At 36.8% G+C, this 121,004-nt stretch overlaps 8 protein-coding genes across 14 annotated transcripts; 4 read left to right on the plus strand and 4 right to left on the minus strand.

The window, feature by feature from the left end:
- The first annotated feature begins 11,160 nt into the window (after positions 1 to 11,160).
- On the plus strand, positions 11,161 to 35,021 carry LOC132154991 (chromodomain Y-like protein). Of its 2 annotated transcripts, XM_059563749.1 has the most exons (7): positions 11,161 to 11,582; positions 28,631 to 29,423; positions 30,569 to 30,822; positions 31,800 to 31,972; positions 32,082 to 32,292; positions 32,976 to 33,119; positions 33,535 to 35,021. In XM_059563749.1, the coding sequence occupies exons 1-7, from the start codon at positions 11,556 to 11,558 to the stop codon at positions 33,691 to 33,693; spliced, it is 1,761 nt and encodes a 586-aa protein (XP_059419732.1). In that variant the 5' UTR covers positions 11,161 to 11,555; the 3' UTR covers positions 33,694 to 35,021. The 2 variants fall into 2 exon arrangements, with proteins under 2 accessions (XP_059419732.1, XP_059419733.1); XM_059563750.1 differs by lacking the exon at positions 28,631 to 29,423 and having other exon boundaries at positions 11,162 to 11,582.
- A 1,010-nt stretch (positions 35,022 to 36,031) lies between these two features.
- rpp40 (ribonuclease P/MRP 40 subunit) lies at positions 36,032 to 40,042 on the minus strand. Its single transcript, XM_059562804.1, has 8 exons — positions 39,787 to 40,042; positions 39,546 to 39,690; positions 39,389 to 39,457; positions 38,453 to 38,548; positions 38,225 to 38,350; positions 37,939 to 38,137; positions 37,600 to 37,734; positions 36,032 to 36,308 (listed from the first exon to the last, which is right to left on the minus strand). The coding sequence occupies exons 1-8, from the start codon at positions 39,952 to 39,954 to the stop codon at positions 36,110 to 36,112; spliced, it is 1,137 nt and encodes a 378-aa protein (XP_059418787.1). The 5' UTR covers positions 39,955 to 40,042; the 3' UTR covers positions 36,032 to 36,109.
- A 2,051-nt stretch (positions 40,043 to 42,093) lies between these two features.
- Positions 42,094 to 43,037, minus strand: LOC132154224 (LYR motif-containing protein 4-like). The gene is made up of 3 exons (XM_059562805.1): positions 42,909 to 43,037; positions 42,517 to 42,668; positions 42,094 to 42,398 (listed from the first exon to the last, which is right to left on the minus strand). The coding sequence occupies exons 1-3, from the start codon at positions 43,013 to 43,015 to the stop codon at positions 42,355 to 42,357; spliced, it is 303 nt and encodes a 100-aa protein (XP_059418788.1). The 5' UTR covers positions 43,016 to 43,037; the 3' UTR covers positions 42,094 to 42,354.
- Positions 43,038 to 48,585: 5,548 nt separating this feature from the next.
- LOC132154993 (ras-responsive element-binding protein 1-like) lies at positions 48,586 to 76,253 on the plus strand. Of its 2 annotated transcripts, XM_059563751.1 has the most exons (13): positions 48,586 to 49,015; positions 59,948 to 60,036; positions 64,466 to 64,597; positions 64,685 to 64,890; positions 66,443 to 66,532; positions 66,700 to 66,863; positions 70,069 to 70,210; positions 70,302 to 70,444; positions 70,514 to 70,703; positions 70,779 to 73,368; positions 74,135 to 74,305; positions 74,431 to 75,186; positions 75,308 to 76,253. In XM_059563751.1, exons 2-13 carry the CDS (start codon positions 60,033 to 60,035, stop codon positions 75,706 to 75,708), a joined length of 4,989 nt encoding a protein of 1,662 aa, XP_059419734.1. In that variant the 5' UTR covers positions 48,586 to 49,015; positions 59,948 to 60,032; the 3' UTR covers positions 75,709 to 76,253. The 2 variants fall into 2 exon arrangements, with proteins under 2 accessions (XP_059419734.1, XP_059419735.1); XM_059563752.1 differs by lacking the exons at positions 48,586 to 49,015; positions 59,948 to 60,036 and adding an exon at positions 63,280 to 63,551.
- Positions 76,254 to 80,292: 4,039 nt separating this feature from the next.
- riok1 (RIO kinase 1 (yeast)) lies at positions 80,293 to 85,848 on the plus strand. Its single transcript, XM_059563753.1, has 17 exons — positions 80,293 to 80,440; positions 80,717 to 80,924; positions 81,090 to 81,180; positions 81,294 to 81,363; positions 81,695 to 81,737; positions 81,838 to 81,930; positions 82,324 to 82,436; positions 82,531 to 82,611; positions 82,704 to 82,790; positions 82,941 to 83,078; positions 83,194 to 83,297; positions 83,378 to 83,484; positions 83,625 to 83,690; positions 84,492 to 84,608; positions 84,694 to 84,747; positions 85,000 to 85,143; positions 85,229 to 85,848. Exons 1-17 carry the CDS (start codon positions 80,391 to 80,393, stop codon positions 85,337 to 85,339), a joined length of 1,677 nt encoding a protein of 558 aa, XP_059419736.1. The 5' UTR covers positions 80,293 to 80,390; the 3' UTR covers positions 85,340 to 85,848.
- Positions 85,849 to 86,867: 1,019 nt separating this feature from the next.
- LOC132154996 (LIM zinc-binding domain-containing Nebulette-like) lies at positions 86,868 to 90,708 on the minus strand. Its single transcript, XM_059563757.1, has 7 exons — positions 90,186 to 90,708; positions 89,966 to 90,060; positions 89,685 to 89,769; positions 88,037 to 88,144; positions 87,485 to 87,662; positions 87,217 to 87,335; positions 86,868 to 87,096 (listed from the first exon to the last, which is right to left on the minus strand). The coding sequence occupies exons 1-7, from the start codon at positions 90,252 to 90,254 to the stop codon at positions 86,920 to 86,922; spliced, it is 831 nt and encodes a 276-aa protein (XP_059419740.1). The 5' UTR covers positions 90,255 to 90,708; the 3' UTR covers positions 86,868 to 86,919.
- Positions 90,709 to 91,426: 718 nt separating this feature from the next.
- LOC132154995 (phosphatidylinositol 5-phosphate 4-kinase type-2 alpha-like) lies at positions 91,427 to 108,705 on the plus strand. Of its 3 annotated transcripts, none has more exons than XM_059563754.1 (11): positions 91,428 to 92,168; positions 100,097 to 100,194; positions 100,325 to 100,421; positions 101,746 to 101,898; positions 101,994 to 102,140; positions 102,702 to 102,740; positions 104,450 to 104,545; positions 106,965 to 107,078; positions 107,268 to 107,520; positions 108,313 to 108,416; positions 108,510 to 108,705. In XM_059563754.1, exons 1-11 carry the CDS (start codon positions 92,031 to 92,033, stop codon positions 108,588 to 108,590), a joined length of 1,320 nt encoding a protein of 439 aa, XP_059419737.1. In that variant the 5' UTR covers positions 91,428 to 92,030; the 3' UTR covers positions 108,591 to 108,705. The 3 variants fall into 3 exon arrangements, with proteins under 3 accessions (XP_059419738.1, XP_059419737.1, XP_059419739.1); XM_059563756.1 differs by having other exon boundaries at positions 92,029 to 92,168; positions 100,291 to 100,421; XM_059563755.1 differs by lacking the exon at positions 104,450 to 104,545 and having other exon boundaries at positions 91,427 to 92,168.
- Positions 108,706 to 113,806: 5,101 nt separating this feature from the next.
- LOC132154999 (polycomb complex protein BMI-1-B-like) lies at positions 113,807 to 119,718 on the minus strand. Of its 3 annotated transcripts, XM_059563761.1 has the most exons (11): positions 119,284 to 119,718; positions 117,965 to 118,005; positions 116,387 to 116,518; positions 116,157 to 116,253; positions 115,974 to 116,029; positions 115,798 to 115,845; positions 115,598 to 115,706; positions 115,367 to 115,418; positions 115,160 to 115,258; positions 114,920 to 115,000; positions 113,807 to 114,825 (listed from the first exon to the last, which is right to left on the minus strand). In XM_059563761.1, the coding sequence occupies exons 3-11, from the start codon at positions 116,502 to 116,504 to the stop codon at positions 114,496 to 114,498; spliced, it is 990 nt and encodes a 329-aa protein (XP_059419744.1). In that variant the 5' UTR covers positions 116,505 to 116,518; positions 117,965 to 118,005; positions 119,284 to 119,718; the 3' UTR covers positions 113,807 to 114,495. The 3 variants fall into 3 exon arrangements, with proteins under 3 accessions (XP_059419744.1, XP_059419742.1, XP_059419743.1); XM_059563759.1 differs by lacking the exon at positions 117,965 to 118,005 and having other exon boundaries at positions 119,284 to 119,714; XM_059563760.1 differs by lacking the exons at positions 117,965 to 118,005; positions 119,284 to 119,718 and adding an exon at positions 117,188 to 117,364.
- Positions 119,719 to 121,004: the final 1,286 nt, after the last annotated feature.

The following is a 121,004-nucleotide window of genomic DNA, read 5'->3' on the forward strand; positions in this document are numbered from 1 at the left end:
GTACGGGAAACGGGCCTGCAGGTAAGCAGGACGGGGGTGATAAGACTTTGTGCGAGTAACCAAACATTAATGTAGGCAAAATTGTAGTAGGACGCGTTCCAGGTAAAGTCGAGGATTGCAGGGTGGGGTCTGGAAATGTCAAATCTAAGATCGATCTTGATGATTTGGACAGTCCAATTTACAAAGACATGAAAAAGAAATATGGGAAATAATTATGAAGGTCATACCCTGGGTTGAGAATTATGGTTTTCCAAAAAAGAAAAGGTACCTTTAGCATTACAGCCCTTATCAATATAAAAGAGAACTTGGAAAAATGTGAAAACAAATTAAGAGAATATAAAAAGCGAAAAACAAGCAAAAAGACAAGTTTCAGAAACATAGGAATTTTTATTTTACTTTTTAAAGCACAGGCGTGAAGCAGCAGAACACTGAGAAATAAATTTCAATGCCATTTAGGAAAGAACTGAGAAATTATAGTTCTGTAGAAAATGCTGACAAAAGAACAGATCATACTGTTCAGAATTCTTCTCTTTATCCCCTTAGAGAACTGCGTGCGGTGTGCCAAAGTGGACTTTGATCTGGACTCCTGGCTTCACCCCTATCGACGAATGCCACAGCAGCACCAGATTCAACCACAACAGCTGCCTCCATCCTACAGAGCAACTGCATCTGCACCGCAGTCCTTGCCGCCCAACGAAAGACAAGCACAACTTCGGCAGCATCATCATCATCCAAACCGTCTGCTCTGCCACCAGCAATGTCATCGGAATGATGAAATACTCCATGGCCAGAGTCAGCACCAGATCTAAAGCTCATGAGAGAGTGACACTGCAGGCGGACAGCCTGAATGAGAAGAAACTGGAGGAAAAAGGAGAGCATGTCAGAGCTTTCCCCATGATTCAAGTGGCTGGGCTGAATAGAACTGTGATGGTCTCTTAACCATGGAACGAGAAAGACTTGAAAGAGACACAACGAAGCATATCAGCAAGCAGTGGAAACACTGTGTCAACGGATCAAGACTCACTTTCTAGTCAGAGTGAACACAACCGAAATCACGCAGAAGAGCAGAGGACAAAGACTGATGTTTGCTGATGTTGCTGACATTGAAAAATTTCACTATGCACATTTGATCAACCAAACGGTGGCTGGACCAGAGAAAGCTGAGGCAGACTGACAACAGAGACTTTCACAGCAGAAGCTGGAGAAGGAGAGGGGAGTCGGGAGCAAAGTCCACCAAGGCCACGCAGCACAAACAGATAAGCCTGAAACACACACATTTTCTCTAAAGCTCACTGCAATGAAGAAAGTATGATTGCTCATATTTCCGCTCTTAGCAATGAAGAAAAATGCTTGCTTTAATACATGATCATATTGAAAGATTAGAAAATGATAGATCTTCTCTCGACAAGAACATAGGCACATAAATTAGCTTATAAACAAATGCCACAAAGATTATAGGTTAATGGAGTTGAAAGGGCTGGCAACTCAGTAATTAGAAAGGATGAAATAGATCCAATTCCAAAATTAAGTGGAAATTTAGTTAGTCTACTACTGCATCTAGTTATACGGTCAGAGAAAATTTCACTGTACCATTGAGATGTGAAGATTAGAATGGCATGAATTTTAAGCATTGTTTACTACTGTCAGAAAACTGCATTCAAAATTTGTAAGAAAGAGATTTAATGTGAAACTGGGAAGTGGCCCAGTGCCAAATTCAAACTTTAGCAGTGGTGGACAGTAACGGAGTAGCTTTACTTCGTTACTGTACTTAAGTAAATTTTTCAAGTATCTGTACTTTACTGGAGTAGTTTTATTTTGAGTAACTTTTACTTTTACTTCACTACATTCCAAAGCATAAGATCGTACTTTTAACTTCACTACATTTCATAAAACATATCGTTACTCCTTATAATATATCACGTGCTCCGACACGCAGAAGCGGTGTCTGATTCACCATGAACGAGTCTTTTCAAAATAAACTTTTAAATCGGATCGCAAATCGCACCAAACGATTCGTTTACGAATTAGAATGATCCGACTGCAGCTGTCTGGAGTCGACCACTCACTGATTCAAATGAACCGTTTAGTGCGAGTCTCCAGAAGTAGGAACCGGGAGATGCTCAGTCAGGACAGTTGACGGGCCACTGCTGCGCGTCGTCATGAAAGCTTATAATTTTCACGTGTTTTTAAATTACCACTTGTCGATTTAAACATTAAAGCATCCAAACACAAGACACGAAAAAGCTTAACAGAGTAGCTGGTTACTCGCGCGCTGTGTTCGGTGCGAACCGAGCTGTCTTCTGCGAAGTTCTCCTCGAACTCCCTCCTGCACCTGAACGAACAAATTCAAATCGCAGTTTGAACAAACAAAAAGATGTGAAAGAGCCCAATTCAGATCTCGCGCTGTTCTGGTGTTCAGGACTCACGCAGAGAGAGGCGTCTCTCAAAACACTTGAACACCGAAACTGCTTCTTTTTGCTCTTGTGCCCACAAATACATACAAAATATATAAAAAAATACCCGCCTTGGAAAGTATGCTCGAAAAATCAGTTTTTTTTTTCAGTTATTTGTCAGTTATTTCTTAAGTGAAAGTAAACCGTTGAGGAAAAAGATGCGTTCATCGTCTCTTAAAGGGACCGCGCCTAATTTAGCTACTGGCTGCTGTAATGTTAATCCAAGAAAATGAAAGAAAATTCACTCACTGCTCTTGACTGCATTACTTTGTAGTTTTAACAAAAATGTATGCACAGTCAAAGACACATCTCTTTCACCAAGCATTAGAATAACACATCTCATAACATGTGACTGAAGTTGTATCTGATCAAATGCGCATTATTATTCTTTAGCTTGGGTTAAACTAATTAATATTACCTGGTTGGAACAGCTACCCTAATTATGTCTCTATTTGTTTCTCGGTTTTTCCATGGGATTTACATCCTGTAGTAACTAGGATTTACACAAGCTCCAGTCGGATCCAGAACACCTGAGAAGAGATGATGCTGACCCCTCAGAGGACCCAGATGATGCTAACCCTGAAACAACATACTAACAAATATTGCTACAAGTGTGATTGCATCATATAATAATTGCTGTTAATAGTGTTAATCGTCTGGTTGACTACGTCTTGTATTAATTTTCTGAAAATTCCCCCCATATGCACATAAAAAAAATAAGCTACTACTAAATATTGTAGAAACTTAACCTTTTGTAAAGTTGCTTTGCAATGATTTGTTTCATAAAAAGTGCTATACAAATAAACTTGAATTGAATTATATTCGTTTGGTATTTCATTTATTGTATACCCTTTAAATTTGCTTACTGAAAGAACAACAGCAGCAGCAGCAGTATGGTGTAACATTTATTTAAAACACATGTATTTGGTATTTGCTACCTTATATCTTTACTCTTTCCTTTCATTCTTTTAATGGCTTTTGAAAACTTGTCTCGAATATTTCTCCGTATCGCTTTTTGCATAACTCTGGGTCATCGACACCAAGCTTGGGTGCGATTTCTTTCTAGGAATTAGATGCTTTCTCTGAATCTCTAAAATCTCTCCACAAGCAATCGTACATGTGCGGTTATATTTGTGCCAGCTCAGCTATTCGACACTCCAGTGTATTCCGGAGATGTTGCTCTCCTGTAGAACCTCAGAAGAATGAGAAACGTAACCGTCACGGTCCAGTGGAAGCTCAAAGGTGTTTAGGAGCCAAAACGAACTGCCCCAGAAAATTTGCTTTGGTCCGTTGTTTCGAAATCCCGAAAAAAAACCTCTAAATGAACTTCATTTCTGCCTGATTTTGTTCGAAATGACATCATATCAGTTCATTCTTTGATTTCTTTCGAAGCATATCGGGGCCTTAAGGGACAGGACCTTGTCAAGATCGTTGTCGTCCCCCTCCGCACCATAATCTCTGAAGCACCAGAGGCAGGTTAAAGACTCTCCTCTGCCAAACACACAAGAGAGCAGGGGGGTGAATTGCACCTTTCTGCGTGGTCGTCCATGTGTGGCTGTCGTCCCTCCAGTGGCTCGCTGGCGGCAGTGGAACATTGCAGAGAGAAATCACAGAGGGCGATGTTCCTCCAGGCCCTAAGCACCCACACTGAGAATTCCTCGCAGTGCGTGCAGCTCGACCCAGTGAGTGCTGCCTCTGCATAGCCGAGAACCAGGCATCGGATGCAGAACTCCTGAGTGTCTGGGCCTCGATGGGTTCTGAACACAGCATGCATTTTCTCCACAGCTGTCTTCGGTAGGATGCGTGAAAGATTCTGAGCTTATGCTGCCAATAAGGCACATTATAAAGTGACGGGGGCCCTGCCCCTATATAACAGCAAGCATAAAATTTACGCATTCTTTCTTTGCATGAACATTTGGGTGGTGTATGGAAGGCATTTTCTGCCAAATTTAAATAAATAAATGAAATGATTAAAATTAAAACCAGATTAACGATTTCATTACAGAAAACTGTACGCAAAATATGTGACAAAATTGAGAATGAAATTAAATGATTTCATTTTCACGGTGACATACCTGTCAAATTGCTGTCAAAAAAAATAAAATGCAATTGGTGATTTCACATTTCATTTTCAATACAGTCTCGAGGTAAGACTGCCAATATTAAAATGAAAAGCCAAACGTGAAAAAGAAACTACTCATACAGTTTTTACAAAGCTCTTTATTAACGCTCACACAATAATAGTGACACAATTCAAATTTAAATGTAAATTTTACTTGTCATTTTAATTCCTCGTTTATTTCACTGTTTTCATTTTCAAAGACAACCTGCATGCAAATTATATGTTAATGAGTGGGTGTGGCTCAATTACGTTGTTACGTGGAGGAGCTATAATGGCGGTTATGGCCAGTATAGCAGCAGAATTAAACCAGCTAGCAAACATTTCGGATGATAATGACTTAATTTTGCTACGAGTTGAATCTATCTTGGATACACTTGGACATTTTGCAGCCGTCACAAACTCAGCAGACAGCAGATTTTCCGGGGAGTCTCGTGGAGGCTCAGGCCGAGGAACTGCAGTGGGTCGAGGGTTTGACGCATGCTGGTCAGGCTGGTTGTTTCTTCCACGTTCTAATGCTGCAGCAGCTTCCCGCAAAAGCTCACTAATAGATTCGCCATGTCTCGATTACAATATATTCACATTTTAATGTCGTTTCACATATTGTTTCAACCACTATTCAACTCATGCACACGAGACTTCGACGACTGTCTCTAGCGCCGTTACTTGAATAAGCCACACCCACTCATTAACATATAATTTGCATGCAGGTTGTCTTTGAAAATGAAAACAAAAATGAAAACAGTGAAATAAAAGAGGAATTAAAATGACAAGTAAAATTTACATTTAAATTTGAATTGTGTCACTATTATTGCGTGAGCGTTAATAAAGAGCTTTGTAAAAACTGTATGTGTAGTTTCTTTTTCACGTTTGGCTTTTCATTTTAATATTGGCAGTCTTGCCTCAAGACTGTATTGAAAATGAAATGTGAAATCACCAATTGCATTTTATTTTTCAATTTGACAGGTATGTCACCGTGAAAATGAAATCATTTAATTTCATTCTCAATTTTGTCACATATTTTGCGTACAGTTTTCTGTAATGAAATAGTTAATCTGGTTTTAATTTTAATCATTTCATTTATTTATTTAAATTTGGCAGAAAATGCCTTCCATAGTGGTAAGCAAATCTTCCCACACAGTGACGTAGACATGTGGTGGCATGTTTAAACAAGGCATTTTAATAGGACGTGGACAAGTCTTAACTTTGATAAAGAATATCTCTTTAGATTTTAGACTTTAGTCTTTGCAACTTTACAGATCTTCTTTATGCACCAAGAGCTTGTAACACTCCAAAGAAAAAGGAAAATGTTAAATTGGATCATATAACCCCTTTAAATGCTCCACTAAAGACTTTGCTTTGAGACATATGTTTAATTTATTTAAATAGTATTATCTTTAAATTCATTGTTACATGCTTACGTCAATGTTGTTGTTATTGTTACATATATAACACAATAATATATACATGGCCAGCAGCAGCCCTGGTTATAATTGGACATAGCTGCGGAAGAAGCCACCCATAATATAAATATACAGGTGCATCTAAATAAATTAGAATGTAGTGTAAAAGTTCATTTATTTCAGTAGTTTAATTCAAATTGTGAAACTTGTGTATTAAATAAATTCAATATACACAGACTGAAGTAGTTTAAGTCTTTGGTTCTTTTCAACAAATTAGAATACTTCATAAGACCAATAAAAAAACATTTTTAGTGAATTGTTGGTTTTGGAAAGTATATTCATTTACTGTACATGTACTCAGTTCTTGGCAGGGGCTCCTTTTGCTCTAATTACTGCCTCAATTTGGCGTGGCATGGAGGTGATCAGTTTGTGGCACTTCTGAGGTGGTATGGAAGCCCAGGTTTATTTGACAGTGGCCTTCAGCTCATCTGCATTTTTTGGTCTCTTGTTTCTCATTTTCCTCTTGACAATACCCCATAGATTCTCAATGGGGTTCAGGTCTGATGAGTTTGCTGGCCAGTCAAGCACACCAACACCATGGTTATTTAACCAACTTTTGGTGCTTTCGGCAGTGTGGGCAGGTGCCAGATCCTGCTGGAAAAAGAAATCAGCATCTTCAAAAAGCTGGTCAGCAGAAGGAAGCATAAAGTGCTCCAAATGAGTTTCAGTTTCTCCACCCTTCCTTCAGACTCTAGGACCTTGGTTTCCAAATGAAATAAAAACTTGCTCTCATCTGAAAAGAGGACTTTGGACCACCGGGCACCAGTCCAGTTCTTCTTCTCCTTAGTCCAGGTAAGATGCCTCTGACTTTGTCCATGGTTCAGGAGTGGCTTAACAAGAGGAATACGACAACTGTAGCCAAATTCCTTGACACATCTGTGTGTGGTGGCTCTTGATGCCTTGACCCCAGCCTCAGTCCATTCCTTTGTGAAGTTCACTCAAATTCTTGAATCGATTTTGCTCGACAATCCTCATAAGGCTGCAGTTCTCTCGGTTGGTTGTGCATCTTTTTCTTCAACACTTTTTCCTTCCACTCAACTTCCTGTTAACATGCTTGGATACAGAACTCTGTGAACAGCCAGCTTCTTTGGAAATGAATGTTTGTGGCTTATCCTCCTTGTGAAGGGTGTCAATGATTGTCTTCTGGACAACTGTCAGATCAGCAGTTTTCCCCATGATTGTGTAGCTTAGTGAACCAAACTGAGAGACCATTTTGAAGGCTCAGGAAACCTTTGTAAGTGTTTTAAGTTGATTAGCTGATTGGCATGTCACCATACTCTAATTTGTTGAGATAGTGAATTAGTGTTTTTTTGTTCAATGTGAGCCAAAATCATCACAATTAAAAGAACCAAAGACTTAAACTACTTCATTCTGTGTGCATTGAATTTATTACACGAGTTTCACAATTTGGGTTGAGAATTACTTAAATAAATGAACTTTTCCATGACATTTTAAATTATTGAGATATACCTCTAATGTAAATGTATGTAAAGTGTCAACTTTAGGAAGAAATATTAATTTATTGTTGATTAAACAGTTGTAATTGATTATAATTTATTGTCAATGACATACTGTAATGTCCATTGTGAAAATGATAATACATATTTGACTAAATTTTCCTAAGCATTACTTATAACTCTGTATTCAAAATGTACAATGTTTGATAGTTGCAATTAATAATGTTATGTGACTATGGAAAAACAGCTGTTGAAAATTAATGAGCCACAAAATGTGGGGCTTTCCAAGTTCATTCAGTGGTAAACTCACACCCACATTTTGAAAGATTCAGTGTGGGGAAGACAAATCATTTCTCAAGCAATGGACTGAACTGGAAATCTCAGAAATCTCAAATCAAATGTTCAAAACATCTAAGAGAATCTGAATTCTCGAAATTCAATATGCAAGCATTAGACAATCTCAGCTCCAAGAGGAAGATATTGAATTATTGACCAACAATGCCTGAAATCTTTAAATTGCTGCAGACATGATAGTAAGACTTCACATGAAGAAGATATGCAATGTAAGATGTGTCTGTCTACTAATCAAATGCCTACTAATTAAAATGTCTATAAAAAGCTTTGTTTAGCTCAGTTGTGGGACAACAGCTTGTAATTAGTTAACATGGTGTCTATAAAAAATTTACACCACAAAATAGATTACATATAGAGTATTAAACAGCATCCCCACACTACTGTCAACTGCAAAGTACTGGTGCAAACTTCCTTTAAAAGTTTGCAGAGTCTGACCCTTAGGCTGTGCTAAATGGAAATGTGAAACAGGAAGTAGGTTTTAACTCTAAGTTTGACTGTTTCAATCCTGTTAACTGTGTACATCACACTAAAAGTATAATCAAATGACAAACCATTAATAATTTGATTAAAATACAGCAATTTCCAGCAACACTGACATGGTAACAATTTACAAACTAACACAGAACACTGCAAAACAATATTTTTGTTTATCTCTTCAATGTAAGCAAATGTAAAGATCCACACATTGTTTAGTTGTATTGTCAAGAAACAAAAGTCATTTTGTATTAACAATGTTGCACACAAAGCATATTTCAACCACACCCTGTCTAAATGGCCAGCTTGTATGAATACCACAGAGGTTAAACATACTGTATGTTAGGACTGCACCAACAGTTTTGTAAAGTATTAAGGATTGATGGTCTGATCGACCTAATCATCAATTAACCACTACAAGCACTCAGACATTTCTTAGTGGAACATTTCTTCATTTATTTATAAAACATATAGTTCCAGTACTTTGAATATGATTGGTTGAGTCATTTTCTAAGCCGTTGTAAAATACTCTATAAACACACATCTGTGACCTCATTACATCAGTATTACTGTGCCTGTGTGTTGTCAACCATTCAGTTGAAAAACTTTGTTAGAAGTAAATTATTATATTTTTGTTGCTGATTTTGTTAGTGATTTTAGACCATGTCTGCATTGTGCCTATAACAACCCATTATAGCTGTTCCAAAATCAGATTCTTGAGGATAATTGCTTTATTTTTGTCTAATATTCTATATTTCATAAATATTAGGTAACGTTTTTTATGTTTGTGAGTGATTATGTCTGCTGGAATGTTTGTTCTTTGTATACTTGTGGACTTTGTACCATATTTTTACCATCAACCTGCCAGGGGCTGCAGATGAAAATTAGCCTGTATGGCTAAATCTGGCACATTTACGTGATAGACTTGAGTGCTCATGTTAATTAATTTGCATTATTCTTAAAAATATATATATATGGGAGACCGGTCCTAGCTGTTTATATCTCAAAAGGTTATTTTTTTCTATTATTATTATTTTTTTTTTTTTGCAATAGCAAAAATATTTTCTCTAGCAATGGTTTTGTATGTTGGCAAAACCATATTAAATTATAATTTTATTTGTTATTTTTTGTTCCTCAAACTAAAATTCCAGTATGTTCATATTTTTGCAATAGCTGTTGGATGAACACATGAACACAAAAAAATCCACAATGGAAAATATTCAGGTAAATATCAGGAACTGTATGTAAATGTATGTAAAAATTTATGTAAAATTATCAATTACAAAATTTGTTGGTAAAAATGCTTTGCTATTTTTGTTACTTTTCAAATTTTGCTTATTCGTGAATTATTTTCATCATAGTTTTTGTTTACATTTTGCTTAAAACTTAACTGAACACCAGAAACCACTGCAGTGTGACAACTAGCAACTTAACAGGTATTATTATCATCCATTAATAATATTTTTTCATCCCACTAGACTGGGCAGAAGCACTCCAGCATATCGTATACAAGATAAGTGCATACATACAGAAATACACAAATAAAACATTGAGAAATTTGGTTAGTGTAAACTTTTGTAAACAAAATGTTTAATATCTCTCAAAGATTTACACTGATATATCTTAAAAACATAGTCAAGTTCTTCCTCATAAGTGCTCATCATAGCAGAAGGGTACCTTGACTCAGTAAAACCAAATAAAAGCCATTAATAAGACTGAATCTTCCAGTTTTGGAAAGCCGCTGTCGTTTATTGTAAACAGTCAATGGGCATGCTATCTGAGGCTCAAACAATGGCAAAGCATGCCATACAGCCAGATTAATGTGATGACTGAAAGCGGGAAAACTTAACATTGGCTGGAAACAGCAGGACTGAGGAAAAACACAGAGAGACTAAACAAAAATCAACACAGACAAATTTCAGACTACAAAATGTGAACAGTCAGAACCCATTGTGGTGGTGATTGGAGCCCGTGTGGCACTGAGCCCTAAACTGGAAAAAAAAGGGTACAGAGATTTAAAACAAACAAATCCCAGTCCTGGTAAAGGACCCAAGACTGAAATAATGCTTCCCATAAAAGGCATACACTGAAGCTTCATCTGAATCACTACAATACTACCACACTTTAGTAAAGATCAAATAATACTAAAGCCGACCATTGAGAAGTTTACTGTTACATTTCTGTGCTGCTCTTTTGCCTACTTCCTTGTTCCCTTTTGGCATCTGCTGAACTATTCTCCTTTCAATTGACAACACATCTCCATTTAAAAAGACCATATGTCTTTAACACCCATGTCTGAAAGGAAACATGCAAGAATAACAGGTTTGTGAATATGTAGATTTGTATATGTGACATAGATTTGATTATTTGGTTAATATAAAAACAAGCAAAATCTGCAAGATGTATTATATCTTCTTATTTGCATTTTAACATATACTTAATTCCCCATTTTTGTTTTTAGAGTGCTATGAATATCATGGTAGTAAACATTGGCTTGTTTACTTTAGCAAGAGGATGTTTATCTGAATACTGTTAAATTCATGGGGTAACACCATTCTTTTGTATATAAATTTTAAATATCTCTAGAATTAAACATGTACGAATAGTAACAAAATAAGACATTTTCATCAGTAAAATGTAAAAACCTTCATGTGCGTGCTCAACACATGGAGAACGGTTTAGACTGAGTCATGGACTACAATCACCTGACACTTAACGCTATGAAATATTGTTTGAACTATTGCGGACTTAGGTCACTAATGTTCCATTAGACCTACACTTAAAATCAACATCGATAAAGATTTACTACAAAACACAGATGACCGTCGTCCACAGACCTATGACGAGGGCTGCAGGCAGTGCAAACTCATCTCGACTCCAATCTGCGTTCGATTGAGACTTCCTGTATTCTGGTGGAGCCGAGAGCAGGCGAGCGCGTAATCAGCACTGCCTACAGACTAGTTCACGGCAACACTCTCTCAAATTGCCGCTTAGACCGACAAAAGTACTCGTTTTGGACTTAATCGGGAATTAAACGCTTTATTCTAACTATAATGTTGTCGGATAGACGTTGAATGCGAGAACTAGACAGCAAAGAGATCCTCGGTGCGGGTCAAGCACATCTCACCCAAACAAACTGAAAAAGGAGGAGAGGCCAAAAAAAGACAACTGCAACTGGAGGAAAAAAGTGTCTACAATCCTCACGGATTGCCACAACGTTGAAGATTATCGTGACATGATGGCTACGGAGGAACTTTACGAGGTGAATGTCAGCGATTTTATCGTTCATGTCCGTTTAGACGCAGTTAATCGATTATGTTTGTGTGTAGCTGCACACATACGACGCGTCTTAAGGCTCGTGTGGACTGCACTAGCGAATAGTCTTAACAACCGACTTACTCTAATACTAGTTTAAACTACGTCGGTAGGGTTGCATGCTAACAAAATAAAATAGTAGCTTGGGGTAGTGTGGACTGTCCTTATGGTTGTTAGTTTGCGGAGTTTAGTGTGGAGAGATGCTTGTGGAGGCAGTGGATGAGGCGGGGGAGGGAAGGAAGGGCACTTTGGAGAGTGATATTTCATCAAGCTAGCTGCTAACCATGAAGTTTTTGGGGTGTGATGGATACAACAGGACAGCTGAAAGTCAACTCCGTCCAATATGTTGTATTCAGCTCTGCGGGACCTTTGTTTCCTCTTTCCTGCGGAGCTTAATTTGCAGAGCGTTCAACCTGTTTGGTTCAGTACTAGCCTTCCAACACTTTTTTGTTTTGATCGCCTTTGCTTGGTTTCAATTTCCAATAATTCTCAAGTTTAATGGCTGGTGTTATTATTAATTATAGTAAGCAGTCTGAACATGACGTATCATTTTCCATAAAGAGAGGGCAGTGACGATTGTTGGCTTACTTGAAGGATTGACATTCAATCTAATGACTAAAGTACGTTATGGTTTAAGTTATTCTCAGCGATATGTCAGTTATCAGCCTTTTAAACTGATGTTATGATGGAGAGTGTTTGGAATGATCATTACATATTGCATGTTTATACTGCATGAATATACTTGAAGTATTCAGTCACATCAGTCCTCTGAATTATGTCAAAAATGGTTGCATCATGTATTGAGAATTGGTCAGATGAATATTTAGACACTAAGGACTACATATGAGATTAGAGCTGATGTGCTTATTGGGATAAATGTAAATTTTATCAAAGGCATTAGAAAGTTGAGACATAGAGAACAGATCTATTTAATCACGTTTGACCATTTTATAAATACCTGTGAATAATGTTCCCATTTTTCAAAACCTTGATAATGCTGTCCATTCAGCTGACTATACTAGAACTGAGTCATGATTCATTTCCATGTGTTTTCAAACGTATGGTGTTTTTTGGTTGTGGTTTGGGCAAATAGTTTCTTTTCAACTCTTTGCACACCAATGTTGACTCATTCATAATCTTAAAACTTGTATCATATTGTCACTTGCCTTTTAAAAAAGATGTGTCGTTTAAGCATCGATATCGCGATGTACGAATGCACGATAGTCACATCGCAAAATGTGCGATGTAGGCTGTGTAGTTGATCCATTATTCATTAACCGTACGGGCCAGCTGCTCCCCGGCCCTTGACGAATGTGATTCGCGGATTAATTGCACAGCTTAACCATCATAGAGTGAATGTTTATCATTTGCATGTGTTTTTAAGTCCTGTCAGTTTAACAGGGCGCATATAAGAACGTTCAAGGACAGAGACCGAGAGAGAGAGAGAGCACGAGAGAGCCCCGGTTGTGCGCTCACCTTCACCATCTTCAAACAACATGAGCACTGTCTTGCTCTCTCTCCCTCACGCATATTAATCAAAATCAATTGACACGATGGTGTCGAACAAACACAAACAAACAAAAAACCATTCCAGTGATGAAATGTTTTCTGTGTTGTCAAATCTTGTGCGATATCCTAAACTGCAGAGATAATTACACAACGCGTGCCGTACACGTCTGATTCGTGAACTAATGATTCCTTTGAACCGAATCAATTTAATGAATGGTTTAAACAACTGACCTGTCCAACACTGAACTCACGAGACGTCTGAATTGGTGTATAAAAAAATCTGTAACCCTTTACAATGATGTTCTATTTATTAAATTATTTAACTACATTATTTAACATTTACTATTACTAAACTGCACTTCTACAACATTTCAACATTTAGGCTATAGCCTTCATTGTTGAAATCAAAAGTTGTACAGTATTTGTTAACATAGTTAATGCACTGTAAAGTAACATTACCAAACAATGAACAGCTGTTTTTATAAACTAAGATAAACAAAGATTAATATAGTAACAAAAGTATTGCTCGTGGTAAGTTCATGTTCGTTAATATGTTAACAATTCAAACCATATCCTAAAGTTACAAACAAATAATTTACTCTAATTTAAATAATATTCTGATGTTTAAATCATTTAAAATGAGAATGTAAGTGTGCTCACCCCATTTTTGTTTAAGAAAAAATTAGATTACATTTCATATCGCAATATATATCGCAGAAAAAAAAAATATCGCAATGTCATTTTTTCCCAATATCGTGCAGCCCTAGTCAGAATACATAAAATTCGTGCATGCATTAGAAAATATAACTTCTGTAGTTTATTTACTAATAGTTTGAGGTAATTTCACAATTTCAATAATCATACAATAACCTAACATCAGCCACCTCTTTTTCTCATCGCAGATGTGTTGCAGCACTAAACAGTCTCTCGCTGTCGGTGCTTCATGCTTGTAATGATTTCTGCATCTTTCTCTGATAGTATTAAGTAGGGTAAACGTATTAAGCTCACCAAAATCTGCATTGAGACATTTTTAGATGAACAAGATATTGGTTTCAGTACAAAAAGTTATGTTAAAATAAAAGAATAATCTCTCACACACAAAAGAATTTCAATGAAGATGTACATCATTAAATGCAAAAAGTCTAGCTGTGCTTAATGGGTACATGTTTGTTCCCTATAAGCAGACCCCTGTTCCCATTAAGCTCACAACATGTTTTATTAAAAAATATATTGTTTATTTTAAACAACCTTTTTAAAGAATTATTGATTATTTTTTTTGAATGTACAAAGTCAATCACAAAAAAACAGAACACAAAAATCAAGCAACAAGGCACTCAATTTGATCAGTTAATATGTGTCATAATAAAGTGTAATTTATACATTGCAACATCTAGACTAGACCACATTCAGCTAAGTAACACATATTCAAAAATTAAATAAAACATTTGATAAATGGGGATGAACACAGAAGCTCGCTTCATTATGAAACCTTTTTATAAATGGATGTCAACTTATCTATAGTCTCTTAAGCCCTTGAATAAACTACAGGGCCCGTATTCATAAAGAATCTTAATGCAAAAAGTAGCTCCTAGTGACAAAATTCTAAGAAAATTCGTAGAAATGCGGGCGTTTACTCTTAAAATTAAAGAAAAAATCCTAGTAAAGAAAAAAGTTATTAAATTAAAAGGCAGAAGAAATGTGTTGCAGACAATGGATGACAGTGAGTTAATAAGACGCTATAGATTAGATCGTGCAGGGATCATGTTTGTGACTGATCTTATTAGAGACCTGCTAACATCTCCGACACAGCGCAGAAATGCCATAGCGCCAGAAATTAAAGTAATCACTACATTACGATATTTGGCAACTGGGAAAATTCAACAATAACCAAGTGATGCTTTGGGTCTGTCACAACCCTCTGTAAGCAGAGTGATCACACAAACAATTACAGCACTTTCAGAACATCTTATTGTGTCGCAGTTCATTTCGTTTCCACTGGACATTCCCACCTTGCATGCTCAAAAAACTGCATTTATGAATATAGCATGCTTATAGGTGCGCACAAGCAGGGGGAATGAACCGTTAATAGTTTGTGCTATACGCTCCCATGTCTGCTTCTTGTCCCTTGCTGTGACACCCAGCCCGAATTTTCCTTTAAGAATGGCCTTGTGTTCATCCACTAACTGGGCTAACAGTAAACACTGTTCATCTGTCCAGTTTGGCTTTCTCGCCCTTCTTGGTTTTGATTCCATGTTTGATACATTAAAACCAACATTCAAACCGCCACTTAAATAGGACAACAATCACTGTCCTGAAAGAGTGGAACCATTTTTATCATTCTAAGCCAATCAAATACCTTATAGGAAATTAAAAGCATGGTTAATAAAAAAAGGATTTATATACACACATATAGTGTGTGTGTGTGTGTGTGTGTGTGTGTGTGTGTGTGTGTGTGTGTGTGTGTGTGTGTGTGTGTGTGTGTGTGTGTGAGAGAGAGAAAGAACGGTCAAATAGGAAAAATTACGCATGTAAATTCAAAGTGAGAATTAGAAATAGACCCTATACTTAAAATCACTCTTTTTGTCCTTCTTGGACAACCAATCAATCACAGTCTTCAAAAAATTATGTCATACATAGCAACAGGGTCAACCCCGCCTCCTCACTAAGATGTTTTTGTCTTTTCCTTACTGAGTTGCTCTCAGATGGGTCCAGAATTGCTCTTAAGCTAAGACTCCTACATAAAAGTTTTTAAGGTAAATTAAGAGTTTTCTGAGAGGATTCTTAGAATCTTTATGAATACGGGCCCAGGATTTTTGCCCCGATTGTCTGGAGAAGTTAATGCTAGTTGCCAAAGGTCAGAGCCAGTCTGCAGATTTCAATTGACAGAATCTATAGAAAATCATTTAATTTAACTTAAAATGACAACTGTCAGTTAATATTTAAAGTCTGTTTAGGAAGTAGTTACATAGACGTTTATTGTGGAAGAGCTTAAAGAGAGCAAGCGCAAGGTTGGGGGTTCGAATCCTAGGGAACACATGTTAGGAGAAAATTGTTAGCTTGAATGCAATGTAACTTGCATTGGATAAAAGCATCTGTTAAATGCATTAATTTAATTCATTAAAATGACAAGATTTTGCAAAAAAAAAATAATCCAGGTCATGTATTAGGTTCATAAATATTTTATTATGAACGACTACTATTAACAATGTCTATGAAATTATACTTTTTCTTACTGATGTCACACTGAAGCTGTGTGATTTTCATAGTAGTGTACCCTTTTAAGCTCACCTTAAAATAACATGAAATCTTAAAAAAAAATACAATGGTTTAAAACCACAGACCAGCAATAAACTGTAAATGTATAATATTATGGATGTAAAAGTACTAGCCAGCAATGCCTGTGTAGTAATATATTAGAGTAACACACAATCTTATACAGCTAGTCAGCTAAATCTTGCTAAAACTCTCTTTTGGATCTAATTTAATTAGATCACAAGCCACAGCTGCCACAAAGAAAACTTGCTATTTTTTTTTTTTTTTGCTATTTTATTTCCAATGGGATGTCTTTTTAAATTGTATGGTGTATATAAGAACTATATAACTTTTCTCTTAAAGCAATAAAAAATCTTTCATTTAGGGGTGGGCATTATGACCAAAATCTTATTTCACAGTATGAGAAATTTTATTTCACTATAACGATATGTACCTCGATATAGCCATTTTATTTTTATTTTTTGTTATTCAAATTAAGAAAAAGAAGCAAATTACAAGCACAACAGAACAAATAAATATGAAATAAACTTTTAATTTATTCAGCTATAGTAGGCTAGGTTTAAGTAGTAAGAAATATTACAGAAATTGAATAGAGTGCATAAATAAAACATAGTCTTCACAGTATTAATCAAATGTGATTAACATTAATAATGACGGACCGTAGCCTTATTTACCTGCTGCTGTCTCTTTAAGACCAACTGCATGGATCCAATATACAGAAACGCATCCGGTTTTCACCCAACTGTTTTACATTTATTTAACATATAACCTACTGTGATTACTTGATTACTCCACACGACGGGCATTATGACAGTACTGTGTGTGTATTTGACCATTCAAGCACAACAAAACATGGATGAGACTAGTGTTGTCACGGTACCAAAATTTCAGTATTCGGTACCGATACCAGTGAAAATCCATGGTTCTCGGTACCAATTTCGGTACCAAAGCAAAACACAAAAATATGCTAATTTAAAAAAAACTTTTTAGCACTAAAAATAAAACCAATGCCATTCTTTATACTTATTTACAATTGTGTTTAAAGTTTTTCTACAAGTAATATAATTATGAAAAACAGTAAACAAGTATCACCCAAATTTAATTTGTCTTTTAATTTATGAAATTTAAACACATTTTATTTCTGGTAAATAAAGGGGATTTTTTATTAAAATTAAAACATGTAAGAAATATTGTGATTTATTTCTTTAAAAAATTAAGTTTTATAAATTTTTTCAACCGTAGTAGCAGTATCACATACATTTTACTAAATAATAGTAATATTTCTAGCACAATGCCTTTATGTAAAAATTAACTTTTAGGCCTAATGAATGCATATTTGTCATTTTAACTGAACTTAAGACTGGTGGTGATGCTTAAGATATTTTTGGTCATTGAGGGTTTATGTAAAAAAAATAGTAAAAGATCATATTAATTATTATAAAAAGATAATACTACTACTAATTCTACTATCATACTAATCTATATACAATGCACTATGAATTGATGAGCTGCTGGTTCATGAATATTAATCACGTTGTCTGCGTTCGGTCAAACTCCATCCATCCATCCATCTTCTTCCGCTTATCCGGGGCCGGGTCGCGGGGGCAGCAGTCTAAGCAGAGAACCCCAGACTTCCCTCTCCCTAGACACTTCCTCCAGCTCTTCTGGGGGGACACCGAGGCGTTCCCAGGCCAGCCGGGAGACATAGTCTCTCCAGCATGTCCTAGGTCTTCCCCGGGGTCTCCTCCCAGTGGGACGCGCCCGGAACACCTTCCCTGGAAGGCGTCCAGGAGGCATCCGGAACAGATGCCCGAGCCACCTCAGCTGACCCCTCTCGATGTGGAGGAGCAGCAGCTCTACTCTGAGCTCCTCCCGGGTGACTGAGCTTCTCACCCTATCTCTAAGGGATCGCCCAGCCACCCTGCGGAGAAAGCTCATTTCGGCCGCCTGTATCCGGGATCTTGTCCTTTCGGTCATGACCCAAAGCTCATGACCATAGGTGAGAGTAGGAACGTAGATTGACCGGTAAATCGAGAGCTTCGCCTTGCGGCTCAGCTCTTTCTTCACCACGACAGACCGGTACATCGACCGCATTACTGCAGAAGCTGCACCGATCCGTCTGTCAATCTCCCGTTCCATCCTTCCCTCACTCGTGAACAAGACCCCAAGATACTTAAACTCCTCCACTTGAGGCAGGAACTCTCCACCAACCTGAAGTGGGCAAGCCACCCTTTTCCGACTGAGGACCATGGCCTCGGATTTGGAGGTGCTGATTCTCATCCCAGCCGATTCACACTCGGCTGCAAACCGTCCCAGTGCATGCTGAAGGTCCTGGCTTGATGAAGCCAACACGACAACATCATCCGCAAAGAGCAGAGACGAAATCGTGTTGTCACCAAACCTGACCCCCTCCGGCCCCTGGCTGCGCCTAGAAATTCTGTCCATAAAAATCATGAACAGAACCGGCGACAAAGGGCAGCCCTGCCGGAGTCCAACACGTACCGGGAACAAGTCTGACTTACTGCTGGCAATACGAACCAAGCTCCTGCTCTGGTCGTACAGGGACCGGATAGCCCTTAGCAAAGGGCCCCGGACCCCATACTCCCGGAGCACCCTCCACAGGCCGCCGCGAGGGACACAGTCGAATGCCTTCTCCAAATCCACAAAGCACATGTGGACTGGTTGGGCAAACTCCCATGAACCCTCCAGCACCCCGTAGAGGGTATAGAGCTGGTCCAGTGTTCCACGGCCTGGACGAAAACCACACTGTTCCTCCTGAATCCGAGGTTCTACTATCGGCCGGATTCTCCTCTCCAGTACCCTGGCATAGACTTTCCCAGGGAGGCTGAGAAGTGTGATCCCCCTGTAGTTGGAACACACCCTCCGGTCCCCCTTCTTAAAAAGAGGGACCACCACCCCGGTCTGCCATCCCAGAGGCACCGTCCCCGACTGCCACGCGATGCTGCAGAGGCGTGTCAGCCAAGACAGCCCCACAACATCCAGAGACTTGAGGTACTCAGGGCGGATCTCATCCACCCCCGGTGCCTTGCCACCGAGGAGTTTCTTGACTACCTCGGTGACTTCAGCTTGGGTGATGGACGAGTCCACATCTGAGCCCTCAGCCTCTGCTTCCTCAATGGAAGACGTGACAGCGGGATTGAGGAGATCCTCGAAGTATTCCTTCCACCGTCCAACGACATCCCCATTTGAGGTCAACAGCTCCCCACCTCTACTGTAAACAGCATTGGTAGGGCACTGCTTCCCTCTCCTGAGGCGCCGGACGGTCCTTCTCCATGGCCTCACCGAACTCCTCCCAGGCCCGAGTTTTTGCCTCCACAACCACCCGGGCTGCAGTCCGCTTGGCCTGCCGGTACCTATCAGCTGCCTCAGGAGTCCCACAAGCCAACCAGGCCCAATAGGACTCCTTCTTCAGCTTGACGGCATCCCTTACTTCCGGTGTCCACCACCGGGTTCGGGGATTGCCGCCTCGACAGGCACCGGAGACCTTACGGCCACAGCTCCGAGCGGCCGCTTCGACAATGGAGGTGGAGAACATGGTCCACTCGGACTCAATATCTCCAGCCTCCCTCGGGATCCGGTCGAAGCTCTGCCGGAGGTGGGAGTTGAAGATCTCTCTGACAGGAGGCTCTGCCAAACGTTCCCAGCAGACCCTCACAGTACGTTTGGGTCTGCCGAGTCTGTCCAGCTTCCTCCCCCGCCATCGGATCCAACTCACCACCAGGTGGTGATCAGTTGACAGCTCCGCCCCTCTCTTCACCCGAGTGTCCAAGACATACGGCCGGAGGTCGGTGATCGACTTTGTGGTCGTTTCGGTCAAACTGATTTGCTGAAATCAAAACAGGGACGGTACTAAATCAGCGCCAGCCAATGAAATTGCCATTTGCGCATTAGCTCCGCCCACTACCGGAGAAACCGGTATGTCTTCTGCTTGTTCAAAAATGAATAATTCTAAATGAACTCCATTACAGGAAAAGACAATAAAGAATAGTTTACATATAGCGTGTCGATTCAGCGTGGTAAGACTCTCTCTCTCTCTCTCTCTCTCTCTCTCTCTCTCTCTCTCTCTCTCTCTCTCTCTTTTGCATGTGTGAGAAACTGAAAAGATCGCTTGATGGAGACAGAACTCAGAAGCTCAGATGAAATTAATGCAAGCGTCATGCGCTTCAGTCTATGTAGTAAACAAACCCGCACGTCTCTGCCATTCATTAATTCACAGAAACGCGCAGAACACGGATTCATATTTCAAACAACTTTTGCGGCTTAACATTTACAGATACTGGTCCATATGGAGATTTGATTTGATTAATTTATGCTAACTTTGACAAATTCTATGACTGTCCATATTAAAATGTAAGTTTCATTTTCATGACTGGATTTTGAGATTCCGTCCTCATTTTCTGCTTCGCGGAAATCATAGCGCTGAACCGGGCTAGAACGGGACCTCGGTACCACCGGTACTTAAAGAAACCTGGTACCGTCACATTTAAAAAAATTTAGTACCGACTTGGTACCGAAGTACCGGGTCTTTTGACAACACTAGATGAGACCTGTTTTTGTGATCGCATGCTGTCAGAAAGTGGGCTTTCAATGCACATGCTTCGGCTGATTGTCAGTGTGAGCACCGCATTGAGTTCATTTTCACTGCTTATTGCACTTAATGCTGTAAACAAAACAGCGCTGCACTTATGAACTTTAAAATGCATTATACAGAGGCAAGATGAAAATAAAAAAACTTTTCTATAGACAGTAAGTTCCCCTCAGACTTGCATTCAAACTCTTACCCCAATTGAATCGCAAATGGTTTAGCATCTCAACCCATTTGAATCTTCAGAAATATTTGAATAGATTTTCACTGCTTATTGCACTTAATAACTCTTTATTGCACTTTATTTTCTCATTCACGCATTTTTCCTTATCACTCAAAAGGTGTATAACATCCAGAACTAACTAAAACGTGAATGAGTCTTGACATTCCGTTTAGTAGTTTTAAGAAGTCTCTGCTTTTTAAAAGTCTTATGAGTCATGACCATTTTACTGTTTCAATACTTGGTTTCTGTCTTTGACATCATACATCTATTGTTTGTCCTAAACCTCAGTTCAGTTATTAAGTTTATTATTCAGTTATTTAATTCAATCATTGCCAGGTACTACAAGCAATAGGCTAAGAAAAACAAGCAGATACAAAGATTCTCCAGGCTTAGAAAACTTGCGATGCACCGGTTAACCGGCCGGTTTTTGATTAAAATACGCGATCGGCAATCGCCCGGTTTTTTGGTCTTTTTTCGGCCGATTTTTCCAGAAGTGCGCCCGCGTGCACAGACTACATTGTAATTGTTAGCTATGTCATTTGTGTGGAAGTATTTCGAAATCTGTGCGTAGGACACGGGCAGCCGTTGGTGTACTGGTGCACAAATAAGAGTCCCTTTTCTGCGTGCACTAAAGCTGCACGAGCGTATACTGTACCGGTCCGCACCCTAAACACGAGTAGACCGTGAAGAGATGTTCAGCTCAACTTCTCACGTGTTGAATGAGAAACGAAACGGACTAAACTGTGACAAAACTGAAATGTTTTTTTTCTTCGTAAATTAGAACTTGCATACACGTTTGAAAAGCCAGAAGTAAACGTCAGTTCTGAATTAGGATGATTATTTTTTATTTTACCTTAAAATTACATAGACTTAATTTGATTTAAAAATCACCTGCTGTAGCACACTGAACAAAAGTGTTTAATTCATCCAATTAAAACATTTTAGGGTAATGATTCACATCTATATTTTTTTTACTTGAGACAATAAGTTATTTATTTTTCATTGGCTCAAGTAAAAAAATATAGCAGTGAATCATTACCCTATTTTATTTTATTTTTTAATTGGATGAATGAAACACTTTGTATCATTATTTTATTCCCACCAACATTATTTGATTTTAACATTTTGGAATAATGTATTTATATAGCATACTTTTTAGTCTCACTAGTAAAGACCTTTTTTTTTAAACCAAATTTAAAAACTAAAACAAATACTGAAGGCTGATTAAAAAACGTCTTAATGAATGTGTGTTGATTGTGTTGTTTGGACTGTAGAACTATGCAGTTGTTGCCTTTAATTTCACATGGTTACAGTTAATCTTTTCATTTAAGGCCAGTTCTATGTAGTTTCAACCCAATTCAAAAAAAAAAAGCTAAATGCTGATGTCTGTACCATCTGTGTTTGTATTGAATGTAGTCTACTTACTGTGCAGTTACTGCCGTTAATTTCAGATGGTTACGGTTATTGTTTTCAATAGCCAAAAGCCAGTTTGGCCTATTAAATACCAAATAAACATCTTGTTTATGCACACTTTCCTTCTTTCTTGTTTGTTGCTTAAAGATTAAAAAAAAATCAGAAATCGGTATAGGAATCGGCCAGTTTGCTTGTAAAAAATCGGTATCGGAATCGGCCATGAAAAATCATGATCGTGCATCCCTACAGAAAACCATATCTGTATGGATAGCACTTTGTGCACAGGGCTATTATCATGCTGGTATAGAAAATGACCCTCCCCAAGCTGCTTCAACAAAGTTCAGAGTAGTGTTGTCAAAAGACCCTGTACTTCTGTACCAGTTCGATACTAAAAAAATGAAATTGTTACTGTACCAGGTCTTTTGAAGTATCCGTGGTACCGAGTACCCGGTCAACCCATTCCTTGATGCAAGGTGTGCAGATGCGCTCGCTTTATAAAAGATGTGGCAACATCAAAAAGAGGAAACACACCAAACTTACAAAGACAGACACTTTAAAGACAGACACCCAGATCAAATTAAAGAGTTTAAGCAGGTAAGTTTCATTTTAATTTTTTATATTTAGATCAGTGTTTCCCATACATTTATTTATTTGTGGTGCCCGCCACAATGTCAAAACTCACCGCCACATATAGATTTTCCAAAAGGCTTTGACTTGGTTGAATATACATGAGCACTGCACATGTCAAAGTCGAAACCCAGTGCAGGTATTTTTATATCACGTATTTTTTCACGTATATCATGTATTTTTTAAGGAAGCCAACTGTCTTCAGAAAATTATGGATGTAATTTTCATTTCATCTTGCCTGTAATGCCTGATAGCAGCATTTGTGAGCAGAGTCTTGGCACAAATTTTGTTTACAGCCGTAACTGGGAAAATCTCTCTCTCTCTCCTGCTCTGTAAACGCCTCCTGCTGGCAGAGAATGAATTTGCATATATATATGCTGCCACAAATTAATTGCAAGGCTGTGGGAAACAACGCTTCTGTTATGAATATTATTAAATATTTCAATTTGAAGGTCGAATTGAAATGAGACCTGTTATAAGAGTAGTTAATCGTTAGCATAAGCGCAGCTAACAATAATATAATGAGCATTAGAATGTAGTTTCTTTATTAACTATTTAATGCTCCTATTTTAATAAAAAAAATGGATGCAAATTTTACCAGAGGAATCCCACTAAAAATGTGTATTTCACCCCACCAGAATTACCTCAAAATGGGATTACCTCAAAACGTGATTGGGCTAGTTTTGAGTAGAAATTGGGCTGGTTTTGTTGGGAAAACCTGGCAACCGGAGCTTCAGTGCTCACAGACAGACTGGTGTTAAGGTTTAACTGGTGGTCACCGTGTTACTGACTTCACATTGCTTTCAAAATGCAATTTTTAGCTACCACATTCCTATTTACAATCATTCTGGTAGCACATGAAGGCAGCATTTGTGAAAACAATGGTAGCTTTAGCAAAATTAGCCTTACAGAGAGCCAAGAAGCTCTTTTGGAAAACACAATATGATGTATGATGTTTACTTTGTCTGTAGTCTGGATGTTTGCACAAGAAGCATATGTATTGATCCCTCTTTCAGAAGCAATCTTTGCACTACTCCAATTCTGAAATGACCCTTGTTTGTGTGGCAGTGCTCCATAAAATATTAGCACAAACGTATAGGACTTTTCTATTTTTTTTCCTGGGACATTTCCTTTGAAAATTAAATTTAACCACCATGTCCTCAGCGGTCTATGGAGACCCCTATGTTCGTTGGTGCATCCCAACACAGACCCTTTTAATGGCTCTTTGGCGCTGACATTGTATCTCCAGCAGCTACAGCAAGAGAACAGTAATGGCGGACCGCTGCTTCTCACTCAGGGCTGTGTATATGCTAATAGGGCAGAGAGCGTCTGTCGTCATAGTAGTGAGAAACCTGGAACTGCTAGTGTGGAAAGACTGTTTATAAATTATTGGGAATATGAATCAATGAGTGGGTGGATTTTTACCATTATAGGCCTTTTGTTTCCACACACTGCAGCCACACAACTGTGTTCAAACACCTTATAAAAGTGATTTTTGCATTCTATGGCACCTTTAAATAAAGAAATATTCAAATACAGTACAAATACAAATTCAAATACAGTTTGTTCATCAGAACAAGATATCATATGGCTTCTGAAGACATAGATTATTATTTTTAGTAAGTTTTGTCACCACTTTTATGATGCTTTAATTTTGCTTCCATTTTGTGAAGCTCGAAACCTCCAGTTGCCTTTTTTTGTAATTTCTCATAAAAAAAGTAGGTCACAGGTTTGGAATGACATGAGGGTAATTGATGACAGAATTTTAAAAAATTTTAAATTATAAATTTTTGGTAAGAAGTTTAACCCTGTGTGAGCTAAGTCAGTGCATTTTAGTTAGCAATAGCATTAACATTAACTAGAATTTTCAGGAAAAAGAAAATCCTGAGCACATGGACCATCACACAACATGAGGGTTAAGTGATACACAGCCAATAAACCAGATGTAGAAAGAGTGATGTTTAATATTAATTGCAAACTATATGACCATCCTCCATATCTGTGCACCAACATTTAATAATCATTAAGGATGGTAGTGTTTATTTATCTACAATTGTTATTTTAAGGGGTGATACATACATACGTTTGATATGTTTACAACTACCCACTTTTCATTTATCTAGAATATATAACAATTGCTACAACAAAAAATATAAATGTTGTACCTCTATTGGTTTAAAAAAATAAAAAGTAAAAATTATATTGATAGAAATTGCCATTTCCTTCATAACAAGCAAACTTTTACTAGTAAATGCTTTTCTTAAAGGGATAGTTCACCAAAAAATGAAAATTTGATGTTTACCTGCTTACCCTTAGGGCATCCAAGATGTAGGTGAGGTTTGTTTCTTCAGTAGAACACAAACTGAGATATTTAACTCAAACTGTTGCAGTCTGTTACTCATATAATGCAAGTGGATGGGAATCACGGTTTAAACATACAATAAAACAAAAAGAAAAAAACATAAACAAAACCTAATTAAACCCTACGGCTCTTGATGATACATTGATGTGTAAAGACAAAAAACGATCGGTCTGTGCAAAAAACTGAATAGTATTTATATTATTTTTAACTTCTGATACACTAAAATGTCTGAACTGTCGAGAAGCACCTGGCTGCAGTTCAAGGCGGGGCTGCGTCTGGGGCGGGGCTGCACGTGTCGCCCCACCCTGTACATACTTTGATTGGTTCGATTGTCTTTCATAAGCATACATTCTAGGAAATGTGTGTGTAGTTGGTGTAGGATGGAATATGTTGTTTAAAAAGCTAAAAACGCTGTGGAGTTTTACAAAGCCTTCATTATAATGAACAGAAGAAGAATAAAAACATTAGCCTGTAACTCACCATGTCCCTGAAATGATTGTTTTGCTAAATTAAACAGATCCACTACCCACTACATTTAATAAGTAGGGCTGTGCAAAAAATCGAATGCAATTTTCATGCGCATCTCATCAGTAAAGACGCTCCTGTAATTAGAAGTATATCTCCAGCATGTGCGTTCAGATCAGGGTTGGCAGGTTTTCACAACAAATCCTGCCGAGTTGCTTCTCAAAACTAGTCCAAAACTAGCCCAATCGCGTTTCCAAGAGGTTCCCCAAAAAATTGCTTCCCGGGGTTAAAATATAAGTTTTTTGGCAGGGTTGCCTTGGTAAAGGGGCTAAATATCATGTAATTGGTATTGGCGCTTTGACCCGCGGACATGAAAAACAGCCGCAGATTTGGCAACACTGTTTGGCATTTACTACACAGAGCCATAATTCACTGACAATCTACACAAAATCTATTTTAAATCGAAAAAGTTGTCAGTAGACTATGGCTCTGTGTAGTAACTGCCACCCCACCTGAACCAGTGTTGTCAAGTCTGTGGTTGTTTTTCATGTCCGCTGGTTGAAGCGACCCCAATAACGTGATATTAAGCCCCTAAAATGCGAATTTTATCAAGGCAACCCTGCCAAAAACTTTTTTTGCAATTTTTTGGGGAACCTCCTGGAAACGCGATTGGGCTAGTTTTGAGAAGCAATTCGCATTCGATTTTTTGCACAGCCCTATTAATAAGTGAATTGGGTGGATTATACACAGTGGGAGGGATCAGGTCTTCAGATAGAAGAATAAATTATGAATTAAATATTTTTTTTTTACATTTGATTATTTCATGTCTTTAGAGTATGAGAAGGGAAATGAAAAGGATGTATCAGTATTGTTTTAATTTATATAGCATGACAAGACAATTCATTTTACATATAATTATCTGTCATGCAGTTGATAAATGCTGTGTGCCATTTCAGTCTTTATGAAACTTAAATTTTCTTTACTTCATTGCAAAGCATAGACTTCTTCCTCGCATTTATTTCAGGAAAATATACTGCTCCTCATTATTTTAAAGTGGAGAAATCAAGAAACTTTTATTTCTACCGGCCAGTGATGATACTGAATGGACCTGTAATCTGTTGCTATAGTAATGAACGCAATTTAATTCAAGTTGTTAAGATTGTGGTTATTTCAGCAAACAGTTTCATACATTTTAACAGCGTTAAGTTAAACTTTTATATATCATTCAATATAACTATTTAGAGATCAGTGAGGCACACAAATTTTAGACACTTTTTACTCAGTCCATGTAATAAATGCATATCCTTGAATAAGCCATGCATAAGTTTCAGGGGTGACTAAAAAAAAAAAAAAAAAAAAACTTTAAAAACTTTTAAAAAAAATATTGAGATAAACTTTCTAATGTATCATTTATATTAAATTAATATATTAAATTGGTATCTTCTCCGATACCCATTTTGTGACCATTATTGAGCCGATTCTTTTCAATCAGCTGGAATGATTCAGGACATTCTACGCTTAGCGTGGCTTAATGCATTAAAACGTGTTTTTAAAAGACCAAACTCCATAAACACATTAATAATAAAGCATTCTATTCACAGACAAGCAGATGCTTTAAATTATGTGTTATCCTCCCATAGAAAACCATTGGCCTAAAAGGAAAACCCTTAATGTGGCATAATGCATTAAAACATGTTTTATAAAGCATTCTATTAACAGACAAGCAGGTTATGGGAGGAAAATACTTAATATAATGCATAATTAAACGCGTTGTGTTTATATTCTGGGCTCATATCTTCTTGTCTGTTAATAGAATGCTTATTAATAATTTGTTTACTGAGTTTGGTCTTTTTAAAACACCGTTTTAATGCATTATGCCACATTCAAGTTAACAATAAACATCTTGCATTATAATGAAGGCTTTGTAAAACTGCACAGCATTTTCAGCTTTTTAAACAACATACTCCGTGCTACTATGAAAGATGATCAAACCAATCAGAGTAGGTATGGGGCGGGGCAACTCGTGCAGCCACGCCTCGATCTTCAGGCTGCAGCGGGTGTACTTGGAACGGTCTGAAATGTAATGTGCATCCTCGACACAGCCTGTGCGTGAGGCATCTTCTTCTTGCTTGCTTGCTTTATGGCGGATCGCAAAGAAGACTATCATCACGAGCCACAGGGTTTGGTTTGGTTTTGTTTGTGTATGTATTTTTTTTTTTTTTTTTATTGTATGTTTTGGCCGTGATTCCCATCCACTTGCATTATATGAGTAACAGACTGCAACAGTTTGAGTTAAATATCTCAGTTTGTGTTCTACTGAAGAAACAAAGTCACCTACATCTTGGATAACCTGGGGGTAAGCAGATAAACATCAATTAAAAAATGTTTTTGGGGTGAACTATTTAAGTTTTATTAACTATTTTTTTATTTGAACTACTTTGAGTCTTATAATCTTTACATAATAATTTTTTACATAAATTTCACTAAGCCATGCTTTATCTGCATGCCCCTCTTTAGGTGGAGAGAATAGTAGGCAAACGTAGGAACAAAAAGGGCAAGACTGAGTATTTGGTCCGCTGGAGAGGCTACGGCTTTGAGGGAGACACCTGGGAGCCGGAGAATCACCTGTCCAGCTGTGTTGAGTTCATCCATGAATTTAATCGGCAACGCAGCGAAAAGCAGAAAGATGGAACTTTACTCCGTTCCACACGCAGCTCTCCCAGCACAGCCGGAGGCAACACTAACATCAATGCCCGCAAACAAATCAGCAGGCCTCAGCAGTCCTCAGCGAGTCCTACCACAGTGAAGACCTCTCCACCCACCCCGAGCACACCCTCCACAAAACGTCTTCAGCCAGCACAACATTCACCTCACAACAGCGATGTGCAGCAGCAGAAGAGTAAGCGTTCGGCTGGCGTGAGTAACATCGGCAGCGGCACTGCCGTGATGAGCACAGTCACTGACACGGCTCCGGCGGCAGCGCTGATAGCTGCTCCCACTGTGAGTGTGCTGCGGCGTAGTATGGACCTGGCTAAATCTGGCATCAAAATCCTAGTGCCAAAGAGCCCAATGAACAGCCGCACTGACACAGAGGAGTCTCCCAGTGAGGCGGCGCACAGTCTGGAGCAGGGAGGCCAAGAGCCAGATGCTGTGCCCCCTGAAGTAGCCTTGCTGGAGAAACCCATCGGAGCCGTACGTGTACCGGGAGAGGAGCGGGCTCGTATGGGTACAAGGCCTAGGACGCAAACAACCCTTCTGCCACCACAGATTCCCATTACCCCCTCTGCCCTCCGCACCTTAAACGGGAAAGGTAGAGTCATCTTGACTTATACTGAGAACATTTTAATACATTCTTATGAGGTTTTGTAGAGAGGGTTTCTGTGCCAGGGCTGGAAGCTCCACTAAATTTTTTTACAGCCATATTCGTATAATTTAATGGATTGTGTGTTTGTAACAACACAATAAACACTAATAAACAAGCACTTGATAAATGAAAGCAAATATGTTTTTGCAGAACATGAAGTATTTTTGAGGGTACCTCCTGGAGTTTTTTAATAGCTGTATACTGTATACTAGTATAATTTTCGAAAATACGAATATGAAGAGGCTAGTTTTCCATCAAAATTAACTTGCAGTGTTCTTGATTTTACTCTTTGTATAACAATGACATAATCACACCCTGATATTTATGCCAGTTCTAAAATGTAGTATTAGATCTAACTGGTAATGATTGTAATTAATTTTGATGCTTGTCCAACCTTTTCATATGCAGATGACTTGGACTTAAATTGATTAAATTCAGGCCATGTTTTTGCATCCATAGTATACACATCCATTCAAAAATTTGGGATTAGTGAAATTTTTGTAATGTCTATAATGAAGTCTTTCATGCTTACCAAGAATGCATTTACTGTATTTGATCAGAATAAATGAAATCAGTAGTACTTTGAAATCTTATTGAAATTTAATATAACTTTACTTTTTTATATATATTTTAAAATGTAACTTATTCCTGTGATGGTAAAGCTGGTTCTCTAAAAACATTCTTATCAATGTTGAAAACAGTTGTGCTGCTTAATATTTTTGTGGAAACTTTCTTTTTCAGAATTCTTTGATGAATATGACGTTTGAAAGAATATCATCTATTTGAAATGTATAATGCAATCTTACTGACCCCAACATTTTTTAAACAATAGTGTGGATTCAGATAAATTAAACCAATAACAAATTATTTTCAAATACATAAATATTTACATATTAAAATAATTTTTATATGTAAATATTTATGTATATACATACTTTTAGGTTTACAAATTACATATGATGTGTATACATATAAACATGTATATTCACGTGTGTGTATATATATATATATATATATATATATACAATATACATGAGATTAATACTATTATAGTATTTATATATTTTATTTTATTTATGCTTGTTTCATAGGAGTGACTACCCTTATGGAGGCCTCGTCTGCAAATGGGACAGCCAATACTCAGAGTGGTGTGATGAGCAGCTTAGGGCTGCCAGGCAAAAGGCGTTTTGAGGACCGTGCAACCTTCGACAAGCGTCTGCGCGTCAGCGTTCGTCAAACTGAGAGTGCTTACCGCTACAGGGACATTGTAGTTAAGAAACAAGATGGTTTTACACACATTCTGTTTTCTACAAAGACCTCTGAGAACAACTCACTGAATCCTGATGTGAGTCTAAATATATTGCATGTTAGAAATAATGTTGATTTGACTTTCAGTTTAAAATGCACAAAAATAATTGACTATTTTTAAGTATCCTGATATTTCACTCATTGCTTTTTATAGTTTGACACCTCATCCTCTCAATTAATGCCAGGTGGTATGATGGTAGAAATAAAAAAATATCTGATGCCATACAGTAAACGTATAAGGCCCAGATCAGCGCCAGGCGTGACGCAAGTGATTTTTGCTAGTTTCAGCCCAACGCACTTATCATTTTCATGCACAAACTGAAATGATTACAATGTAAATGATTATTATTGTGCCCCATTGATGGTCTGCTTTAACCTTTCCTCTCTGGAGAAGCATTCAGTCTTTGCTCTTGCAAATTTGCCATGTAATTACCGAATCCACCATGGCACGAGCATAACTGGCTTTTAAAGGGAATGGGAGATGAGACTCACTTATGATTCATTAAGAGAATATGTATAGCCCCTTTGAATCATGAGCACAGCGTGCCGACAATTTTTTCCGACGTTAAACTAGCAAAAGTGGATTCGGACACGCCCTCCCTGTTGAAAAAGAAAACAGCATATGCTGGCTAGGTACGTTTTGAAGCATGACTGCTGGTCCTAAGCTGGTCCTGAGGAGCTAAGGACCAGCATATGATCAGCTCGAACCAGCAGTCATGCTTCAAAATGTACCTAACCAGCATATGCTGTTTTCTTTTTTCAACAGGGCTTAGTGAACTTGCGCTGTGTGCTTTTAGACCATGCGCTTACTTCATTAAAATATGGCCCATAGTGTTATTTTCAGACTGTGACGAAGAAAGGCGCATGTAATAGAAGTCAGTTTGTTTTGATGCATCTATCTGCATTCTGACTTATAACAATATTTCCATTGTATGTGAAATGAACATTCTGTGTTATTGGTCATTCCACCCACCCCACTCTGAACTGATATAACATCATTCAAATGGTTTTCAGGTCATGAAAGAGGTTCAGAGTGCCATGGCCACAGCTGCAGCTGATGACAGTAAACTTGTTCTATTGAGCGCCGTGGGAAACGTCTTCTGCTTTGGCCTCGACTTCATCTACTTTATTAGGCGGCTCACGGATGATAGGAAAAAAGAAAGCATCAAGATGGCAGAGACAATCAGGTAAAAATTGATTTAGACTATAAATATTTTGCTACACTATATTTCAGTGAACTGTTTTGTAATAGTAGCTATAAATAAACCAATGTTGTTGTTTTTTTGTTGTCTTCAGAACTTTCGTCAACACATTCATCCAGTTCAAGAAGCCCATCATTGCTGCAGTGAATGGGCCTGCTATTGGGCTTGGAGCTTCTATCTTGCCTCTGTGTGATGTCATCTGGGCCAATGAGAAGGCTTGGTTCCAGACTCCTTACACAATCTTTGGCCAAACCCCAGACGCCTGCTCCTCTGTAACATTCCCTCTCATCATGGGAGTCGCCTCGGTGAGTACATCAATAGTGTGCCTCTGCATGAATTACTTATTTTGTTGTTGTTGTTGTTGTTTTTGGTTTCTTACACTTTTATATTCAACTTATTTACTTCCAGGACATTTATAGGTGTGTATTAGTGCTGTCAATCAATTTACAATAAATGTCATATTGACCTGTACCCTTCAGCAAGAAGAAAATGTACAGAAATTGAATGATGTTATCAAACACTTAATTCAAAAGATACAGTACTGTGCAAAAGTCTTAGGCCACTAGTATTTTCACCAACAAAAATGGTTTTAAGTCAGTTATTTCTATCTTTTGCTGTAGTGTGTCAGTAGTAAATATCAGTTTACGTTTCCAAACATAATTTTTGGCATTAATTGTAATAATTACGGCTGGGCAAGTTAATGCGTTATCATCAAATTAACGCATCAATTGTGTCTTTTAAGAAGTTAAATCTTAAACTAAATAAAAAAGTATACCCATACTCAGAAATTGTGCTCTGCATGTAACCCATCCACGCACACACCCAACAAAACAAAATTAAATTCTTAATGACTAATAAAATACTAATACATAGGAAAGAGAGTCCGTATTATTGGACTAAAGATAGGTGAGATGGGTGTAGTGCATCAGTGTACACTTTTCTCATTGCCTCTTCATTCTAATTTCTTGTTTCTCTCCTGTCAATGTAGGCTAATGAAATGCTACTGAGTGGGAGGAAGTTGACCGCTCAAGAGGCTTGTGCCAAAGGACTCGTGTCCCAGGTTATGTGGCCAGGGACCTTCACACAGGAAGTCATGGTCCGCATTAAGGAGCTAGTATCTTGTAATTCTGTTGTAAGTCATCTTTTCATTTGTTTGTTTAATTTTTTTTCTTGTCACATTTTCTTAACACATACATCCGCACATTCCCCTCCACCTTTCATACTGTTTTGTTTTCTTTAATGGCCTCTCATTGTAGGTTATATTTGTAGGCATTTGATCTTCAAAGTCTTTCTAAAAAAAAATTGGAAATAAGCTTATTCCTTAACTGTGACACTTTTAAACCCTTCTCATAGCCCTGTGAAGATTTTGAAACAATAGTACATCATGTTTTTTTTTTTTTTTTAAATGCAGTCACAGATAACAGTTCACTTCTGTACAAATTCACAATGCATCCACATCCATAAATCATGTGCCTTCTTTTTCTTTTCTTCCTTATTTTGATGCCCTCATTTTATTTGTCATGGTGGTGATGCCGGAAACACTGAAGGTTCTACGTGAGTCCAAAGCACTGGTGAGGAACATTAACCGGGCCGCCCTGGAGCAGGCCAATGAGAGGGAATGTGAGGCACTTAAGAGGGTCTGGGGCTCTCCTCAGGGCACGGACTCCATACTCCAATATCTCCAGAAGAAAATCGATGAATTCTAAGTCAGTTAAATGTCCTACAGGTGCCACAACCTTCATCCTCAAGTGCCTGATGTTATTTAAACAAGGTTTGCCAGTGGTTACTTTTTTAGTAGGATTATGATGGAACTCCCTAACAGGGAAAGACTGCCATGGTCAAACCCGCACTTCATCTTCGTCCAGGACATATTTCCTTTTCTTCAGACTGCAGAAAGCAGCGTCTCATTCTGCTACACTTGAGAATGACTTTAATGCAAAGTTTGTGATAAATCTTGCGCTGTGCAGGAGGACAAAATTCCTTGATACAAGTAAATTCCTGTCATCTTTCTGCTCAATCTCTTGTATCAGGACAAAAATAATGAATTGCTTTGTCATGGATTTGGGCTACTTCTGGAAGCACCACCTATGCAGACTGATTGAGAAAAGATGGATAATGTCAGTGTAATTTAAGAAAGGGATGTGTGAGATTTGAATGAGTTGAATTTTGCACTTGTCTTGGTTTTGTTATCGCTACACTAACAGATTGTAATTAGAATCAAGTCTTTAGTTGGTAACGGACTTTTCTTCAGTAGGTACTTTTTTATTCAGCAACAATAAGGCATCTCAAGACTCGTTCACCTTGAATATTAAGGCAAATCTTGCTGGCATGTATATCGGCCAGCCCTTTGAAGTCATCTTTCTGAATGGATACAGTTAAATCTAGAAGAGCAGACACTGAAGGCAACAAAAAATACACCATTTAGCATCAGTGCTGTTAAATAGACTTTAAAGCTACCAATGTTAAATGAAAAGCACATTGAATTTCCGACTTGAATGATACGGATCAAGTGAACAAAATGAATACTTAAGAACATGTGGATTTGCAAAGTGCTGGCTTAGTGGGAATTAATAGTCATTTGTATCAAAGTTACATTTTGTACATTTTTGCTGGTTTCATTTTAAAAGTTTTCTACTTAGAATTTCACTTGTATGTTCTTGGCATACAACGGTTTGCTTTGAAGTAATGTGCCACCAAATGATTTTGATGTAAATGTTATTGACACAATATTTCTAATTTAATAACTTATGACATTATAAAATTGAATGGGGTATGTTCATGAGTCAATTAAGGATGCTGGTGTTTTAAATCATCTGCATCCTTCTTGTTTCTGCTGGTTCAAATGGACTGGACTGCTGTATCATCAAGAAGAGCCCTGGAACCATCGCTTCGAGAAGATCCTACTGAAATCCACCCCAAACATCTGTAGTGACGAGCTAGTATGCACTGTTTTTAAATAGAATGGCTTTCTTTCATTACAATTGTTTTATAACATGGGTGTTTGGAGTACAAAAATGGGTTGAGACTGTCCACACACACACAAAAAAAATGCATTTAAAAATTTTACTTTGCAAACATATTTTCCCCCAGTCCTAAAGTCCTACTCTCAAAATCCATATTTTGATGTTTTTTTTTTTTTTAGCAATGAAGCATCCTGTTCAAATCGTAGATATCTTCAAAACCTCATGCTACATGGTTCTGGAACAGACATCTATGCACTATTTCTTACTCCGCTGCAAACTTTTTGCTTGTAGTTGATCTGTTTGACAAATACTTTACAGGAAAAATGATTCGGCTCAGCCCCGGCAATAAAATGTGAAACTAATATATGTGTTTAATTGTTTTCAGTATTTATTGACCATAGTTTGCTGAAGTGGTTCCTTAACATGGATTAACAGATGGTTGTATATGTTTTACCTTCCCAAATGGTTTTGTAAAATGAATTCTTGTTTATGAAATTATATTTATGATTGTGGAAATAGAATTTTTTCCATTCTTTCTATTATACTTATTGGATGCTTCTGTTCAGTTATTTTAATTGGAGAATATTCAATATCTGCTAATAACCCTAAAAGGAAAAAAAAACCTGAAACGCATCCTGATTTTTCCTAATGCAGCTTTGCAGTGTCTTAAATGTGAGACATTATTTGAGCCCAATCCTCTCTCTATTATGGATGTCTTTTGAGTTCTGTATACAGGGTTTATTCTAACATTGCTGACTCCATACCTGAAGAAATTTAACCCCGTTCCAGACACTTCACTGGAAAAAGTCAGCATTTTCTGACTTTCAGCATAGCTGTACATATGTGATCTGCATTTAGTTTCAAATTCTGGTCTAATTAGATGATATATATATATATATAAAGGCAAGGCTTATTTCTTATAGTTGATTTGCTAAATGCCATAAATTGTACGATCTGTAAAAAATATTTGTAGGTTTCTGATCATGTAACAACTGTGAAAATGACTGGTCCACATAAATTGATAATACAATTTTTTTTTTTTACTTTTGTCCTCTTAAAATGTAATTTTGAAACAATGGCAAACATTTTACATTTATGTTTGTATTTTACATTCTAACAAATTCACATGAAAAAAAAAAAAAACATCAAATCGAATGTTTTAGGGAGGGCAGCCATCATGAGCTCCGGTAGCCATGTGTAACCAGTAGTCCTGATTCTTGAAGCAAACAAAATTGTAGAAGTTTTCACCACCTTTAAGGAATCCATGCTCTGTGGCTCCCCACGACACAGGACTATCCATGAATCCATGCACCGTGAGGGAAACCCATGGTGTTAACATCGGTTCATCGAAATACTGCCTGGATGATTCAGGGTAGAGAAATAAACAGCTTGTAAGCTTCAAAAGTACACTTTCGCATACTTCTAAAAAGAGTATGTAGTATGTAAATATTACTTAATATACTTAAATATTATATAAGTGCAGACTGAAAGTTTTCAGACACTTAATTGCAATTAAATAAAAATTTATTCTAATTGAAAATATGAAACAAAATTAGCTGAACTTAGCTGAAAGTTTGTCCATTTAAAATATATAGATATATTTTATCGCGCCTGGGCCTAAGTTAACTTCCCGTCTGTGTTGTGTATATCGGTCTGCCTAGCGGTGCCGTCTACAAACGCAGTTAAAGTCAATGTGATGAGTAGACTGAAGTTGGGCTCAGGTGGTTGTGCTGTGGGATGTGTTTCCCATACATTCATTTATTTTTGGAGACTCGCCACAATTTTAAAACTGATTGATTTTCAAAAAGGCTTCGTTGAATAAACATGAGTAACGTTATGTACTGCACGTTTAATAATAATAATTCCGTACATTTATATGTTTAAATATCAAAACGAGGCACAGGTGTTTTTATATCGCTGTATTTCTGAAGGAAGACTTGCATGTTATATGTCTGATAAAGCAGCGTGTGAGCGTACCACCTCTGCTTTGTTTACAGCTGTTACTGGGGAAACCTCTATTTCTGTCTGTGCTTTAAAACATCTCCTGCTGGCAAAGAATGAATTAGCATTTTCATTAAGTCCTCCTGATCCACGCAGCAAACATATTTTGTTTGTTATCAAAAAATATCTACTCTAGAGGGACTTGGCTGTTGTTATTGATTCTATTTGGAAGTCTACCGGAAGTTAAGTTAGGTCCACAAAAGCGCGCATGCGCAGTATTTGTTTATGTTGTTACCGTTGAAACCATCTATAATCAAGTACTTTACATGTGCATTAGGATCTTAGTCAACACATTAAAATTAGTGTACTTTACAGCATGACAGGATTATTAAAACGACTTAAAATACACTAAGTAAAACTTTTATTTTGACAGTAATAAAGTGCAGGTGTTCTTTTTAAGTGGCCTTTTATTTCATTAATAAAAGTTTTTTTTTTAATTCAGTGTTAAGATTTGAAGTATACAAGTGCACATTCAATACAGTTAAAGGCACTTTTTCAGAAAAAAATACCACAGAACTGTGAACAGTCTTAATGCTGTGATCATGCCACAGTGTTTATGGGAAAAGTAATGTATAAATGGCTTACTTATAGTTGTCTCTGCACATTAAAGTTGGGATACAGTACGTGACAGTAATGCTGGGCTCTCACCTGAGTTCTCGCAGCAGCACAAACACATTCTCAGGTGAGATAAAGCCAGTAACGGTGCACAGCAAGGCCTGACTGACAGAGCTCTGTGGCTCTGGACACACATATGTCGACAGGAAACTGTCAGCAGCATTTTCACTGAAAACATACACAGTTAAATTGAGAAATAAAGTCAAACACACAGAACTCCTTGTTTGTCTCTTTGTGCAACAGTCTTTAAGAACTAACTGTACAATACATGGAGACGATTCACATATTTAACAGATCATACAAGAGCGCGGCATGACACAGCAACAGGATTTTGTGAATTAAACACTTTTAATCATTCCTCAGCTCACTCACCAACTGATGTCCAGGTTAACTGCTCCAAGCCACTCCAAGAAGTGATGTGGGTCACACGACAGAGTCTTTCCTTGTATATCTGAAGGGTAAAGTGTGGGACAGGGTAGTTCTTTCAGGGTGTGATGGGTAACAGCAGGCTTGTGCTCCTCGTATGAATACGGAGACAACAGCTTGTTAAGAGTCTGATCTTCATCTGCGCCTGCAAAATTCATGAATACAAATGGCTAATGCAATTTATAAATGTGTCAAGGCCAGTGATGGTGATTCTGTACTACTTAAGACAAACCTGTGTTGTATTTAGTGAAAAGAAAGTCATATCTGAGTGGTAGTCTGTCCTTTAAACTTGACAGAACGCGCTGGTATCGTTTGGTGCCCGGGGTCAGGCTTTTGTCAGTGAGATCCAGAGTCACGACTGCAAAACAAAGACATTTTACAACTTTAATACTTGTATTTGTTCACAGATTAAAACACGTTCATGTCATGCATTAAAGCTACTCAGAATATAAAGATTTACCAAATCTCATGTCTTTTCTGTGATTGTATAGAGATGGACGTCCCTCCAAACCAAGCTGTTCATAAGTGTCTTTATCTAGAGACAAAATCAACTGACCTGGGAAGAAGAGTTTTTATATTTATATTTTTTAAATGCATAGATAAAAAACACAGATCAAAGCTTTAAAGACCCCATTTAATCAACATTTTGTGGCATTTAGTCTATATCTATATGCTAATGTGCTTATCAGAATAAACTCTTAGCAGATGTTTTAATAAAACCAACTAGCAACTGTCACCGGGCCCCCTCTGTGGGCCACCTACTTTACTATATTACAATTAAATCCTAATCTAATCATGACAAACTATATATCGTTGGAAAGTTATAAGACTGCTAAATAGATATTTTACCAATCTTTTTTGTTAAAAATGATGTAGGAAAAGTATTAGATTAATTTATGGCAAGAGTACATCTAAAACCTACATCATAACAGGGGTTCTGACCTTTGTCAAAAAAAAAAGTCTTCTGTGTTGCCTTTTTCTCTATCCCACTTTAGAAATCACATCAAAAATGTGAGTGACAGTTAACAGGTTAATTTTAATATCAAAATAATATATTTAAATAAATAAAAATATCAAGTTGGAAAAAAAAGTATCTTTACATTATATATATATATATATATATATATATATATATATATATATATATATATATATAGTTATGACTAGTTCTGCAGAAATAATGAAAACCCTGCAAAAAAAAAAAAAAGTCAAACCAGCCTATTTAGCTGGTCAGCAAGCTGGTTTTAACCATTTCTTTAGCCTAAGCTTTACCGGTTTTACCTAGTTGACGTTTTTGTTTTTGCAGGGAACACTAACTTGTAAGACTTGTCTAAGCTGTTTAAACAACCGACCATATGATCCAAACACTGCTTATCTGTGAAAGTATCTTGCTTACCGCTGGAGAGAAGTGCAATGGAATTTTCTTCATCAATCTTGGTGTTATATGATAGCGCATAGAAGTTTCCTGTTTACAAAGATCAAATAAAAATCTAAATATCTGAAAAAAAGAAGTAATATGCCAGAGATGGACAATAGCATATTTCCCCTCCTACCCTTCTTCACAAGAGACTCGAGGAATGTTTCTCCCAGCAGCTCATAAACCGGCAGATCCCGCACTAAGTAACACGGGCTGAAGCTGTCGAGGACACGGCTGATGTTAGCGGGCAGGATCCCGCATTCAGGAATCAGCACTGAGATCTGAGGAGGACACAATCCCTGTGAGGAACTAGCGCCATCCAAATACAGGACCAAACAAATACATATGTCCAGCAAATGTTTACTGAATAAACTCACTTTGTAATTAAAGTTGTGCTTCGACACGTGGATGTCATGCCTCGACTTTTCATTCAAGAAGTTTGATTTCTCGCACACCAACAGACTTCTCGGGCACTTCTCCAGCTCTGGCGACATTTTGACAACTATGTGCGCAATGTTTACATTTTTATGACACCAACCGAGCATAAAATTCCCTGATTATCTGGCTTGATGTTTAAAAAAAAAGGTAACGTTAGATACTTCTTTCGTCGCAAACATTTGACGTCAGTTCCTGCTCAAGGTAGGATCATAAAACAGTTCAGACGCCTTGTACGTAAATTTGTTATTTTTCAGTTAAAAATAAAATAAAATAAGAAAACAGTTCGGATCTGTTACCTTATATGTTAAAAAAAACCCATCTGTGTTATTCTGAGTTATTATCATTGCACGTTCCATTAGTGTAAATAATAACTTTCTTGAGTTACTATCAAAACTAGAAACGATTTTAGAACAATTAAATGAAATAAAATACAATAAAATAGAATGACTTGCTCCATTCCACAAAATGGTTAACTAAATTATGCTGCAGTGTTAATGTCTTTAAAAGGCCTTCACAAGGAAATTGGTTTAGAACTTTTATCTTTTCTTCCAGTTTTGTTTTGTTATTTAGGATATGGAAAGTCCATATGGAATGTGTCAGAGTCCACCAAATTCTAAATGATTGTTAGGTAATTTAATTATAATTTGGAACCATATCAAAAGAATCCTCTAAAATGAAAGTTTTCGGTGAACTATCTCATTAAAATTTACATTTTGGGTGAACTTTCTCATTAAAAGAAGACTGTAAACAGAAGACTGAAACTTAAACAGAACTTAAAAAAATAATGATAACGTAATATAATTCATTATTAAACTGAGAGCACTGAACATTGACAGCAATGAAGAATGTAAACAGATACATGTGCTCGCTGTCATGTGTGCACAAGCCCTCTGTAGTAGGTCATGCTGTCTCTGCACTAGACAATGATCCACAGACCAGATTACATACAGTAGAAGTCTAAATCTGACTTTAAAGATTGGATGTTCTTTACGATTCTTGTTTATTATTATATGTTAAAATGTGTTTTAGTCTAACTAGGGGGGGGGGGGGGGGTTACTGTAAATAATATGAATTTTATGACATTAAAGAAAAAAATCTTTTCACTTGTCAAAATAAATATCTTAAAATTCTCTAGGTTGTACAATGGAAAATCTTATGTCTTGATAAATGTATTAAATAACTAAGATTATGTAAAAAGTTTCTGGCTCTTAAAAGTCATTTTTTGCTGATTAGACATCACCCATTTGTTTGCAAAGACATGTGACGTTGCTGTGACGCAACTCGTGTGCACATAGTATTTGTCAAGCATCTTTCTTACGCAAGTCTGCAGGTCCAGTTCTTATATTTAAAAGACTTTCTGCTCCTCAATTACATCTGAATTGGTCAATATGATGAATGCACATGGACATTGAGCAGTCAGAGGAAACACAAACTGACGAGACCAAGTGTCAGTCTGAGCCAGAATCATCACCTTATTCACCAAAAACTGACAGGCAAAGAGCCAAATCTCTGCCTGTAGATCTATACCACGATGAATCTTCCTCACACAAGGAACACCCGACTGTAGTCCGTGAAAAGAGAGTCCAGTTTGCAGACATGTTGGGGCAGAACCTGGCAAACGTCAGACACTTTGACATCTCTGATGATGCAGATGAAACATGAAATGTGTCATCTAGAATCCAGAGTCGTTCTCCAAACCAGCAGCTTCAACATGGAGATGATGTGATTTCATCATGGTTATTACCAGCCTTTGACATGCCTGTTAGTTTGCTGGAGTTTGATATGAAGTCATGCCGCCTGGGGGTCACATTGGAGAGCATCACAATAACCACTTCGGAAGTGAAGGGTGTGATCAGAGTGATACAGAGCAACGCAAGAGAGGTTGGGGTCAGGCACACTTTAAATAACTGGCTGACATTTTCTGATATACAAGCGACATTAAGACTGAATGAAGGAAAAGTGCTACAGTGGGAAAAGTTTGACTTTGTTTTGCACACGCCACACTGTTTCCACAAAGATTCATCAGTGCATTTCCCAGTGTATTGTTGCACTAATCATGGGGAATACTGGGACAATAATGATGGACAGAACTACACTTTAAGGATTCAGACTACTTGACAATCCAAAGATTTACTTGATGCAACCATCTGAAATATAGTTCAATAAAATGAACTTGACTTTTTAGTTGCACGATCATTTGTCTTAATCATTTTGAACACATTTTAATTTAGTCATGCTACCATATTGAAGGTAAAATGTTTACATGCTTTAATTTAGATAGGCTATTTGCTTCTTTTATTTACAGTGATTCTCATATTCTAGCCATTCTTTAAAGTTTACATGTATTTTATTTATTTGCTAATAAATATAACAAACATACATTTACAGTATACTATCATATACAATTTTACAGAGAAGGTCAACGGTGCAGCTCGTAGGCTAAACAGATTTGTCATTAACAATTCAGACATTTTGCTGCTGAAGACATTTATAAATGAGGCTCTTTTTCAACAACTGTCCTTTGAGCAGAATAGAGATGGCCAACGAAAACCTGTGAGAAAAATTAAGTGAGACGGTCTTAGATATAGAACATTAAATGTAATTAAAATATTATGACATTTTTCCATTTGAATCAGGCCATTCAAGTTCGTTGGCCATAAAAATCACACTGGAATATGAAACAAAGCTGGCATAGCTTGCCTGTCTCTTGATGATCGCCAGATTCTCTCGAGCTTGATTTATGAGTGTATCCAGTGTTTTGGGGTTGTCAACATGAAGGTTCTCCCTGAAGCCATCTTTCACTCTGCGAAGTGCGTATGTTCTGAAAACAAGCAGTATTTTTACAGTAAACAATCAGTAGATGTTAAATAATCTTAAACTACTTAAAAAAAGACGCGTTATTTACATATATACATAAGCGCTTATCATTTAAATAACTGGTTTTATTAGTTTTGTAATACTTTATAAGTAAAAGTGATAAAACGAGACAAAATGCAAGAATGTACGTTATATATTTATATTTTATACAGTCTATTATTCACAGTGAATAGTAAAAACGTACCTGTAATTATATGAGGAGAATTTTTTACTCTCTTTTACAAGCATCCTGTAGAGTGAGATAACTTGAGCCCTGTTGCACGACGCCATGTTGATTTCCTTCTTCTTCATCTTGGCGTTTAATGGAGGAGGGCATACAACTTTTAGGTGCATTACCGCCACCTACTGATTAGGAGTGTGAATCAGGACCATAATCTTCCCTAAATTCTATTATATAATCCTGTGTCTTTAAAATAACGCATTAGACACTGATTTATTCCCCAAAATGTTAGTCAAATTAAATTCTTCTTTATTTTCCTTGAGAGCATCAATCAGTCCATGTTGATTTCACTGTAGTTGTGAATGATAGATACAGCGCCATCTAGTGCCAGGAGAAGATGGACAAACGGCAACCAATTTCAGTGGTAGTGTTTCATTCTTCCAACAAAAGATTAATTCAAAAGGCAGTAGGCTATTATTAGATATAAATACAAGTTACTTAAGGTGCACTTAGCCTAGAACTATTCAGTGCTATCTATGGTGTTAACATCACATTAAGAGAAATTCATGTCCACAACAGTGTTGTGCCTGGGGAGACTGTGGCAGTGACTTTCAGTGACTCTAAGCATCCCACTAACTGTGTAAAACAAAAAAAAAACAAAAAACAAGACTGTGCACTTTCTGCTAAATAAAAACTATGTGAATAAACATAACAGACTCAGTTCAGAAACAATCATGTCTGATGCATGTATTGTATATGCCTTTTAACTAGCAAATACATCTGAAGAACACTTCTGGCGATCAAGCAATTAAATACCACTATCTCCAGAATTCTTGTTTTGTAATTAGAGCACAATAAAGAAATTAAACACCACCATCTTCGTGTTTTTTGTGTGTGTGTGTGTGTGTATTGTAAAGTTGTTTGTTTTTGAGTAGTTTGTTTAATAAAATTAGCTTTTCTACTTTTAATTTAGCTTTATTTATTTACTAAATTACTGTAGCACTTATACTCCATACTCAATTTAGATGAAAAGCCAGCCGGAGAACCAGAGTAACCTCAGCTTCCAGGAGTTTACACCACAGCTACCACACAGAATTAAACTCATTGCAAATGTTAACATCTTGATGAGCATTAAGCTGAACCATTGAAAGCCTCTGTCTTTTCCTGCATTCAAACATGTCACCAGTGTGTATTATTCATCCTCTGCCCTGCTCCTTCCATGGGTATATACTCACACAACCTCCTGCATTATTAACAACCAGAAAGAGCTTGTTTGTAGCCCACATACCTGAAGACATGACAGTACAGTGGCCTTCTACATGACATTCTGCATTTTATAGCTGTAACTCTAGTTCAATATTTTGCATATTTAAAAAATTTGTTATGATAAATGTAAGAAGCACTGAAGAATGGAGACATAATTAATTTCATACTGTTTTAACGGTCTTTACACACATTTACACTGGTAATTAGAGTCTTGGCAGGTACATAGAGCTGATATTTACGCAGTAGACGGTGTGCATTACGTGGTCTTAGACAGCAGTTGTTTGTAAAGAGCACCTTCTGACTCTCCTCAGATAACGAATGCCATCATCTGGTCTGACAACAACATTTCACATAATGATATTCATCAGGTGCATTTCCGTTGTTTACACTAAACTTTTAGGACTTGTACAGTTAACCATCTGCTCTTATCAACTAGATTTTCAAAGGTGAATGTTTTTACTAGATTTAAAACATGGGAATATGGTTCACTCCTTTTTTTCCTCAATGTTTCTGAGAGTACCATAGAGCCAGAATACAATTAGCAATTAGAAACTATTTTTACTCAGAAATTTCTAGTAAATTCTACAAATCGTGACAAAGAATTGCAAGTAACACATTGAATTAAACATGAAATTTTGAAGTAGAACTAAAATATCATTTACTTGTAAAACATACAATATTTTTTATGCAAGAAGACATTTTATATACAAGCTTATAATGTTCTTCTGGAAATCTAGTTCTGCTGCGGAGTATGGAGGAGTCACTAAATTATTAAACACTTTTGAGTCACTTAGTTTCTGCTCTGGATCTTGCATATACAGAGACAAGTCATTTGACTGTATGTGATTGCTCAAAAGCAAGCCAAGCCACCAGTGTGGTAAAACACATCAGCAGTATTCATCTCCATTAGTAATAAAACTCTGGATACTCCATTATCCTCAGAGCACAATTCAAACAAGCTTCCCTGATTGTCCAAGCTCCGGGACTGCAGTTTCAGTTTTTCCCAAAAGGTCTTTTGCTCCTCCTTGACAACCTGCGATCACGGTGGAGACGGACGAATGGAAGTCAACTGCATAAGGATAAACACCAAGTGCACAATCTATAGACTTTGCAAATTAAATATGTTTCAGTATTGTGGGTCTGAGTCATGGATGGCATGAGTTCAACTCAGGCACATGTTAATATGAGAAAGACCACCAGATATTTAATGCTAAGCTTCTTCTAGAAATGACTGCAGACAATGTGTACTTTTCTTCAAGGCTGAGCAGGCAGTCTGAGAAACCGTTATATATATATATATATATATATATATATATATATATATATATAACCCAAGGCAAGGTTTGAAAATGTAATTCCAGCTTTAAAAAAAAATCTAATTACAATAAAATAAAACAAGAATTCAATACCTTGCATTATCTTAACGACTCACCCAATTCTATTGTGAAAAGTAACGAGTTGTATTTGTCAGTCAAAGTCAGTCCCATCCTACTCTTAACTATAACAGAATCAGTAACGTAGTCTTTGGAGGAGGTCTGGAAGGTCTGGAGGTCCTACTTCCATTTAAATTACAAATTAAACTAATTTTTAACAGGCAACGTGTGCATGGTACTTTCCTTTAAATATTATTTCAAACATATAAACTCTACAGATATTCCAACACTTAATACACCTTTTGACATATTTTAAATATATTTTCAGTGTTATATTTATAGGTTTCAGAGAACTTATAACGGTAATATTTATAACAATAATCACTTTTTATATGCATTTTTAATACTCACATAATGTAAACTCGACTGGAAGGACTCTTACAATCGTTTGTTTTTATGTACACATTTGAACTTATTAGCTCTTTGGGATAACATCTGCATTTTTTTTAACAAGAATGTATATGAAACTCTGTTTAATCACCTCTTCAACCTTTATAACACGTGTAACTGACAAACCGTTTTTGTCACGTTTATCACAAATAGGCTATATGTTTTTGTATTTCGCTCAATAGATGCATTGACTATAAGAACACTTTGTCTCCATCATTAGCATGAAGAAATGGGTGATACAAACTCGGTACAAACGTTATATATATAAAAGTCCATATTTTAATTGAACATATGGCATAATAGCAATGATTTCGATAATGATTTCAATGAGATTTTTTACTACGGACTGATGAGCAGCTGAAGTCTTGTATCAAGCAAGACTGGACAAAAATGTTGCTTGCAAAACCTAAACAATTTGGATCCTCAATTCCCAAACAATTAAACATTGTAATTAAAAGGAAAGTCTATCCCAACCTTTTTGGAGTGTGTTGTAGCCATCAAAATCTAAATTTGTTTATATTCACAAAATAAAATATTGTTGGCCAGTCAAAACACTATTTTTTTTCTTTTTTTTTTGTACTTTAGTCAGTTAAATAAAAGTTTAAAAGAATTAACAAATACACACACACACACACACACCCACACACACACATATATGAAAAACAGTATATATATATATATATATATATATATATATATATATATATATATATATATATATATATATATATATATATATATATATATATACACACACACACACACACATACACACAGATAGATAGATAGATAGATAGATAGATAGATAGATAGATAGATAGAATAAACTATAAAATAGAATAATCGATTTGTAAAATAGTAGGTAAGAGAAAAAAAATTTGTTTTCATTGCTATAAGGCCATTGATAAGCAGTACATTTAATTTGCCATCAGATGGCACTATTGTCAAAATGGTAAGGCTGATTGTGTGTAAAGTTTCTGGTAGCATGTGTTTCCCCGACACATGCTCATACACAGGTATTTCAAATACTAGCACCATCCATACGTGCATAAACACAGGCTCACTCTCATTACAACACAGATATGAGCTGTACATGATAGCTGTATCAACTTGAACTATCAGCATTATTTTGGATTCAACATTGTGTTCAACCTTGTCTCTTTTTTAGGTTTTTTTATTTAAAGATCGTAAATTCCATTCTATTTAAACCAAAAGCTTTACATTTCATTAAGAAAAAAATTCTCTAAAAGAAACAAGAGAAAATAAAATCTAAAACATAAAGAAGAAAAAAGAAAAAAACTTATATTAATACAAAGGAACATGGAGTTTTGTGCAGGATGGAGAACACTATGTAGGCCAGAGGCAATTATCCAGGTCACTGTGGGTCAGAAACATTGCTTAGTACACCAACACAAGGTCACTCTCCTGTGATTACATAAAGCTATGCAGAGACTGCTCTCTAGTGGCAGAACAGACAAAAACTCACAGACCCAGTGCTACTGGAGTCACACCTGTATCCCAGTAAAATCTATTTAAACTACTAAACTTACTGTTTTTGAGACACATCTCTACATCAGTCAAATGCACTGGCCTATATACGAGACAAATTTCACGAAGTTATAATGCCTGAAGGTAAAGGTTTTGAAAAGTTAGTAAAGTTCTCATCATATGGAAGCATAATCTCTAATAAATTATTTATTTGTTTATATATTTTTTGTTTCTTTAATACCCGATAAAGCAAGTCGTTTTCACTAAAATTTTGCAAACTATACAGCATGAATGTGAAAAAAACAAAAAACAAAAAAACAAAAAACAAACGCCAACTCTTAGCTCAGTTGGATTTATATAATTATAACCAAATATATATTCAAGGTTGTCACGTTGTGTCACTTAACTTCAGACACGTAGTATTTGCACACTGGAAACTCAAACATCATTAATCAAAATATGAACTGTCATAGAAAAATATTCAAAAGGACTTTATACTTACGATCTTTGTATGCTGAGTTAGATTTCACGGAGCAGCGGTTTACGCTGCTGTCGAAATTCATATAAAGGTGGGCGTTACCTCAAATTATTACTTCTTTGTTTTACATTTAACTCCTCGTTTGTCTCTGAGACTATTAAATGCCCTACCACAAAAATATTTTTTTTCTTTTTTTTTTTGTGACTACGAGTGCTCCATTATAGTTTGACGACCAACAGGTGTTTTGTCTTGTGATAGCAGGAAGGCGCCAAAGTGACGTGTGCCTCATCAGTATCACACAATGAGCTAACGTCACCATCAAGATTAAATTTTCAGTTTCAGTCTACACAACATATAATAACAACTGTTATATATATATACTTTGTATCTTATATATACGTTGTATCTTATATATATAAATATAAATATAAATATATATATATATATAGAGAGAGAGAGAGAGAGAGAGAGAGAGAGAGAGAGATATGCATGTATGTATAAATATGCATTATTTATCACAAAATCCGTACGTCTACAAAATGTTTTATAAGACCATGTTGTTGTTAAGACACTTGTTGCTACATCTATCTATCTATCTATCTATCTATCTATCTATCTATCTATCTATCTATCTATCTATCTATCTATCTATCTATCTATCGTGAATAATCAGTCGGATGAGGCTGAAGTGGAGAAGTTTTGCACCCCTCCCGTGGAGATGCTCACAGCTGAACTCCAGCGGCAGCCTCAGTAACACACGTCCCCTTGGAGACTAGAGCAACACGTGATGCGTCTACTTATCACGTTCACTGAGCAGCGCTCAGGAACACGCTTTGAGAGAAAAAGTGACTTTTCTGACCCTCAATCGTCGGTAGTGTCGATGGCCATCACTCCTTTAGGGAGCTAACACAGTTGGCGATGTAAAGTATCCAGTTGGCGAACTTTGCACATCCTCAAATACGCCATTTTGATCGCTCTCCGGAACAAGTTTGCAGTTTTTTTTTCTCGAAGTCCATCATCTCTTTTCACCATCACCATGTCTCAGCGCAATCAGCCCAACCCCGACAAAGTCGAGCGTAAGTACAGCACTTTTCTACACGTTGTTGTTGTTGTTGTTTACGTTCACCATCCTGCCGATCGCAAACTTTGGTGGATGGATACTTTGTTGTAAGTTTTTAAACTTGCAAAGGCCGAAGATGTTGAGATGATGTTCGATGTTTTTTTTCCTCGCCCGGGGTTTGTGCTTCCTCGTTTCATTCTCGCATCCAAAGGTTTAACGCCTGACTACAGGAATTCATCGCGTCTATCCAGCGCACATGTATTCATACCTGAGTTAACTTTACCTCTTTAATTAACCATACATTCAGTGCCACTGATATGGCGTTATTTCCCATTTGAACAAATTAAGTTTAGCTCATATATTGTCATCAAAAGTTAGTATTTTATAGTGAACCGAAGCATCCACATCTGAACTTTGATCGAGGCTAACGCGTGGGGGGTTGGACACGCTTCCCTTTATATTTTGACCTTGTCGGGACATGTTGCATTTACGTTTTATTTGTGCTTTCTACAATTTTTTTTCACTATCGATAAGTTATTATTGCTCACCAAATCACCATTCTTTCGTTAGTCGCACTTTGCAAACTTAATGTTTGGGAATGTCAGAAGTTTTAAAGGAGGAAGTTCGCTGTCGTCGTGACATCGTTGGGTTGGGTTTGCTGCATGAGATGAACCGAATAGACATACAAGAAAAGTAGGCTTTTATATTTGAACTGAGCAGCCACATCGACTATACAGTTGAAACCATCTTAATTTGGGACGACTAATGACTCGGATGCATCGTTGTTTCGATAGGGATTCGCCCTCCTCCCATCATCCTCTGTTCGTTCTCGCGTCTCTTTGGAGAATCAGAATGTGCAGAGATCCGGATGAGGAGTTCACATTCCGTTACCAAATTCAACACTGGGCTCCAGGAGGCCTGCAGTGGCAGCATCATTCACTCGCTCCGTCCTTGCAATCTGCTGACTTTTAACTACATCATGGTTGTTTTGTAAAGTAACTTATATTCCATGCATGCACTAAAAAAATGCAAAGGGCCAGTATCCTTAAAGGGACAACTTTGTACCTAATCTTCCCTTTAAAGTTGTAAATTACTATCTTAGAGAAGTAATATGTATCCTTTAGGTACTTTGAACATTAAATAAAGGTAAATAACGGACTTTTTTTTTCTTTAGTTGTTAATCTAAGGATATTGCTGAGATATTACACTGTGGTTTTATGGTGATCTACTGTATGTAAGCTAAGGTGTAGTATAATGTACAAGCAGGGGTCCCGGAAGGTACACCAGGGGGTCCGAATACACTACAGTCTATATAAAATATTGCATTCCTAGCAAATTATCTAATAAGCAGTGTACGATGTAATATATGTTTTTATATTAGAAGTTCCTGGGTGTGGAAATGTGGAAAACTTCTGATTTAGAGGTTTTATGTTTGGAATTAATTTTGCCCATCACCATAATATAGTTTTGAGAAACTTTGCTGATCAGACGTAAGTCGCTATCCTTTGTGCAGTCTCAAAGTAAACCTTTGTAAATGTATTCTGAACCAATGTGTGAATGTTGCTTCATCACCTTTAGCAAATGTTTTACTTTTTTTGTTTCTGTGTCGCTTTATATAAGCAAAAACTTGTGCATGTTTTTGCCTTTAACAATATCAATATAATATTGTAAGATTTTGTTTTTAATCATCATCTTCAGTTTTCCCCAAGCAGAGAGGCAAGGTTAAAAAACAAATACTCCTTTTCTAATTTTTCTAATAGCTGCTCCCCTCACAATGCAGGCTGATGTAGGGTGGAGATGTGTTTGTTCAGACGCGTAAAGCAAGAAGACCATTGAAAATTCAAAGGCATGTCCTAGTGAACAAGCAACCAGTGGTCTGTCTGGGCTGTAATCTCTTCTGTCCTCAGCAGGGAGTCGCCAGAGTTGAATAGAGAAAACCCATTGTGAGCATCAGAGCTGCCGTGCTAATAGTGATAGAAAAGGGCCATCAGCTTTTACTCCACTTTCTATTCAATCACTCTGAAGTATATAAAAAGTCTCAACAGCCCTATTGAGTGGATGAATTTGTTTTTTGCTTTTGTTTCGGTCTCTTTGAATATTGAGACGCGGCCTTGGAAATGTTTTAATTGACTGTCTTGATTAGCCTTGATTAATATATATTCATTAAAATCAACTCTTGAGGGTTCCCTAGTAAACATCCTTTGACAAACATGCCCAGCTGTGATTGTTTACACCGTGTAAAGACAGAGGGACCGGTCTGTTGAAGTCCCAGACTGGATGGAGAAACTGATTGGTCACTTCACCGAGCCTTTTGCTTCTAGTGATGGGTGTTCTGTTCACTCATCCAGGGGTAGAGATGGGCGTCCTGTTTCGCTCTGGAGCTATTTTTAACCTGTCTATTTTAGATAAGATTATGTTCCCTCTCCCTCGTAGGGAATGGGAAGCCTGGTTCGGCCCTGGGGTGTTGGGTGAGACGCTGTACCTGCAGGGCTTAAGAAAGTTAGTTTGCAAATGGATGCCAACTATTTGCATGTTTCATTCGTATTTAGGAGACGGTCTTTAAAACGGCTTCATTTATGACCAAATCAAAAAAGTATTGACCTCTTTTAAAGAAATTTTTCACCCAAAAAAGTTCGGAGATGATTTACTCATCCTCAGGTTGGTCCAAAACCTGTATGATTTGTATTTTGTACAAAAAAAAAAAAAGATCATTTGATAAATATCTCAGTGTTGTTTTGTTTTTCATAAAATGGAAGTCAGTAGGATCCATTATTGTTTTGGACCCTGTTCACTTTCATGGTGTAGATAAAAATAGAACTAAAGAAAGTCATACAGGTTTGGAAAAATGTAACCTTTGTTTTAACATTTTTCATATGTATTTTTGCATTGAAATGTAGAAAATACAAATGAATTTGACCTGCAGCATGGCTGTCAAACATGTTAGTTTTTTGGCCTTTCATAGTAAAAAGTTTGGGCGTCTTTTTACTACTTTTTGAATTATAAAGTGCAGTAAAGAAAAGCGGAGTCCTTTGTGAAAATGCTTTGGTGTCAGTGAGACATGGATGACAGGAAATAGAGCGGCCTGTGTGGATGGAGGAAGTTCGAAAAAGATAAATCAAAAGGTAGCATATCCTAACCCTGTTAGTTTGAGTATTAAGTCATGTGATAGTAAATCAAACAGGTCACAATAGTCAAACTGAGATGTTTTACCACAATCATAAATAGTTTAACTTGCTAGCACTCCGTTTTGAAGGATCGTGTGCTTTGCTTTCACTTTTTTACGTTTGTCTGTGAGAGGAAAAGACTGATCACATATGGCTTTGCAGGCCTCCTTTGCCTCCCCCTGCTTCTTCCCCCGTCCCTTCTCTCCCACCCTGCCTCTGTTGCTGACTAAACAGTTTTGTCCGCTGGCAGTTGCCCACAGTCCGTGAAGTTTTGATAGCTTCTAGAGAGAGAGCACTGCACAGGGAGGCGGAGATGCTGAAGAAACGCTCTTGTTAAAATTTAGTAGTGAAGGAGTGAGAGCAAAATGGGAAGATGGCAGGTTGAGTCACATTGCGGAACCTGTTCGTCTTGTACTAGAATTCTTTGTAGGCTGTAGGCTTCCCAGTTTCGTGTTCAAGCACTGAACAAACAATTGAAAGATATGAAAATATGCCTGTGGCTAATTCATCTGTATCACGTACAGGGGTTGCTAAAAGTCAAATTTCCAGAAAAATCAAAGAGAAATTTGACTTGGTTCTGACGTGGCATGAGCAGTCAGTGGTGATATAACTCAAAGCACACTCATTCACCAGCACATCCATCTCATTAGTGAGCACTTCATGGCACATTATCACAAGATCATCCCGTATCATCTGATGTCATGTTCAGTGGAGCTTTCATAATCTCTTAGTACCTATAGAAGTTGTTTTTCAACAGGACTGTTAAAAAACTAACACATGTTGTGAAGTCATGCTAGCTGAACGATGCTATTAGTTAACTGTTTCCGTTCGACGAGATTAAGGTGATTCAGGCAGTTCTCTTGCAGCCTCTCCCAAAACGCCCTGAAGCAGCGTAGACAATGAAGCAAAAATGGCGCCCTTTCAGGAGGAGAAACCCGGCCGCTCCCGTCTCTTCTAGCTCTTAGAAAATAAGGCACACAGTGTGTTTGCAGTGAATGTGTCCGTCCACCATCCTGGCTCTCGCCAACGTCTGATAATACACCCTTGCTATTGCAAATGTTAAGTGTTCAGTACTTTAAACAAAATGATGTTAAAAGCAGATTTCCCACACTCACAATTAGCAGCTTACGTAACATTTGCAAGCAAATAGTACGCACATACACAACAGTTTCTAAGTATGTGTGCCCCAGCAAGAAAAAAGTTTTAGTAAAACCATTTCATAAAACTGATCCATTTCTAAAGGATTGCCGGGCTTGACTTTATCAGTTGAACCCTAAAGTAATTGTATTGTAAGTTGTATTTTGAGAGTTTATTACTATTTATATGAACTAATCACCGCTTGCAAAAACTTGTCGGGGAGGAGAGGATTCCTGACAGAACAGGACAGAGAAAACAAAACATGGAAACGAGGCAAAGGTCACTCCTGGTTCTTTTGAAGCCCAGTTCATCTCAGGGTTCGAGTAAATATTAACCTGCTTATCACAGAGTATGGGACGTGTTCTTTTACCATACTAGAATCAGACAAAGAACTTTAAGAGGCAAAATCAACACTAATGAGTAGGTATTTAATTAGTCTGATTGTCAGTCTTAATGACGGTGACATAAAAATTCAGTTTTGTGGCTTATATTCCATGTCTGTTAGCTTTGAAGTGATTTACAGCATGCAATTCGCAATATATGCAATACTTTTCAAATATGCATATGAAAAATGTGCAGTCTTTCTTGGAAAATGGAAGAAAAATATTTAAGACTCCACCTGCACTTACACAGATGTTTATCCATGTTTATCAGATGCTCTCTAGAATGAAAATCCACCAATGTTACCACCTATAGTAAATTGTGCTTATTGTCAGTATTACAGTGAGCTGTGTATTAAAACCATAATTTCAACTATATAATATAGTAATGTCCTTTATCTCTAATTTGGACAGCTTGCTCCACAGTGCCCTCCATCGCTCCATTCTCAGTATTTCAGGTAAATGTTCTCTGATTGTTTAATTGTTCGTTTAAGATGATGGAGTTTACATATGTGCTCTTTTTGTTTAGAATATTTAAAAATATTTACCTGGTAAACTAAAAAGCTAATTCAATCCAATCAGAGAGCCTCCCCCATCCCCAGCCAATCACAGCATTTGTGTCTTTACTATTTATTCTGTTTACATGTTTGCTGTGTAAATGCAGCTCTTAAAACTTGCCGTTTTGTGAGCAGCCGTGCCGCTTGTTTTAAGCATCATTTTCTTTCATTTGGGCTACTAACAATGCGAGTATGCCACACACCGCAGTCAAACAGCTATGATTGAGATAATCATTATATAGGACAGACTAAAAACCAAATAAAGTAAATAGATGCTTTACCTTTGGCCAACCATTTCCAGCTGCGCAGAGCTCTGTGTTATCTGCATTTACACAGCCAGCATGTAACGTACAATTAGGAGTTTAGAAACAAACCCTAAAAAGGGTTGGCCTTAAACACAAATATAATTTTGTATCCTCCTCATGATTATGAATTGAACAAATATATCCTCAAAACTAATTTTGCTCCCCAGTTTTTTTGTCTTGTTTTTCAGTACAAATGCCTATACATTCTTAAATCGAAAGTAGCTAAATGATTTAAGATATAAAAAGTTAAGTGAGAAAAACAAAATCTGTCAGTGGGATAAGAAAAATAATCTTAATTCAAAGGGGGAAAAAAGTTAGTTTTTCTTAACCCATTACCATACAGTATATTTTCTCTCTTAATTTTGATACATTTCCCAGGACCTTTAATATTATGTAATTTGCTTCTAAAGTAAATATTTTAGATTTAAGAATTGTATTTATTTATTTTTCTGCAATGTAGGGTGAATCAGTTTGAAGGAACACATGTAAAACGCTAAAATGACTGAAGAACCATGCTGCCAATTTATTTATTTTTTTCTATGTGTCTAGATGGTTTCTGGTCCCAGATCAGTGTGGGGGACCACGGTGAGAGAGGGATTACTTTGTGAGGGTTTTACTAACATTTAGGGGCTTCCAAGCCCTTCTAACCAGATTCTCTGCACACAATATCTATTTGTTTAAACATGATAACGCTGTAAAACTGTGCATTTTTCTTTTAGTAACATTAGTTAATCTTAACGGCTAATGTTGGATGGAAACCATCTTTTGCACTGCAAAGGTCCCCTGTACATTACAGCCTCACAGTAACAGTCTGTCCACTGGCACCAAAGCCGCTCCAACACAAAGTCTCACTTATTTTAGTGAAAGCTGTTGTGTATGAATGAGCACTGTGGATTATTTTCGCAAAGGCGGTTTGCTTTTCTCCTCTCTAGCTTTTGACATGCGCCATGTGGTTGACAGACAACCTCCGGCTGTTTCCAGCAGTTACTCTCTCAAATAAGCTTTGCCGTGTCCCCTGACTGCTCCAACCAGATTGGCCGTATTAAACGACAGGGCCCTCGAGGAGGTGTGTGGCTTCGGGGTGGGACTCTGTGGAGTCAGTGAATGGCGGTTTCTATGGTGACCGGCGGTCAGTGATTAGGTTTGGCCGTAAGAAGCTAGCTGTATGCTTCCTTCTCAAAGAGATGAAAAACCCATGTGTAGTTTATAATTAAGCCCTATCGGTGACTTATTTTATGCAGAAGTAGTCTGCGTGCATGCATGCATGCCCGAGTTCAGATGCACAAGAGTGGGCGTGCTGAATAGACAAAGTCTGTGTCTGATGATAAGGACTCAATTTGAGGTGGGTGGAGAAGGACAGAGGGCCGGTCGGGGTGGATATAACAGTAGAAGCAAAGGGAGCTGGCGGGAGGCTGCAAGTTCTGCAGCGGAGACAGTGAGCATAAACATGCGTAACACTGCCAAATACACTTTCTGACCTACTTCAGCTCACTGGGAATACACTGTATTGTCTGGCCCGAGACAGTGGCTGTCTGTGAGGCCTCAAACCTTAAATCCTTCACCAAACGGTTCATTCCGCTGCAGAAGAGTGGCCCTTAAAGATGGCTTTGGAGAAAAGACGGTGAGATGGAGAGAGATCAGGAGGGGGTTGTGAAATAATGACCAGAATTGTATGCTTGGGTAAATCTGCACTGGGGTTGGTTTTAAATAGCCTGGAATGCACAGTGCTGGAAATGGGTGGCAGTTCAGCGAGCTCAGCCTGCTTTACTGCAGCACAAGTCGGATCACTGCACAACAGCTGTATGGGACAGAGGAGGTTAGGGACTCCTCACAGTGCATGCACTGCTACAGTGTGTTCCAGTAGCACAGACTAAAAGAGAATCTGTATCTGCTGAAGTATTCGCCACAAACCACCTCTTGATATTTCAGCCAAAGAAATGTTGTGTATTGTTAGCATCATTTTTTTACTAAAGCCAAATATTTCAGTTGCTGAAATTTCATTGCATCTACTTGACACAGTGCATCACTTGATCCACAATATACCAGTACAGAATTATGTTTGTGTATCAGTATTGGTGATTTAATTATTCATGCTTATTTTTACTATTTTTACATTTTACACTTTCTTTGCCACCATCTGATGCTCACATAAAATTAATGTTTAAAAACAGTTATAATTTACTAACATGAATAAATGAAATCTATAGCAAATCTTAAAATGAATATCTACTTTTCATATTGTATATTATAATTTTGTGATGCCCTAATAAACTTTACTATTTTTTTTACTATTGTTAATTACTATTGTTAATTAAAATTATATATATATATATATATATATATATATATAATTTTTTTATTAATATTTATTTATTTTAAAAAAACTATTTCATCTAGTTGTCAAGGCAACATTTCTCATTTTTATGTAGTTTAAGTTGAAGTACTAAAATAACTAAAGATAATTAAACTATATAGTCGTACTTAAAAAACAAAATACAAAAAAAAAAACTAAAGCTACACAAACAACTTAATGACTAATACTTTAAAATAAAAAACGAAAATGTAAAAATAATGTTTTAAGGCCTGTTTTCTAGGAGTATATGCACGCCAGTTGCTTGTTCATCACACTCTGTGAGCATCCTTCAGCCAAACACAAATAAAGCACATCTTTGGATCTTCTTGACTCCTCTCAGCAGTTCTTCCTCCTTGTGTGATGTCTTGGGCTTTTGCTTCTGGCTCGATTTGCTTGAAACAAAATGGTTGCTGTATGCAATAGAAGCCAAAGTTCATATCAGGGCCACCTGTTTGGAGTGACAGCTGAGTGCTGCTTTGCCAAGGGCCTCATACGCTCCCCCCCCCCCATTAACCCCTTGTGTTCATTCCAATCAAGCACATTTCTTGATTTGTCGCGGTCTCTCACTATTCCCTCACCTGCTGGAAAATCCAGCTGAAACCAGTGATAGCTGTGTTTTGGAACATGATCGCTGGTCCAAGCTGGTCTCAATCAGGTGCTCAACAGCTGGTTCTCCAGTTTGGACCAGCTACACACCAGATACCACAGATACTTGATATGAAGAAGAATTTGCAGTACGTGTCTTAATAGTGCGTGTAACATTTTACAGTGCCTTTATAGACCCAGTAATTTAATATCTATCATATTGAACCCTGTTCGGTTCCATAATTTTTTTTTTCTTTTTTTTTTGCACGTGAATAAGATTGCAGAGCACTAAAGGACACACTCAAATCAACGCAGGACCTTTAAAAAAAGAATATGTGGAGTAAATGCAGCAAAAGTAGTTTGTGATGAAAATGAGATGGAGTTTGTAAGGAGGGAGGAGGAGGAGAAGCACCCAAAGAGAGAGAGAGACGGGAGGAGAGAGCTGAGCAGTAGAACCAGTTTAACTAGAAACCTTCTCTGGGTGTCTCCTCTCATCAGGAATCCTCCTCCCGTTTCTTGGAGTGTTGTAGCCCCCCATTCCCAGCGAGACCCTTCTATCCTGACACCTCCCCCACTCAGCACACACACACACACACACACACACACACTGAAACCGATACAGGAACAGTGCGGAGTGTAGAGCCAGCAGAACGCGATAGCCCCATGAGCAAACACCTGCCCACAATCCAACACTTGCCTGTGCCTGTCACACTGGGATGCAAGAGCTTTGACACACTCTTGCCTCAGACACACACTCTTTCTTTTCTTTTTCCAGTTTCACTGTCGTTTCTGCCCTCTGAAGAGCATTACACTCGCAAAGTGCGCAGAAGTCTTTCTATTTCCTGTCTTGCTTATATTCATATTTATTAATCTGTATACATTTCAAAAGTGTTCCCTGGGAACTAAAACCATTAACTTGAGTTGTTTTTATGGACTAAAATAGCATATACACTTCCGTTTAAAATTTTTATTCAGTAAGTTTTTCATGTGTTTTTTTAAAGAAGTCTCTTGCTCAACAAGTCTGCTTTTACATGTACATTTTAGTCATTTAGCAGAAGCTTTTATCCAAAGCGACTTTTTACACACACACAAAAAAATGCAGCGAATCAATAAAAGTGTGAAATATAATTACAATTTGATTATTCAATGAATAATTATATATATTGTCAAATGTAATTTATTACTGTGATATCAAAGCTACATTTTCAGCATCATTACTACAGTCTTCAGTGTCACATGATCCTTTAGAAATCCTATTAATATGCTGATTTGGCACCTAAGAAACATTTCTTATTATTATCAATGTTGAAGTTATGATGCTTAACGTCTATGTAGAAACCGTAATTATTATTCATTTATTTCCCTAAAATTCATTGATGAAAAGAAAAAGTTCAAACCAACAACATTTAGTTGAAATCTTTTATAACATTCATGTTGAATAAAAGTATTAATGAAAAAAAAAGTCTTTAAATATTTTTTGTCTTGTCAAAACATTGTTACATTATTAATATCTTGCAGTTAATTGTTTTCTCATCATATGTTCGTCTACCGTATGTTTAAATTAAATTATTCTAGTTATCATAATGTTTGTCGCATTATATTTCAAAAATTACATGATCACAACAATTTACAATTTACATGATCACAAAACCAAAACTTTACTATGAGGAGACTTCGGAGCGAAAGGAAAAAAACGCAGGTCTCAAATTTGTATAGCAGCATGAGCTCCAGCATTCAAGATCACATTAGCTTCTTTGTTATAGAAAAATGTCCACCACTGTGTAAATGTGCACTCTATCCCACATCACATGAAAGACTGTCAGACACACACGTTTTTCCTGACTGGATAATTTGGTATAAGCCTGTTTTGCACATCCTAAGCACCATAAATCTCCATAACGTCATCCGCCACTCCATCCTGTCTCTATCCCGTCATCCTCACGCTCTTCTGTCTCCTTTTGTTCCTGGGTCTTTAAATGCCAGCTCTTGTGGTATGCTATTGTTAAAGCAGTAGTAATGCTCCAGATGCCTGTAGCACTGGCTCCTGCTCCAACCAGAAAGGAAACTTGGCAGTGTGTGGGACTTTGTGTTATGTGATGGTGGCCCGTTTCAGTTTACCAGCCGAACAAGAGGCCTGGGGCTGGATCTCTCCTGTTACCTTTACACTAAAGAGAGCACATCTGAAATGATGTCTCTCTTTCTCATGCAGCCTTTTCAGGTCGCTGTCTCTTCCTGGACCTCACCTCATGGAAAAACACGCTCTGAATCCACCATCCGCTCCTAGCCTGAAGGATTTCTCACTTTAAACACCTCATATTCATTTTCATGCTTACTCAGTGACTTGGCTCCCTTTAACGCTCGTGTTAATGTGTGCTTTTTTTAAACACAACACTCGCTTTGTTTATATGGCTTTCTTGTGGTATGACACTTGCTTTGTGTGGTAATTGAGTGTTTTGCTTTCTTTCAGTATGAGCGGAGGTCGCTGTCCCTCATCCTGCGCCTGTGACCCTGTGGCTCCATGACCCGGTGACGCGTTTAGCCCTTACCTTAAAATGGGTAAATATGCAAAAGTCACCTGACACTACTGACTCTTCTGTACGTGTGTGTGTGTGAGGTTGCAGCCTAGGTGTTGGGTTCAGATGTCAGGCCTATATTAGATCTCTTAATCCATATGCCATTAAAAATGTTTCAATTTTTTTCAGCAAAGTCCAGTTAAATGGTTAACTCTAAATTATCCTACAATATACGGTAAAAAACTGTAAATGATTTAACATTGCATGATATGTAATTTTAAAATACTGTCAAATTGATAGTTTTTCAAGTAAAAACAAAGGCTACACTATCAGCCTGTAATGTTTAATTGAACAGATTCTGGCAAAATACCAAAGACTACTGTTAAGGGGTTGGGGTCTATTGGTAAAGAAAAAATAACAACAGAAAAGCACCTTAAGACTTTCCTCCCAAAAATCAGATAGCTGCTGTTATTTTACCAGTACATCTGTGTGGATAGTCAGGAGGTGTTGCTCAGCCTCCAATAGGATATTTGTTGACCCAAATATATGCTGTCATCATTTACTCCCCTTCATATCATTAAAAGCCTGAATGACTTTCTTTCTTCTGCGGAACACAGAAGCACTTGTGCGGACAAAAAGACATTTAAAAAAATATATATATTCTTTTATGCTTCAAAGAATAAAGAAAATCATGTATCATGCATGTTGTTATAGAGCATCAGCGCAATTAATATGATTATTTGCTGATTTTCCTAAATGAGTCCGATAGAAAGAGAGGGATGGATTGGGTGGAGAAGAGTGGTTGAGTGAGTGAGATGGAGGATGGTCTGTAAGATGGAGGATGATCAGGGAAGAACAGGAGGAAGCAAAGGAGAAGAATGCCTCAGCATTCCCTAGAACTTCCCAGCCACCACACCAAACAGGAAATGCACTAGTTCCCTGCTTTCTCTCCGGTGGAACAGGGAGGGAGGGGCGAGGGGCGGGAGTGGGGGGGTGGTCAGACTTTCCATTCCTCTGTGTACTTATGAACCAAAGGAGGAACAAAACAATCAAGAACACTCTGAATGAAATCACAAATCTACTCTGAGCATTCATGCAGTATAGGGGTATTCCTCGGGAACATTTTGAGAACATTTATTACTGTGTTCCAAAACCTAGTGGGGCAATCCCAGAATTCATTGCAATGATTCATTTAAAAAGTATGGTGGAAGTGAGAGAAATTAGTTATTTTTCATCCAACACAGGGGTTTTCTGTCGATGCTGCTTTAAGAAGGCCATTGTCTATATAGGCAAATCACTAATTATTTGAGCAGAGCTAATATTTTCTTCAGAGTTTCCATGGATGAGCCTGTATGCCTCTTTTTCTGATTCCTGATGTCCTGTTGTTTCAGCTTGAAGTGTGAGTGTGTTAAAGAGAGTGATGGTCCGGGGCAGATGGACTCATCATTATCCAGTGTTATCTGTTCCCAGTAGGAGGGAAGGTCTATATAATCGCCACACTCCCATAAACTAAGACACTTTTATAGCCTGTAGATGTAACAGGCCATGTGCTTGCCTGGACATTGTCTTTCAGGGCATCAGCACTCCTTTATTTTATTTATCCTTTTTGTTCTTCACATGTATAATGTTTTTTTGAGTTATTACCATTTACATTACTGTTATTATTGCTCATGTTTACTTTGCATAGCTTTAACATAATAAAAAAAAAAATCTGAAGTACCATCTAAGAATGAGAATATGATGAGTCCTGGAAATGGGCTTGTTTGACTTGGGCCAGAATGCAACCACCCAGATCACCCTAGCAACCGCATAGCAACATGCTAACGAAACTCAAAAGGATTGAGTGGCCTCATAGCAACACCTTGGCAACCGTTCACAACATGAAAACATGGCAGCAGCATGTTTTGGTTTACTTGTACACTACTTTCCAAAGGTGTGGGGTTCGTAAGTGTTTTTGTTTGTTGTTTCGTTGCTGACCAAGAAAACTAATATTTTTATTCAGCAGGGACCCATTAAATGAATCAAAAGTAACAGTAAAAACATTTGTTATGTTACCAAGAAATTCTGTTTCTCATAAATAAATGAAATTTCTATTCATAAAACAATTCTGATTGAAAAATGCATCAGTTTCCACAAAGATATTAATCAGCACATCTGTTTTAAACTTTGATAATCATAAGAAATGTTTTTGAGAAGCAGATCGGCATATTAGAATGATTTCTGAAGGATTATGTGACACTGACGACTGGAGTAATGATGCTGGAAAATTTAGCTTTGCATCACAGGAATATATTATATATATATAATATATATATATTATATTATATTAAATAATATATTATATTTATAATATATTTAAATAGAAAACAGTTTAAGTTGTAATAATATTTTACAATATTAATGTGTTAAACGTACTTTTGATCAAAAACAGTGTGCTCAAATGCCAAAAACATTTGAAAAAATCTTTATTGCAAATTGCTTTTGAATTATACTTTTTGTATTCTGTATTTATCTCCTGCAATTGATTTAATTTTCTGTCCCTCATATACCAAATATCTTTCCATTATATTAATCCTATGAACCATATGATGATATGTTTATAGTGAGGCCCATCTGTCATTATTAGCTAATGAATTACCCTCTTTAAACCTCTCAATTAGTCCAAAGATGCTTGGCTGATAACAGCTCATTAATCTGAGATAATCTCTGGGTCTTTGCTGTATTGCTATTTTAGCTTGCAACACTTAACATGCAGCATCTGTGATGCTGATAACTATATTGAGGCTAGTACACACTCTAAATGATCCATTTATCCTTCTTATTCTTTTTTTAAAATACTCAATGCAATAAGTTTTTTTCTTTTCTAATAAATGAATGCATAAATTCAGCAAGCAAGCATTTAAATGATTTCTCAGTGTTTTTTTTTTTTTTTACACAAATATGCACGTCATTGGCTTTTTCGGTATCAGACCTGCCACTCGTAGTGATATGCAGCAACAAGTTGACCAGATGTCATTGACCGTTGGTGATGCAATTTGGAGGCGTTCAGAGCTTTATGCAAATGAGAAGCAACATCATAGAGATTTCACTGATCTATTTGATTTGTGGTCAGAATTTGAAGTCATTCTCAAATGACTCGTACACTAATTATTGTTCATTTTTATTTTGATATAGCAGTGCTAACTAGCAACCTGGTGACCTCCAGTGTAAGATGTAAAAGGTGCATTCCACTGCAGAATATGTGCATCTCTTTTCCACAAAGCTGAATCCTTATGGAAACGGAGGATAATCCGACTCCTCCAGCACTTTTCCAACCAGTGTTAGTATATGAGCAGAGTTTGGGAGGGGGATTTCCTACCCTTCCCCCTCCAGCGGAGGTGATCACATCCTGCTACGGCACACACAAACTGCAGCAGGGCCGCATGGTTAGAGCAAGAGAGAGTACAGCAGACAAGCGTCTACCCTCCACTGCTCTCACAGCCACTTCCTGCTTTGCCGCTCAACCCAACCCCCCTACTGTTCCTCTCTTCACAGCAGAAAGACTTCCAAGTTTCTCCTGTGAGAACATGCACCCAGTCTCTTGACTCTGTTTTCCAGTCTTCTCTCTGCACTTTTCTCACATTTCACTCTTCTCTTAGTGTTTCCTCCATCTCTGCCTCCCCTCCTTTGCTCTCACATATGTGTCGTTCATCTTTCTCTCCCTGCACCACCCCCTTCACTGGGATGGGCCTCTCTCGCTGTAGTATCACTCTCCCACAGCTGCCTCAAACAGTCCACAGCCAGTGCTTTTCCTATCTTCACTTTTAGACAGCACAATACATAGAGCTCAGTTCAAATTGAGATGTTTTTGGGAAGAATGTAACTTGTTTTAATACAATATGTACACTACCATTCAAAATTTTGGGGTCACTAAGATTAATAGATTTTTAAAAAGTTTTTAATCAAATAAATCCTGCCTTCAGACTCCTTTCAAAATCATTAGAAAAATCCTACCGACCCCAAACTTTTGAACGGTAGTGTACATAGTACATATAAAAATGGCACATGCAAATCGCATCCAAACCTCAACAGTCTTTTTAGTCAGCCATTAAAAGAGACTTATTTTCATCATGCATTTAAAAATGAAAATTAACTTTAATATTGGGGGCTTTTGCAGTTCTAACACAGTCCTTTTTTATGTTCATAATCTAGAATTGGTAGATTGTTTCTTTTTTTAACTTTGATTTGTCCATTTGAATGCATGAAAACAGTTAAGAAGCATGTGCTAAAAGAGGAAGTTGACCCTTGATAAAGTTGCTTTAAAAAAAAAAAAAAAAAATACTACAGCTCCTGCTGAGATTAACTGTAACCATTTAGGCAACGACAAGATGATTTCCACATGGCTTTCTTTGCAGATGAGAAAAGTAATTAATTAATGTGTGTATCTTCTAAAACTGATGTCATATTGAGTAACGGATATTCTCTGTTCTTAGAAATGGAAAGTGCCTCCCCTGAGAAGAATGTCAGCAGTGCTGTTGGTGCTACTGATGTGAATGAACAGTCTCATTTGTCAGAAGAGGCTGTAAACAATCAGTCTTCCACACATACACCAGAACCTCTCGAAGGTAAGCTGCCACAGCGGCTCTATGAGACCCAGTTCTTCCATAAGTAAAGATTCTGTCATTATTAACTCTCTTTCATTTGATTTATAGAAGCAGACTATGATGGAACGGACAAACCAGAAGATGAAGATGAAGGTGGAGTTGGAACAGAAGAGGAGCTGTCCTCCATCAACTCCATGATGAGCACTGTGATGAATGTGGGCCAGATCAATGGAGTCGATTCTAAGCCCACTAAAATATCTCCCAGAAATACCGCCAAATCGCCTTCTGTCAATCGTACTGGGAGAAGAAATCAGGTATAGCAACAGTTAGTATTTGGTAAATCATTCATGAGTGAAAGCTGGCGTTATTGCTGTAATTCTATTGCACATCTCATTCCAGTAATGTCAGCTGCAGTAAGTACAGCTGTAGTAGGATGCAGAGGTGGAGTAGTCAGTGAAGTCCCTTGAAAGCTAGTTAGTCACTTGGCAGCCATATTGGCGTCTCATCGATTTGAATTGGGAAAGACCAAGACTGTGTCCAAAATCACATACTCTCTGATTATGTAGTTCTTTTGAATAAATAATTACTTCATGACGAAAAAAAGTATGTTCTAATATAGCATGTATGTGTGTAGTAAGACTGGACGTACTACATCTGGCATGTTGTCAGTGGCAGTTTTGTCACTTCACTGACATTTACAGATCCTCTCTGTGGCCTCATGGGATCAAAGTATATATTAGATGTGCACTTCAGAATCTCAGCAGAAATAATAGGACATCCAGGTACTTCTTGCCTACTGTTTTATAAATACTGTGAATTCAGACATGCTACCCTTTCATATGTTGTTTTTTGCCTAATAAATAGTAGGGAAGTATGCAATTTCAGATACAGCCCAAATCACTCCAAGATTAGGTTTTCAAATTAGCAAAACATAGCAACTCTTGCTTCTCTGGCTTTTTTAGGGATGCTCCAAAATGAATATTTTTCAGGCTGGTCCAGCTAATGCGCATGCACGTTCTAGAGTAAACAAACACATGATTGGCTATAATAAGGTGACGCTTTCATTTTTATACACGCCATATATAGTCTTATGCTTGAACTTATTTTTCTTCCAACTCTCTCATACTGTCTCTGGTGGTCAGTCAGATTGGCAGTTACATAAGCTCAGTTAAATGAGTGGCAACAAATGGTCTTTGCGCTTTCTCAATCCCCCCTTTGTGAGAGCCGATGCTTGTCTTATGCCTTCAATTAAAGTGTGGGATTTGACTGAAACACTTCTCTGTGGAGAAAACAGGTGTTTGAGTCCCCCAGCCCCCTCCGGGATCCCGCCCTACAGCCCTAACTGCATTTCTATACGCTGAGAGTGACACTGCGCCGCTGCTCGACTGCAGAAGGTCTTACCCACTGAATTAGTGATGCTCTTCCTCAGCCAGTGCTGCTGTTGTCTGGAGAAACAGATGGAGAGGCCACTTGTTACTCCATGTGCCGCGAGCCCACAACCGCTCCTGCTGCTCTAACACATACTATCTTCATCGGGCAGGGCACATCCTGCATCTGTTTTACCTATTGTGTTTATCTCGCACTGGGGTTTTGGAGTCATGGGGAGCCACATGTGTTGAGGAGCCATATTTTTGTGTTTTCAGGATCTGTAACTCTCATTAGGTGCAATAGTTAAACATATGAATTAGTTTAGTTGCTATTAATTTTTACAGCGCTCTGTACAGGCGACAACTTGGGTATGATTGTACTGTTAATGCCTGTTGAAATCTAGTCAAATGTATATAAAATGATTTAATGGTTTCATACTAAACTATGTAATTTAGTACATTGTAACTAAAATGTGTCTTGTCTTTGTGTCTTCTACAGGAAGTCAAAGACGAACGCTCAAGCTTCATTTGCCCCTTGTGTAACAAAAACTGCATGACACAGCACCAGCTCACCATGCATATCAGACAGGTGCACACTCTCTCTTACACAAACATACCAGAGCATCCCTATATGTACACCTGTTACTAAACCAAAACCATTTGCCTTAAAATCATCAGATCAGAATTGTACTGAAACTGAAGATGTATTATACTCATTTCTTTATATATGAGTATATTGCTCTTTTCTTCCTCCAGCATAACACAGATAGTGGGGGCACTGACCACTCCTGCAGTATCTGTGGGAAGGCTTTGAGCTCGGCCAGCTCTCTGGACCGCCACATGCTGGTTCACAGTGGAGAGAGGCCTTACAAGTGTGTGAGATGTGGTCAGACTTTCACTACCAATGGGAACATGCACAGGTAAATACTCAGACAAGGTTTTTAAAACTGTAGATGTTTAACTTCTATGTAAGTGTAGGCTAGCCTTTTTCACTGGCTCGCAATAGAGTATCCCATTTCCTGTTTAGCTGCATGATTATTTTCATTAATATATCCCTAAAATGAAGCTGAATTTAAGAAAACGATTTTGACCTATCCCTCAGTTTTCATCTGTTTTAAATCAAAAATATTGGTTACAGAAACACCTTCAACGGAAATAAGTTTAAAAGACAAAATGTGAAGCTTTTATTTTTGTTAGTAAACATTAATGAATTATAATAAATTTGATAATGTTTATAATTCATTTTGAAGTGGAGGCACTTTTATACTCTATTTAAATAGTGCTTTTCTGGTATTTTGATCATTGTGTTGATGAAACGCGAATAATTAATTAAATTATACAAATGTACCATTTTAATAAAACACTATAAAAAAAGATGAAATATTTAGTTTGCATGCTTCTCATGTGATTATTAACTGACCTCAGAGAACCTTTAACATACAAATGCAAATGTTAAATTATTGAAATATTAACTTTAAAATCTTAAGGTGATGCATCGAGTAAATATCTCAGGTCAGATGGGAATCCCTGATGCAGGGAAATTTTTTTTTATATATCCAAGCATTATATTAATACCATTTTTAGGTTTCAACTGTGTTAAACTGTGTGACCTAAAGAGATAATTGTAACAAAACGTTGCTGTATGCAAAGGTCGCAGGCTGCATTAATAGAAGTAGCTGTAGGTTTGTGGAGGAGGTACAGAGAGAGGGTGGGAGGGATGAAGGAATGTCTGCATGTGATGTGAGAGGCCTGATTCCTCAAGGATGGCTTATATTGATGGCTGGTGGCTTCCTTCTTTTTTCCATGTCACTTAAATTTAGAAAGATTGTTCTGTGTCCATGCTTTCTTTTCATGTGTCTTTGTGGTCGAGGGTTTGATGTGTGATTCTTTTTGTTTGTGTTGATAGGATGTGCATAGAGGGCTTCCTTGTGCAGTTGAGACATGCAGGCATTCCAGATGGGGGTGGAAGAAGTTTGTGTGTGTGAGTGAGTTAGGGAGGGAGAAAAGGCAGGGGGCAGGGAGAGGGGTGCTGAACATATTTTTTGGATGGCACATTATGAGTAATTTTTAACCTTATCCTGTCATATATTACATAACTCAACAAAAACAACTTTGCTTGGCATAATGTTAAGTCATGCAGTTTTTCCCACACTGCCCTCTGGCAATATAGATGAAAAACTGCAGAAGGAAACATTTACTCAATGCAAACACAAAACCACAATATGATTAAGTGGCATGTGACAAGAAATCGCAAGAACTGGAATTATGGTTGCGTGATAACATAATTATGCTGATACTGGTTTAGTCTGTACGTTATCAAGGGTTTTTTTTTTTTTTTTTGCTGTGGCCAAAGACATAAGATGGAACAGGATTCAGGCTGTCAGGGTTGGGTCCACATGTGGGTGAACATCACTCTTTCTCTCTGCTATGAATAACTTTGACTGCAGAATGTAAAACAAGATTCTTACCACTAGGTCTGCTGACATTTATCCTCCCTTTACGGTTCCATACACTCAGTGCACGACCATTAACTCTACACACCACAATGCAAACAAATTAATTAGAAAATGTGCACACCATATACAGATGCTCAACCATTTTCAATGAAACACAGCTGCACATAAGCATCAGGGGCCTTGTATCTGGTTGAACCTGAAAGGTGGGTTTGTTTCTGTGAAAGTGTAGGAGGGTGAGGGGTGCACACGTTCCAGCATGTCATAATGCGACTCCCAGCACATTGCTTCCATACATTACCTCTGACCTCTGCTGGCCATATTATTGCATTTTCCCCCACCTAGGCGGTCCCTCTGCATTTTGCATTAATTATTAAAGTATTCCAGTGGTCCCAGTGTAATCCCATCAAGATGAAAACAGACAACGTTTTACATGGATGAGGTTAAAGACTTAAATGAACACTGATTGTTGTAACAGTTATTTACTGGGTTATGATTAAAACAGTATATTGGTATATTGATATATATTGATCTATACAATATGGTTGCAATAAGGAAAATTGGACTCTGGATTTAACATTACTATAATGTGAATTGAACTTAATTAAGATTAAATGTCCTAAACATTATGTCAGAATGCAAAGTTTCTTATGGGTAATCTGTAGTATTCTTAATTCATCCATTTATTTATTTTTATTAGTGCTGTCAATCAATTAAAAAAAAAACTAATTGATCGCACACTTTCTTTCTAAAATTAATCGTGATTAATCGCATTTGAAGCATTTGAAACATTTGAAGTTTTTAAAAATACTTTTATATTACAATCAGTTCACATTCAATCTTCAAATTAATTAATGTATAAACCATTTCAATATTTGTTTAATGGCATCTTTTTTATGACTTAGGGTGAGAATAACTGATACCAGTACTACTGAAATTGTTTTTTTCCCATAATATTTAACCATAGAGTATACCAATTACATTTTTATGTTTATTAGACTTTAAAAAAACTTCCTATTTAAGTGAACTTAATCTTGAATCAGGTGTGTTAGATGAGTGTTTTGAAAACCACTGCATTCCAGAGATATGTTCTTTAATATTACTCATATATAACAAATATTTTCATATATGCTCCATTTTAAGGCAGCTTTAATTGCCTTTTTGGTAACTTCATGACTACATAACTACAACAATGCATGCTCGTAGTTTCATTTGTGCTTGTAATATAAAATGATACAGGACACAGCGCACTGCTACATTTGAGTGAGCAATTGAAGAGCACTTGCTAAGAGCACAGTATAACAGCTGACAGCAAGACAGGAAATTTTATTTTTACTCTCATCTGACCACAGTTCACTGTTGTTCTAATGAAGCTTCTTGTCACCTTTACCTTTTCTGCACTCGTTTGACTCACGCCTGGCACTGAGGTGAAGTTTGTGTGCGCGTTATATACAGTATATAATATTTTTAAATAAAATTAAACTGAAAAGAGCATCACTAATTTATTTTCTCAAACACCTCAAATGCAGTTTACAATACAGTAATCGCAAATTAAGTCAGTAAGGAGCGCCTATTGATGTTGCATAATAAAGCATTTTAATTTCTCTTGTTAATTATTGTTTTGTTAATAAACAGAACATGGTCTGAAATTACTTGTTATGTATTTCTGCAGGCACATGAAAATTCATGAAAAAGATGCAAACAGTATTCCTACATCCTGTTCTTCCCAACTAATCAACCGTCGACGACCCTCTAAGAGGAAGTCTTATGTAGAGGATGAAGTGGAGCAGGCTGAGGAGCCACCAGTTAAAAAGGTTTTTCAGTGAAAACAAGTTTAAATGACTTTTGGAATTTATTGTGCCTGTACTTCTGAAGTTATATGCCAACAAAGTGTCTTTTCTTTAGACAATGTTGATAAAAAAGTCTGGAGAGGATGATTCTGTTCAAAGTGAAGAAGAGATCCTTCACTGTCCCATCTGCTTTAAGACATTCAACTGTAAATATGATCTGGAAACACACATGGACACACATCCTGACACTACACTCAGGTAGGCTCAGGACATTGTATTATTGTATGTATTATATATACGGTTTCTGACCGTTTCTTCTAATCCTAGGTGTAGCATTTGTTGCATTACCTTTCGCACACACCGTGGTCTTCTGCGTCATAACACTGCCATTCATAAGCAGCTTCCCACTGACCCCTCCGGACGACCCTTTATTCAGAATAACCCCTCTATCCCTCTGGGGTTTGGTGACCTGGCTTTCATTGACTTCAGCTGTCAAAAATTTCCCCACATTGCACAGGTAAAGACAATACATAAGAATGTCATTATTTATTTTATGGATGATGGCAGAAAATAATTTGTTTTATTTATTCAGGTCTGGTGTGAGACTAATTTGCGCAGATGCTGTAGCAAGTTCCACAAATTTGTGTGTGAGGACTGCAACAAGGCCTTCCCTATTCAGCAGTCTCTGGATCTTCACAAATCTTCTCACAAAAGTAGCACAGACCCCTGCACTGAACCTCAGGAACATAACGCAGATGGTGTTATGGATGCACCCAAAGTTAACTCCAATTCCACGGATTCCAAGGAGGTCAATGAACTGGTATCACATGTTGATAATACCAGTTCAGATGGGAAAAATGGTTTTATGGAGTGCCTGGGTCTCCAACACTCCTCCTTGCTCAAGCCAGAGAAATCAGAAGAGCAAATTCAACAGGAAATTTTAGACAGCATTCGCTTCATTCATATTGAGACACCTTCAACAAATCTACCTCAAGAAAGTAGCAGCAATCTCGGCGTCTCAATTTTGGAACCCGTCTCACTTCAAGCCGTGAACAATAATGCCGCCCTCGGCGTCCTGTCTCTACAGCCGCTCCATGGTGTCGTCAGTGGTGGTATGTTTGTCCCAATAAGTGGTCAAGCTGCAGTGGAGCTGGCAGACATTGAACAAATCCTTAAGCTTGCAGCCTCTGTGCCACCTCAGCGGTCTTTGTCCTTGCTTGCCAAAGGTCTGGGCAGTCCTCTACAGGTGGACCCCAAACAGATTGCTTCTCTGAAGCAAAAGCCCTTAATCACTCCTCGATCCAGCATGGGTGCCTCCACACCCCCTCCGCCCGTCATGAATGCCCAACAGGCCTCATCGGGCAACATCAGTCCTAGCCTTCCACCCCAAATAGATCAACAAGTGAGAACTGCCAGACAGTCATCAGCCTCCTCTTCGTCCTCAACCTCGTCCTCTCCTACCAACTGGGAGACTACTCAAATGGGGCCAGATGTCATAGGAAACACGATTATCTCATATGAAACTGGAAAGCAAGAGGAGTTTGATGGCAAAGAGAAGGAATCTAGAATTTTGTGCAAGAAGACAGTTAATACTGAGTTCCCTTGTCGGTTCTGCAAAGAAGTTTTTTCCTTCTTGGGTGGCCTACAGGCTCATATGCGTCACCATCTGGGAGCTTCACCGTACCAATGCACCATTTGTAGCTATGCCGCTCCTGACAAAGCGACGCTGATTCGACATCTCAGAACACATAGCGGTGAGCGGCCATACGTCTGCCGCCTCTGTCACTACCCTTTCACTGTGAAGGCCAACTGTGAGCGTCATTTGCGCAAGAAACATATGAAGAACACACGCAAAGACATAGAGAAAAACATTGAATATGTAACCACCTCCTCTAGTGTAAGTGGTGTAATTGGAGGCAGTACACTAGACCTCCTTGATCCAGCCGGTGCCGGTAACGCATCTTGTCGATTTTGTGGGCAGGACCTTAAGAATTACAGAGCACTTCAGATTCACCTGCGAACGCACAATGGATGTCAGCGGAAGCCATTTGAGTGTAAGCAATGTGGGGTGGCGTTTCTCGCTAAAAGGAACTGTATTCACCATTTGCTGAAGCACCATCCAGATGTTCCAGAAAGAGAAATTGAAGAACACATCAAAAGTCTTGTACCGGTTGGAGGAGAGGCCACCACTCAAGCCAACCCTCCAACCTCAAATGGGCTGGTTAACGGCACCATTCCTCAGAATGTAGGTTCTTTCTCTGGACCTATTGAGGACCAGGACCAGCCTTTAGATTTCTCTAGCAAATCTCAAAAAATGATTGCCTCAAATGTTAAACTTGAAGGAACAGCATCTCCTCTGTTTAATGACTGCTCTATGGAGCCCATTGATCTCTCAATACCTAAGGATCCTGAGAAGAAGAGAATGGTGAAAGAACTGCCTCAGAGCATGTTCCTGAATCATCAAGATATCAAGAAAGAACAGACCCAGGAAAAGACCCCTGGTCTTCTTGCTGCTCTCCCAGTCTCCATTTCAAGCCTGGCCTCTGCTCTGCCCGGTGACCTTACTAAGCCTTTTACTCGCTTGAAGCCATTGCTACCCAAACCATCTTCGGTGTCCAGTACTGAAATGGCACCACTGGCCTCCATTGCTCAGATAATCTCATCTGTCTCAGCTACTCCAGTGCTGATCGAAACAGGAATAGATGGCAAAAACAGCATTAGCACAATGGATTTTAATACACTAAGTGAGAAGAAGGGTCCCTTAGGCACCACCAAACTGGATTCCATTCAAAATGGCTCTTCTGATAATTCAAAAAAGAGAGGCAAAAAGAGACCATTTCAGGAGGAGATCTGTGATCCAAGAACACCAGCAGGCTGTGGCATCGACCTGGAGTCAAGTGGCGAGTTTCCCAGTGTGGAGAAAATGCTAGCTACCACTGACTCAAATAAATTCAGCCCCTACTTACAACCCAGTCAGATGGAGCCAATGAAGGACGAGAAAGAGAAGCAGACTGTCAATGAGGATGCAAAAGAGGGACGAGAGGATAAGCCAAAGAAACCTTCACAGAACAAAGGAAAAAAGAATGCTTATTCGAATTCAGTGCAGAAAATGACCTGCCCATACTGCCCACGTCTGTTCCCTTGGGCCAGCTCACTGCAAAGGCATATGTTAACACACACAGGTGAGACACTGTTTACAGTTCATAAATTATGCTGTAAAGCACTTTGTTTACTCTGTCCTACAATACAGTGAGCTACATACCATTCTTAGGAAAGTGGAGGTTACAGAATGTGTTAAAAGTTTTACACAATTTAATTTGTCAGCCTTTTAGCTGGAATTGTTCTTCAACCATTTCAGACTCTATATAAATCTTAGAAAATCCTCACAGTAAGGCAGAAAGAGTTGTGGTAAGCTTTGAAATTCATTCATTGTCTGTTTCCTTTTAGTCAGCAAGAATGCACTGAATTTATTAACAGTGACAGTACAAAAAAATGTAATGCAACAAAAAAGTTTTTTTTTTTAATAAATGCTTTTTTTTTTTACTTTATTTATCAAAGAATCCTAAAAAATGTATTATGGTTTGCACAAAAATATGAAGCAGCACAAATGTTTTCAAAATTTGAAAATAAATGTTTCTTGAGCACCAAATCAGCATATTAATATGATTTCTGATGGATCATGTGACAGTGAAGACTGGAGTAATGATGCTGAAAATTCAGCTTAGCCATCACAGGAATAAAATACATTTAAAAACATATACAACTCAAAAACGGTTATTTAAAGTTCATAGTATTATTTTTTTTACTGTTAGTTTTTTTTTAATCGAGTGGATTCAGCGATTACGAGAGATTACGTATATATTAACTTTTTTTGATCCAATGTATTTGAGTCAATAATGTTTTGTTTCTCTCTTCAGGGTGTTACAGTTTTGTGCATTGATTTCACAGGTCAGAAGCCATACCCTTGTCCTCAGTGTGAGTCATTCTTCTCCACCAAGTCAAACTGTGAGCGCCACCTGCTCCGCAAACATGGAATGTCTAATCGGACTCTTCAAAACAGTGGATCTCGACCCAAACCTAAGACTGACGAAGGATCCCAAGGAAGCACAGGCACTATTGGTCAGTACCATTATCTTATATATTATTTTGTAGCACTAATGGTCTCGCATATACTGTTATGAATTAAGATCAGTTAACATTTTTATCCAAATGCTTTGATTAACAAGCTTTTCTTGTCTTGGCAGAGAGTGTATCTGACACTGAACCTCCTGTAGCCAGAGACATCGTGGATCTGAGCTCTGTCAACCCCAAACAAGAGGAGGGAGCTTCATCTCCGGAACAAGCACCAGAACAAACAGGACAATCAGCCACTGAACAAACAGACAGCAGCTCAGACTCAAACCAAGCACGGCCAGCTGAGGGAAGCCCCGAGACAGTAGAAAATAACGATGATGACTCCCAAAGCAATAACAGTCTTGATATGAACCTCGCCAAGACTCTTGTAGACTTCAAGCTTTCTGGAGTGGAGCAGCACCAGCCTAAATCAACCACTGAACCGGTTTCTCCACCAGATGAGTTCCCCCACACCTGTGCGACCTGCAAGAAGACCTTTCGCCATGCAGCCACTCTCAACCGGCACCAGAAAACTCACATTCAGGAGGTCCAGCCAGAGGATGGAGGCAAAAAGGGAAGATGCCAACCTGCTCCTCAAAACCCAGTCACAGCTCCCAGAAAGGAGATGGAGCAGGACGCAAAGTTAGATGATGAAGAAAAGGACGAGAACAGCAGCTGTGTGGAAAGTGGTGCCGATGAGGATGAGAAGGAGAGGGAGGAGATGAGTGATGATGAAGAAGAGGCTGCATTCTCAGAGCTCAGGGCTTTGGAAGAGGAGGGCGACCCGACGGGAGGCAAAACCGACAAAAGGAAGAAGATCTGTGCTGTGTGCAGCAAACGTTTCTGGAGCCTGCAAGACCTGACCAGACACATGCGCTCACATACTGGTAAAATCAGGAGCCTTTTACTGTTGTTATTTACTATCCATAATCCATAATTTATCAAATATACCTTCCAATAAAAACAAATATGAAGTTGATGCATCTAAAATGAACCTTTTTGTTGTAGGTGAGCGACCTTATAAGTGCCAAACCTGTCATCGCACCTTCACCCTGAAGCACAGTCTGGTGAGGCATCAACGCGTCCACCAGAAACCCACGGACGAGGCAGAAATGAATGAAGAAATGGATGGAGGAAAAGAAATTCTGGAGGGAAAAGAGGTCAGGTGTTCATCTGAAAGTCAAAGTGAAGCAACAGCTCCAATGCAAAGTGAGAATGAATGTGAAACAGCAGGAGCATCCCAAAAAGAAGAGAGTGAAGGACACATGGAGGACATTCAGGAGCAGCAGCACCCTGAAGATACATCCGTGGAGATGGAATCTGCTGAAGAACCTGACAAAGAGCCTCAGTCAGATGGGGCTGAACAGGAGGAACATCAAACGCTAGCTGCCTCAGTAGAGGCCCAATGAGGCTGTGACCCAGAACATGCAAAAATCAGTGTCCATAGCTGTAATGCAGCTCAGGAAGTGATGGAGACACCTGATCAGAGAAGAGAAAATTCACTGTGTTGATTTTGTGCCATAGCTTATCAAACTTCCGCAGACACCAGGAGTTACAAAGCCTGGCTTTTGCCGATATGTGTCTTATACAGTACGCATGACAGTGATGCAGACTGGAGAACAGTTTCTGAAGCACAGCGAATCTTCTCTTGATGCCTTAATGCTTTTTTTCTAAAGATCTGGATCAACACATAATTGGACAATAGCAATTTTAATCCTATTTATATGATTTTTAATGAATCATATAAAGCCTTTATATAAATAAATTAGAAGCATTTGTATGATGAACAGAAGATTTATATATCAGCATTAAATTGTATTATTCTTAAGTCAGTTTCTGTATGTTTTTAGTATCTGTTTGGAGTTGTTTGGTTTCTTTTTCTTTTTTTTTTTGTCTTATGGAATTGAAGAGCTGAAGTGCCTAAATCATTTTCATTATCAAGATTGGCTGAATACATTTTCAGCTCTGTCATTTTTGTTTTGGGTGATCATCGGCCAATCAGTTTATTGGCAATATTTGCCTGTCCTTTGTATATTTTCCTCCATCTTTGAGCCTCGTTGACAAATGATGCAGACAGTATAAATGGCTGGAAAGCTAGAATCAGCGACTCTGCTGGCATAGTGTGAAGTATCATATTATAAGGCCTGTGCATCAGAGAGAATAGTGCTTCTGAGAGTCGCACGGTATGTATTTAATGTCCGTGTGATTCAGAGTACATTTTATGTATCTTTAAAGTGTGATTTGTGTTTGCCTCCTTGGTTTTGTGTTTCCCGAGGATTGACTTCAACACTAGTGTTCAGGCTAAAAATCAAGATATCAGTTTGAAAAGTATCTAAAAATGATCCGCCATACTGGTTCATGTAGAAAGGATTTCAGTCTTCCCTGTAACAAAACAATACAGAAATCATACAGTTTTACACTAGGAGTTGCAATTGAGTGACTTGGATAACCCCTGAGGCCCAACAAAACACTTATTTTGAGAGTCCTCTCAGTGGCAAAATGTTTGCTAGTTTGATTCATTTTGAAAGCTGTGAGTCTTTGTTGAAACACATTTTCTTTGTGTGTGTGTGTGATGTTTGTTCTTGTAAATTTGTTCAAGTGTGTGTGGGTGTGCACAGGTATATGGATAGAAGACACTGAACATTTTATGCAGGTATTTATTGATCAGTCTAAAGCGTGTGGTTGTCAGTTTGAAAAGCCATGCAGAATCCAATTTCTGCAGCGAGGAGAATCAAAAAGATGAATGTTGTTGAATTTTGAGAGTGTGAGGTTCTGTATGTTTTCAGATTCTTTGTACATGCTTTAGATGATTATATCTTTTGTGTCTTTTTGTTTGTCATCGAATGAAACCTTCAACCAATTCAGCTATCCATTCAGTTTGAGAGCATTGAACCATAGAGTATAATTTGAGGGGTGTGACAGTATAATTATAAAAAAAAAGTGATTTTGCATGTAAATCTAATTTGGATTTCTCAGTTTTTCTCTTTCTCAGGGGTTTTTCAAAATCAGCATCTTTCTGTGTAATCTGTTTGGTGTACACAGTTCAAATTCTCTTCACTACACTACATTTAAGAGCATTTGACTGAATTTGCTCAGAGTATGTTTAGGCTTAATTGTACCAAAACTTTTCTGCAAAAATCGGTATTGTAATTTATTCTGATATCATAATCAGTGACCATGTTTGTCAGATGGATTGCAAATATTTGTCAGATCAGTTCAGATGTAGACAACTCATTGATTTTTGCTTTTTTTTTTTTTTTTTTTTTTACCTTGCTGTTCAAACCTGTAAAGCAAATAAAACATCCAATCAATAAATGTACACTAAGAAAGAGTGAGAAAATAAGTTGTATTTATTGTCTATATTTTTGTCTCAATTAAAACTTTTTTTGTAGTATTAACATTAATATTATATTATTATACTATTTATATGTAATATTATTACACCAGAGCATCCTAGCAACCAGCCAAATGCACCACTCGAATAAAAAAAGAACAATAATTACTCCTGTTAAATCTTAAATCTGTCTACGTTTGATATCAGCAGTATATCTTTATGAAGTAAAAAAAAGTAATGGATGATAGCCTTCTAGTAACGAGTTCGCTCTTTTGAGCCTTCGCAGGATTCTTACCCACGTGGCGGGAGTAAGTATGAACAATATGTACATGTTTTCACAGATGCGTCTAAGGATCCACCAAAGGAACAGGTGGGGGTAGCGTACATCATACCCAGACTGAAAGTGGCGAGAGGGGAAAGAATATCAGATCATGTATCTGTGTTTACAGGAGAGTTACTAGCAATTATGGTAGCAATTAATAAAATAAATGAAATGGGTTTAAGTAAAACTTTAATATGCTCAGATTTAAGTTCGGCCTTGATGTGCCTGGAAGCTCAGATATCAGATACTAGACAAGATATTGTTTTGGAAATCCTACAGATATTGTTCATGATGCAACAGGAAAATAAGATAGTTCAGTTTTTATGGGTTCCGGCACATACTGGAGTAGCAGGAAATGAAGCAGCAGACAAGTTAGCAAAACAGGCTATGGCAAAAGAAACTATAGATATGGAAATTAAATATAGCAAATTAGAAATCAAATCAATAATTAAAAGGGAGATAAATAATAATTGGCAAATGTACTGGGACAATGAGGAAAAGGGTAGACATTTACATTCAATACAACCAGTGGTAGGTAGAGGAAGGAAGTCAAGTGAAAGAAGGAAGAAAGACTGTATTATTTCTAGATTAAGATTGGGACATACAGGACTTAATTCAACAATGCAAATAATAGGGAAACATCATACAGGTTTGTGTGAATGGTGTGGAATAAGAGAAACAGTGGAGCATGTACTAATTAAGTGTAATAAATATTCAGAGGAAAGAAGTAAGCTAAGAGAAGAACTGCAGATGGAAGGTAATCAGCAATTAACATTAAAGGTCCCATGACATGGATTATTTCCTTTTCTTTAAATGCTTTTTAATGTTTCCTTAGGTGTACTTATATTGTTAGTATGATTTTTACATTTAAAATTTAGAAATAAAAAGCATTTTTTATATCCTGATATTAGCCCTCTGGCTTGAATGCTCTGTTTGAAGGGGCGTGTCTGCTGTGAGACTCCGAGGAAACGACAACTGTTGTGATTGGCTGACATCTTTGCATTTGAAATGCGTATTACATGTGGACCCCTCTAATATATATATATATATATATATATATACTACAGCTGTCGAGATTAACGAATCGTGGATTTGTTGATTATATAATTATTTTTTCGATCTTTTCCCATCACATGAAAGGCTGCAGTGATGAGCATTGAGTAGACAGAGTCTGTTTATCGCGTGAATGCAGTCATCTCGTCATTATTGCAACACGTTTTCTCTCACAAAATGCTTTCACCACAACTAACAGCAAACACATGAATACAGTAAGAGCTCCGTTGTGCAGCATAACAGCGTCATTCATTGTAACGGCAGTTTGGGCAAGTGTGCAGATATACTCGCGATGTGTGAGAGCTCCGAAAAAAAGGGAGCGTTCTTTGATCGCTCTCTGTAGTTAAATCACAATTTAAATAACAGATTTGTTTCATGCTACTAAGAGAAACAACGTGAAGTTGATCGTTTAGTCACAGGCTTGATTCACTGATGCATAAACAGTATTAAACGATTTAGAAAGAAAGTCTGTGTGAACGAATGATTAACTACACATCAGAAATCACTGATCACAGATCAGGCATTAATGAACACTGTTACTCACTGTTTGTGGCGGTGCTGTCGAATCCATATCATAAAAGTCTGTTTGTAACGCCTGTCCTGACATTGCGACTGAATTATATGTAAATATTTGGGCGGGCAAAGCTGAGAAAGGGGAGGTAACATTTCTCTTTACAACGTCACAAAGAGGAGATTCCAGATCAGACCATTTGAGCTTCCATTTTTTCAAAGGCAGAGAAAGATAGTAAAATCTCGATTTACACCGATTAAAATTTTTAGAAACTTGGGGACCACATACATGCCAGGGGAAGTCATATTAATGTTAAAAAACCTCAGAAAGTGAAATTTTCATGTCATGGGACCTTTAAGGATAATTTTAAATTCAGTAGAAGGGGGCAGGTTAATAATAAAGTTTTTAAGAAGAACCAATTTGATCCATAGAATATAGAAGGGTTATAAATGTATACAATTTGTTTTATACAGTTAAATTATTATACTACTATCATTTTTTTTTTTTTTATGTAACAGCATCCCTCTCTGGAATGAGATGGACTTTGCCGTAGATGGAGGAGCTGAACACGCAGCAACATTGAAAGCACCAGTCCTGATTGTTCTGGTAGTGGTGATCTAGTCTAGTGTATTTTGTCTCTGATCTATTACCCGCAGTAGATGGCGGTAATGCTTTTTTTAAGAATGCGAACCGCCAAATAAGCACAAAGAAGAAGAAGAAGATTACCCACATGGCCGGAAGTAAGAAGTCACTGGTGTGCGTGCGCCGTGCCGACGGTGTTTGGTCAGGTCATTCTCTCTTTTTTTGTTGAGATATATTTTAAGGATTCCGACTATTTTTTTTTTTTTACATTTAAAATTCGAGCACCGCGATGTATCAGGTTGTAGAAGGGCAGTTTGATGACGCAGACGAGACGCGAAGGTATGAAAAACAATAATATACGGGTATATACACACCAAAATTGTATGTGTACCAGCCACTGATCTATATTAGAGAACAAACATATATAGATGAGTGATGTGTATCCTGTATGGTAGCCGTATGTTTATTATGACAGGATATGTTTCATATCTTCATAGAGGCAAACTGGAATTATTGGGACTCATTTTATTAATTACACCAGCAAATAACAATAATAATACATTTTGGGTAACAAATGCTAAATGTGTTGTTCACACCATGTATGGTATTTGACAGTGAGTCTGAACTCAATCACGTCCCTGACAAGTCCTCTCTGGAGAAGCGACTTCATGAAGTCACTTTACAGACCTCCGAAAATGAGGAGGACTATGATGACGAAGATTATGAGGATGAGGAAGATGACGATGAATGGGACTGGAATGTATCAGGAGGAGGAGACTTCACAAAACGCTACACTGCAATGAGGACTGGGAATAATCCTCAGGTATTTATTATGGAGGATCAGTTCTATTGTCGTTTCTTGTGTGTTTTTGTATAATGATTGTTTCTTTTAAAAATTGTATTATATACATTATATATATATATATATATATATATTCAATGATATTGTTTATGTTGCCATTGATATTGTTTTTTTTTTTTTCACCAGGCTAATCGTCAAAATTCTAATAATAAGTCGTTAAAAATGTCCACTCCATCAGACAAGGTCCTGAGGAAATTTGAAAACAAAATAAACCTCGGTAAGCTTATTACTAATAAATCTAAAAATTATATTGAGAAAATGAGCTAAAAGCTTTACTTTTTCTGATTAAAAAGTTGTGCTTTTTCTGATTTAAGTCTCTATGTTTGACAGATAGACTGAGCTATGCTGATTCTGTGATCAATAAAGTCACTGTGATGCAAAAGCAGAGGGAATCAGACACGTATGTTATCTTATTTTACTTTATACTATAATAGTATTTGACAGTAGTTTGAATTAGATTTTATTTGTATATATTTTTTAGCTTTAGTACTTTTATTATGTGCTTTTGTTGTTTTTATTAGTGTTTTTTTATTTATATTTAGCTTTTTATTTTTTATTTAATTTTAGTAATTAAATTCATCTATTCATCATGTTTATATTTTATTTCAGCTTTTAAATGCACAAAAAGTATTGTTAGTTAGTAAACATTTTTTAGTTACCAGCTACAGACATGATTTCCATTCAAGTTGAACTCTTTTCATCTTAAAAACCACATTAACTTTTTTTTGCAGTTTTCGAGTAAAGGACAAATCAGACAGAGCTACTGTTGAACAGGTGTGTTGTTTGCTCAAGCTTTATTTGTGACTATTTTACTTAAGCTCCAGTGTTGTAGTTGATGCATTGTTCAGTGGGATATTTTAATGTGACTGTGCAGGTTTTGGACCCCCGTACACGTATGATTCTGTTTAAAATGCTCAGCAGAGGCGTCTTTTCAGAGATCAATGGCTGTATCAGCACAGGCAAAGAGGCAAGATTATTTTAGTATCATTGATCTATTTATTGGTTATAGCTCATTTATTCTTTGTTATTTTAGCACTTGAGGTTGAAAATGAGAAATCTTTATTTATAATTTTTTTAATGTATTTATGATTTTATTACATTTATTTTTTTTAATCCGTTTTATTATAAAAAAAATTTTTTTAAGTTTTTACAAATTAATTTTTTTCCCCCAAGTAGTAAAAAATATTTTAGTTAACTATTATAACCCTGGTTGGTCGAGTTGAATAGAATACTATTATCAATTGCTATATTTTGGTACACTTGAGATCTTGTGTTTATATCAGTCATTTTACTATGAACTAATGTTGCATTTTTTTTTCTTTGGCAATTTCTTTTTTATCTCCTGCATTTCGTACCACAGGCAAATGTCTACCATGCAACTACTGCAAAAGGAGAAAGCAGAGCCATCAAAATATACAAAACATCAATTCTATTATTCAAAGACCGTGATAAATATGTCAGTGGGGAATTCAGGTAAGACAGATGTCTTTGTTCAGGCATTTTGTCCGATTTAGTCTTATTGATGTGTGTCATTAAACAGCTAATTTCTATGTCCAATCAAATTTAGGTTCCGCCATGGCTATTGCAAGGGTAATCCCAGGAAAATGGTGCGCACTTGGGCTGAGAAGGAAATGAGAAACTTGATCAGGTGAATGTTATTTGGATTATTACTACTACTTTTTTTTCATAAACATATTTTATGATGGTTTTTGTCTCTAATGCAGATCGATTTTTCTCCAGACTACAGACTGCACAGATTCCATGTCCAGAGCCCATCATGTTGCGGAGTCATGTCCTTGTCATGAGCTTCATTGGTCGAGATGACATGTACGTGGGCATTTATCTTTTAACCATTTACACATGCACAAATACATCTCAGCGACTGATCAAAACATGGCAGTGTTTCAGAGTTCTCAACACATTCCTAAATGACACTCCAGACTCATGATCTTTTGATCTTATTGGTGTATTCCCCAGGCCCGCCCCTCTGCTGAAGAACGCTGTCCTGTCCGAATCCAAATCCCGGGAACTCTATCTACAGATCATCCAGGATATGAGAATAATGTACAATGAAGCTCGCCTGGTCCATGCTGACCTCAGCGAGTTCAATATCCTGTAAGCTGACTTTCTGTTATGTACACAAGGCTTTTAAGCATCAGTTAATGGTTGTTGATGTTCAGTTGTGCTGTGATCAGTGGAAAGTGTAGAAAAACTGTGTTCTGGTGTGCAGGTATAATAACGGAGATGCTTTTATTATTGACGTCTCTCAGTCCGTTGAGCACGATCACCCACATGCTTTAGAGTTTCTTCGCAAAGATTGCAGCAATGTCAATGGTAATGTGCAGCCTTGAATAGGATAAGATATTAATATTCATGTCAACAAATATTTTAATTAATTTTTTTGGTTCTCTCAGACTTTTTCCAGAAGCATGATGTAGCTGTTATGACTGTTCGTGAGCTGTTTGAGTTCATCACGGACCCCTCCATCACAAGTGACAACATCAGTGAGTACCTGGACAAGGTCAGTGAGTTGCAGTGATGCATCATGGGTAATCTTATCAACAGGCTTTTTGTGCATTCTGACAAGCTTGATGTGATTGGGTATATACATTTATTGCAGTGTTGTTGTGGTTGTTTTTAGTGTTTGTGGTTTACCTGCAGGCAATGGAGATCGCATCTGAAAGAACTGCAGAGGAAAGATCCAATCAGGACAAAGTTGATGAGGAGGTGCACTCATTTTGAACATTTCTCAATATTTGCATCCCTGTTCAAAATACCAACGTTTACACTGTTGTTAAAATTTTAAATAGTATTTTGCAGTCCTGAAAAAGTAATGGAAATGACATCGAATGTCAAATGTCATTGAAAGGGCTTTTTTGTAGTAAATTTGATGTTTTTTTCTTTTTGGTTTTGCCCTGTTTTAAAATAGTTCAAATAGTCATATATTGCTCTTTGTGAACACTTCTGTAGAGTAAAAGCCAGTGTTGTTATTATTGACTGAATCTAAAGGTATTAGAAATCATTTTTCATGAATTGAAATAAAGTATAAGTATTAGATGGAAAACTAGAACTTGACAAATTGAACCTAGACAAACAAAAATTTGAAATGTTGGCAACTATCTTGGCGACTAACCAAGTTTAGGTTGAAGTACTAAAACTGAAATAAAATTAAAAAGCAAACAACAAATAAAAATGACAAACACACCAATTACTAAAACTAAAATGAAAGGTAAAAATCTAAAAAATAAAGCTAATAACAAATATTGATAAATACTATAATAGTATATTAATAATACTAAAATAACACTGGTAAACACTTGCTAATATTGTAATACTAAAATAAATATATAAACCCTTAATATACCAGTTTGTCCATTTATAGTCATTGTAGAGACATTTGTACACTGTTTTTTGTATTTTATTTCAAGAAATCATACAAGTAGATACTTTTTTTTTAAACCCCATATATAGTACAGAAATCTGAAAAGTCATTGTTGTGGGTGTTTGTGTGGATCTGTCTCAAAACAGGTGTTTAAGAAAGCCTACATTCCACGCACACTTAATGAAGTCACTCATTATGAGAGGGATGTGGACTCAATGTTGAAGAAAAAGGAGGAGGCTTCTGAGGACACAAGTACTGACAATGTACGTCTCATTGCCCTAAATCAGAAATACTGAACCAAAGCTCTGAGAGCTATTAGGTTGAAATGATCTGTTTTTTTCAATACAGATCCTCTACCAGACAGTGACAGGCCTCAGGAAGGACCTCTCTGGTGTGCAAATGGTGAGGAGAATGCTGTTTTTGTTCTTAAGACGAGCATTTGGTGCATTAATGATTAAGCGTTGGGTTTAAGACACCTTATGTGGTCAAGACTTGTTTTTGCTTTAAATGCGTCCACTAGGTCTCTTTGGAATTGTCTTTGCCTGCTCGGCATGTGGGAGGATTAAGGCAGAGAATATAAATAACAGTCATCGCCAAACGCAAGCATAATGACTGAGAAGTCAGATTTAAAATGCTGTTGCTGTTATTTGACAGGTACCCTCGATACTGGAAGACTCAACGAAGGATAATAGTTCAAGCTCTGAGGGAGAGGAGGAGGAGGAGGATGAAGATGATGATGATGAGAAGACAGAAGGGGAGGGTGACAGCCACCCTGAGGAAACACAAATTGACAGAAAGGTACCTAATGGGAATTAAAAATGTTGCCACACATGAATTGTGTCCGTGGATTGTGAGAATAATTTGGTATTTCTATGTCATTCAGGAAAGAAAGAAATTGGTTAAAGAAGCTCAGAGGGAGAAAAGAAAAAAGAAAATGCCAAAGCACGTAAAAAAGCGAAAGGAGAAGGTTGCCCAAATGAAGAAAGGAAAATGAATCTGGTTGAGATTATAGCAGAGACGCTACATGATGAGCGATGGTTCCAGTACTGAAGCTGAATTGATGATGAAATGTCAGTCCCTTAACAATTATAAATACCTGATATCAGCATCATGTGTAAATGTTTTTGAAATGTTTATTAAAAAGTATTTTTAATAAATGTAATTTTTTTCTCGTCAAATTGCTTGAATGGTGACAGTGGGTAAGATATGTCATGTTTTAATGCAGTTTTTGTTGTAGTGGAACATTTCATTTACATTGTGCAGAACGGTTTACACATTCATGTTTTACAAGGCAACATGCTGTTAAAAAATAATGCTCTTTCATATTTAAGTGGTAAAATCCTCTTTACAATCCTCTATAAATCTTGTATATTTAACATTTATTTCAAAATTAATACCATGTTGGTACAAAATTATTACATCAACATACACTACCTTTCCAAAGTCTGGGTCGCAAGAGATTTTAAAGTTTTTGAAAGAAGCCTCTTTTGCTCACCAAGGCTGCATTTATTTGATCAAAATTACAGTGAAATAAGCATTTAAAATAACTTTTCTATTTGAATATTTTAAAATGTAATATTCCAGTGATGTAAAGCTGAATTTTATTTTTTATTATCAATGTTGAAAACGGTTGTGCTGGTATGAAGGTTTTTCTTATTTTTAGGCCTTTTTGATGTATAGAAATTTTAAAATACCAAGACAGAAATGTTTTACAGCAATGTAAATATCTTTACTGTCACTTTTCATCAAATTAATTCATTCTTGCTGAATAGAAGTAATCATTAAAAAACTTAATAACAATAAAGCTTACAGACAACAAACTTTTGAACAGTAGAGTACATACACTTACACTGGACGTTCAGAATAATAAAATAAGAAATATAACATAAACACAGTGGAACAATTTTCACTATTAAAATAAAGCTGTACCTGTGACCATTTAAAGGGTTAGTTCAGCCAAAAATGAAAATTATGCCATAAATTACTCAGCGGAGAGATAAAAATAAAAAAACAGTGGTAACTATTAAAAGTAGAAAACGAGGATTTGAAAAGAATGTTGGAGTATTTAGATATAAACCAAGAGGAGACAGGTTTTCCTTTGCTAAAGTAAGGAAACTTTGCTCCTGTTAACAAACATTGGTTTTCACGAAACTCACCGGCGCATGCGCACCACTGACCTCATACATCATTCCCCTGGAACTGCTTCCGGTTTACAAAAGAGAGCACAAGCTAGATTAAAGTGGTTTACCTTTTGAATATGGTTATTTTTCTTACAAAAATGCATCGATTCGTTACAGAAGGCCTTTGTTCACCCCTCGGAGCCGTGTGAGACACTTTTTTTTTTTTTTTTAATGGATGCGCTTTTTATTAAACTTCTCATGAACCGATGGAGTGCAACACCTGCTGAGTGACATCAAACAGCTTAAAAGATTGATTAATAACTGACTGGATTTGTATGAAAAAAAGAAAGTCATATACACCTAGGATGACTTCAAGGGAAGTAATGTATGGGCTAATTTTCATTTTTGGGTGAACTAACCCTTTAATGACAATTGTGGTTCAGTGGGAGAACAACTAGCGAATGCCTTCTACATAGTTAGCAGGCAGCATACCAGACTTTCCCGTCCGCTGCACCGTTCCATACATCCAGCCTTCGTCAATGGGCTGCACATTCTGTATGATGTCACCATCCCGGAATGACACCTCATCGTAATCCTGCGCTGTGTAGTCATACAGGGCCCTGTACACAGTCTGATCACCACGTTTTTATGCATTAAAAGTAAGTATTTTACATTACTGAATACATTTTATTCAAAAAGAAACATGAAGCATGATATAGACGCTACATATTGCAGAAAAATGAGAACTCACCAAGCCCATGTGTTGTGACCTCAGCTGCACTGACCTCAGTGAATGCATGCTGGTCTGATGCATGTAGCTGTGCCCCCGGCTGTGGCCACTGGGATAGTATGCACCAGGGAGAACAGGTGCTAAAACAACGATCAAGATGATCTCAGTCTCCAATAGTAATATTTTTCTTACAGTTGTAGTATTGATATTTTAATTCAAGTTATAAACTTTTTTTTCACTTTTTTAGGGTACATCACCAGGTTTGAGCATCTTGCGTTAGAGAACTTACCCACAATAACGCCAGGTCTTCGATCCATCTCCATGATGTACTGATGGACACCCTTGTGTGTGCTGTTCCCCACCGTCTCATGGTTAGGTGTCATCTGAGCCCGTACCAGGTACGACCCACGCGTCCCCTGAGTGACCCCATGCAAAGCTGACACCTCAAAATCCTTATGATACTTTGCCTGCAAGAATGGAGATGGCATCCGTTTCATGCATATCTACATGTTAGTGTTATGTTTACACTAATGCTCAGAGGTTTGGGGTCAGAGATTAATCGGCAAATCAGCATATTAAAATGATTTCTGAAGAATCATGTGATACTGAAGAGTGGAGTAATGATGCTGAAAATTCAGCTTTGCATCCCAGGAATAAATTTAAAATAGAAAACAATTATTGTTACGCTTTAATATTGTAATAATATTTAACAATATATTTTTTTTCACTGTATTTTTGATCAAATAAATTCAGGATCGGTCAGTACACTAATTTATCAAATTTACATGTTTGCATTTTTTTCCATATGGCTACATTAGTTTTTCTGCATTTTCTAGCATACATTACTGATCTGATCCTGGGCCTTCCTCAGTCTTTGTAGCTCTGGAGTGTCCAAGACAAATTTGAGGCCCCGACCCTTGCTCTGTTCAAAATCCTTCCTGTACTTGACCTGTAGAACAAGAAAACCATTTTACCAGGGAGTTGGTATGGTGTTCTGAGAGATTTTAAGTGTGTTCCTATGCGGTTGCAAGAGAGTTCAGGATGGTTGCTTCTTCTGACAATTTTAAAACCAGTATGAGTAAAAGTATGAGCAATATTAAATGCAGTAGATTAGATAATACGTAATACGATATAGGATATCATTATAAAAAAACATGCACGATTTTGTTATCATGGGCATTTCAGAAATTATTTATTACAAATTATTATATTTTTTTTGAATGCATTTTAAGAATACTGTCCCCATGAGCTCGTTAAAATGCACAACACCGCTCTATGCTGCATCAATGAGGCGCGCGCTCTCTGATGTAAACAAGCAGCCCAACACTGAAGAGAAGCGCATGACGCGCTGAATGAAAGTGCACGTTCACTCTCTGACAGCAGATGGCTCTGAAGCAACAGCAGAAATGCAGCCGTTACCCCGGTAACCATGTAAACAAAGCAGCTGCACTACTTTCCAAAGAGTATTTCAACAGCCATTCTTGATTTTTGTATTCGGTTTGCTATGGTGTTCATCACAGTGCCAAATATTAGACTTAATCATTTTTTATATTTTAATCTGGACCTCAACATGGCCTAGTTTGAACATTTTATTGTTTGAAAATGTTTTGATACCTTATACATTAAGACTCTATTAGTTAATTAATTAGTTAACAAAGTGCCAGTGAAAAATTCTTCTAAAGCATTTATTAATCTTCGTTCATTTCAACATTTAATAACACATCATTCAAAATCAAAAGTTGTAACTGTATTATTTAATGGACCCGAGCTAACATTAACCTTTTTTTAACAAAGAGTAATAACTTCTGTAGCAAATTGCTCATTAATGAGACCTTATTGCAAAGTGTAATTCTTTATAATTCTTTTGCACTTTCATCTCTTTGAAACATTTGTTTACTTTATACACTTTTGTGTATTGAGTTATTGTTTTTAAATGTTCAGTTCTTTATTTTCTTATAAGAAAAACTTTTTTGTAACATTTCAATTTCGTGACAATACAGTGTACTGTCATAAAAGCTTCAGCAATTATCACAATATTACAATTTTATACCGTCACATGCCTACAAGCAGACAAGCAGCTGAAATTGTGTGTATGCATGTAGCCTACACAAAATATATTTTCACAGCTTGGCGACCTATCTTTCAGAAAGAAATGGCTAGATTTTCTTTCATAATGCCAGGATTAGGCCACAGTGTGGAATTGGCAGCATCTTTTGGGCTGCCAGGTGGAGAAGCTGAAGAGATCGGCCAGGGCACCACGGAGAAGACAGCTGCCTTGCTTTTCTCTGTGCTGACCTCAGAGTATCACACCCAGTCCCTCCCTGGCAACCCAAACACCAAAACCATTGTCTCCTCCCTTTGAAATGTCTCAATAGCAACAAATATCAGTACCCTACCCTACTTATATCCCCTTTAGATTTAGAACAGTGTTTTCAAAATATCTTTTTATCATGTGATTTACAGAGTACATAGTAAACAAGTGATCTTACCTGACTTTGGAGCTCACTTTGCTGTCTCAGCCGCAGGTTCTCAGGGGTGTCTGTCACAATTGTAAAGGTCTGTTTTGGATAGTGCCTTTTTGAAAAAAGAAAGTGAGTAATTGTGTGCTTTTGGTCTCTACCATATTTATATTCTATCAAATAAATACAATTCAGGTTACTGGTAATCATTTATTCTATGTTTAACATTTCCCATTTAACAACAAATTACCAATGTAGCCTATATGAACGTGCAATTGATTCATAAAGAAGTATTTTTGGCATTAACATACGCGTTGCAGTAGGGCTTCTTCTCATATCCCTTGTAGTTGTTCATGTTAAGGGTCATTTTACACACCTCACAATGGAAGCATCCTTTGTGCCAATACTGTCAAATAAAGAGAGATGCAAACTGCACATAAAGCTCAATCCATGAGCGACATCTGTTAAAGAACGTTATACACAAGCATGTATACATTTTTAGTTACAAGCGTCGGAAGTAAGAAAATATACCTTGTCCAGGCAGTTCACTTTCTCTGTTGCGTAGACGATTTTCCCACAGCGCGCGCAATGAGGATTCATTTTTAAGCTTTTGCGATGGTCACGGGAAAAAGCATAACTTCCCCAGTTACTCCCATAATCCACCAACTTCTTGTAAAATATCTCAGTCGTGTGAGATTTGCTCGAGCATGATATGAGTTTATGTCGCAGGGCTTTTAAATTCGCGTGGCTCGCGAGTGTTTATCAGCGTGCTGCTGGTCTCGCAGTGAGGGAGCTGAGCAAAGATGCGTGAGATTTCAACAAACATCACCCACTGAGACTGTTGGAGCAGCAATCAAACACGGACCGCGGGGAGGATTTGGCTATTGAGTACATGCACAATGAGCCAAAAAGAGCAAAACAAATTGGTTTAAATTAAGAGTCAGGCTTTGTAAGGTGTGACACGTTTTATATCATCTTTATGGTATTTTGTTATCGTTCTTGACAAATGGTTTGCTTGATTTTTGTAATGTATTTTGGTTTCGTTTTGTGCGTCGTTTAGTTTCTCTCTTATCACACATCAGACCTGGACTAAAGAGTCACGAATAAAATCGCATCTCGGTCATTTATATGATGTAGCGGTCTTTGAGGATCGATGGCATCATAATGCCTAAAGAGGGCAATAGAACACCGAAAGATGCGCATTTGAGAAAACGTCTTTACAATCTGAAAATAAATGGCTTATGATTAAGAAGACAATTGACTGTACTGTATATCTTTCTATCTAGCAAGTATATACGATTTTAGCCTAAAAACGTAAATAAAAAAGTCCTTTGCCAACTTTAATAATGGGGACAATCACGAGCGCAGTTTAAGAAATTTCATTAAATATGCTGTAGGCTGAATTTTGATTAAATGTGGTCTTCCTAACATTTTTGTCAAAGGCCTGGAGCTTTATCTGCATAAAATACAAGCTTTCCCGGAAAAGATAACAAGCATAGAAGAGGTTTTAGACACATTTTCATTATAATCCGACTATAATTTAGATTATACACCCACGCTCTTTACACCGCAGGTACGCGGTAGCATATAGAACTAATTGGTTTTACGTCCTCGGCGACAGCTCTTCTCAGAGGACTCGGTTTTGCACAGGGTGAGACTGCTGATGTCTTGTTTAGACAGCTTTATTTATATATTTTTAACGTTGAAGCCTGAAAAGCATATATATTACTGGCCAAAACAATACTCGAGATGAGTGAACCAACAGATGGATTTCATCACGCCTGCCGTAGCTGCATCTACCCGAGAGTGGCGCCAGACCAATAACGTTACGTGAACCACAAGATTTATGTGTCAACGTGCAGAGCTGATCTAAAGCGGAGCTGTCAGAGACTGAGGCAGCAGAGCTCGAGCCCGATCCAGCTGCTGCATTCAGACGCGGTGGGTGGCTTCAGATGCCCGGTCTTCGTCGGAGCTTGATTTAAGCAGGACAGTGGTCGTTTCCTTTTAGTATTTTGCCGTTTTTTTTATTAGTTACGTTCGCACTGAGAGATTCGTAAGTGGTCGTACCATAATAACGATTGTTAACGGGTTTCCGCTATGATTTAAATGAGGCGACACACCTTTTTTATGTCGGGGTGGTGTAATATAAGCTATCAAAAGACGGCTAGCAGTTAGCTGTTAGATAGAGTTTTTCACCGTTCGTCAACTGCGCGTTTGCAGAGGGATGCATGAACGCAATGCATTAAAAAACGTAAGGGACACATTGCATGTCGAGATCCGGCGGAGCGCTGCTGATTGTGAACAGCTCGTGTCAAGACCTCGCCAAAGAGCCACGCGCGGAGAGGGATTTGATTCATCCGAGCCTGCTCGCTAAACATGGCCTCTGCAGCCAACAACCTCGCTTCATCCATTGCCAGCAAATACAAGAAGAAACATTTCGTGTCTCAGAAGGTGAAGCTGTTTCGGGCCAGCGACCCGCTGCTCAGCGTCCTGATGTGGGGAGTCAACCACTCGGTAAGGTTCCGTTTCTCACAGGTTTATATCAGATGCGATGCTCAGCCTCAGTGAGCGGATTGGAGGCACGTGACCGTTGTCTTGCGGCTTCTTCAAACCCCATTAAACCTCATTAAACTAGCATTTAAGCCAATCTACGACACGAAACACCATAGGTACAGTCCACGCGCGATTGTGTGGCGGGATACATAAGTTAATACAAATCAGGGGCGTAGCCATCTTTTCAGAAGTGAGGGGGACAGAAATTACACATACACACACAAACAAACACACACACACACACACACACACACACACACACACACACACATATATATATATATATATATATATATATATATATATATATACAGTACAGACCAAAAGTTTGGACACACCTTCTCATTCAAAGAGTTTTCTTTATTTTCATTACTATGAAAATTGTAGAGTCACACTGAAGGCATCAAAACTATGAATTAACACATGTGGAATTATATATGGAATATATGAAATATATATATATATATATATATATATATATATATATATATATATATATATATATATATATATATACCATTACAATATAATATAGCTATATTATCTATCTATAAAGCCTACCAGTCAACAGTTTTAGAACAGTAAGATTTTTAATGTTTTTAAAGAAGTCTCTATTGCTCACCAAGCCTGCATTTATTTGATCCAGAATACAGCAAAAGCAGTAATATTGTGAAATATTTTTACTATTTAAAATAACTGTTTTCTATTTGAATATATTTTAAAATGTAATTTATAAGCTGTATTTTCAGCATCATTACTCCAGTCTTCAGTGTCTCATCATATAGAAATCATTCTAATATGCTGATTTGCTGATTATCATTATTTAAAACATATGAGTACATTTTTTCAATATTCTTTGATGAATAGAAGGATCCAAAGATCAGCATTTATTTTAAATAAAAAGCTTTTGCAACATTATACACTATATCATTCAAAATAATTTTTTTTTTTTGCAAAAATAATTATGGAAATTAATACTTTTATTTAGCAAGCATTCTTTAAATTGATCAAAAGTAATGATGAAGACATCATTTTACAAAGGATTTCTATTTGATATACATGCTGTTCTCTTGACCTTTCTATTCATCAAGAAACCTGAAAAAAATCTACTCCGCTGTTTTCAACATTATCATACTAAGTGTTTTGTTGTTGTTGTTGTTTTTGAGCAGTAAATCAGAATATCAGAATTATTTCTGGAGGATCGTGTGAATGGAGTAATGATGCTAAAAATTCAGCTTTGAAATCTCAATAAATTACATTTTGAAATATATTCAAATAGAAATCAGTTATTGTTTTGCTGTACTTTGGATCAAATAAATGCAGGCTTGGTGAACAGAAGAGACTTCTATAAAAAAACATTAACAAGCTTACTGTTCACAAACTTTTGATTGGTAGTGTATAGGCAAATTTAATTTTTCTCTAACTTCAGGCTTTTAATTGGCTTAGAAATCTATAACTGCTGGACAATAACAAAAAATAATGATTTGTTTATATACACTACAAACACTTTTTTATCACATAATAAGGTTTCTATACTGTAATAGCACTGCATTGTTCATATACTTTATTTATCACCTGCTGGAGATGACTTGAAAAACCATATTGTCGCAATCGTATGTTTAATGTGTTCGTGTTTCCAAAAGTGTCTGTTTTCACACAGCATAGATACAGTCGGCATCTAGTCATAGCTGGGGGCGTGGCGAGGGCGGAGTCGGCGAACATCGTGTGTATCTGAATGACAAAAATGCACATATTGAGCACTCATTCCCAGAGACACGTAGAACAATTGTAGTCTCTTTTAACTTTAATATTCATATACACTAGTCCATATCGATATTTGATTCATTTTACAGCCCTAATGTAGATGTATTCATTCAAAAATAGCCAAATTCCATGACGTTCTGCTTTATACAGCAAGTTCTATTTTTGACTGGATTCCGCGATTCAATCGTTTCGCAAACACAGACGGGGTGAATTTATGAATGAAAGTGTAAAAGTTCTGACACAAAACTAAGTTGTTACGTGTCCACGCGCTTTTTTAAGTGGGTTTATTTTCGACACTAGGCTAACGTTACATAGTTTAGCTTCAGGTAGAATGATAAGGCTAATTATATATACATGCCACTTTCTGAAACAACCTTACACAGTTTTGATAACGTTAATAATGAACACGATGTTAATATAGCCTGCCTGTGATGAATGCCGACTGCACACATACACATGCTTAGTCTTGGGATTCCACAACTTCCCTTGATCATCCTCACAGCTTATTGCTTGTAGCCATTTTGTCATCCTTTCCGGCTCTGTATGTTTATTAGGAAGGATGTAGAACTTCAATTCATAATTTGTTAGTTTATTGGAGGTACAGAAAACGACACAGCAACTCTTCGGCGTGATTGTCCCGTGTATTTCAATTGACGCCAAGGCCACTAAATTCTAAATTGGCGCTAAATTCACATCACGTGACGGGGCGTTCCCGGGGGCGTTCCCAGACCAACCGTCTGTATCTATAGCTGGACACTTTTGTCCATATTAGGAGTTTCCTGGTATGAATTTCTGCGCGAGAGCGCCCTCTGGCATCGAGTATGAAGAAACACACATTGCAGGAGAGTTTGGCGCTCCGTGATGTTCATCTCGTCTTCTGGGTTCGAATAAAATATCAGATCATGCGCAGACAATCCTGTCTCTTTGAGTCTAAGTCTATATTTATTCACACCAGCTCCTGAAAACCTCTATGCGAACACACTTGACCAAAAAAGTGCGGGGGACGAATTTCCGTTATGATAAAAGTGTGTGTGAGTGGGGGGGTTGACGTCCCCCGCGTAATCTACGCCACTGATACAGATCCATCTAGAGACACTGGACAAATATGCCACACAACTACAGTTTTAGACAGTTTTATATATATATATATATATATATATATATATATATAGACATAAATATACCAGTTGATTTCATTTTATCGAAAAAAATATGACATAATCACTCAATAAGACAAAAAACGCCTGTCATCATACCCAATCATTTATATGTATTAATGTAAATATTAAATGTGAGAACAAAAAAGCAGATATAATCCTAGTGAAGATACTTGACAAAACGTAAGTACGGTTTTCTTAAAATTAGACAAAATTATATTCTTTACGAAAGTTATACATCTTAATTTTTTTTATTATTATTTCTTAATATCTCTTAAAAGCAAATTTAACCTTCATTCTAAAGGTCCTCTTTGTATATTTCACCCTCTAATACTGTTTAATTACTCTAATTGTCTATTCCGCATGCACAATATGCTCAACTCTTCACCTCGGATTATAAAGAATGTTTTTAGATCATTTTCCTAATTTTAAGTAGGTCCTGTTAGTGGTCAAACCAGCCAAACAAAATGGCTGCTGTAATAAGTGATAATTATTCCATTAACACATTACATTTTCTGTCTGATGGTGGTGAAAATTCAACAGATGGTGCTGAAAATCAGTTTGAAAGCATCCCTTGGAGTCAGTTGATTATTTCTTAGACGTGAATTCAAGATATGTAAATATTTATATTTCATTTGACTCTTTATTTATGTATCTGGTGGTGTTGATCCATACTGAGTAATAGACAAGGACAAATGTAGAAGAAGCAGGAGATTACAACCAAAGGTAAATCACTCTGATTAATCCAAAATCATTTCTTGAAAAATAAATGTTTCTTTTTTCTGTTTTTTTTATGGCGTGTTTTGTCCCAGTACTAGCAAGCAAAGCAAGTGTTAGCCAAGATGAGAGGCTTTGGCACACACTGGTGATTGTTGAAGACGCTGAATGACTAACTACAGACTGCAGAAAACATTTAGATCCATGATTCCTCATCCATTGCCACGACATAATGCCCACAAGAATGCACTTTTATTTCTCAGTTACCTAGTGAACTCATAATAAATGGTTTTATATTATTTATGTTTTTTTAAATTCTCTTATTAGTGTGTGTGTGTGTGTGTTTAAAACCTAAACCGCATGATCTGTTTAAAGAGAGCTTCTCCTGTGGGAATGGAAGATTTCCAGGTATCTGACAACCTTTAATTGGTCTCCTGGGAATCTGAACACAGTGTCTGGGTGACGTATGCTGCTCTCATAATGTACATGCATGAGAAAATGCATCAAACTCTGTATTGTGTGGAGATGCAAGCTGTACAGTATAATTATTAATTTACATGTTTAAATCTTTATTTTTCTGCACTCTATAAACCTCTCAGATACCACTGGAAATCATCTACATCTCCTGTACATTTCTTTTTTATTAGAAGTAGAGTTAAATAATATTAATGGATTATTGCAATACCATAAATTACATAGAAATGTTTCAATATATCCATAAGGTGATATATATTGTTACGTAACTGTTGAACATGCTGTTCATAATCACTTTTATGTTTTGGTGGCATCTAAATGTCAGAATTAGGCCATATAACTCATTCTCAAACAAGATTCTTATGTAGGACTTATGTAGATTTGGATATTTGATATCAGGATTTTTTTAGGTCTTTGTACTGGATTAATTATATTTATAATAACTTGCAATATCCAGTGTTTAAGGTCAAACCATTGAGTCTCTGACTAAATGATTTAGGGTAATAGGTAAAAATTTGGAGAAGGAGTTGCATTGTCTGACAACAAAATAGTGTTTCATCCCACTTTAGGAAAAATACTTTACAAATAGCTTATCAGAGTGTCCCAAGTTGACAGTAAAACACACTTCTTTTTCCCTTCAGCATCCCAGTTTTGAAATGAAGAGGGTGTTTGAATGGCCTTTTGATTTATTTTCTCATCAGCCCTGGGGGCTGGCTGTAAAAAGCGAATAGGTGCAGTTTATTTCTACTTGATTTAACATTTAAAAATTATTTCCATCAACATTGCTTAATGTAGTCAGGCTGATTCGGTTACATTAAATATAATTTTTTGACTTGAATTAAACTAATTAGAGATGCTACATTTTTTAGGTTACAGTTTTGTTTTGTTTTATATATATATATATATATATACAAATACAAATACAAATCTAATTATTTATATTTTTTTGTAAAAGGAAAGTCAAATACTTAACTGGTTTTAATGAAGTAATTTTCTCTCAGTTGTTGGGTGTTTGTGTAGAATAGCATCAGTAAAGATGATTTAGTGTTGCCTGCAGGTTTATGTTCACAAACATCATAATTAGCACATTCTTCCTTCGTGTTTCGCATTATTGATGCTATCTGAAAATCTTATCTTCTGACCTCATAAATTTGGAGTTCAGAAATATCACCTATGGGTTTAGACTATTTTTATCATTTAGGCCAACAGAGCCCCTCCCTTCATAACCACACCGTCTTGAGTATGCTTGATCTGTCTTTCATACTTCTTTAAGATTCATTTCTTTTCTCTCATCTAAGCCGCACCCCCTTCTCCCCTTTTAGATGTTTTATCCTCACATTCAGCACTCACTCAGATGAGCTTTTTCATGTTGGTTACATAAGAGTCTCAGATGTATAACTTAAGTCTGAGGTGAAGGAGATAAAGGACTCTTCTAATGTGGCATGAACTTCCCTAATGGCCAGAATGAGAAATTGCCTTCTAGAGCCGAAACCCCTCCATACACACTCAGCCAGCCTCTTTTCACGGCACATAAGGAATGACACTGTCTGTTGCCCTTGATGTAAATTTGTAGTAATAGCGCTGTGTTATGTAAAGCAGGCGATAAGCCGTATGTGCTGACAGATATTAGTCTGCTGTAAAAACAGGCTCTAGTAATGGAATTATTTATCTCTGATTTGAAATGCAATAAAAAGAAGTATGAAATCGTTTGTAATGTTCACGGCGCACTTTCTAGAGTGGCTTTCAGAAAACACATGGCCTATTCTGCCAGGAAAGCCTCTGGTTGGATGCTTGATTAATCGCAATGGCTTTATCCAAATGAAATTGTATGTTGATTATGTAACCAAGTGTAAAGAGGTGGGGGTCAAAAGCCGCTATGCCACATGCTGTCTATACGTGGATTTAATTACATTAAAACACTCTCGCTGTACTATTCAGATTTATCACGTCACCGTTAATATAACCAATTTTAATTTTGTAATTATCATTTAGTTTAAAATAATCATGCATACACTGTGCTTTCAAGTTAAATGTCTAGTTTTATATGCTTAGTTTTATATATATATATATATATATATATATATATATATATATTTACATTTACATTTATTCATTTAGCAGACGCTTTTAGCCAAAGCGACTTACAGATGAGGACATTGGAAGCAATCAAAAACAACAAAAAGAGCAATGATATACAGTATAAGTGATATAACAAGTCTCAGTTAGGTTAACACAGGAAATATATATATAATATATATAATATAATATTTCATTGTTTATTTCTTAGATATATATATGCATGATAAATAAAAGTGTGTGTATGTGTGTATATATATATATAATATTTATAATGCTTCGTTAACTTATAAATATCCTTTGAATGTATTTTTTTAATATTACATATAAATGTAAATATTTAACAAAATACATGTATGTATTATAAATAAATGTAAAAATGTATAATTATATTTTATAAAAAAATATACATTATTAAATTTATGTATTATTAATATTAGATATATTATATTTATATTATAAAATGTATGTATTATTAATATTGCATATTTTATATTTATATAATTATTTTATAATATATATGCATGTACTTTATTAAAACACAAACACATATTATCATTACATTTAGTTTTTCATATTACATATATAATTTTTATAATATATATGCATGTACAGTATTATTAAAACATACACAAACACAAATATTAAATATTTGTATATATAAAATGTTCTGAAAAATATATAATATATGTATATAAATAATATAAATATATAAACATATTATATGAAATGCTAACAAATTATATGATATAACATTATAAGATATCATTATTAAAATGTATCATTAATTTCATATTTAAAAAATATGATATAGTTTTACTCTGAATCGCATTTGTAAATGTGCGGTGGAGGTGTGTGTGTGTGTGTGCTCAAGCTGGTTGACCGTGGCTTGTCCTTCCCCATTTTCAGCTGCTGCAGTTTCAGTGCTGCTCTCAGTGAACCCGCTGCCCTCTCCTCCAGTCTTGCAGTTGCTTTCTTTTTATCTCTTTGTAAACATGGTTTGGCTTCATTTTAAATCACAAAGCTTAGCCTTCTTTAATGAACTGCTTCTTAATCAACAAGAGGACACCCTCGATGCAGCAGGGACAGATGGAGGCACAGGAAGATGCACAAAAATAACTCTCTGCATACCACACATGGTTGTGTGTGTGTGTGTGTGTGTGTTCATATGATAGAATGGGAGTGTCAGAAAGCCAGGTTGGATTCCACCATGTAGGAAAAACAGACATGCGCACCAAAATCTGTTTATCCTTAGATAAGTAGGCATCTTTCTGAGGTAATGCCACTATCAATCAACTGACTTGAGTTTCAGTGTGGTCATGCATGTTCTATTGCCCATGAAAGGCCTCTTGATGTGTGCTGAATTATTTACACGATAAAAAAAGTAAGTGGACAGTCCGGCCAAATAATTAATGCTACCCTGTTGGCACAGATGGCTCTATTTTTTGCTGCTGCTGTTGTTAGTGAAAGGAAGTTGTTTCTTGGCAGCGGTCCATCAGTGCAGCACATTTTGAGAAATGGCTCGTGTACTGCAGATAGTTCTCGGTTAATAAGAAAATGCTCTGATTTATTAATTTGGAGCAGGTCCGGAGGTCTCATGTACAACCGATATAAAGCTATTTTAGATATGCCTCAGCTATTCAAATATCATTTTGTAATCTGGCATAGTTTGATCAATTTCCTTCTGTTATTTTCTTCCAGATAAATGAACTCAGTCACATCCAGATTCCTGTTATGCTGATGCCTGATGACTTCAAAGCCAACTCAAAGATCAAGGTGGACAACCACCTCTTCAACAAGTATGAGAGATTGATTGATTTTTTTTTTACTTATGTGATCACATCACTAATGTGATCATTTTGCTATGTAGGTTTTCATTGCTTTGCTTTTGTTAGTTATCAGCTTTTGCACCTTTTTCCACTTCCAAAGAGAGAACATGCCAAGCCATTTCAAGTTTAAGGAGTATTGTCCCCTAGTCTTCCGCAATCTGAGGGAGCGGTTCTCCATTGATGATCAGGAATATCAGGTACATAAGTGCTTAAGTAAGTGTTCAAGTGCCTCTGTGAAGGCAACCACCCTCAGCCTCCACGTCGTGCATTAAAATCGCTTAATTCACAGCTTGCCATGGATTATCGCGGTTATACCATGGTCATTTGCTAACATTGACAAATTGAAGCTGTTAATGATGTTTGCAGAGCAATATTTGACCAGAAGGGTAAAATTATGGTTATTTTTATTGGTTTCTCAGTTGATATTTAGCAGTTTCATAAGTAAACTGCAGTAATATCAGGTTTTAGTTTCTATAGCCATCATCAGATCTTTCAGGCTCAGATCAAGTTAAATGTTATATGCTGAAAATACTGTATTGAATTTGGCCCATCTCCCAGAATGCTTCAATATTACACTTACACTGCTGTTGACCCAGCACTGCAGGAATCAGCATTTCATTTTCATTGAAGTGAAAGGGCAGCTTTGGATGCATTTTTGTCTCCAGGTGACTTTGGTAAAACATCTTCAAATCAATGAATACAATATGGAAATCAACATGAGTGGTTCTGAACTAGTGACTCAAAAAAACCAAAAATATTGGCTCATGTGGTTTTGAGTTCGGGTCAGGAGGGGAAGAAACAATGCTGAGTGCAGCTAACCATGAAATTGTGCTCAGGTAGAATTGCTTTTAATAGTCATGAGGAAATGAATGCCATATGTTATGTTGTTGATGTCAAAGGCTGAGAATCTAACAGTATTGTGACACAAATTTATCTCCCTAATGTGGTTGCTTATGCCAAGTGAAGAATTTTTTTTCTGGACAATTTGTTGATAATCTTGATAGTTTGTTCAATTCTTGGTATCCAAATCTGAATCCTAAAGCAAACCCAATTCAGAACCACTGTTTTACTAAATCATTTTCATTTTATGAGTAAATCCCACTTCGTACAATGGCAACACAGAGTGTGTCTATTGCAGTGAACCACAGAGACCTTGCATTTTTGGCAGCTATACTAAAGATGGCATCCAAAGCGCAAGTAGTACGCAGCTGTGCTTTTGCTGGTTTAATAATGCCATTTTAATCATGCAAACCCATTGACTCCTGTCTTACTGCATTACACATTCTTTCTCAGTTTTCCTATTGCTATAGAAGAGGATGTTTTGCCATCCAAATGAGCAAAAATCTGCCAACGCATTTCAGTTCAATAAAAGAAGTAGCCAGACAGTACAGTCTGGGATCCCAGGCTGACTGCAGGCTGCAGTCTAGGAGAAGTGCCACTAGCTTTTCACCGTTTTATTGGAGCTGTTTAGTGCAAGCCTGGCAGTGTGAAATCCTTCACTGTTCTTTCCTCCCGTGGCAGAACTCTCTGACACACAGGGCCCCAATTCCCAGTGACGCTCAGGGCCGTAGTGGAGCTCGTTTCCACACTTCATACAACAAGAGGTACGTCATCAAGATCATCACCAGTGAGGACGTGGCCGAGATGCACAACATTCTCAAGAAGTACCACCAGGTAGGGGGAACATCTGTTTCTTTGTTTAAAAATGATCTGCGATGAGACTCACAAGCTGTAAAAAACTATATTTTTTGGGTATTTGCCCACTGTAGTATATAGTTGAGTGCCACGGAAACACGCTGCTCCCTCAGTTTCTGGGCATGTATCGCCTCACAGTGGATGGAGATGAGACCTACATGATCGTTACTCGTAATGTCTTCAGTCAACGGCTGCCTGTTTACAAAAAATATGACCTGAAGGTGAGTGATTCTAGTATGAAGACCCTGTCTTGTCTTTAGTACAATGAAAATGAATGGATTGGGGCATCAAGTGGTCCATAAATACTTATGCTATTTCAAGACTTTGGAGGCATACGATAGCTTTGTTTAAGTCATTATTCACAGGAAGTCATGACATCCACCCTCGTTTTCACTGGTGCGTTCATTACAGTCCATGAGGAAAATTGTGATTTCTGATTCATGAACAAATGATTCTTTTGAATCAGCTCTTTTTATTCAATCGAAGTAAAAGCAAATACAGCAGAAAAATGACTTCAGAACAAAATAGGTCCATATAGTGTTCCTGTAGCTCAACTGGTAGAGCATTGCATTAGCAAGCGCAAGGTTGGGGGTTTGAATCCCGGGAAACACATGATAGGAGAAAATTGTTAGCCTGAATGCAATGTAAGTCGCTTAAAAGCGTCTGCTAAATGCATGAATTTAATTTTAATTTAATTTTAGAAAAACGTCTAATGAGAATGAGGAAATGGCACAATAAAATATTTTGGGTAAACTTTTTTTTACATTTATTTACTTTTTTAGGGATCAACAGTGGCAAGAGAGGCTACCGACAGAGAGAAGGTAAAGTCTTTGATTTTTATTATGTGTAGAAGTAGTAGAACTTTTGAAAAAGGGTCCCAAAAATGTATTTTTTTTTTTTATGCTAAAAACGTAAAAGGTTTTATTTATTTCCAGTGTATTTCCAATTCCATAAGTGTTCAGAAAATTAACTCACATTTGCATGTTGGATGTATTGCATGTCTGATTTTGGAAATCAAAAAGCATTATAATCACAATTATAACATCATCTTCCTTTCCATGTGTGTTGTGTATTAATGCACTCTCCCAAAAATTTCTCCTGTGTGAAGGATCTCATTTTCTACTCCATTCCTTGAAAAAAGACTCTCTGTGCTTCTTTTCTGTTCAGGGTTTGCTTGTTTTAATTTGCTTCAGAGTGTGGGAAACTGCACTTTGTAGTTCAAAGGTATTATATCATTTATTTAATTAATGGTCCTGAGAAGAGTGTAAAACAATTATAATATTGCATTAATGTAAACCTAAGAACCGTAGTGTCTGTGTATATTGTGATACCCTATTGTTTTACACTGTAATTTAAGTGCACTGATCTCTGAAGGTAAAGAGATGGTAACAGAAACCGTTGTAAATAATAGATCAGAGATTGAGACTTGTCTTCAGGAAACATTTGACTGTTGGATAACATGTTTTTACATTGATTTACTGTGGATACTATATAGAAAACATTCTGTACATTAATAAAAGGCTAATGAGTTGCAGTTTATACTTGTGTACGGTATTAACTCACATAAGGCAAACCTGATCTTGTGTTATTTCACATATGTGTACTTATGGAGGGCATGTGAATGATTTGCATGTGTGTATATATATATTTTCTATATGCATGTTAGTCTTTCCGGCATGTAAAATTGTTTCATTGATTACTTTCTCCTCCATTTAGATGTTATATCTACATTCTAATGCTGTATATGATACTCTCAAATATGGCAAATATGAACTGATGTATATTTGTAATTATGTGTCATATACAGACTAGATTTATTGTCATTCACTGTATTTGATGAAATGGAAATTTCCTCTGCATCATAACTTGGATTTACTTAAAGGGACAGTTCTCCCAAAAGGAAAAGTCTGTCAAGTTTGAGATGTTCCAGATCTTCTGCTGAACACAAGAATATATATTTTGAAGATTGTGGGTATGGGTAACCAAACAGTTTCTGGGCCATATTAACTTACAAAGTATATGTTTTTTTTTTCCATACCACGGAAGTCAGTGCATGGGGACCGACAACTGTTTGGTTACTAAACTTACTTCAGAATATCTTCTTTTGTGTTCAACAGAAGAAAGGAATTCATAAAGTTTTGGAACAAATTGAGGGTGAGTAAATGATGACAGAGTTTTAATTTTTTTGGTGAACTATCTCTTAACATTCTCCCATGATATTTTGTGTCTTCACTTGTTTACTGTACAATAGTCATGTTATCAATCAATTTATTTTTTTTTCACTCTGTAATTTTGTTTTGTTTCGTTTGATGCATGTGTGTGGGATATGTCCATCTTTTGAATTCTTCCATTTTCACCTGAAGGCTTCACACTTTTGCTTTATGAAATCAGGTTAAAATGACTAAAACAAGTCAAACGACCAAAATCTCAAAAGTTCTCTAAAAAGCGGTCATCCCTCACCTCCACGCACTGATTTGTGGGTGCTTGCGTTAGTGAAGCTGCTTGCATCTGACCCTCCCTCTCCCTGCAGCCACGTCCACCTGAGGAGGGTCCGTCCAAATCACGCATGAGCCAAAAGCTACAAACCATCCGGATTGCCACACGCTTTTACTGCGCCATAAGACACGTAAGGACACAACAGCAAAGAACTGTCCCATATTGCTCTGTGTACTTCTTCTTCAACATTTTGCCTCAGGAAATCACTGTTCCCTCGGGATCCCACAAGGGACTGTAAACCCAAGCCCAGGGCTGGTGCTTTAAGCTGCCTTCCTGTTCCAGAAATAAAGTGGTGACTCCTTCTTTGACAATCTCTGCTGGAATTGTGAAAAGAACTGGAATACTAGTGTGTCAGCATTTACGTGTTCTGCTGACTGAGTCATAGGGGGTTTATATATACCTTCATATCATATGTCCATCTGCATGTTCTGTTAGTTTGGATTGAAGTCTCATTCTGTGGTTCGAGGATCAGTTCAAATTTTCATCAAATGTTAAATAGATCATAAAAGGTCATATATATACAGTACAGACCAAAAGTTTGGAAATTTTTAATGTTTTTGAAAGAAGTTTCTTCTGCTCATCAAGCCTGCATTTATTTGATCAAAAATACAGAAAAAAACAGTAATATTGTGAAAAATTATTACAACTTAAAATAATAGTTTTCTATTTTAATATACTTTAAAAAAAATAATTTATTCCTGTGATGCAAAGCTGAATTTTCAGCATCATTACTCCAGCCTTCAGTGTCACATGTAACATCCAGTCTATCACATGATCATTTAGAAATCATTCTAATATTCTGATTTATTATGAGTGTTGGAAACAGTTCTGCTGTCTAATATATTTGATGAATAAAAGGTTAAAAAGAACTGCATTTATTCAAAATAAAATAAAAATTCTAATAATAAATATTCTAATAATATATTTTCTTTACTATCACTTTTTATCAATTTAACACATCCTTGCTGAATAAAAGTATTGATTTTATTTAAAAAGAAGAAAGAAAAAAAAATTACTGACCCCAAATTACTGACCAGTAGTGTATATTGTTATTACAAAATATTTATATTTTAAAAACATAGCTTCTTCTTTTCTTTTTTTTTTTACTTTTTATTCATCAAAGTATCCTAAAAAAGTATCACATGTTCTGAAAAAATATTAAGCAGCAGAACTGTTTCCAACTTTGATAATGAATCATCATATTAGAATGATTTCTAAAGGATCATGTGATAATGATCCTAAAAATTCAGCTTTGCATCACAGAAATAAATGATAATTTAAAGTAATATATATATATATATTATAATAAATTTAAAAACAATTATTTTAAATTGTAATAATATATCACAATATTAAATTTTTTTTCTGTATTTTTGATCAAATAAACGCAGGCTTGATGAACAGAAGAAACTTCTTTCAAAAACATAAAAAATAGTAATGTTTCCAAACTTTTGGTCTGTACTGTGTATATATATATATATATATATATATATATATATATATATATATATATATATATATATATATATGTATATATATACTAATTTTGATGTTCCTTGGAGGGAGCGATCTTGAGCTGAATTATTTATTTAGCTAAATAAATATCTCAAACATTTAATGCACTGCAAATCTAATGCATAAAAAGGGATAGTTCAGCCAAAAATAATAATAAAGTTATAGATTTTTTTCAATTCAGTATGAATAGTTACTATTACATCTTTGTTTAAAATATCATCTTTGTGTTCCACTGAAAAAGAAAGTCGTGAAGATTTGGAACAACCTTTTTTTTCTTTTTTCTTTTTTGGGTGGACTAGCCCTTTAATCTTGATACTAGCTGTAGATTTTGGGTGGGAAATTGTGATGTTTGTGGAAGTAGGCATTTAGGAAATAACCCTTGGTTTAATCGTTGTAATTATTTGAATGCTGTAATTGTCTGTTGGCTCTAACTGTGAAATCTAAATCACAGCATGTTGCTCCGATTGTCCACAGGAGGCCGTCTGCTTGATATTACACTCCACTGCTTCTGTGATCTGCTGTTTTTAAGCTCATTTGGTGAATTCTCAGATGTGCATCTGTCGTGTTGCACCAGATCAAAACTTCTTTCACCCCTAAAGACTGTTTCATTTTTAGGTGCTGAATTTCAGTGTGATATAACAGAAAATTGACAAAAACAAGAAATACATGAAGAAGCAGACATAAAGTGTGTTATTTCTGTGATACTAGCAGCACCAGAAAGAACTGTAATGTTTTTTGTTGTTGTTGTTTTTTTTTGCTGCTGAAACAAACTTTTGCAATTTCATTTGGTGCTGCTAATGGTACAGATATAACATTTTTTTATTTTCTTCCATATATTCAAATATTTATATACTGATTAATCAATTCTTTTAGTCAGAGTAAAAAAATTTTTGAGTCTATTAACAAATCCCCCAAAGTCTGCATTCATGATACTGTATGTCAGTGACATCTTTTGTTTAACGGCTGAGTAATCTGAAAGTTTCCATTTACACATGTTGCTGAACTTTAACACTTTGTCCCAATGTCAATAACAGACCAAGGAGCTTCCAACTTACAAAGACAATGACTTCATCAATGACGGCCAGAAAATCATCATAGATGAAGAGAACAAGAAAATGTTTCTGGAGAAACTCAAGAATGACGTAGAGGTCTGTGTGCTCATCCATCACGTGCTTTACTAGTTTTGTGCCATCCATTTGTTCTGTTTAATGTAATTGACTCATTAAACTGTTATCTAAACATTCATTTGTTCTAATCACCCCTCTGTGTCATTAAACTGTCTAATTAAAAGGGCAATGAATGTTTCATGCTTAATCTCTTGGAAAATGTGTTTCCAGTTCCTGGCCCAGCTGAAGCTGATGGACTACAGTCTGCTGGTGGGGATCCATGACGTGGAGCGAGGGGAGCAGGAACAGCCGGAGGAGGAGATTGAAGACAATGACGCTGGGGAGGAGGAGGGGACGGAGAGTGATGGAGGGGCCACTGGCTCCCCGCCAGACAGCCCCAGTTACACACTAGACAGCAATAGACCTCTGGGCCCGGGAGAGTTTGACCCCGTCATTGATGTATATGCCATCAAGAGCCATGAAAGTGAGTCGTTTTCTAGCTAGAACTAAATTAACTAGAGTTGCTAGATGGTTGTAGGGTGTTAGGTGGTCTCTTATGATCTCTTATGATTTTCTTGCCATATTTAAATTATTAAGTGTAATTTTGCACATTTAGGGCTTAAAAATGTATTGTTTTTATTTATTGGTTCAGATCAATAGTTCAGATCTTTACTCGTCCTGACACACACAAATAATTTTTATTTTTAGTGATATTTTTTTATATTTACTAGAAATATTTATCCATTAAATGTTACTTTTTTACAAATATAAAAATGCAACAAGCTGGAAATTATTCCGCTGTAATGTAGTTCAATAAATTAATAAATGCTTTTTATATTTACCAGAAATATTTATTCATTAAATGTTACATTTTCGTTGTTGTTTTTTTCTTTACAAAAACAAAAAATATAATACAATCTTGACTGCTGTAAAACTTGAAAAAACTGCTGTAATGCAGCTGCAAAATTTTACAAATGCTTTTTTATATTTACAAGAAATATTTATTCATGAAATGCTTTTTCTTTAAAATATTACACAGCTGTAAAGCAATTAATTCATAAACACACTTCTTCTGGAATATGATGCATAACATTACTGACTGATTTGTAGTTTTTTAACATATTATTAATGCTTTCAAGATTGTCACAAGTCATTTTTGCACATTTTTAAAGCTTTGTCCATGTTATCCAGCTAGATTGGTGACAAATCAACAGTATTGTCTCCCTTTATTCCAGTTGTATATTGCTTAAAAACAGTAGCACATTCTACCTTTCAGATGCTCCTAAAAAAGAAATCTACTTCATGGCAGTGATTGACATTCTTACTCCGTATGATGCCAAGAAGAAAGCAGCCCACGCAGCTAAGACGGTCAAACATGGGGTGAGAGTCCAATATATCATAAACACAGTGCTAGTCCAAAAATATTCCTCTATTTACTCAAAGTTGACACATTTTTGCTCTCTTGTTCTCCAGGCAGGGGCAGAGATCTCGACGGTCAACCCCGAGCAGTACTCAAAGCGGTTTTATGATTTCATCACCACTATTCTGTCCTAACCGCTTCCTGAGGCTGTAACATTAACAGGTGGTCACATATGATCTCATATCCTGGGAGAGGTTTTGCTGAGTCTCTCTCTCTCTCTCTCTCATGTCTGGGATCTGTCAAGATCTTTTTTTTGTACAATGTCTTTTTCTTCTCTGTTGGATTTTTCGGTAGGACTCTATGTGGTTGTTAAGGGAAACATGTGATATAGTCATGCATATATAGCGTTCTGTATACTTTTGTGTTAGCTGTTGTTGACTGAGAAACCACGTGTTATTGTTTGTGCCCAGCAACGTGGTATGATTATCATACTGGAATTCTCAAAGCTGCTTATATATTTATTGTCTTTATGTTCTTTGCCGAAATCAATTCATTGCTCTCAAAGGAATAGTTCACTCAAAAATGTACTCACCCTCAGACCATCCAAGATGTAACTCAGTTTCTTCATGTGAACCGATTTGGAGAATTGTCGCATTAAATCACTTGCTCACCACTGGATCCTCTGCAGTGAATGGGTGCCGTCAGAATGAGAGTCTAAACAGCTGATAAAAAACATCACAAACATGTCTTGTATAGCAAAAGATGCATGTTTGTAATAAAGAAACTCATCAAGGCACTTTCAACTTCGGTTAACTGGAGTCTTGTGGATTGCTGTGATGTTTTAATCAGCTGTTTGGACTCTCATTCTGACGGCACCCATTCACTGCAGAGCATCCACTGGTGAGCAATTTCTCCAAATTTGTTTGGATAAAGAAACAAACTCATCTACATCTCGGATGGTCTGAGACTCATTACATTTTTATCAAGTTTAAATTAGTCATTTTTAAGTGAACTATTCCTTTAATTAAAAAAGTCCAGTTTTAAATAATGAAAATATATTTCAATTTATAAAATAAATTTAGCCCTGAACAAATATGACCAGAGTCAGAAATAAAAATAAATTGGACCATAATTGTTTGAAAGTGTTGATTGAAATCCTCTTTAGCTGCAGGCAGTTCCTTTAAATCCGATCTGTTTACAAACTGTATGTAACAGTGGAAAATAATGCAACTTCAGGATCAATAACTGCATTTATAGTTGAAATCCAATCAGTAAATTAGATGTAGATGTTCTGCCTGTTGTGCATCGTAAAGTCTTGCACAGGAGCTCAATATTTGCAATTGGCTCCGATAATAACGTTTAGTATAACTCAGCTGTTTTTGCACATGATCTAATGCACCAAAACATTTATGCTGATTCCAGTTTTACCACTGACTCGCGGAGGGTCATGCAATAGTAGTGATTCGTAGAATGTGTTAAAGCACCTAATGGGTTACATGTGCGTTGCCACTTTTGTATCCCTTATGAAAGAACAAAACATTGCCTGTTTCATGTTGTTGTATGAAAATGAAGCATATTTTGTACCTACCCACCTTTTTTTTTTTTTTACAGTAATTATTAGCAGGTTTACAGTGGGCCGTTCTCTTGAGAATGCAGTTGTGCTGGCGCTATATTGATGCTTGAATCTGCTTATAGTGTTTCAGCTGCACTGTAAAGAGCGAGAGAATGCTGCCTTTTACTATTGTTATCTCTTTCTCTCTCTCTTTCTCTCATCACTGTTGAATATTTGTGTGACCCCAGAGACCTTTAGTATTATAAACTAACTAGATATTGTGATATGTCTTCTTCTGAAATATTCTACTGTATGTGTTGACATATATACACTGTGCGAGGGTGTGCCTTTTTTACTCTGAATTATTTAATTTTGTATTTGAATCATTTTTTTAAAAAGAGACGCTTGAAAATTTTTATTTTCTAAAAAGGGAAAGGAGAATAGCACGAATCCTAAGGTGGTTTTGCTGTTCCTCTGTAGATGTGTAAATATGCGAGTGTTTGCAATATTATGACAATGTTGCAGTCCTAAGAGTTCGCCGAACCTGATCAGTTTTGCTTAATTTACTAATTTGATTCCTACATTGTTGTTATAATTGAAGTTTATTTTTTGTTACAATTACTAATTAGATAATAAGCGATGTCAGTTCTTGTTTTAGGTTCAGTTTCCAGTGGAAGAGGCAAGAGTCTTCATGAACACACACTCCTGACTTTGAATTTAATGTCTGTACTGCAAAAAAAGCCACTTCTTTGAGCTTTTGGGGGAAAAAATGACTTCACTTTGTCTCAAATTGTATAGCGTTATGATCTCTTTTGTGTTGTAATTTGTAAAAACATTCATCCATATTGAAGGTACAGTGTGAGTTTGATACTTTCATGTTTGAGGAAGAGAAAAAAAGCTTTGAAGGAATTGTGAGCTCTTTTAAATATGCGGTCAAAAGAAGATATTATCACTTGTCTGTCTACTTGTCATAACTGTTATCTATGTCATGCAAGTGTGCAGCTCTTGTGTGTATGTGTGCTGTAGACCCAAAATATTTAAGAGCACTCTGTCCCATAAGCATTGCTCAATAAAACAATGCATTGCTCAGCTTGATAAATGTTTGTAATATTCATTTATTATGGCAAAATCTTACATTCACAAGCTAAACTATTAAAAAAGAATAGAAAGTGCTTCAATTGAAAGGTTTACATTTGGTTGTTCAGCATTGAACCTGTGGATAGACAAAATAATAGTTATATCAAATACAAATGAAAATATATCTTTGATAAATATAATCGAAAATCTAAATATAATAAATTCTCACAAAGGCAACATTATGTAAATATAAGGGTGATCGGAGCATGTTTTAAATTTTGTTTAAACCATAGGCTTGATATTAATATACAGTCAAATGTTTTTGAACAGTAAGATTTTTTTATGTTTTTTAAAATTATCTTCTGTTCACCAAGCCTGCATTAATTTGATCCCAAAATACAGCAAAAACAGTAATATTGTCAAATATTGTTACTATTTAAAAAATGCTTTCTATTTGAATATATTTGAAAAGGTCATTTATTCCTGTGATTTCAAAGCATCATAACTCCAGTCTTCAGTGTCACATGATCCTTCAGAAATCATTCTAATATTCTGATTTGCTGCTTAGAAAACATTTATTATTATTATTGATATTTAAACAGTTGAGTTTGAAATTGTAGAAATTAATACTTTTATTTAGCAAGGATGCTTAAAATAGATCAAAAGTGATGATATAAAGACATTTATAATGTTACAAAAGATTTCTATTTCAGATAAATGCTGTTCTTCTTAACTTTTTCTATTCATCAAAGAAACCTGAAAAATGTTCCACTCGGCTGTGTTCAACACAATAATATTAATGTTTTTTTGAGCAGCAAATCAGAATATTAGAATGATTTATGAAGGATCATGTGACACTGAAGACTGGAGTTATCGCAGGAATAAATTACCTTTTCATATATATTCAAATAGAAAGCAGTTATTTTAAATAGTAACAGTATTAAAAATATTATACAATATTACTGCTTTTGCTGTATTTTGGATCACATTGGTGAGCAGAAGATAATTATTTAAAAAAAAAAACATTAAAAATCTTACTGTTCAAAAACTTTTGACTGGTAGTGTATCTTAAGCTATCCTTAAACAGAATAAATGTAATGAAATTAAAAGTTTCTTATGTATGATAGTGATTTAGATATAAATATTTCTAAAGGCCGTGTAACTAAAGAAGAAAGGTTTCATTTTGTTGGTTTATTGTAGAGGTGCGTTACATCCTTCGACCAGAAGAGGGCGCCTCGCGCTCCGTGCAGTTACATGACATTAAGACCAGAATCCACCGATCGCTTTACGTTGAGGCTGATATTTTAGACGTAGTCATTTTAAATTGTCATTGTTGTTTTAATATGAAAAGCTCTACCCAATAATTAATTTATCTTGACTTTGTAGGCCTTAAATTTCATTTGCTGTCAAGAAGAGCCTTTTTACTGCTTCGCCTAAAAGTTATTCTTCGTATGGCATTATTGCATCTGGTGCATTTATGGTTTCATAACGTAGCCTACTTCTCTTTAAGGTTAAAACCCATTTTTAGTTTCTAGTTTTTTTTTATATATATATATATATATAAAATTGTTTTAACTTAGCCTAACAAGGCGACCCCCTAAAAGGAACCCCCCTTCAGCTCAGAATAAATCGCTTAATCTTAGACACATTAATAATAAATGTCCATAATAAAAATAAATAAATCGCTTTGGCGTGTCAATTTATGTCTTTACATTTTAGCAGAGGTAAATGTATTTTACTGAACTTTTTCTTTATTTATTTTTATAAAAATATAATTCTTAACATTTAAAACGGAAGGTTTTTAATACATTTCGATTATAGCCTGTTCAGCATCGGTCAAAGAACCGAAATAACTGTTAGAAGCCGCTTATTCTGACAGGACACCATACGAGATTATTCAAGTTTAGACAATAGATAATTAATAGAAAACAGTCTATTAATTCAGTTCTAATAAACCCTGTATATAGCCTATATTCAGAGATCATTAGGTCTATTGGTGTTGCTGTAATGATTGAGATTAACGAGACAATAAGGCCTAAGAAGTTATTTTTAATAAAAATAAATAAATAAACGAAAACGAGTAAGTTTCTGTACTGTGACTCTTCTTATTTCCATACATTGTTCAGCGTGGACCTGTTATGTTCTGTAGTGTTTTGACATTGGTGCATGAGGACAAGAGAGACCCGAGTCGGTCGAAACAAACTTTTTAAAACCACTGATAATATTTACAACAATTATAATTGTTGTAAAAACGGCTTAATAACGGCTATTATTAATAATAAAAAACAATAATAATAGCCGTTCCTCATCATTCTAGTTGACTGTATAATGATTCATGCGTTTATTTTGGTATTTGACAGGACTATTGGTCTTCTAGAAGCTTTTATTTTGTGGTTTGCACCCACACGGTCACTATATGTTGTTTGAACTATCGAGTCATAGTGTAGGCCTGTGGAATATTTAATGAAATCATATACTGATCACAAGACGGGTCAAAAATGACCAATGACCACACATTTCAGTTCAAGGACGCATCATACGGTTTTTCTGGTGGGAAATTTGCCCACATTAAAACATGTCGCAGTTTTTACCATTAACCATTGTTTTGAAATATTTCGTTTGTACACCTAAAATTAAATAAAATATCAAACCGCTTCCCTTGAAATGAAAATCGAGTTTATCCAAGGCAGAAGTAGGTTCTTGTCGCAGAGCAGGCCCACATTGTAAACAAAGAAGCTAGTGGTTTGTTTTATCAAGGCCACACAATGTATTTCGTGATAAAAAAAAGTAAAATGTTTATTAAGGCAAATGTTTCATATTGTACAACAGTAAATGACACACTGGCTTTAACAAATAACCGCTTGAACAGAAGGCAGAGCAAGAAATACGCTACTATCTGAACTTAAGTCTGTACGGAGTCTTCTCTCCTCGCGTGATGACGCATCAAGAAAAAAAAAAACACTTCTCAACTTATATGACGAGCATGAAGATAGCAGATTTTTTTATTTATTTTTTATAACACTTTCTTTGTTTATCCAATACAATACTGAAGCTGCTGCATTCCTGCCCTTTGCAAATTTAGGTTTGTGTCAACATATTTCGCCCGAATAAAACCTGCATAATCTAACATTGCGCGTGCCGCCGCGTGTTTTATTGAAGACTTCACGGAAAAGTAAATTATTTACATACACTGATGTTCTAATCTAAAGGAACAAGACAGAGTTTATAAAAACATCTAGATACATTCTCCTTGTCGAGTTTCCCTCCAGTACTCTTCACAATATTAGTCACGCCATAGTAAATACAAAATTTAACACAAACAACGCTGTTACAAAGTTTTTCACACGTGGTGACAAAACAAACATATTTAAAAATGATATAAAATAAATTGAAGAGGTGTTTTATAAAGAAAGCATCTACATCACAGCTCTGTTTGCAAGGGGTTGGTGGCTTTGGGATCCATGAGCAAGTCACCCAAGAGAGTTGGAGCCATTATGAGAAGTTTTGCAGACTTTGCTGCTGAAAGGAGTTTGGCCATTGTGGCCCGCTTTGGCAGAGACTCCGTTGACGGTGGAGATATGGGGGAAGATGGGATGTGAAGAATGGACAGGAGTGCTCGGGCTGGGCAGAGAGGAGGATGTGGATGGGGCAGTAGCAGCAGTCGGGCTGTTTGGTTTGTCACTGTTGGAATCGCTTTCTGTATCAGGCCTTCTGCCGCCGGTCATTTTATCCCTTGGGCTGCTTAACTTCATTTTTTTGCAGCCAGGCCTAACTCTGTACTTCAATGGCAAGGGCCCATTCTGAAAAATATCAATATGTTATTATCTCTGCAGTTGGACTAAAATGTAATAGCACAGTTTAATGTGTTAAACATATCAGATTTAATACTCCTACCCTTCTCCATGTGTAGATATAAGCAATATCCATAAGAGTATAATAATCTTTCAAAGGCTCGTCTTCATACATAACTTCAATCTGAAAAAAAACCCAAACAAACAAAAAAAAAAACAATCTTATCTAAACAAACTCATACTGAAAAATTCATAAAAAAACAAGACAAGAAGTTTAAATAGAAGCAAGAGAGGTTTAGAGAGAAGATTAAACCTCTTAGGAAGTGAATTTAAACAAAATTACCTGAAAGGTGCATGGTATATCCATTTTACTTCTGAGAAATTTTCTGAGATGCATTATTGTCATGGCCGCTGGGCATTGTAAGTACCGCTTTACATTCACCTATAAAAATTAAACCATTACAAAAATTCAGTAAGCAGTCCTATAACCCTCAAAACTGACTAAATTAGACATCTTCTAAAATATGTAATTTATTCAAAAACTACTTACCTCTTTTGTGGTTTCTTTTTCTTCTCCATCTTTACTGTCAAGCCTGATCATTCTAAGAGAAAGAAATGAAAAAAAATGAATGCACTGTCTAACTACAAAACTATAAATGTCAAAGGTCTGGGCCTTTTACGAATGATTATTTCACTGTCAATTTTATTAACAACATGAAAGAGAGCTCTGATGATAATGGAAATGACATTCCACAGGGACCGTATACTGAACTGAACCTACTTGTTCTGATCAAAAAACTCAATGGACAGACTGATGATCTCATCGTCTGCGATGATTCTCTTGTCTTCATCTGCCACTTCTCCTCTGTCCTCATTAGAACCATTAGTAGCTAAAGGACAGAGAAACAATTACAACTTCAAGATTAAAAAAGAAGATTGCTTATGAATTAAAATATCACAATGACCATCTTAAAATTTTACCATCAACTGGATGCTCAGCATAAAAATCCCTCCTTCGTTTCATCTCATCTGAGTAACAAAAGCACATTGAATACATCACTATATTGATTTAAGAAATTATCAGTAATAATTTATATTGTAGTTCTGTAAAACATAAATAAACATGATTAAAATGAACAGAAACTTTTTACACTTACTTTTGAACAGACCAGGCACCAGCTTGTACACAATGTCCTGAAGGGTCTTATCTGACCTAAAATATAACATACCAACATTTTTGAGGGGTATTCAATTAAGAATAATTTAAAAATACGGTAGCCTATCGCTAACATTTAAAAAGAAAAAACGTAAATAGCCTACAACAATCCCAAGCAAATTACCTGATATTGAGGAGAGGTTTTGTTTTATGAACTTGGACATCACAAATAGGACAATATTTGCTGGTCTCCAGATACCTCACAATGCACATTTTGCAGACTGTGAAAACAACAGGCGACCAATTAAAATATCGTTTGAGGTGACTTAAAAAGACAGTCCCGTTTGAAAGTCCAACAATAAAACGCCTTCAAGTTTAATAACAATCAAATAATAGAGATAATGACAGACTTACATGAATGCAAACATTCGACAATGGTGGTCGCATCAATAAAGTATCCTCCACATAAAACGCACATCAAATGAGGATTTAGCTCCGTTATCTTGATTCTTGTTGTTCGGTGCATTGTCATGTGAGTTTGCGGACCTGATGACCAAAAACGACACATTAATATTTACAGTCACAATTTAATATCATACAGGATTAAAAAAAATAAAGGCGGGTTATAAGGTTAGATGGTCCATTTGTAGGCTAGGCTATTTGAAGCGATCAAAAAATACGACAAACCAGACAAAATCGTTACATCTTGGCTGTTTTAACGTGTTTACTCACCAATACAAATTAGGCTACAACTCGAATGAACTAACCATTAGGTGTTTTATACATTCATAACGTCTTTGGTTGAACTCATTTGCATTCTAGGATAGAGTCCACGCACACGTTATTATAATTTTTTTATTATTATTATTTGCGGGATGTTTACAGGTGAGAGTAAAACCCAAATACCCACACGTATAGTTGCTATGACGACGGGTTGTAATTGGCACTGTGCCAGACTAAACGGAGCCTCACAAGCCTACCTCTGATTCACTGAGGGTCCGGAGCATTACAAATGACCGTAAATGCAACCAATTAACGGTAAAACGCCACCACTTCCTCTCGACAACTCTGTTTTTCGAAAAGCATGCGGCTACTTGAACGTGGCTGCCATTTTGCTACAGACAGTCCCATGTCCGAGCGAGTTTGCTCGCATGAGACTACGACCTGTGCACCACCACACTATCGTCTAAGAAGCAGTGAGTAGCCTACTATCACCTGTTAAACACGTCGCACAGTCATAATTTCAGCACGCATCGCTTCAAGCGTCAGAGAGAAAACAATGCGATCTTCCCTGCTTTGCCGATGCCTTCGATGAGGAACAGTCAACGGAAGCGCGCGAGCTCGCATCCGTGATCCCGCTATCTCTCTCGACTGCGATCGGTATGTGTGAGTGGTTCAACGTCAATTTTTCAAATATAAACATCCCGTGACAATCATAAACCGCTCCCAATGAAGAGCGTACACGGAATCCAACGCATTAAACGCCGTCAAATAAAATTATTTGACTTTAACTTGACTCCCTACACTTGACACTGGCCAACCTTTAAATAGTTACACAGTAGCCTCACTAAGAAAATATGGGTGCTATATAAAATACATTGGACTGCAATAGTAGCCTACCTAATAAAAGAACTTGATAGCTTTCTAATACCATTTAAAAAGTGCAGAACAACGCATTGTATTTCAGTCAGTGATAAATACAAAAATCAAAACACTAAGACAGTATTTATGTATACTTATTTATTAAGAACCGTCAACTATCGTTAAGGATTAAGTTACACTGAATTATTTTACATAAGTGAATTGGTTAATCAGTGGATTACAGAAACAAGCTGGATCAGGTCCCATCAAAGTTGAAAAAATAGCTTTGGTTTGGAACAAGTCTAGCTGGCCTTGAAAGACATTGACCAATATTGAAAACTCACATTAGCCTACTCTATGTGGTTTAGTACTAATATTCAGAATACAAATGATTCGTATCTGATAGCATACCTATTTAACACACTATACTGGAAACGGAGCTGTTGTCTTTTCTGTGAAGAAGAGGACAATGAAAGACAGTAAATCAGCAGTTACAGTAAATCTGTCAAAGAGTAAGAGCATAAGAGTCATATTTTGACACTCGGGACTACTATGAAGTGTCTTTTATTTTCAGAAAGATGACTGCAAGCAGGCATTTTAAATATGAAATAGGCCTACAGATATCTGCGATGTGGAAAAAATATATAGGCTATTAATATATAGGCCTAAGTATAATAATAATAAATAGCCTAGCTAAGTCAGTAATGCATGGCATGGTAGAAAGGTCAAATAGGAAAACAAAAGTAAGCTATATCTGCCCGTAACAGCTTATTCATTTATATATGGAAGTATAATTTGGGCAATAGAGAACTAGGTTATCAACCGATGTAAGTCTATATTTACATCATCTAAATTATTTGATGGAGCGATCAACATTTTTAATTAACCATGAGTGAGCGGGGTGAGTCAAAAGTATAAAGACTGATTAATAATGACATCTATAGGCTATATATCATACTGACGAAAATAAATAAATAAATCAAATCTTAGATTTAGGACTCTTGTCCTATTGTCCAAAAAAAAGTCAAAAGGTTCGGTTCAGTCTGACGCGTCCTGGTCACAAAGGATGCATAGAATCGAGACAATGTAGCCTAGCCTACTATTATTTTTTTAGAAGCCTAATAAAAAACACACAACCCAAGTTATATTCAGTGACAAGTAAACAATTAGTGAACACGCTCGAAAACATATTTAAAATAAGCTATAAGTTAACAGTCTCAAAACAACTGTTACAGCCTAGCCTATAGGAAGAGGGACCAAGCAAAAACGCACATGAATTTAAGTTAATAAAATTAATCGACGTCATTAAAACACGTTAAAGTAATTTTTTCCTAAATATACACTTTCCAGACTACTCAGTTCTATAAGATAAGAGATGTAATGTTTGATTTTCGAGCGCGAAGAAATGGATGAAAGTGGTCACCCGTTAACACCTGCCCCAACTCGCCTGTTCTGCAGCGCGCGCCGACTTTTTGGTATAAAAACAACACTTGAAGAGAACATATATACTTCCGTTTTACAAACACCACATACTCATTAACATGCATATTGTGTTATCATACGTGAATGGTTACGTTTCATTAAAAAAATGTCTCAAACTGAAATGAAATTCGCACGTAGCCTACGAGAAGCATACATGCATTGTTACTATCTAGTCTCCAAAGAGGGGAAATAAAATAAAATGAAAAAAGCTCATAACTCCGTTCTTTTGTATATTCAAGCGTACATACCAAGTATATTTGCCGATGGTTTCTAAGCTTTGTTGTGGTAGACAATGAAACTTGAGAGTCGATCAGCAAAAAATGAATGCTACCGAAGCGGCCATCTTGGAATGAGCTGCAGACGCTGTCAATGGCTCTAACGTTTCTCCGCCGTGTTCATTGTGGCCTTCTTGCCCAATAACATAACTCTCTCTTTGTCGACACTTTCCGATTTGATTCACAGATAAATCCACAGATTCCGCCCATAAATGGTAAATTCCGGAGGCGTAGATCTCCTGCACGGCGATCTGAAAAACACAGTGCCTGATGGTTCAGCGCAAACTGACACAGTCCCCAAAATGGCTTAGTTCGACCGCCCCACTCCATCACGTGATCCCATTCCTGACTGGTAGCCTGGGAATTAGTGATGGGGTAGACTATGTCATCAATAGGGTACCCCTCTAACGGATGTCTTTGTCAAACCTCACCACCCATCACCACTGGAAGAGGAAAGTCCCAAGCCATGAAGTTTGGTCGGAATGATTCTTATGAGCAACGAAGAGCTTTTAGAGAAGCTAAATTTCTCTTTATTCTCACAAAAATAATAATAATAAAAAAATTCACATGTAGCCTACACCTAAATGCCCATGCAGAACATGTAGAAGGGTTATTTTACGGCATAAATGTCATGATGCAAGTTAGGCAAGAGCAAGACGAATCAATAGCTTTATCGCTCTCAGTGCTTTCTTTATTTTTCAATTCGCGCTGATTTTTATGTTTTGCTCCCATAAAAGATTTACATTTTAATGGCCAGCATGTCCATGGAGCGTTATGCAACTTCTGCTGAATGCTTAGAAAATATTTTACTTCACAGACCGTTAATACGGCCTTTGTAGGTTAAGTTTAGTCTATATAATCCAGTAAAGCAAAATTTCAAAAATAGTCTTACATTTTACATTCCTAACATTTGGGTTTTAGTTAGACTTAGGGCCCATATAGCCTACTTCGAATGTAAAATCGTTGGACTTTCTGATAAGTAACAGAATTAGCTACTCCACGTCATAAATGAGTAGCTTTTATTCACATTCACTTTCCCAGAGGTTACAGTGAAGAAAAACCGGGTGCTGATGTGAAATTTTACTCTGAATGCATGGATATCTCAATCATTTGTTTCTAACAGTCATGAAAAGACAAACATGCATCCTTTTTGCTGCAGTATTTTACCATACAACATCTAACGGTGTAGGCTACAGAAGTCCCACTGAACTTAGAAAAGAAACATAGGAAAGGCGATCTAAGCAAAGCCATGTTTTTTAGTAAATTACCGTTGTGGCTACTTCATTTACCAGACCCGACTTGACTGTTGGGTTTATACAACTTTAGCCTACTTAGGTTAATTATTTTTTTTTTCACTTTTGTGTTTACAAATTCCAGAGACCGTTCACAAACGTTTTCGGTTATTTTGATATTATTCCCTTAGTGTTACATGTCAAGTTAGGCTACATATAATTGTTCAATGATTAAATAATCAGTGAAACTGAGAGCGCGTGCATGTGTGGTAGGTCGGTGTTTTTTCGGTGTTTTTCTCTGTAGCGCTGGACGGTATGCTGTAGTCTCCTCGTTTAGAGCACTGCGTTCAGCTGCAAACCACACGCTCACGCTGCCTGCCATGACGTCACCTGCGCTAATACAGGCACTTCGGCGAAAACAAAGAAGCTCAGCATGCTGGCGGAAACCTGAAGCACTTTAGC

The sequence above is a fragment of the Carassius carassius genome, chromosome 12 (assembly GCF_963082965.1).
Source record: "Carassius carassius chromosome 12, fCarCar2.1, whole genome shotgun sequence".
NCBI lineage: Eukaryota > Metazoa > Chordata > Actinopteri > Cypriniformes > Cyprinidae > Carassius > Carassius carassius.

Excerpts from the sequence above, each read along its gene's own strand:
- LOC132154991 (XM_059563749.1), top strand. The coding sequence starts at position 11,556 with ATGATGGCTACGGAGGAACTTTACGAG. Across the intron at positions 11,583-28,630 it reads CTACGGAGGAACTTTACGAG|GTGGAGAGAATAGTAGGCAA; the intron begins GTGAATGTCAGC and ends GCCCCTCTTTAG. Across the intron at positions 30,823-31,799 it reads ACAACTCACTGAATCCTGAT|GTCATGAAAGAGGTTCAGAG; the intron begins GTGAGTCTAAAT and ends AATGGTTTTCAG.
- rpp40 (XM_059562804.1), bottom strand. The coding sequence starts at position 39,954 with ATGCTCGGTTGGTGTCATAAAAATGTAAACATTGCGCACATAGTTGTC. Across the intron at positions 38,351-38,452 it reads CAGAAAAGACATGAGATTTG|TCGTGACTCTGGATCTCACT; the intron begins GTAAATCTTTAT and ends TTTGTTTTGCAG. Across the intron at positions 38,138-38,224 it reads TTTCACTAAATACAACACAG|GCGCAGATGAAGATCAGACT; the intron begins GTTTGTCTTAAG and ends TGAATTTTGCAG.
- LOC132154224 (XM_059562805.1), bottom strand. The coding sequence starts at position 43,015 with ATGAAGAAGAAGGAAATCAACATGGCGTCGTGCAACAGGGCTCAAGTT. Across the intron at positions 42,669-42,908 it reads TTCTCCTCATATAATTACAG|AACATACGCACTTCGCAGAG; the intron begins GTACGTTTTTAC and ends GCTTGTTTTCAG. Across the intron at positions 42,399-42,516 it reads CAGCTTTGTTTCATATTCCA|GTTTTCGTTGGCCATCTCTA; the intron begins GTGTGATTTTTA and ends TTTTTCTCACAG.
- LOC132154993 (XM_059563751.1), top strand. Across the intron at positions 64,891-66,442 it reads GTACTGGGAGAAGAAATCAG|GAAGTCAAAGACGAACGCTC; the intron begins GTATAGCAACAG and ends TGTCTTCTACAG. Across the intron at positions 70,445-70,513 it reads CATCCTGACACTACACTCAG|GTGTAGCATTTGTTGCATTA; the intron begins GTAGGCTCAGGA and ends TTCTAATCCTAG.
- riok1 (XM_059563753.1), top strand. The coding sequence starts at position 80,391 with ATGTATCAGGTTGTAGAAGGGCAGTTTGATGACGCAGACGAGACGCGA. Across the intron at positions 80,925-81,089 it reads GGACTGGGAATAATCCTCAG|GCTAATCGTCAAAATTCTAA; the intron begins GTATTTATTATG and ends TTTTTTCACCAG. Across the intron at positions 81,364-81,694 it reads AAGCAGAGGGAATCAGACAC|TTTTCGAGTAAAGGACAAAT; the intron begins GTATGTTATCTT and ends TTTTTTTTGCAG.
- LOC132154996 (XM_059563757.1), bottom strand. The coding sequence starts at position 90,254 with ATGAATCCTCATTGCGCGCGCTGTGGGAAAATCGTCTACGCAACAGAG. Across the intron at positions 90,061-90,185 it reads AAGTGAACTGCCTGGACAAG|TATTGGCACAAAGGATGCTT; the intron begins GTATATTTTCTT and ends TTTATTTGACAG. Across the intron at positions 88,145-89,684 it reads AAAGTGAGCTCCAAAGTCAG|GTCAAGTACAGGAAGGATTT; the intron begins GTAAGATCACTT and ends CTTGTTCTACAG.
- LOC132154995 (XM_059563754.1), top strand. The coding sequence starts at position 92,031 with ATGGCCTCTGCAGCCAACAACCTCGCTTCATCCATTGCCAGCAAATAC. Across the intron at positions 102,141-102,701 it reads ACAAAAAATATGACCTGAAG|GGATCAACAGTGGCAAGAGA; the intron begins GTGAGTGATTCT and ends TTACTTTTTTAG. Across the intron at positions 107,079-107,267 it reads AACTCAAGAATGACGTAGAG|TTCCTGGCCCAGCTGAAGCT; the intron begins GTCTGTGTGCTC and ends ATGTGTTTCCAG.
- LOC132154999 (XM_059563761.1), bottom strand. The coding sequence starts at position 116,504 with ATGACAATGCACCGAACAACAAGAATCAAGATAACGGAGCTAAATCCT. Across the intron at positions 115,259-115,366 it reads AAAAAGAAACCACAAAAGAG|GTGAATGTAAAGCGGTACTT; the intron begins GTAAGTAGTTTT and ends TAATTTTTATAG. Across the intron at positions 115,001-115,159 it reads ATATACCATGCACCTTTCAG|ATTGAAGTTATGTATGAAGA; the intron begins GTAATTTTGTTT and ends GTTTTTTTTCAG.